The sequence below is a fragment of the Peromyscus leucopus genome, chromosome 14, assembly GCF_004664715.2.
Source record: "Peromyscus leucopus breed LL Stock chromosome 14, UCI_PerLeu_2.1, whole genome shotgun sequence".
Lineage (NCBI taxonomy): Eukaryota > Metazoa > Chordata > Mammalia > Rodentia > Cricetidae > Peromyscus > Peromyscus leucopus.
The window spans coordinates 73,663,061-73,807,239 of record NC_051075.1 but is presented as its reverse complement, the minus strand read 5'-3'; the positions used below and the strand labels follow the sequence as shown (position 1 = coordinate 73,807,239).

The window sequence follows — 144,179 nt, the reverse complement described above, 5'->3', positions numbered from 1 at the left end:
TAATATTTTAAGGACAAGGGGACACAGAGATTTTAAGAGTCAGAGGACCAGCGAGTTTGCCATGAGCCTGTAACTCCTAATAATATGAAAAGCTACACCCATAAAGTCTCAGCAAAACGACTGCCCAAACATGATCTGAGCAAGGATGACATCAATGGACATACCAAAGTGGACAGGGAAAAGCCCACAAGGCCTTCACCCTACACAAAGAACTGCAGGCAGCTAAGGCAAGATGAGAGCAGGAGAGGCAGTCTAACTAACTGATTATCCAGTGCCAAGCTGTCAGCCTTGAAAACATACATACAAGCAACTTTATACAGGCTGAGCAAGCTATATTTAGGAATATATATGTATATGCACATACATGCATGCATACAATAACAATTATTGAAAAAACAGGCCATGAATTTGAAGGAGGGCCTGAAGGTGTACATAGAAAGGTTTAGAAGGAGGAAAGGGAAGGGAAAATGTTGCAATTATGTTATTTATAATCTCAAAAAATGAAATGAAAACAAGAAAATGTACAGCTTTTGCTTGTGCCTCATTCAGTTATACTCAGTTCCCTATGGCTTGTGAACAGCAGATGGAATGTACCTGCATGTCCAGAGTCTCTCACTACTGCTATGTTAACAGCCCTGTGCTCTGAATTGACCCCTCATCACATGACAACATCATATGTAATATTAGTGTGATTTTCCTAACTCCCAACAATGGTGAGAGCCAAAATTCGGTGAGCAGTTAGTATATGTTAGAATTTACTTTTAGAATCTTATAGATAAATGCATATAATCTATGTATGTATGTATGTATGTATGTGTGTGTATGTGTGTGTGTGTGTACATGTGTATGTATGCATATATCCTCTAGTTGTAGATATTGCAGGGATTGAACCTGGGGTCTCATTTATGATAAGCAAGCATTCTACCACTAGAGCTAACTTTGTGTGCATGTGTGTGCATGTGTGTATATGTGTGTATGCACATGTATGTGTTTGTGTGTGTGTGAGGAGTGAGTGCAGTATGTTTGTATAAATGTGCACAATTTCATATGTAGATGCACACACACAAGTCCATGAGTTGCCTGCACAGGGAAGAGGTTGATGTTTGATGTCTTCCTCTTCAGCTCTCTGCCATTTTTTTTTTCTTTCTGAGACTGTCTCTCCCTGAGTCTAGACTTCATGGGTCCAGCAAGTCTATTTGTCCAGTAAGCCTCAAGGATCCTCCTGTTGCTGCCTCTTCCTGAGGTCAGGATTATGGGGTTAGGTTACCATGTTCAGCTGTTTTAAACGCTTGCTGGAGCTACAACTCAAGCAAGTGACGGCCGTAAGCATTCCACAGACGAATTTCCAGTTACGAGTGCACCAACACCTCTACACTCACACCTGATTCGAGGTGTAGAGGTTGGTCCCATTTTATAGATGAGGAAAAGGAAGAGCAGAGGGGAAATCTCACATCCCAGAGCAGGCCTGGGCTTTTCTGTCAGGGTGTTCGGCACACAATAGGTGTTGGGTTCTCACTCATTAAGCAAATGTCAAGCCATTTGTTCTCCATCATTTCATCCTGAGCTGAGACTGGTGGCCGTCCTCACATATCATTTTTCTGTGTGATATTAAGCTGGCCTCTGTGGATTCCTTGTTATTAAATTTCTCATCTTTCTTCACTTAGCAACTCATTCCCCCAGGACTTTTTATAATATTTTTAAAGCTGAAAATACAACATTATTTTTTTTTGCATCTAGAAATCCCAGAGTCTCTTTAAGACTTTTTTATCTTCAGTCTGTAATATCTGTTCCTTAGAAGGTCTCCACTCTGTGACCTTTTCTCCAGAAGAGAAGCTGACAGTGCTCAGCTGGACAGAGGAGCATTCACAGCTGGCTCAGGCTTGCCTGGAAGCTTTGACTCACTTGGTTCACATATCTGGTCTCCAAGAGAGTCTATCCTGGCTTCATCTCCACGAGTGTCCCACAGAGCACCTGGTATGGAATAGGTGTCCAGTGCCTGCTGGGTAAATGACCAACATGACTCGCTGCTGTCCCTCAGTGGCTCAAAACTTTGACATCATCTGCAAAATGGGTTCAGTAAAAGGCTACATAAAATTCTGGGGAAACAGATAAAATAAGGCTCAAACTGAGCTCAGTCCATCACAAAGGATGTAGAATGTCTCCTGGGAAGATGGTTAAAACTCAGCTCTACATTAAGCTGTGTTCAAGGTCAGAGACTGGATACTGTAGAAGGTCTAACCTTAAACTTTGTCCCATTAAGTCTTAGTACCCGTCTTGGCTTCTTATCCTGCTGCTGCTGCAATGAAACACCCTGACAAAAGTAACCTAAGGGAGAAATGGTTCGTCCTGACTCACAGTTCAAAGTCAGATCATGGCGGGGAAGTCAAGTCAGGTGGAGCTCATGGCAGCCACAGCAAGGAAGCAGAGGGCAACAAGAAAGCATGCTCAGCTCACTTTCTCCACCCTAAACAGTTCAGGGAATGGCCCCATCCACAACTGAGATGGACCTTTCCACATCAATTAATGTGTTCAGGATAATTCCCCCACAAGCATGCCCAAAGGTCCACCTCCTTTCCCTGTTGAGTCTAGATCCTGCCAAGTTGAAAATTCACACTAGCTATCAGTATGCAGTTCTGTTGTAGTTAGATTTCTGTTGCTGTGATAAAGACCATGAACAAAAGCAACTGTGTAGTGATATTTTATTTGTACCAAAATGTGATTTGTATGTTAATAAATACAGTTGCCCAGGGGTCAGAGCTATTAGAACCATAGCAAAAGCTGAGCAGTGGTGGTGCACGACTTTAATCCCAGCACTTGGTAAGCAGAGCTAGGTAGATCTCTGTGTGTTCAAGGATACAGCCAGCATTGGAGACACACGCCTTTAATCTCAATACCAACCATAGAAGACCTGGAGGTCTGTACAGACAGGCAGTGATGATGAGGCAGCCATGTGGTTGGGTTTACAACCAATGAGAAAGCAGAACAGAAAGTCTATATAAAGACAAAAACACAAGAAGTAGGTCTCTTGGCTGAAGAGGCTAGCTGCAGCAGACGGGTAAGGCTCTTAGCTCTGATCTCTTGGCTTTCCTCTTTTGCATTGGTTCTGTGTTTCTTATTTAATAAGACGGTTGGTTACATCTACACAACTGGGGGAAAAAGGGTCTATTTCAGCTTATACTTCCAGGTCACAGTTCATCACTAAGGAAGTCAGGCCAGGAACTGAAGTAGAGGCCACGAAAGAATGCTGTTCTGGCTTGCTTCCTCTGGCTAGCTCAGCCTGATTTCTTACCCCAGGACCACTTGCCCAGAGTAGTACTGCCCCAGGTGAGCAGGGCCCTCCCACATTAATCACCAGTCAAGAAAATGCCCTACAGACCTGCCTATGGGCTGATTTAATGGAGGCATTTTGTCAGTCAAGATTCCCTCTTTTCAAATCTGTCTAGGCTTGTGCCAAATTGACAAAAAACCATCTAGGACACCTTTCTTGTAACATTTGCATGATTGGATTTACTTTACATCTAGCAAATAAAATTATATTTAAATTTTAGATACATTACAATTTTTACTGAAGGTATGTTTCAAGGTGCATTGGGGACATGGCTATATAGTTTTTAAAGTCATTAATCGGAAATTTGCTCTTGCCTGGTGTCCCATGTTTTCTGCTACTTGTTTAAAATCTCCCATGTAACATAGCTGCCCTTGATAAACACTCCGTCATGCTCACTGTTATTTATAATGCATGCCCCGTACAAGGTAACTCCCCTCCCCCGTTCCTTTCCCTTTTGACATAATCTCCCTTCCTTTCTCTCATCCTGCCTCCCTGCCACCCCCACCCCACTCTCTGCCTTTTAATATACATTGAGATGTCAGAAGGGGTCTTGGATGTAAAAGAGAGCAAGCAGCTGCTGTGGAAAGAAGTTGCTGTCAGTCTCAGCGAATGCTGAGCTAATAGGCCTATTAATAATGAGCTTTATTATAGAAGGGCCACTTACGTTCATAATTCTCCATATTTGGTGGTTAATACCGTGACATTTATACTGAGCTGAATGGTGTGTGTGTGTGTGTGTGTGTGTGTGTGTGTGTGTGTGTGCACATGTGTTTAACGCCATTAGCTCACTTTAACTCTGAATACAGCTGCAACCCAGTGGCTCAGAATGTGGCACATTTTGCACATGCTGCATGCTCACATCTCCTCTTTTGCCTAATTGACTCTCAGCCCTGGAGCTGGGGAGGCACTGCAGAGCAGAATAACACACAGGTGACCAGGCCAGCTTTTGCCTTTTTACTTCAAGATGAGGTTGTCAGCCCTGTTCCCCTACTCCTGCCCTGGCAGGCCTGCAAAGCTTGGGATGGGTTTAATCTGATTTGCATACTAGGACTTCTCATCACAGTAGCTGGATTGTGACAAGGCCTAATTAGCACTTCCACCCCCTCTCCTTGCCTCTTTTATATTTGAGGACAAGTGCCTGAGCAATAGGGGAAGCTTAACTAGGCCTGGATTAAGAAGTCTGCCTCTGCTTGTGGAAGTTAGGAAAATCAACATTCCCTGCTGCTTTTGCATGGCAGGAAGGGGTTTGGCCAAGAGAGAACAGTTATCTCTAAGGTCTCAACTCTAAGGCAAGCTACAGAGCAATGTGTGCATTTAGATGCCCCTGGTCAAGGAGATGGGCATCTCAGCCAGCTCCCTGCAGAGCATTCCAGTCCAATAGCCAGAGTGTTTCTCAATACAATGCACTGAAATCTCCTCAAAGGAGTTGAGCATCTCAGATGTACCCAGCCAGAAATCTTAGGGAACTTAGGACAATACGGTCTGTTATATCCTATGGGCCTGCGAGCCAGGGGTCACATCAGCGACTCCACCATTATAATGTGTCTCATTCTCCTGTGAGTCACAAAGCTGGTGCAGGCCAGAAAGGGGGGCATCCACCTCCCTGGAGCTTACCAGAAATGGAGACTCTTGTGGGCTAAGGAGATGGTTCACTTAGCAAACTGCTTGCCATGCAGTTTTGAGGACCTGGGTTCAATCTTAAGCATATACCGCCCCCCCCCAAAAAAAAAACAAAATAAAAAACAAAAACAAAAATCCAAAATCAAAACAAAACAGACACAGGGGCATGAAACTGTAATCCCAGCAATTGGGAGGCAGAGACATGGGGATTCCTGGTGCTCACTGAGCAGCCATAATGGCAGAATTGGAAATCTCCAGGTTCAGTGAGAAACCCTGTCGTAAACACAAGATGGAGGGCATCTGAGGGAGACACCCAATGCCAATCTTTGGCTTCCATACACACTTCTACACGTGCACACACACACTTAAATACCCAAATAACAACAAAGAAAGAAATGGAGAATCTTGAGCTGAATTAGAAGCTTTAAAATGTAATAAGCAGGGACCAAGAAGGTGGTTCTATTGGTAACATGCCACCTAGGCAAGTATGGATCCCTAACATCTATGCAAAATCCGGGCATGGCAGTGCTGACAATCCCAGAGCTGTAGTGCAGAGGGAGCAGGCCATCTCTGGCCAGCCAGTCTAGCAGAACTGATGAGCCCCAGATTCAGTGAAAGAGTCTTCTTCAAAGAGTCATAAGGGGGAGAGCAATAGAGGAAGACATCTGACAATGACTTCTCACTTCAACACATGCCCACATGGGTGAGCACACACACACACACACACACACACACACACACACACACACACACACACACCATACACTGAATATCTCAAAAAGTGAGCTACAAAACACACAACTGACTTCTCATTGAAAATGAACTGAGTGTGTCGCCCACCTTCTCCCACTGTCTCCTGCATCTCAGTAACACAGGCACTGGAACAGAGTTTCACCTGCAACATCAAAGGAGGGAAGCGCATCCTGGGCCCACGTGCGAGGCTCTACCCTCCACTTCAAGCAGGGCTTACTCCTATCCGTGTCGCTGTAGGGTCCACCCACACAGGCCCCTGCTGGCTGCAGAAAATCAATAGGTTAATGTCAAGGCCTCAGAAGCATATAGAAAGTACCTGACAATTATCCGTAATTTTAAAAAATACATTCTAACTCAATGCTCCTATAAGATCAAGCCAGATGAATTTTCTTAATAAGTACTTAAAACATCTTGAGAGCTTCCGGAGCTATTTGGCTGCTCAAACGTTTTCAGTAAGATGGTCTGATGAGGGAAGAACCACTTTTATCAAATATTAAGCTACTGTAAATTTACTGTAATTGAATAATTTGCCTCTTAGCTTTGGTTCACTACCACTGAAGCAAGATTTTCATCCCTAAGTGATTGCTCCACAGTCTATTTCAATATATGTCATGTCAGGCAAGGCTCATCGGCGGCTCCTTCAGAGATACAGTCATTTCAAAGCCAAGGGACCCTGTAAATGGTCTGGATGATTGACCATAAAGTATGTGCATACTTAGTTATATTAAATCGTGATTAAGGTTTCCACTCCCGGATTTAAACTCCAAGTCGTTTGCAGAGCCTCCCTGACTTTTATGGACGTGCTAATGTGAATTCCACGGGGCTTTTTATGGGGATCGAAGCAGAGGCAGACCTTTTGGTCCAGGTTGCATCAATATTAAGGGAATGAAGTAAGGTAAAAGAGAGAATAGCCAGACACCGGTTGGAAGCAGAAACGATCAATGCCCACATTTATCAACTGTGCCATCGCCCACGAGCCTTGAAAGGGACTAGCACTTTTCCCAATCTCTTAGGAGACACTAACAGTAATTTTAATGAACACCTTTCTATTCTTTCCATTGTTGTAGTTGTATGTTGGATACTCATGCATGCATGTGTGCAGGTGCATGCCCTGGTGTGGAGGTCAGAGGACAAGGGGTCAGGTCTTGCTCTCCTCTCGATTTTATTCCCTTGAGAGTAGTTTTGTCGTCGAACCTGGCATTAAACTAGGATTCAGCAAGCCCCAAGGATCCTCAAGTCTCAGCTCTACATTCCTGGAGCTTCAGGTACAGGTATGCCCACGCCCAGCCTTTCACATGAGAACTGGAGAATATAACTCAGGTCTTCATGGTTTTGGAGCAGACACTCTTATCCACTCAGAATTCTTTACCCACTTTCTCAGGTGCAGAAAGGCAGGAGCTATCACTCTGAACCTGACATGTCAATCACCCCTTCCCAGACTGGTCTGTTCTTCCTTTTCAGTCAAACTCCTACTCATCTGTCAAAACCCAGGTCAAAATCATATCTCTGCACAGAAATGTAGTTAGACCCCTAAGCTAACAGAAGAGACAAACAGATTGTACATTTAGAAGACCTGCAGAAATGCAGGGAGAGAAGGCCAGAATCTCACGATTCCTACTCACAGTGAATGAACCTCATAATGTTTAGTAGGATTTGTCTGTAAGATACAACCCAACCATTCTTCCATTGATTGGGCTATATCCTGTAAGTTTGAAGAGAGAGGCTTCCCTGAACTCCTGCCTACTGGGCTCTGAGTAGGGAACCCATGCCAGCCACACCCATGTTCCCAACCAACAAAAAAACAGATAAGAATCCTGTGTTCTTTCAAGCCACTGAATTTGTTGGTTTGATGTAAGTGACTCAGATAGCAACAGGGCAAATATTGAAGACTAGAAATAAATGTGTGGGGGATTCCCAGGTGCATCAGAGCCCAAGCCATGAAAATCTTTTCTAGAAAAGCTGCTATTTCTCCTTTGGGAGAAAAATTATAGGTAAGATTCATATGTGGTCCAGACACTGTTAGCCGTAATGAGGAGTACAACTCTTGGAGAAAATATGAGAATTCAGCCGGCCACCTCACATTGTGTGCTGTCTGGCAGGGATTGGCTGCTAAGAAGGCTACAGGAGCTGGCTGTCAACTTCCCCTCTTCTGCAAGTGGCCAATTCTGCATGCAGTGCAGGAGTGTATATCAATATTTTTAATCTGCCAGCTTCCAGGGACACAGTACGGCTTCAGGGACAGTGGGGAGGCCCAAGTGTCCTGCAAATGCAAATTTGTTTATTTGGGATTTTTTTTTTTGAGTTTGTTGTTAAAATTGCTTCCTCCTGCTCATGCATTCCCATTCAACCCACTGTTTTATTAATAAATGCAATTATCTTTTACTTTATAGATGAGGAAACTGTGTCACTAGGATCTGAGCTCTTTGAATTAATAACAGTAACAAAAGCAAATCCTGCCTCCAAGAGTTAGTGCTGTCCATTCCTCTACAGTCTCCAGTACACGTGCAGGTGCCAACGATAGATGGACAGACAAAAATATGTGCACGCACAAGCATAGGCACACATTTACTTATATTCTTAGCTTCGCATGCCTGTTTTCTACGTTTTGTTTTTTTTTTTTTTTTTTTTTTTTTTGCTCTGATAGTAACAAGCCTTCCACCCCCACTCCATTGTATTGAACTGGACAGAGTCATGGGATGGAAGTTCACATGAAAGTCACACACACACACACACACACACACACACACACACACATTTATGGACACAGCACTTCAAGCACTTCAGCATAAACAGGAGGCATCTCATTGGGCATACTAGACACTGGGCGCTGGACACTTATGACAGAGATAAGATGTCAAACAAAACTGGACACTACAAAGAGCCACTGTAGAGAGCAATCAGGACTATGTTGTCCACATGTATGGGCATTCACTGTGACAATGGAGAAAGACGGCCTGCTCTGCTAGACTCCAGAGTCCTCACTGTGGTCAGGGCTGACCCTGTCACACTTCTTTTTATTGAACACCGGGGAGTTGGAAAACTTGTCCAGCCCCCTACCAGCCCAATCTAAACTAGAAATGCCATGTGAGGATTGGTCCAGATGTAAGCCCAAACTATGACTCTCTGAAGTGTCAAAAGACCTCTGATTCAATCACCTTACCTTTGAGGAAAGAACCATTTTTGTTTGTTTGTTTGTTTTGTTTTTGTTTTTCGAGACAGGGTTTCTCTGTGTAGCTTTGTGCCTTTCCTGGAACTCACTTGGTAGCCCAGGCTGGCCTCGAACTCACTGAGATCCGCCTGCCTCTGCCTCCCGAGTGCTGGGATTAAAGGTGTGCACTACCACCGCCCCGGGGGAAAGAACCATTTTATCCCTTGCATTTGTTCATTCAACCCAATGAGGAAGGTCTGATCCTTCTGTGTAGCTCACAAGGTCACTAAGTCTGGGTCAGAAGTAGTGACAGCAAGTCTAGGCACCGACTTCCACCTGCGAGAGTCAGCTGCTTGGTAGCTGCATTGTGTCCCCAATGCTCAGGCTTCTGGTCTGTTCTATTCTTCCATCTCCCACTCCTGCTTGGCTTGGGTCTTTATTAGCTATCCTCTACCGCCTGCATACCAAACTCAATGTCTCCAAACTTGCCTTCAGCTAGAGCTTTCTTCTCCCTCAGGAACATGAAAGTCACAGACCACCTTCCATTTTCTGCGGCCTCTCAACTCTGCCTTGCAAGGAGAATGAACATCAATTCTATGGTATGGACATGGCCCCATACCCCATGGCCTCTGTATTCCTACTTCAGTATCTCTCCCCAATCCTAATAATATCCTGGAGCCCAACATCAGATGGTAGTCCATTAGCACGTGTACAGTACCATGTACTGTACCTCAGGGCACCCCTGCCTCTGCTACCTCTGTCATCTGCCTGGAGGTCCCTTGCTTCCTTTCCACACCCATCTCACATCTTGCCTTGCCACACAGTTCTGCTCTGCTGTGGAACAATCCTTATACACTGCAAATGTTCATTGCTCTCATTGTGAATAAAAAACTGATTGGTCAATAGCTGGACAGGAAGAGATTCTGGGAAGAGGAAGGGCAAGGTCAGGAGCTGCCAGTCATTCACAGAGGAAGCAAGATGAGAATGCCATACTGAGAAAAGGTACCAAGCCACGTGGCCAGACATAGATAAGAATTATGGATTAATATAAGTGTAAGAGCTAGTCAGTAATTAGTGTGAGCTACCAGCTGAGCATTTATAAGTAACAATAAACCTCTGAGTGGTTATTCCAGAACTGATGAGCAGGAAAGAACTGTCTGTTTACACTCCTCCTCAACAGAAAAACTCAGGATAGCCTTGAAGACTTAACATGGAAACTCTAGTTCCTGGAGGCACTCTTCTTCCCTTTTCTCCCATTTTGGGTTATACTTTAAACTCCTTTGAATCTTGTGATCATGTCTGCAGGGGTCCATATCTTTCTCTTCCATTGCTGCATGGGATAAGGCAGTGACTTGGTCAGAGTCCTCTAGCACCTAATGGCCAACACCATGCAGAAGTAACTCATGGAAGAGAGAATGTGTGTCTGCAAAGGTCCATTCTGAGTGCTCACCCTTCTAGACTTCACAGGGTTTCCTGCCGCTCATCCAGAGGGGGTTCCCAGTGGATTCTGCTGTCTGCTACCAAACTGTATAAGCACCTGCCTCACATTTATTCTAAGGACACTGAACTGGGCAAGAGGAGGAAGGACCCAGGGCACAATTTCTGCTGCTGAATATTTCAGTGGGTGCCTCTTGGTTAAGAGTTGAGATGAAAACCTGGCTCCAGGCAAATTAACAGAGAGAAAAAGACATTTAAGAACATACAGCTCTGAAGAAAGATCCCGGTGCTGTCCAGGATTCAAAGTCTGGGAGGAGGATGAAGAGATCACAGAATAAAGGGCTGCCCATGCCCCCTGGACTCCAGGCAGGGACCGGGGCATGTGGAGAAGGAAACACGATGCTCTCAAAGATGCTCCCAGGATACTCAACAGCCTTAAGACATGACATAGGTCCAAGGCTGTCCATCTACCAACACATCAGCAGACCCAGAATATGACTGTTTCCTGGGCAATCTGCACTAGGAGTGTAGGAGTCTACAACCACATGGTGTTTCTCTCTCTCTCTCTCTCTCTCTCTCTCTCTCTCTCTCTCTCTCTCTCTCTCTGTGTGTGTGTGTGTGTGTGTGTGTGTGTGTGTGTGTCCTTCTCCTTCAGTGGCATATTCTTGCTTTCTCTCTCACCTGGACTCTTTTAGCTTCCTTGAATCCGGTCAGGCTGGAACCAGCTGTAGACACACTACTTTCTCACATCCCTGCAAAGCCCATTAGGACAGGATTTGCACACACTGGACACATGGGGCCTGGCTGGGCTTTGACCCCTGAGTTCCAGGTAACACAATGACTCCCTGGATTCCTAGACCTCAGAACAGATTAGATGGCCACAGGGGTTGAGACCAAAGGAAACAGGTGGTTTATATTCTTGGTCCTTGGGAGCTTAAACACAAACAGGGCACAGAAGAGAGAAGAGAAGGCTGATGGAATTGCCCAGAGGACACAAACATTGTGTTGGGCATTTGGGAAGGAGGAAAGGAAAGGTAAAAGCCAAGGTCTAGGAGCTAGGAGCCTGCTTCTGACCCAGCCCTGGAGTAGGCTATGTAGCCCTCTTTTCATATTGGCCTTCAGTTCCTGGAATCCAAAAGCAATAGTCTGAGATGCTGTCAAACAACTTAATGTTCTCCCTGTAGCAAAACCTTGATGTGAAGAGTGACTGATAGGGTTTGCCTTCAAGAATCTTCTGGAATAAATTCGTGAGATTTCCTTCTTCAGTGTACACAAAACATGAGTAAGAAAAACTGTAAATCTACAGAGACTCCCAAGATAAAGGAAATGGGAAATTTTAGACATCTTTTTTATTTTTAAAAAACAGGTTAATAGCCAGGCGGTGGTAGCACACGCCTTTAATCCCAGCACTCAGGAGGCAGAGCCAGGCAGATCTGTGTGAGTTTGAGGCCAGCCTGGTATACAGAGTGAGATCCAGGACAGGCACCAAAACTACACAGAGAAACCCTGTCTCAGAAAAAAAGAAAGAAAGAAAGAAAGAAAGAAAGAAAGAAAGAAAGAAAGAAAGAAAGAAAGGGAGGGAGGGAGGGAGGGAGGGAGGAGGGAGGGAGGGAGGGAGGGAGGGAGAGGGAGGGAGGGAGGGAGGGAGGGAGAGAGAGAGAGAGAGAGAGAGAGAGAGAGAGAGAGAGAGAGAAAGAAAGAGAAAACAACAGGTTAATAATGGTCTTGCTACCTATGAAATGCTGATGAATCAATGTGTCAAAGTCATGAAGACAAAGAACAGCTTTGGTACCTTAAGATGTTTTTATTACACTGGATCTTTTAGTTGTTCCATGATCCATTCAAAGGCCAGTTCTCATGAGAGTGCATACTGTAATCTGAGCATATTCCCCACAACCCCGCCATCATTCTGTGTCTCCCTCCCCATCTTTAGTCGGCTTTGTTCTCAACGTAAGTTCACTTATACTCTCATGTCATGTGTGAACATGTGATTTCATGTGTGTACGTAAAAAATATAGAAGTACAAATGAGAGAAAACATGCTACATGCCACATTTGCCTTCCAGAGACTGACAATTCACCCAGCATGAACTGCTCCTTCCACCAATTTCCCTACAACTTCATTTTTCTTTATGGCTGAAGGAAACTCCATGTGTGTCTGTCTACACCACATCTTCTTCATCTGTTCCTTCGCTGATGGGTACCTGGGCTGGCTCTGTGTCTAAGCAACTGTGAGCAATACAGCAATGAGCAGACGTGCAGACATCTCTACGATGTGTTGACTGGAGTCCTTCGACTAAACACCCAGGGGCAGCACTGGGGGTCACATGGGAGAACTACTTTTAGCTTTGTGTGGAGCTCCATGCTAATTTCTGTAGTGGTTGGACTCATTGACATTCTCACCAGCAGCATACAAGGGTGGTCTTTTACCCACATCCTTACCAGCATTTGTCATCTGTTTTCCTGATGAGTGCAGTCTAACCAGGGGAAGATGGGCTCTTGGTACGCTCCTCCCCTCCAGTCCTGGTATAACTTCCTGCCACCATGATGTCCTGCCTCACTCCAGGCCCACAGTCTAGACAGCCAACCATAGACATATACCAGAAACCAAGATAAAATTTCCTCCATTCAAGAAATTTCCCTCAGATATGGTGTCCCTGTTTCAGATAAAAAAAACACCCGATGCCACCTCATGCCACTTCAGTGCACACTGGATACATTCTGCAGTGTTCTTTCTACAGGGTTACGGCTCCCATAGTCAGAAGTGACTCTCTGAGGTTATAAATTTCAGCAGGTTACCTGGGTCCTGTTGTTGTGGACTACCCTGTCTAGGAGCTGCTTGCTGAGCTCTGTGTCCTGTACTTCTGAATTGCAGCTTGGTGCCTTCAGGAAGAAGTCTATGGAGCACACGGAGTTTCTCCCGTGTGTCCTCTTGTCCCACAGCTGCTCTGTGGTTTGCTTCTTTCTCTGCCCTCTGCCTATGGGCATGCTCCCTAGACCAGTGGAGGGAGAATAAGCAAATGTAAATCATGCTCGTAAATGAATTAAGGGATCTTCAATAACAAGCTAAGGCCTGTGGTAGACGATGCGCAAGCCTGAGAGAAAAGGAATTCCAGTGGCTTATCAAGATTAAAATACAGTGTTCACTGATTGATAAGTTCTGGTGTTGAATCAACTGGAAGCAGGTGTTAAGGTCTCTTTCTTTTCTTTTTGCCCCTTTTTGAGGGTTTCATGTACTCAGCCTGGTCTGGAACTTGGTATGTACCTGTGAATGACTTTGAAGTAGATCCCTGCCTCCATCTTCCTGCTACTGGGACTATATCTTTGCACCATTACACCATGCCCAAGGGCTCAGTCTGTATTTTGAATCAGAGGAAATCCAGGTAGAGGAAATCAGAGAGTGAAATTGACAAGCTCTATTGGTCCTGAAGCTCAACATCCATGAACATGGTTTCTCTTTCATCCAGCTTCAAATACTAAGGCTCAGCTGTCTCTCTGGTCTTGCTTTGCTAACACTAAACTTGAACTAAGAGTGGGATGGATTCTAGAAGAGCAAACCATCCTGCCTGGGGAGGGCTCAGGCTCCAGGGGGCCCCCAGACACTCAGCACTGTCCCCATTGGCATCCAGTCACTCAATGGACACGAACACATTACATCATCTGCTTCCAGTGCAACTAATCCAGGGTGTGGTCCAGGGTGGGATGAGAACCCAGCTGGACAGGTTTGGGTTCTCAGCATCTACTGTGAACACAGCAGAAGCCAACTCAGAAGATGGGTAGGTGAGTTGCTTTATCCTTTCTATATGCAAAAAAAAAAAAAAAAAAAAAAAATGGCCATAAATGGAAAGAGACTGAGCTCCATGGTCTGCCAGTTTGAGCCTATTCTCTTGTGTCCACCTGCCATTACTAATTTGTTTCTCCTCTATGTGTTGGGGAGAATACACCCTTGGTTGGCAGTTTGTCTGCTCTGGGTGCTATCCTCAATTAGTGACTGTCACGTATTTGAAAAGGGAAGGAAGGAAGGAAGGAAGGAGGGAAGGAAGGAAGGGCAAGAAGTTGGAGGAAGGGGAGGAAGAAGGAAGAAGGAAGAGAGGGAGGAGATAATATGGGAAGAGGAGAGGAAGGAGGAGGGAAAGGGAGGGAGAGGGGAAGGAGATAGATAGATAGATAGAGAGAGAGAGAGAGAGAGAGAGAGAGAGAGAGAGAGAGAGAGAAACTAATCCTTATTTCCCCCCACCAGTTTATCCAACCCAACATGTATCGACTCCCAATTACTGGCTTTCCCTGACTCTCTTAGCAACTCTTAGCCACATCATTAAAAGTGGGGAAGGTGATGCCTACCTCCAGGGACCTACAAGGAAGACACGGATTCTACACAATTCTGTAAATTCGGTGAGATGTTGCATGGTTCAGAAACATTGAGTTGATGTTGATTTGCATAGTCTGAGAAAAATCTGATTTCCCCGTGGGCCTGAGCTCTGGAGACTGTATCTCTTACGTTCCTTCAACAGAGTTGAGATTTGCTTTTAACGAGACAAGATTTAAAATAAAAATTAACAGGGAAAATGATTAACAAACATGGTAAATAACCAAATGCTAAGTGTAATTACTTTGCGTATATTCACAGAAAAGAGTAAATTGTGTGATTATAAAAGGATGAGGCTTGCCAGGGGTTTTTTTATTTTTATTTTTATTTTTTTTTTTGAGGGGGGCCTGCCTGGCAGCAAGAAACAAAAGACTTTACCAGGTGAAGAAATAAATATATGGGAAGTTAGGACGTCTGAGTGGAAAAAAAATGAGGAAGGATTAGCAGAGCTGGAGGAAGGAAAAAAGTGAAGGAGTATGATAAGTACATGGGGCTGGCAAGATGGCTCAGTGGGTAAAGGAGCTTGTGGCCAAACCTAGTGACCTTAGTTCAATCCCTGGGACCCATATGGTGAAAGGTGAGAGCAGACTCCTGCAAATTGTCTTCTGACCTCTACAAATGTGTTGTGGCATGAACATGTGCTCACACACACACACACACACACACACACACACACACACACAAAATAAATAACTGAATGAATGAATGAATGAATGAATGAATAAATAAATAAATAGATGTATTGATGGGTTCACAGACAGATTTGTGAGGGCAGGAGTAGAGAAGGGCCGTAGAAAAGTTCTTACCAGGGTCTCCACCTCACCTTGACCACCACTTCAGATTCTCCAAATAAAATCAACACCATTGTCCTGATTTAAGGAGGGACACCATGGTTGGCAGCTTGGTTTGTGTAGCACCCCAGCTGGTAGACTGAGAAGCAGTCTAGAGTGGGTGTCACCTACACCCATTATCTGTCCTCTTTCCTTTGTGCATGGCTTTTCTTTTTGCTCCTGGTCAAGGTCATGTGTAGAGCACTCCTAGGAATCTCATGTGAGGCCGGCTGCTGACCAGACCTGTGGACTCTGGGAAATCCTGATGCATTATCTACAATGCATCCTAGGCAGGAGGTGATGGCAGCACCTGTCTTTGGGTTAAAAATAGTTCCCAGATGATAGGGAAATTCCCAGGCCCACGTGACAGTCAGGAAAGGACAGAAATCACAGGAGCCAAGAGGCCCTCCACATAAGTCAGGAGCCCTGCCCTAGCTTACGGGCCAATCCTCTCTGTGTCAGCTTCCACCATACTGCGTTTCTCCCAAAGCTGGACCCATGGTTGTCAGCAGCTTGAGGCTCACAGTGTTTAATTATTGTCAACATGAAACCCTCTACCTCCATTGCCTTGGGGTTTTTTTTCTTTTAAATTTTTTTTATGACTTTTAAAAGTAGGTTTTTAATTGAAATAATTTTGTATCACTTTCCTACTTCCCTTTCCTCCTAACTCCCCTCCCCGGCTCTCAAGTTGATAGCCTCTTTTTCTTCTGTTACTGTGACACGTACATATGTATTTATGTGTATGCCTATGTACACAGACACACAGTCTTCAAAATCCATGTTGTCGTGTAGGTGGTTTTAGGACCAACTACTCTGCATTAGACAACCAATAATGATTCCCATCTTTGAGAAGCTAATTTCCCCTCCAAGGAGTCATTAATTGCCTGTCGTTCTTCTTATTATTATTATTTCCTTCCACATAAACTTGTCCATTGCCATTGCCATTGTTCCAGTCCTGTTTGCGCAGCCCCTTGTAGAAAACCACAGCGAGGCACAGTGCAGAGAGAAGGTCTCACAGGTATGACGACAGGCGATCTGGGGGGAGCAATGGTCAGTTTAGGCCCCCTCTTCCCCAGTGACCCGAGCTTATGTCAAGTTGACAGACAACAACAAAAAACAAACAACAAAACAATACAAAAAAAAAAAGAATCAACACAGACAAATCTCTTGGACATGTATGGGAGGAACTTTCTAGAGCAGGTTGAATTAGGAAGACTTACCTTAACGGCCAGACTAAATAAAAAAGGAGAAGTGTAGTCTAAGAAAACTCTAATTAGATGGAGAAGTGAGGACCTGGGTTTCCCCTCAGCAGAGATGGCCGTAGTGGTTGCTCATTGTACATCTAGGTCCACACACATGGAAGAAAGAGTCGGCATTTGATGGCATTTGATGTTCACTGGACCTGATCTTCTGCCTTATGGAAACAGAATAAGGAAGACAGCGGAGGCCACCGTGATGATTGACTTCAGGTAAATTTAGAGTCATCACCCAGTGGATCACTCTGTCTGTAAGGATGTTCCCTGAGTGGAACATCCTTAAATAAGGACACAAGATTTACCCTGAATGTGGGAGGTACCATCCTATTACATCGGTGTCCCAGGCCAGATGAAAAAAAAAAGACAATGAGCCGAGCACCAACATTCACCTCTTTCTGTTCCTGCCTGCAGAGGCTGTGGGACCAGCTGCTCGGGCTCCTGTGGCCATGACTTCCTCACGTATGGACTGGACCTTCAAGCTGTGAGCCAAAGCAAACCCTTCCTTGACTCGCTTCTGTCAGACACACGGTGACAGCAGCAGGATGATGGCTGAACCACTCCCCCTTGGAAAGATGCAAATGAACACAGTTCTTGCTGAATGGTAACTTAGGGTCGACCAGTTCCCACTATTAGATAACGCAAGCATTCCTAACACTACATTTAATTAACAGGTGTATAGATAAACTGACATTTTTATCCCCCTTTAAATATTGAAAATTAATTGAGGAAAAGAAGCGATCTAAAATGTGGATAATTAAACAAATATGCTATGTAACAAGGCCTCGTGCAATTTTATTTTATGTGTAAATGATTTGTAGACCCGAAGGGGATGTGGTCTTATTATACTGCCAGCTCTCTATTAGCATTTCAATAGAGCATTTCCTCCTGGTTTGGAGCATGCAGAGACCAGCCAGCCACTGTTGAGGGGCAGGCAAAAGAGAACTTGAACAAGCCAAGCTGCTTCCTGGAGAAAAAAAAAATCACATTTTTGTGCTTGCCTACCTTTCTTCTGGCTAGGGAAAGATAACCTGGGTTTGGATGGAACAATCAACTCTTGTGCATCTTGGCTTCAGAGAGGTGACTATTTTTACATCTAGAAGGGTTGTCTTAGCATCATTGTCTACTTGACATAGCCTGGAATCATCTGAGAAAGCCTCTACTGAGCAATTGCCTAGATCAGATTCGCCTGTGGACATGTCTGTTGTTGGAGGGCTTCTCTCCAGGTTCCCCAAGCCTCACAGTCCCACAATCCACTTATAAAATAATCACTCAGACGCTTATATCACTTATAAACTGTATGGCCATGGCAGGCTTCTTGCTAACTGTTCTTTTATCTTAAATTAACCCATTTTTATAAATCTTTACCTTGCCATGTGGCTGGTGGCTTACCGCGTCTTTACATGCTGCTTGTCCTGGCGGTGGCTGCAGTGTGTCTCCCCTCAGCCTTCCGCTTCCCAGAATTCTCCTCTCTCCTTGTCTCACCTACTTCCTGCCTGGCAACCTACTTCCTGCCTGGTCACTGGCCATCAGTGTTTTATTTATATAGAGCAATATCCACAGCACATGTCTACATGGTTTTGTTTTGAGTGTTAATCGATACTGGAGGGCCCAATCTACTGTGGGTGGTACCATTTCCTAAACACATGATCTTGAGCTGAATTAGGGAGCTGAGAAAGCGCTAGGAAGCTAGGAAGCAGTATTACTCAATGGCTTCTGCTTGAGTTCCTGCCATGATCTCTGTCAGCGATGGACTTGGATCTGGATGTGTAAGCTACATAACTTCTTTCCTTTTTTATGTTACTTTCAGTCAGGATATTTTATCACAGCAACAGCTTGACACAGAGCAGGTGGAAATACAGGGAATGTAAATCAGCCAGGTTGACTCAGCTCCTTGCATTAGGCTAGACTCAAAAGTATACAAGTCTCCAAGTACGCCACGGCAACCCTGATCCTACACAGACATCACATGTCATCTTTAGGTGCCACTCCACCACCCAAAGCCCAGAACAGCCCCTGTACATGCTGTCCCACCATCAGAACTCCTTCCTAGTATTTGAGGTCTCCTTGGCTTCCTTTCTCTGCCTTGATTTCTCAAACGTTCCTAAGAAAGGAAGGTCATGCTGAAAGACCCTCATGCCCTCCTGGGGATTTAGCTGGGAAGGAAGGGGAGGACTTCTCAGTTTCAGTCACTTACCATGGCTGATATCAGCAGGGGCTGAATCATAGATGCTTAACAGAAAGTTTGGGGTTAGAGGGAAGACCTAGGCTAATGCCCACACCAGGTTGGCCATGTGCATTTGAGCCCTGCGTTTTTACCCATGAGGTCATCATGTCTCTGCTCTCAGTCCTATGACCATTCACATAGAAGGATGTACAGTTCTCATGTAAGTACTTCCTAATGCTGCACAGAGCACCCACATCAACCAGCAGATGTGTTTGGATTCAAAGGATGGCTGTTATGGAATAATCCTTATGCACACTGTGAAAATATGTTGCTCTCATTGTTAGTAAAAAGCTAATTGGCTGATAGCTAGACAAGATTTGGAGGCAGAGAGAATGCTGGGAAGAAGAAGGGTGATGTCTGAGGAGTCTTGAACAGACATAGAGAAAAGCAAGATGAACATGTCGTGTTGAAAAAAGTTACCGCCACATGGCACAGAGTAGATAAAAAAAAAAATATGGGATAATTTAAAATGTAAGAGTTAGCTAGTAACAAGCCTCATCTATCAGCCCAGTATTTATAATTAATTACTAATATGTCTCCATGTCTGTTACTTGGGGAGTAGCTAGTGGAACATATCTGATCTGCTGTCTAGACAGAAAAGTCTGCCTACAGATGGCATCTTGTGCTTACCATGAGCAATGACATTTAAAGAAAACTCTCCTCTCCTCTTTTGACCTGCAATGGTGTGCCTTGTGATCCGTCAAGTGTCTCTCAGTGAACCAGAATTATTTGGCAGGTGGAACAAGTCTGTGAGTTGGAATTGGATTTGTACTGAAGACAAGGAGGCTGAGGTTCCTTGAGGTTGGCAGACTATCAAGATTAAGGACCAAGTAGTATCCCTATGCAGGTTCCAGTTGTAGTGTGTGGATTGGGGTGGGGCAAGAGGCTCAAAGTGGTGAGTTCTGAGGATAGTCATTCCAAATCTTAAGCACAATGGGATGTAAGCAGACAATGGACATAGTGTCCTCAAACTTGATCATTTTAGCCAGTGCTGTAAGAGAATTGATGTTACCAAGAAATCATCTAACCTCCAAATAAGAGCTGAACTGTCTACATTGGGTCCACAGATCCAGTCCTCTTTGTAAAGAGATACAAACACACACACACACACACACACACACACACACACACACACACACACACGCGGAGGGGGGGGGAGAGGAGGAGAGAGAGAGAGAGAGAGAGAGAGAGAGAGAGAGCAGGTATGCATGGGGATTTAGAAGGAGACAACAAGATTAAGTCCTGGTGTTCCAGGACAACTATAAGAGGTCTCACAGAAGAGCAGTCCTCCACTGCAGTTCATGCTGAGATCTTTAAGCCAGAGAAGAGCCTTAAAATTCCTCTGCAAATTCTCAACCCTAATGCACAGCTTGAACCTCGAAGTAGCAGATGTTTTGATGTGGTGTAAATGCACAAAAAAACAGCTTTCAAGAATCCAATCAAATGTTGTATACAAGCTTAAGACGAGTATAACTCAAAAAACTCAACATCACCCACTGCTAGAGTGCAATGCTCATCCACACACCTACTACATACAAAAGGCCCCACTTTCATCACCAATGTATATGGGCCTGTTCCTAATTTCCCATAATTCAACATCCAATTTATTTTACTACCCACCTCACAGATAATTCATAGATAGAGTCTTGAAAATTTGATATGATTCATTTCATTCCTAAGGAACAGAAGGCTTTCTGCCTAATTTTCCCACAGTTTTACATTCAATTTATTTTACAGTCCATGTCATGCAGAGCGGTAGATGGAGCCTTGAAAATGCAATTTGATTTGAAAGGTAGCAAACGCAAGGTTAGAGATGAATATCAAGTCCATTGCACATTCATTCAACAAAGGTGTATGAGTGATTTCCCTCATTGTCCACAACATGGTAGTATAGTGTTCAGAAAGGAACTTGACATTGACTGAAGCACTGAGTGGAATCCAGGAAATGCACAAAAGTTGAGTGTCTGTCCAGATCTCTGCTGATGCCTGGGACTTATTGTGCATTTTAAATACCTAATATTAGCATGGTAGCTAGATGACAAGGGCTGGCATGCCCATCTCCCTGATGAGAATGCTGTTTGATTCATTCATCAAGGACATACAGAGAGACACAAGCTACACGGTCCCATGATACTATGACACAATGCTCACAGCCTTTAATTTATGCCATATTTTCTGGGTTTTTTTTTTTGACTAATAAAATTATATATTTACAGTGTTGATGTATTTTGATGAATGAATATATGGTGAAGTGATTAAATCAAGCTAATTAACACATATCCATCAGCACCAATACTTATCATTTTATGGTGAGAGCATTTAAGATCTTTCTTAACTTTCTTCATGTATCCTGGATATTATTACTAGTGACTGTCATGATGCTGAGCAGTGACTCTCCAGAGCTAACTCTGTCCTCTCCCTGCTGTGAAATAATCCTCTTGTACATTGCAAAGATTTGTCACTTGAATTGATTTAATAAAACAGAGATTGGCTAGTAGCCAGGCAAGAAGTATAGTTGGAATGACCAAACCAAGAATGATGGGAAAAAGAAGGGTGGAGTCAGAAGAGAAACCAGCCAGCCACCAAGGAAGCAGAACATGTAGAAAATGAAGTAACAAGCCATAAGCCACATGCCAAAGCATAGATAAGAAATATGGATCAATTTAAATGTAAGAGTTAAGTAGTAACAAGCTTGACCTATTGGCTGAACATTTATAAGTAATCTCAAGTCTCTGTGCTGGTTATTTAGGAACAGGTAGTCAGGACAGGAAAACTCTGCCTACAAATGGTACCCATGGTCCAGCGTAGATCCATATAAGACCTGAAAAAGCTTTAAAAATGTTCTAAACATGCAAAAATGGAGCCAAACTCAGCTTCCTGTCTCCTGTCTCTTATGCCAGCCACAGTACAAAGACACATCTCCTGGGAACTGCCAGCATGCCATGAGCTAAGCTGCATGGTGGCTTCCTGCAATCTCTCACACAGCAGCAGTACAGAGAGGCATCTCCCAGCCACTGCCCAAGGACTTAAGCTACCAGTGCAAACTCCACCAGCATGCTGCATGGCACATTTGGGGATTTTGCTTATGTAGACAGAAAAGGTTACAGATATACAATAAAGACAGATTCAGATGGGAAAAGCCTCTAAACGTGTCACAGGGTATTTAAAAGCATGGATAGGCTTGGAAGAGAAAAAAGGGGTATAAAAACATAGTTTAAAAATAATAGGGTAAGTCCTTAACGAATTAATAAAATTATATTTTTAAAAAGCCATGTAAAGATGAAAAATGCACAGAGTCTAGATGCTATATATTATTATGCTGTCTTTGAATTTGTTGGCTTCTAGGACACACTGGATTGTGAGGACTGCTAGATTAAACCAACCTATATATTTTAAAAATGTCTTGACTTCAAAATTTAAGTCAAAAGGTGTGTTACTTTGGGGGAGAGGTTATGCTTCTATTTCCACAGGGAATAAGAGGCTGTAGATTCATTCTGGGTTAAAGAAAAGGTTTGATGGAAGAAGACCCCCTGAGAAGTCTGACTACAAACATTAAAAAAATAAAAGAACTACAAGATACATGATGTATATTTTGCCTATTCAAACATAAAACAAAAAAACCTTCTTTGGCAGATTTGTGTACAATACACAGTCTATATTGTATCAATGCAGATATTTATGTAACCCTTAAAAGTTTTTTTATTTTCAGAGCAAGGGGACCAGATACCAATGAAAACTATGGCCCAGGTGATTGAGCATCCAGAACAGCTTCCAGGCTGCTGACTGAGATGATCCATCCTCACAGAATACTCCAGTCAAGACCTAACATTTTCTCAAGGTTCCTTCAAAGATTACCAGAGCCACCATAAAACAGGAAGCAGTCTAGAGAAAACAATGCTCACATTCCTAAAATAATGGTTATGGATGTTTGCTATCATTTAATGGGGATTGGTTACGAGTTGTTATTGTTGATAATGATCAGGAAAAAAAGCTGAACACAGGAGATTAGACTCAAAGATCTCTTTCTGAAAAGAAAATGGAGGGGATATAGAAACGATAGGGAAAAGGGTAGTGTGGGATGACTCATCCCTAACGGGCTTGAGGGCCAGAAGGCCCAAACAAGTAAAAAAGATGTAGAAAATGAAGCAACAAGCCAGAAGCAACATGACAAAGCATAAATAAGAAATATGGGTTAATTTAAGTGTAAAAGTTAGGTAGTAACAAACCTGAACAATATCAGCCAAGCATTTGTAAGTAATCTTAAGTCTCAGAGTCATTTGGGTAGTGGCTGCCAGGGTGGGATAGAAACTTCTGACTACATCTCCCTAAACATTGAACACTTTGACTCAAATCACAGGATAGTATTTTCTAGGGACTTACCACAGAATCAGAAATTACCCTATTTTAAAGATAAGGGTTAAAGCCTGGGCAAGGGAAAGATTTATGTGAACTTGCCAGGGAGCCAGTTAAGAGAGAAGGCATTGGTACTACAAGACCTTAAGACCCTGGGAGGTGATGATGATGGTCATAGTGGTGGTGGTGAGAGAGAGAGAGAGAGAGAGAGAGAGAGAGAGAGAGAGAGAGAGAGAGAGAGAGAGACTAGGTCATTGCTTCCCAATTCTGAGGCCTTCTGTTGCTCATTCCATAGGAAATAATATTCTTGCAACCTTGACAGCAGTTATGGGAAGCTGACTTGAAGCTGTTATTTGGGTTACTGTGACCACAAGGGGATAGTGTAGTGAGTTTAGGCACCTCTATTTGTTGATGGGCTCATATAATGTGTGATGCTGGTGATGTAACCTGAGCCCACATACTGCTAACACACCTCTCCTTCTGAGCTGTGTCTCAGCTGCTCGGCCATTCCTTTGACTGTAGCCTGTCTGCAGGTTCCACATAAGCCCAGGCTTCATTCATGTCATCAGCCTAACTTGCAACATCTCTCTTCCCTATTGTGGGGAGTTTTGGGCCTTTTTCTTCAAATGGCTAATATTTTAATCAAATTACAAATTAACTGGGACTAAATGAACAAATGAAGAGTAAATTAAAAAGCCATAACTGTTAGCTCCTTGCTTGTGTGCTTCTGTGGAGAGTCACCTCACAGGGCTCTAACTTGGCTGAGAAATGGAGTTTAATATCTGAATGTCCTGGGCTATCTCCTTTTTGACATATCACCTAAGTTAATAAAACTTTTCTCTTGATGGTTTCTTTCCTTGCCCTGTGAGATTTTACATTCTCTCTTTCCAGAAAAAAAACATGTGGAGAAAGTACAGAACATTGTGTCGGGGCACGTGAAGGCAGCTTAACTCTGATGACTCATCCATCAAATATGCATACCTTCTGTCTCTTTGCATGTAAGTGTCCCAGAGGGATGTGCATCCCCTCAGAGGAAGGTGGTCCTGAGAGCACCTGCATGCAGAATGTGTTAGGTTGTTGATGGCAGGCAACAGCTTGCCTGCTTCAATGCTAAGGGGCAGAAAGAAGCCCTTATGGGGTCCAGAGTCTTTCGTGGTGAAGCGTGTTTGTCTGTGTCCTCTGAGGCACACTTTCCTCTGCACAGGACTCAGATGCTTTACTCCTGTTTCCAACAAAGTCAGACCCACTGGGAGCAGAACATGTGAGGGTCCACTGCTGAGAGAAGCCTGCATTCCTCTCCTGAGATGAAGCAGGAGAACAGTATAAGGCTCATATCCACAGGACCATGTCCTCTGCCTCCAGCTCCAGAATGTAGGCTGCCCTTCCAGGAGCCAACACTATGCTCTTCCAATAGGACATGTTCAAAAGACCAAGCGTGGGGTTGGGTGAAAAATCAGTCCAGAGTATAAGTGTGCATGAGGCTGAGAAAATTTTACCTTTAACATTTCCACCTTCCCACCTCCCTTCTTGCTTCCTCCTCCTCTTCCTCCCCTTCCTCCTCCTCCTCCTCTTCCTGCCCTTCCTCCTCCTCTTCCTCCCCTTCCTTCTCCTCCTCCTCCCCTTCCTCTTTCTCTTCCTCCTCCTTGTCCCCCACCTCCTCCTCTTCCTTCCCTTCCTCCTCCTCTTCCTCCCCTTCCTCCTCCTCTTCCTTCTCCCTCTCTCCTTCTCTCCCATTCTCCTCCTCTTCCATCTTTCCTTCTCCTCTTATCTTCTCTCCCTCTTCACTCTCTCAATGATGAGCACTCTTTAGTCTTTAAATTTGTGGCTGCCTCTTTTTTCCCCTTCAATCCAGCAAAATTTGAGGACTGCCTGGGGCGCTCTGGGATAGAAAGATATAATGCTGACTTTAATGAACAGATGGTATCCGGAGGAGAAAAAAAAAACATTAGGGTTTTAAGCATCAGAGTGTGATAGGAGATTTGTCAATGGGGCATCTAGGAACCTGGACAGGAGAGCTTGACCCTAAGGAAAGTGGGGGTGGATTCTCAGCCTCCTGGAGGGGTCTGGCTTAGAGAGGCATCTCAATTTGGACAGGATATAGATACTTGAAGAGAAAAAAAAAAAGCTATATTTTGAGAAAGGAGGCCTGGTACAGTGCCCAGAAGCAATGACAAGACCATCCTAGTACGATGAAAAGGTTTCAATGCTTTGAGTACTGTTTTTCAGGGAGGCATGATTGAACTGAAGTCTCTCTATAAAAGGTAGGGGTGTATGCAGGTACATATGCATACGTGTGTGTGTGTGTGTGTGTGTGTGTGTGTGTGTGTGTGTGTGTATGTGTGTATAAGAGACAGAGAGAGAGAGAGAGAGAGAGAGAGAGAGAGAGAGAGAGAGAGAGTGTTATAGTGGTATATGTGTATACCTGTATATTCATGTTCATTTGTGTGCATGTGTGTGCACATGTCCCTGTATGCATGTATAGGTTGACATAGGGTCTCTTCCTCAGTCTCTCTCCGCTTAGGATAGGTTCTCTCACTGAACCTGAGGCTTTCCGAACCAGCTAGACTGGCTGACCAGTGAGCTCCAGGGATCCACCTGTCTCTGCCTTCCCCAGCACAGTGTCTGGATTTTTGTAATGGGTGTTGGGGATGAAAACTCAGCTTGCCATGTTTGCACGGCAGGCATTCTCTGACCAACCCACCTCACCACCCTGTGCTTTGGTCACAATGATTACAACCAGCCTTAGTCACTCCCTAGCTGTTTAAACCAACAGAAACACACTTGACCTCTCTTAGCCTCACCTCCCTTCCTTATAAAGTTGGGGTGGTGCCTCACCTGCAGGGGTGTTGTATGAAAGAGGCAGAAGGGATGGACTGGCCTCTTAGAGGCCCTCGCTCCATCACTGGCCTGCCTGTCCTGATCGTCACAGCACTCTGAATGGCTGGGCCATGGTGGCCTTGCTTCTCATCCCCAATTGCAAGTACTCAGCTACCATGAATAAGCACCATCTCTCTGTGTCTTCTGTCTTCTGAAACAGAGGTCTGGGGAGGTGATCTCACTCTTGTGTTTGTTTCTGAGAGAGTCACAGGAACATAGTAAAAATCCCTTTGTAAAGGGAAGTGATGAATCCTAATCATTCCTTAGTATATTCTGCATTGTTATCACAGAAAGCCGGAGGCTGGGCAACTTAGAAGGCAGGGATGTGTATTCTTTAGGTTTCTGGAGGCTGGAAGAAACAAGTCAGAAAGGGCTCATGACTGGCGAGGGCCTTTTCCTTGCATCACCCCAAGGGGGAACATAGGTGAGTAAGAAGAGCACACGGCAGAGAGAGGGAACCCATCTTTTCGCTGGGGGCCATTCTTAGAATAGCAAGCTCATTCCTGTGTAATGACATCAACCTGTGCATGAAGGCAGAACCCCTGACCTGTTCATCTTGTAAAGGTCCCATCTCTCAACATGTTGCCCTGGAGATTAAATTCCAGTGTGTAGTCCTTTGGAGACATAGTCCAACTGTGGCAGCCACGGGAGGATCAGAATCGCTTCCTTTTCAAAATCCACTTTTCATAATTTCTGCATCTTCTATTTCCTGACCAGATCTTATGATGGCCAGTGAGACAGTCTGCTTCTTGATTTGTAATTCCCTGTCTGCCCCCTGCCCCCAATTTGGCCATGGAAACAAGTGAGTCAAAGGTTCCAGCAGTCTAGAGCTGGGATCTGGAGCTACACACACACACACACACACACACACACACACACACACACACACACACACACACACGTTTATATATACATGTATAAAATCTTTGTGTATATCCTTGGCTGGCCTGGTACAAACTGTGTAGCCCCGATTCTCAAACCCATGCCAGCCCTCCTGCCTCAGCCTCCCAAGATACTAAAGATGTGCATCACCGCAGTTAGCTCCTGAGTTGGAATCCAGGCATCTGCTGGTTCTGACACTGGAGAATGACTGTCACTCTCTGGCCTTCGCTGCTCTAACTTTATGTTCAGGAATCTAGCTCTCACTACTGTTGGGAAGATTAGACACATTGTCCATAGATCCCTCACCTACTGGCCAAACCACCACAACAATGGCCAAACACTGCACCTTGCCTCCTTTGGGTGGTTTGAGCATATACATTGACTCCAGGTTCTGGCTTGGATTTGTGAAGGTAATAATGTAAGTGTGGTGTGACCCAGGCTCTGTGCATTATCATAGTTTCTTGAAACGTCATAGCAGTGTGGTAACATCAGTCTTGCAATGTTTGCTTTACAGAGCTAGACACTGGACTCAGGGTGAAATGATTTCTTGAGATTCCTTGGCTAGAGAGGTACTCAATTCCATGCTTCTAACACACAGAATTCAGTGCCTTAGACTTCTTCTCGTGGCTTTAAGGCCAGTTTGCTGAATGCCGAATAATGGATCACTGAGGAGTAACTCCACCTACGCCAGAAAGCATCCAGAATCTGCAGACATTCACAGTCTTTGGCAGGCTGTCACCTTTGAGATGATCAAAGACACAGGCATTGGGAGAGGACAAATGCCCTCCTTCTCAACATGCTAGCAGAGGGCTGGGAGCCCCGCAAGTTCCAGGGACCTCATCTGCTGTCTTCCTGCGGTGTCAGGATGGTAATGTGCATAAGAGATGCTGGTCGTACTGATCAGGTGAGAATTTATGTAAGCTCAAACCATTAGGTGGCTTAATTAAATCAGAGCATTTAACTCCTTAGCCTTCTGCTCCTGGGACTAATAAATTTAAAGCCTGTATTGGTGTTGCTGAGGACACAGGAAATCCAGTTCAGCACTCACATCACACCCCAGCAAGACATGAGAGACAGTAGGAGAAAGAAAGCAAGGAGTCCCAGAAACCGATAGCTGCTGATATCACTGGGCTTGCTGGAGATTCGGGGGCATAAAGGAGAGTCCTGAAAGCGCGTAGGTCATGGTGTATCTGGTCTCTCAAAAGACCCTGATGCCCTCTTGGTATGTCAATGTAACAGCCCTCCCCCAAATTCTGGTATGATGGATGACATCTTGCCAAGACACTTGGGGATGTATTCAGTGTCTCACAGCTACAGTGACTAGGGGGAAACTTCTGGGAGGCGGCCTTCCTCTGCTCACGGGTGAAGCGTGCATGTGTCTTTCCAGCTCATTCATTTTACTAAGGAGAGGAGCCTGCTTCTCTCACCTGGGTGAGTCAAACAGCTTAGAGACTCGTGCATTTCCCTCTCATCTCCCCATTTCTTCTTCAGCAGGGCAATTTGACTTGCCTTTGTAAAAGAGATTCTAATTTCATATCAGAAGGAAATAACTTCAGTGGCTGCCCATTATCTGCAAGGTCAAGTTCAAACACAAAGCCTTCCTCTAAGCCCTACCTCCCATCCCTACCACTTTTGGTCTTTCTCTCCCAGGCAGAACTCAGAGCTCATAAATATGGAGAGTGCAGGGGGATTAATACGATAAAAAATATATTATATACATATATGGAAATGTCCTAGTCAAACCCATTATTATGTACAATTAGTATATGCTATAAAATATGGAATGTTGTTCAGTTTCTCAATTATTCCCTACTCTTCCACAAATCTATGGCTTAGTATTTCCTGTGGTGTTTAAAATACCCTTTGGGATTTTGAGAAAATGCCTTGTTTAATGCTTATATTCATTGCTCGCCTTGCTGTTATGTAAAATACCCCAACAAGAGCAACCTAAGGCAGGAAGGGTGTGCTTTGGCTTCCAGTTTGAGGGTACACAGTCCATCATGGCAGGGAAGGCAGCAGTAGCTTGGAGCAGCTGGTCACATGGCCTCCACAGTCAGGAAGCCTGGAGTAACGAATGCTGGATTTCAGCCCATTTTCTCCCTTTCATTCAGTCTGGAACTCCAGCCCATGGATTGCTACCACCCACATTCTGACCTCAATTAACCCAATATAGGTAATCCTTCGCAGATGTGACCAGAATTGTGTTTCTATGGTGTCTCTGAATCCCACCAAGTTGACAATCCATGTCAACCCTCACAATGCTTCGGCTTAGAATTCCTTTTCATTTGGAATATTCTTGCATGTCTTCAGCTGATGGTACAGACTTCATCCCCTCTGCAAGCTGCCCCTCACATCTTTAGCTTGGAAAACTGTGCCTCGTTTTGTTTTTTACCACCAGCTTCTGAGAGAGCCCTGTTGCTCTCTCTCAGAGATTTGCCTACCTGAGACCAGGACCTATGAATTTGTAAACATGGAAAACTGCTTGGTGTGTTCTATTTAGTCATCTCTGAATTACATCCAGCTGTAGCTTTGAAAATGGGGTGATGTTGATTAGCAAATTGCCATCCTGAATAGAGACCAGGAAGACAGCAGTGTAGCTATGGAGTCCAGAGAGGCCATCCAAATGATAGAATTGAGGAGAGAAGTTGACCCTGGGAGGGGAATTTCAGAGTGGAACAAATAGAACAGAAATTAGTGGTGTTTCAGGACTCTGTGTGCAATGAAAATATTGCCTGTGTCTTTCAATGGCATTTTCAGTAATATGCCACAGTTTTATGTCTTTATTTTATTTATTTATTGTGTGTGTGTGTACATGTTCATGCCACATAGGATATGCGTGTGGAGGTCAGAGAACAACTTCCAAGAGCCTGTTCTCTTCTCCCATGTGGGTCCTGATATGGGGCTCAGGTCACCATGCTTGGAGGCAAACACTTGTACCTGCTGAGTCATCTTATTTGATTTCCACCTTTTTTTATGTATGGCAAGAGGACTCTCTGCACCTTGTCATGGGTGTTTTTATAAACACCCACTAAGTATACATTCTTCTTTCCAAGACGGTCCCAAGAACTGGTCTTCAGTGACAAATGTCTACGTAGCTGCATCTGTCAGGCCTTTCCCTGCACTGTTCCATCAGCCCCAGGAGAGGTTATAAAGGCCCCTCTCATGGATAGGAACTTAAAGAAAAGTGTGTGAAGGCTACTTCAAAGCCTCAGGTTGTGTGGGAGACCCAGGCTCAAATCTCTTTAGGAAGATAATCCTACAGCTCAGTGTCTCAGGGTTCCGATGCACAGCATCCCACAGAGCATCTGGACTTTTCTCTACCTCAGCAGTTGCCGGATGGCAAAAGGAGTGATTATGGTCTGTCTTGGGGTTGGTGCAAAGAGAAGGAGGCCCCCGCTGAGAGCTAGAGCTTCAAAATGCATTAGAGGTGGGCTGTGCTCTCCACTGGAGGATGGAGGTTTCACAAAGGTCCTGCTGAGATTTTTCTGGGCTGAAATGACAACCTGTTAGTACTTCTTATTTTCTCCTTGTTTTCTCTCTGTGGAAAATGTGAAGAAAATGACAACAAGCTTTCTCCGTGAAGGCCCAAGAATCCTGGTGTACTGCATGCAAGGGAGGCTGGAGGAGAGCCGTGATGAAGATTTTTTTTTTCTCCCTAACTGAAAGAGGATAAGAGCCACCCTCAAAGTCAGCCAGGAGCACAGAACATAAGCCTTCTACTTGCTTTGCAGCTATTCAGATAATGAAATCTACAGTGTATACCTATAATAGTCACATTCCCCAGGTCTTTGTGTACAAATAGCATGTGAAGGACCTGTAGTCACCAACAACAGGCCAGTGGAGTGTGCTGCCTACTCAGCTCACAGGCAGGTTCTGGAGTTTGCAGTGAATGTGATTTCCAGTATCACTCCTGTGGTGACAGCCTAAGATGTCTATGTGAGTTAGAACTTAATTCTAGTGGAGTCAATGTGTGCAACTCTGTGGGGGGGAGGGGTATGTGTGTGTGTGAGGGGGTGGTGTGTGTGTGTGTATGTATGCATATATCCACGATGGCATGGGTGTTGCATGTGTATATGGAGGTACATATATATGTGGGTACATATGCAAGAGTGTATACACATGCAGGTAGAGCTAAAACATGTCACATATTCTTTATTGCTCTCCATCTTAGTTTTTCAGGCAGGGTCTCTCACTGAACCTGGAGCTCACCTGTTATAGTCAGACCTTCAGGGATCCATCCATCTCACTGGAATGACAGGAGCCTGTCACCATGCATGATGTTTCATATGACAAGGTCCCCAGGCCTATGTGGCAAAAACTTTACTGCCTGGGTCATCTTCCCATCCTGCACATAGGTACTCAGAAGTGACCATGCTTATCTGGTTCAGCTTTTCTTCTGCAGGTGCTGATTTGGTCCATGCACAGAGGAAGGATGGGCTGGCATTGGTACTCACAGCATCTGCCATGCTCTGCAGAGATTAGCAGCAAAGAAGCCTCAGACTGAAACCTGGGGCCTCTTTCCAGTCCTTGTTACAATTCAGAGTGCCTCTGGATGTTTTCCCCAAGCTACATATCCCTTAGACACAGGGACAGTGTGAAAGCCCTGCCCCAAGTCCTGCCTCTCCAGAATGCTGGCCATAAGCCACATGTCACTCTTAAGCACATGAGATTTGGCCAGCCTGAATAGAAACAAGCTGCCAGTGTTACACACACACACACACACACACACACACACACACACACACACACACACCAGCTCTAATACTTCCAACCCAAATGTAAGGGGAAAAAACCTCATTCATACTTTCACAGTGTTTTCTCATTGAAATGATTCTATTTTGGTTAAATTTAGTTATGTAAAATACATCATTAAACTTAATTTCACCTATTTGGATTTACACTTCTTAAAAGCTAATAGAACATTTCCAATGGCATCCATGTGGACTTCTGTTTCCATGGGGGCAGTTTTGCTGTGGCTGTCTATTCCTGCTCGCATCCTTCACCCAAGGTCAGAAGGAGCCCTCCTCTCCTCTGTGGTCCTCCTGCACGGGACCTGTTTCCCGCCTTCTTTAACTGCTGCATGTTCTGTCCAGTGTGTCATGCTGCCTCTGAGCCCAGAGGGAGCTGCTGCAGGGTTGGTGGGTGTGTCAGCTCCCAGTCATGAAGGTGACCAGCCACATGTCCCCTGGGTCCCCTGCAGAGGGAAATGTCCTGCCTTGCTCCCCTTAGACCTGAGCTGGAGGGAACTCTGTCAGGTCAGCGGAGTTCCTCTTTCCTGTTTGGCTCCCCCATTGCTGCACCTTCCATTGAGAAATTCACCCAACGATGCACTTGACAAGCATCCCTTCTTCCTTAGGCATCTCGCGAGTACCAGTTGCTGAGCTATTGGCTCAGGATGGAAAGAAGAATCTGAGCATGACCCTGAACCAGAGGAGCCAAGCCTAGATGAGAAAGCATACTTGTGTAAGCACAGGATCACCATGGACAGAGGCATTGGTGGGCCAGTACCTGGTACAGTAGAGGATGAAGGAAGATGCTTATACTAGCTGGTTTTAATTGTGAACTTGCCACAGCCCAGAATTACCCAAGCAGGGAGTTGTATCAGTTTGGTCTACAACCATGACTGTGGAGCTTGACCTGACTGTCTTCATAGATGTGGGAAGATCTACTCTAAATGTGGGTAGTGCCTCCTAGTAGAGGCCCAGATAAAAGGACACGGAAGAAAGAAGATCATTCAGTTCTTGCTGGATCAATGGACCCCTCCTTACTGAGTTGATTTACCCTATTGCTGATGCTGATTCATTTGCTGATATTAGAACCAATCTTTTCCTTTTTCCAACTGGTCACTTTTGAGCACCTACGAGCAGGATGGGAAGATGACTCAGGTAGTGAAGTTCTTGCCACACAGGCAGGGGACCTTATTTGGGATCTCTAGCAGTCATGAAAACATCATGCATGGTGACATGCTCCTGTCATCTTGTTGCTTGGGAGTTTAGATGGGTGGATCCCTGGAGTTACTGGGCAGCCAGTTTAGGCAAACAGGTGAACTCCAGGTTCAGTGAGAGACCTTGCCTGAAAAACTATGATGGAAAGCAGTAAAGAACACGTGACGTGGCCTTTCTGGCTCCACCTGCACTCTTGTACACATATGCCCATATTGACGACCAGCAGCTCTTCAGGTATTCTCCAGGCCTTGGTACCAGCTTGGGACTTCCGAGATACCTAACCTCATAGACAGAGGAGATGTCATGTCCTAAGCCTTTCAGGTGTGAGGCAGCTGCTGTTAAGGCATTTCTACTGTATTTCATAAGCAATTTAATAAATCATTATATATGTACATTTGTTCTTTTTGTTCTGTTCCTCTAGAGAACTCTGATATACCTAAGAGTTGGATAGGGTGGATGACAGATGAGCATAGCTTAGCTCAGAATGATCCTATTAACCTGTTAGAATCAATAGAGCTACCATGACATCACCTCCATCACCATCATTCCAAAAGTCACAATAAAGACAGAGACTTCAGCAAAAACATGGAAGGATCATGGAATCTAAACCACACAAGGCAGAGAGAGAAGGCTCAGAGCCATGGAGCAGGATTCATGGATGAGGGTCTGGTACTCATGGATGAGGGTCTGGTACTCATGGATGAGGGTCTGGTACTCATGGATGAGGGTCTGGTACTCATGGATGAGGGTCTGGTACTCTGGCTTTAAAGCAGAGAAGCACAGGGATCTAAGAAACACATGGAGCTATGTATTCATGCCTTGAGAGGCTGCAGACTGCAGAGAAAAACTGTTTTCATCCCATGTCAGGAGAACAGAGCAGCCACATGTCTCTGGAGTCAGCTACCTTGTCTTAGCGGGCACTTGTCCCCGACATTTGCAATTTTGTCTGTTTCCTGTCATCCGAAGAGGGCACCTCCAGGGTCCCCGGCCTGTCTGTGATATTAGTTCCCACAGTCCCACCAACCATAAAGGCTTATGCCTGTGTTTTCTCCCATTGATGAGGAGGGCAAAGGTGTTGGGCTGGATGGGCGCCTTGGGGAACCAGAGCAGACATGCGGATCTGTCCTGCCTGGCCCCAGAGAGACTGGCCTGGCTCGGGAACCCCTGGGGCCCTGTCTGAAAAGTGGCTTTTCTCATTTCCCTTTGATCAGGCAGTTCATGGCATATTTGGAAGGACAAGGAGTGATTTGTCTTCTACATGTGTTTTCATTTATTCCTTCAAGGCAGAGAGCTAAGGCACTAGCAAGAATCCGAAGAAGGCCAGTGGACAGGCAAGTCTCCAACAGCCTTCCCAGTTATATCTAAGATGAGCTCTTTTTCTGTGATCTATGTTTAAAGTAGTTTATAGGAAATACAACAAGACAAAAATTCTCCCTGAGAACTTAGGATGGAAATAAGATGCCAGACATGAGATCTGATCTGGGCAAGGATGTCATAAATTTCTGCATGGTTCACCAAGAGAAACCACATCTTTGATTTGAGCTTCCAAGCAGACAATGAAATAAAGGACAGTGCTTCCTAAGGAAGTTTAAGTCTGGTACTTAGAAAGGGGAGGAGCTACGCTGGTTGTCTTAGTTCTCTTCTGTTGTGATAAAAATCCTCCAACAAAAATGACGAGGAGGGAGAGGATTTAGTTCCAGTCCATCATGAGGGGGATGCCACAGTAGCAGAGCTTGAGTCAGCTGGTCACATGCTGTCCACAGTCAGAAGAAAGTAATGAATGCAGGCAGGCCCATGCTCAGCTCACTCTCTCCACCTCATTCACTCCATGACCTCCTTCCCCAAATGGTCCCATCCACATTTAAGGTGTGTCTTCCAACATCGATCACCGTAATCAAGATAAATACCCCACAGCCATAACCAGGGGCCCATAATCTCCCGTAGTTCTAGACCCTGTCAAGTTGACAGACAGCAACTGTGTGTAGGTAGATCTCCATAAAGAGTGTGTCCCCCTGACATCTTTGATAGAGTCTGATCACTGCAGTTTCAGAAGTAGAGTAAAATTGTGTAAATTCACTTTATTTTGAGAGCATCCCCTGAACATCCCTGATGTACAGGTGTGAAATGCTACGTAGTTGGTGAACTGTGACAATGTATATAAATATGTGGGTTAATCATATATCCTCATCAGTCTTTAAGGAGTATGCAGGACCCCATTCACTGAAAACATATGCCTCCACCCCGTGTTTACATTTGATCAGAGATACGCTCTGCTTTGGCCTATGAGACAAGGAGGAGTGGCATGTCTCTCCTTCCACGGGCTCTGAGTGACATGGTTGGCCGTCACCTCTTTTCCTTCCTGTGCTTCAAGATGGTCAAGTAGAAGAGAAGGGGGCTGCCCGCCCAGGCCAGGGATGCAGACACAAAGGAAGAAGAGATGTCTTAACCCACAATTGACATCAATAAGCAAACGACCGCCTATGTTGCACTCAGTGCATCAGTGTTGGGTATCTTGCTACCTGGCATGACACAGTCAAGGATGTGAGTATTCTATCTTACAGTGACTGACAAGCTCCATCAGTGCCTGCGGGAGACATAGAGATCTAAAGCAAAGATTCCCTGACCTCCAAGAACCTGCAATTCAGCACAGTGAGCTCTAAGATATGAGGATAAGTAGTCTAGAGGCCATGAATACCACTTTAGACCCCCAGGAACTATCACGATGCTGAAATCTGGATGCTAGAAGAAATACATCTGAAAATAAAGACGCTTCTGTATGGAGGGGGTGTGGAGAGGAAAGGCAGAGCATGGAGTGGAGTGAATGGCAAGGGGTGGGTCCAACAAGGTGTGTGGGGCTGAGATCAGAGGCTTGAACTCTGGAAAGTTAGAGAGAGGTGTCTACCATGGAACCCAGGGAAAGAGGAAGAGCACGAGCACAGATCCACCCACTCTGTTTTGTCCAGTGTTGAGGGTGTGTATACTGAGAGGAAAGATAGGAAGGTTGGATCTGCAAGTCTTAAAGTTCAGTGGCTTCTTCCTTATGCTCTGGGATTTGTTCTAGGGAAAAAGAAAAGTCTGTGATCTCTGCTAGACATCTACTCTGTGAAGTTAAGGGCTGAGATGCATCTTCATTAGGGTATGGGCAGAGCAGATGTGAATCTAAGCAAATGCAGCCAAGGGAAATAGGAAGAAAGGAAGAAAGGAAGGAAGAAAGAAAGGAAGGAGGGAAGGAAGGAAAGAAGAAAGGGAAGAAGGAAGAAAGAAAGGAAGAATGGAGGAAAGGAGGAAGGAAGGAAAGAATGGAGGAAGGAAAGAAGGAAGATGAAGGGAGGGAGGGAGAAAGGAAGGAAGGAAGGGAAGAAGGAAAGAAACATGAGGTACAGTCTAAATTCCTGTGGGTAGTGCATTTAATAAGGCTCAGGGGGACTAAAATGAAGTGAGAACCCCTTCGATGGAGAGGGGTGGGCTTTGGCTTGCATAGTGATTTACAGATCACATCTGCCATCATCTGTACTTAGACGCCCTGGTGTAGTGGTAAAATGGGTGGTCCAGCAGGCACTGGACCTTGAATGGAGAAGTTTGCACACATGTATCCTGGAGTGGAGACATGGCAGGCCAGATATCCACTCAAAAATAAATACTTGTTGGCAAATGAATAAATAAGGCAGGTTCACGGAAGTCAGAACCAGCCTAGAGGGTGAGAGCATCTAGGGGCCTCTCTTAGGGCCCCTCTGTGCATCCTGTAGTAGTAATTCTGTATTTCAAGGCCACTGGTTCTCAAGGATATTAGACCAAGTACAGTCAATTAGTCTTCCCTTTGAACTTGGCTCGATTTCACCTTCAGGCACTTTCTCAGCTGAAGGTCAGCCTTCTGAACTCCAGATACAGAATCTCTCCTCCAGTCAAAGGCTTCTTTGACCAAACTGTCCAAAATGTAGCTCCAAAAAGAATTAGAAAATGCAGCTAGTGCCATGTGCATTTATGCACTAACAAGCCATGTCTTCGCCCATCTTCGGCCTATGGACATCAAAGAGATTATCAACTGCCCCGGAGTCCCTCGGGGAAGAAGACTGGCTTACCATTGCAGGTGTCTTCCCTGGTCTGAACTAAAATATTAGACTTCAAGGACAGGGCCCAGAGAGCAAAGGATGCATAGGGACCCCCAAAATTTAGCTTTAAAGACACATCAGAGTGAAATCTCTTCTTTTCCTTAAAAAAGAAGAAGAAAAAAAGTATTGCTTACATTTGTTGGACACATAGTAGAGGATAAATGTAAATATTTGGAGGTTCAATGGGATATCTCAATGCATGCATACCATGTATACTGTCCACTCTGCAAAGTGTATGCTGCATGGCATATTCAACACCGTGGAGAAATATAATTCCCTGGAGGTGAGTGCAAACCCTGTATAAGACATTTCAAACCTACAATGGCTGTAGAATGAGTTTCTGTAGCAATTTATCTCATGACTTTTTGTATACTGTGTGGCACTCTTGGAGATGTGAATGGAGTTCTTGACACAGAAAGAAGGGCCTTCTATGTTAATGCCTATCTATGTAGAGACTGGGAGGGAAACTGGTTCTGTGGTATTTTTTTCTTTCTTTCTTTTTGTTTTTTCAAGACAGGGTTTCTATGTGTGGTTTTTGGTCAGTGCCTGTCCTGGATCTCACTCTGTAAACCAGACTGGCCTTGAACTCACAGAGATCTGCCTGGCTCTACCTCCTGAGTACTGGGATTAAAAGTGTGCACCACCACCACCCGGCTGGTTCTGTGGTATTTTTTGAAGCTCTATTTGTGTGAAGACATGAAAAGCATTGGTGTTGGTGAAATACCTCAACACCCATTCTACCTTTAGAAAGTACATCGGGACATCTCAGCACAGTAACACTCAGTGTACTGAATCTCGGTGTCCAGTGCAGAATGGTGTTAACCCTTGCCTATGTTGGGCACGAATGTTCACAACAAAATGCTTTACTTCCTCTGTATTCATTTACTTTCTCTTATGTGCATGTATGAGCACCTGCATGTATTTATGCTATTATGTACTACGTGTGTGCAGCATGAGAAGGCTAGAAAAGGTCGTCAGATCCCCTGGAATTGGAGTTACAGATGGCCGTGAGCTGTAGTGCGGCATCAAGGAACCAGACCTGAGCCCAGGTCCTCTGCAAGAGCAGTAAATGCTTTTAACCACCGAGCTGTCTCTCCAGCCCTGAACCACCACACACTTTTATGACAAGTGTGCTAGCATTCTAGTCAAGCCACACATAAGGCGCATTTTCCATACCAGAAGCTAAGCAAAATCTGGGGTGTGTGTGTGGGGGGGGATGATCATCTGTATTAGAGCATGTGGATGGCAAGTGGCTCAGTGACACTGGTCAACTTTGTGGCTCTTAGAAAATATGACCCTCCCAAGTCCCTGTTTGTCAAAATTCTATACAGTTTTCCCATCAAGTATTTTCAAAATTCCTATAAAAATGCCATAGAGTAGCCTCCCCCCCCCCATGCCTGACATGCGCACCAACAAATTAGAGTGAAGACAGAGATGTTAGACTTGTATATGTCCCACCTGATATGTTCAACTCATGGCCCCTTGGCCACATGTGTCCCAGCACAGCTGCAAATGCAGCCCAACACAAAATTGTAAACTTGTTCCAAATTGTTTTTTGACTTTTCGTAACTCTATCACATACTTCTTGAGTGTGAACTTTGTAGATGATGTTACAAGTTTGGACATGCCTGAATAATAGGTGATGTAGATCTAACTAAATATGCACACACCTGTGTATATGGTGTGAAGGTGGAAAGATGGCTTCCAAAAAGGAGGGAACAGGGTGGGGGAGGGGCAGTGGAGGCCAATGTGGGTGAATATGGAAGTATATGGGGTTCTGGAATGAAGATGCCTTTATGGGGCTAAGGAGATGGCATGGTGGGTAAAGGACTTGGGTATTCATTACTATTCTGTTGCTGTGATAAAATGCCATGATCAAGGCACCTTATAGATGGAGGGTTGGGGCCCTTAATGGCAGGGAGCATAGGTGGCCCACATGGCAATAGGGACAGCTGAGAACTCATACCTCAGACCGCAAACAAAAAACAGAGAGAGTTAATTAGGAATGTCAAGAGGCTTTTGAAACCTCAAAGCACTCCATGACACCCGTGACACACTTCCTAATAGTGGGGGCCAAGTATTCAGAAGCTAGAAACTTATGGGGGGGCATCTCCTTCAAAACACCAGACCATGCAGCTATGAGGACCTGAGATTGCATTCCCAGAATCTAGGTAAATCTGAACACTATTGTGATCCCAGCATCCCTATGTGGAGATGGAGGTGGACACAGGAGATTCATGAATGCTAGCGAGACAGATGGCTAGTATACAGAACAGCAGTTACAATACAGGGCCAATCTGAGGGTGGACACCCAAAGTTATCCTCTGATCTCCACATGCATGCCATGGCATGTCCACATGTATATTCACACAGGAACACACCCAAGAACACAAAGATGAAGTATTTTTATGAACCCCATCCATCACTGTGTATGGTGGTGGAAAAATAATAAAAATCAAAGTTTGTCTTTATTTACCACTGATAGTTTGCAATTAATGTCAAGTATAAGAATATTGCACTGCCGAAGCATTCAGTGGGGTTGCAAGTCCCTTTGCACAGCATTCTACACTCCACCACAGAGCACTGTTAGAGCTCACAGTCTGCTAATGCACACTTTTTTTTTTCAGACAGGGTTTCTCTGTGTAGTTTTGGTGCCTGTCCTGGATCTCACTCTGAAGACCAGCCTGACCTCAAATTCATAGAGATCCACCTGGCTCTGCCTCCCGAATGCTGGGATTAAAGGCAGGCACCACTGCCTCCCAGCTGCTGATTCACACTTTAAGGTAACTCTCAGGGAAGACAGTTCTCACACAGCTGAAGGCTTACATACTTTCCATCTTTGAGCCCAGGGCTTTCTGCTATAGTGGAAGAGTGGTGGAGAATGGTATGACCCAAAGGCTCACAGGCTCATAGTTCCCTGGGTTTCTGAATTCCTCTCTGTTTGCAGGGTGTCTCCCCCATGTTGGATGCTAGATTTTCCATGATATTTCTCTTCTAAGAAGACGTGGAAGGTCTGTGCCCAGAATCTTCTGGGGCATTACCTTGGGGAACAATACGGCAACAGCCAGCTTTGGTTGGCATGAGTGGATTTTTTTTGGTCATAGTTTAATCCCCTAAGATGTATTCTCTATCTACTAGATGCACAGTATGTGTGGTGTGAGGTTGGGGAGCAGAAAGAGGCTCTCTGTTTTTTGCGCAGGTCCAAAGCCTAGAGATGGGGCCAGAAGACACGAGCTTTGCATAGAACCCCACCGTGCCCTCACTCTGTGACTTTCTCCTCCCACTTCTCCAGCTGTCAGCCCCTGTCACAGAAGGTTTGGTCTACTGGGGAAACGAGGAAGCCAGCCAGAGTCCCTTAACAAGGTTCTGGAAGGTAGCTTTGGATTCTGCTTTTAAAACCAGAAATAAAGTTCAAGGTGATTGTGTAGCTAGAGTTTTCCTGCCTGGCCCACAGTCAGGACAAATCTCTGTCACCCGCCAGTCCCACAGCCGCTCACACCCAACCAAGTAAACACAGAGACTTATATTGCTTACAAACTGTATGGCCGTGGCAGGCCTCTTGCTAACTGTTCTTACAGCTTAAATTAATCAATTTCCATAAATCTATACCTTGCCATGTGGCTCATGGCTTACCGGCATCTTCACATGTGGTTTGTCATGGTGGCGGCTGGCAGTGTCTCTGACTCAGGCTTCCACTTCCCAGAATTCTTCTCCTCCTTGTCCATCCTATACTTACTCCTGCCTGACTACTGGCCAATCAGTAGTTTTATTTACTAACCAATCAGAGCAACACATTTGCCATACAGAACATCCCACAGCAGTGATTGTCATAGTCTATGAACCTGCAAACTGCGGCTTAGAGACAAATCCAGTCCAGCCATTGTTTCTTCTTGCCAATGGCCTGAGAACACCCTGTACATTAAAATAAATAAATAAATAAGTAAATAATGTAAAAATACTATTTTGTAATGGCTGGTGATAACTCTACTCTAAGAGATTTAGATTTTCGTATCCATACATGAACTCTCATGGGAACACAGAAATGGCAGTACCTTCACACAGTGTCTGTGGATGTTTGTGCTCTCAAAATGGGTGTGGTTTTAGTTGTGCTTTAAAACGAGGAAGATGATCAGCTCCATGATGCCTAAAAACTGACTATCACACCCAGGACAAATATATATGGATCTCTCTTCTCTGTGTGTATAAGTTTTCTTATTTCTGACCAAGATCACTTCAGTGTATCTCAAATCAAACAAACAAATAATACAATGCAGAGGTGTAGAAATGGCTCAGAAGTTAAGGGCACTTGCTGATGTGAGAACCTAGTTCAGGTCTGGGTCCCAGTACCCATGTCAGGCAGGTCCAACTCCAACCCCAGAGGATCTGACACCCTCTTCTGGACTTCACAGGTACTGCCCATATGCACAACACCCCCACGTAAATATATAAATTAAAATACATATACAAAAATATAATCCAAAGACCCCTACTTTTGTGTTTCACAGATGACCTACCCCTTTGCAAAACAGCCCTCCATATTTGTGAAGCAGAGTCACCTTGAAGCCATGCTGCTGTATGACAAAAAGCAGAATTTTTTTTAAAGGAGATAAATAAGTTTAAGTGACAGATGCTGGCTATTATAGTGTGAGTGACAGAGATGAGTTGAATCTTAAATTCCTCTTCTACATCAAGGCCAATATAGTTGGTAGTGCATACAGTAGTCTGTAGTACATATAGAATTAAAATGTCAGTAAAGTGGCTGAATATACTCCCCTGTGTATGTTTATGTTTGTGCATTCAAGCAGAAAACTCTCTGGCAATTTGTTATTGAATTAATAATTCACTCAACACATATTTATTAGCTACTTAATATGTACAAGGCAGGGCTCCATTCCTCCATGCACACAAGCAAAGGAGAAGGACACCTGTGTAGCTAGAGTTTTCCTGCCTGGCCCACAGTCAGGACAAATCTTTATCACCCACCAGTCCCACAGCCACTCAGACCCAACCAAGTAAACACAGAGACTTACATTGCTTACAAACTGTATGGCCGTGGCAGGCTTCTTGCTAACTGTTCTTATAGCTTAAATTAATCCATTTCCACAAATCTATACCTTGCCACGTGGCTCGTGGCTTACCTGCATCTTCACATGTGGCTTGTCCTGGCGGGCGGCTGGCAGTGACTCCTTCTGCCTTCCTGTTCTTTATTTCTCCTCTGTTAGTTCTGCCTATACTTCCTGCCTAGCCACGACCAATCAGGTTTTATTTATTGACCAATCAGAGCAACTTGACATACAGACCATCCCCCAGTACAGCCAAGTGCAGACCATCTCAGACACCTGTACTCAGGCCCATGGTCCTAATCATCCTCTATGCGGACCTGCTGGGTAAAGCCACGAGGAACCCAAGAACGGGCTCCCACAGGACATACAGAACATCCCACAGCACAGTGTCCTCAAGAATGTCCTGTCCCCGGTAAGATGACCAGATTTAACTTGTTGACTACTAGGGCCTGACCTGGAGGTCCTATGGATCCAGAGAGTGACTATTTAAATACACCTGAACAATCAGGTTTGATGGCTGGAGACATTGTTTCTCTTCCTTCCACATCTTTGGGGGCTAGAGACATTGTTTCTCTTCTCTCCAAATCTTTGGGCTTCCATGTCTCCCACATGCAAAAGAGGTGGCAATAGCAGTTGGAAGAGGTGGTATCTAAGGCAGTCCCAAGAGCTGAGCAGAGTGTGATTGTGGAATCACGGAGACACTGGTAAGGCTTTGCGGGGCACTCAGCTCCTTCTGGAGGATACAGAGCAGCGTCAGCCATTGTCTAGGGCTGCAAGGGGTGTATGATTCTCAAGGAAACATCAGCATGGATGAACAGCCACACCGCACAGAGTAGGTGCCTTAACAAAGAAGGTCACAGAAGAAATTCTGAGGACTCTCAAGCACATGAAGACCCACACAGCTAGCTAGGAAAACTGAAGGCTAAAGAAACAATCAAACAAATGAGGGCTCCATCACGGACAGACATTTTCTTTCCAAGAGGAGTAACTTGAGGAGATGCAAGAACCCAGAGTAGCCACCTGAAACCAGTGCCATTTATGTGTCTGGTCATGTCCTCACTCTCCTATTCTTTCTACACATCACCAATGTGTGTGCAACATGCAGAAGAGAATCTAGCCTTGGCACAGACACATGCTCACGAAGCCAAACTGAGAAGACCCAAAGAGAAGGGCCCCAAGGACGGGGTTATTTGATCTTGATAGGATGGGATAAAATTTTCCCAGAAGTCCTTAGGATCTAGCTAACCTGGAGGAGATTCTGAACCTCCATCATGACTCCCATGTATCCAAAGAGATACAGACCTGGGGGCTGAGGCAGGTAGGGCACAAGAGTCACCTTAGCAGGGCATGCAAAGCCACAGGGAGCATGCAATGGCAGGGTCTGATCTCTCTTCTCCTTGCTCAATGAGAGTGATGGGCAGTGTGATCACTTCTTAGGTTAAACCCCCCTTTCCTGGCTAAGGATGTCACTAGCAAATGACTATGACCTCATGAGCCCGTGCTTTGGGCTTCACTTAAATTGCTACATTGGGTTCTTGTTATGAGGTTAGAGCCCTGGAAATCTATGGGCTTGGGCCACACTATGTAGCCTCTTGCCAAATTGCTGCCATTAAGTTGCGCTTTGTTATAACTTGGAGTTTCATTGCATCATCATGGGACACCTTCAAAGGAGAGGAGATGCACATTCTACATACTCACATTTTGGAGTTTGTCCACCAGACTCACTAAATCCCCCCAGAGGATTTACTCTTGAAGTCCTCTTTTCTTAAAAACAAGCAGAAACAGGACAGAAGTTTATAATAGATTGCACTTCCCGTTGCCTTGGTTGCCAGGAAACAGAGGTAAATGGGTGCTCAGGTCACTGTCTTGTGCAACTGAACATCTATACCTGACCATGGTTTGTTTGAGCACTTCCTGTGTCAGCTCAGTAAATACTTCCTCCCCTGAAGGAAGTTCAAAGAGATGAGCTACATTAAAAAAAAAAAAAAAGACAGCATTTTGTTTGCATTTTCCCCATGCATATGACTGTATTTTGAGCTCAACTCTAAAGTCAGGAGAGGAGGAGGAAGACCTGATGTTCTGCTTCTACTCTCTCAAGTTGTGAATGATGTCAAGTCTGTAGAAGAATGAATGGATGTAATGCTCAGGATTGCTTAGGCAGGAGGGGCTGTGTCATGGGTACCACATTCGGCTAGAATTGCACTGGGCATTGGTGCTCCAGGTCCACACATCAGTCCTCCTCTGCCCTCCCTCCACAGGTGCCAGCGACATCTGATACAGCCTGTCCTCCTCTCCCTCTGGGTGGACACAGGAAATGAAGCTCGTCTATATTACCTGCTGGCTCTTCCTTGTGCCTGGTTCAGGGCTTGGCACAGAACAGACAGAAAAGGCTTGGACACTGCTTTGTTCTGGCTCAGGGTGAAGATGAAGAAAGCCCCAACTCCTTCCACCCGCATGAGAGAGGACCGACAGAGGGCTCTCAGATCGTGGGGAACCTCTTACAATGTGATGCGGCAGCAGCACAACTATGAGTGTCTCTGTCTTCAGGTTCTGCACAGTGGGCACCAGGCCACGGGAGCTGTCTGACCCTCCATTACTGTCAAATGAACTTTGTACTAGCTAGGTGGCTTTGCCCAGATTTTAAATAATTTGAGCAGAGTGAAAGTAGCTTAGGGCAAGTTGAGGAGATATTTACGTTAGGAAAGTGGCTCTTGCCCAAGCTTAGAGACTTGAGCCAGGTGTGGTGGATATAGTTATAATCTCATCACTGGGGAGGCAGAGACAGGCAGTCACTGGAGTCCCAGGCCAAGCAGCCTAGCAAAATCAGCGAGTTACAGTCCTAGTGGGAGACCTTGTCTCAAAAAGGAAGATAGAAGGTATCCCAAGGAGAGATGATGTCCGAGATTGACCACTGATGACCACATGGATGTTTATACTTACATGTACACACACGGGCACACAGAAATACACAGATTAGTTTAAACATGATTGAACAAAGTAGTTTAGGTTCAGTCATGATATTTGAGAGTTCAGGTGTATTGAATGTAATTTGATGTATGCTATTTTCAACTGTAGTGGGCTGGTTAGGACTTAACCTTGTATTAAAAGCCAAGGAACAACTCTGCTGTGGTCTTGAATTTTGTATGGGGCATTTGAATCCTATAACTAATGGGTATAAGGGAAGCTAATTTTCAGGTATAGTAATATTCCCCACTCTCTATGTTACTTTCCACCCAGGGAGTTTCTGGGCTTACATCTAGCACATGGTGCCTGGAGGAAGGGATGGGGGACTGTGGTGAGCTCTCTAGCTCTTGCAGTACTGGGTAGGGGGATGAGAATCGCTTGCTTGGGGGTGCCCACCAGCTCCCTGGTCTAATCCCCTTGGTATAATTTCAAGTTGGGCCTGGGATGATTTAGGCTCCTGGAAGCCTGTTGCTTTTCATTTGTTTAGTATTCCCTAGCTCAGCCTAAACAAAAATAATACAGAACTGGATCCCCCAAAAAGACTGGGTCCCTCCTGGAGCTGTCCTTTGGGAGATGAAGCTATTTTTATACAAGAATAAGTAGTTTACCCAAGATTTCACATTTCTTTTTGGAAGAGCTGGAATTGAAACCCTGATTTTTTCCTCCTTACCACTCTGTAAAATAGGTACAGAGTTTGTCCTGTGTCCCCAACCTCTGCAGAACTCCCACCTCTAATTTCTCCACCGTTCCCATCACACACTGCTCCCTGTGGTGGGAGATACCACCTGTGCTAGCTGCTGATTCACGCAGTTCCACACCCCCCACTCTGCTTCTCTAGTGCTCCTTTCCACTCTGGCCATGGAACATTCTCTTGGTGATGTTCAAGACTACACAGCACAGACTTAAACAAAACCCACATCTGCCCAGGTTTATCACCTGTTAGCCAGAACTGGATGACACTGCCAAGGTTTAAGTACTTCTGACAATTCCAGAGTTCAACCTCTTAGTAAGACAAAAGGAAGAGGAGAAACATTTCATACGAGCATTCTCTAGAGACCCTGTGGGAGCTGATGTCCATGCAGCAAATGGTTTATATTTGCTGAGGACCCTAGTCTCAAGGTCACTAAGTTGCCCTAAGTGGCACTATCAGGAACCATCAGAGGTATGTCTTCTGTCTGCATCTCTTCCGCTCTGAAGCTGACATCCATTTCCTAATAGCGATAAGATGAGGGGATTCAGGGCAGAAGATACACTGCAGGTGGGCACCAGCCATAGGGCCCTGTGTGCTCTGGGATGATTTGCACCCAGATGCCCCAAGGTGACCATAAAGATCTTATATGGGCAGTAAAGCTCAAACACTGATAAAACAGGTCTCATGAGGCCATTCACAGTAGACACTGGCTGCCCGCAGCTAGGAGGACACACAGCCAGGAGTGGACAGAGGGAGCATCCAATCCCAGACTAATTGTGTCTTTTTCCAGTCATAAAACCTCTGCTTTTCCCAAATTCACATGCTAAAGCTTGAACTCCAACTTAGCAGTACTTGGAGATGGGCCCTCTAAGGAAGAAAAGGTTAAATGTGTCCCTATCCAACTGGATCAGTGTCAATGAAAGAGACACCACAATGCTCACTTATCTCCTTGGGTATGTGCACCAAACAAAGGCCAAGCTAGGAGGAGAAAGCCCTCATCTCAACTCAAGCTGGAGAGCCTGACCCTGGACTTGTCAACCTCCCAAAGAATAAGAAAATGAGTTTCTGTGTTTTCATCATCCAGCCTATGGCATTTTGTTATATCAGCTCAAGCTGACTGATACAGCCTAGATTCACTGCTCTGCCAATAGGTAATGCACTCCTCGGGCAATGGTTTTGTTTGTTCTCTGGGATAAGAGGTGCATACATGTTGAGTATATGAGTGTGAATGTGGGATCAACTTAAAACAAGTTGTATATTTTAACTTTTCTCAGTTAAAGATAAGCCCCCAAAATCAGTGAGATAAGGTTCTGGGGAGAAGGAAATGAGGCAGTTGGGGGATTGAATGAGGTTGTAAAACAATTGAGAAGTCCCTGTGCCATGGTCTCTTCTTCATTGTGGCAGCTTCTAAAAGGCCTAAGAACCACCTTTAGCCCATTTAACTGGACTGGGTCACCCCAGTGTGTCTGGGAATCCTATTTGCTGGGAATATGGGAAGGATACACCACTGTGGGGTAAGCCCATCTCTTTCCAAGTCCTGTGGCAATAATAAGTACGTGAAAGAAGGGCCAGGGGAAGGTGGGAACTGAACACTGCTTATTGGCTACAGCAGGCTGGGAGTCCTCTGCATAGAGGTGGATGGTTGGGGAAGAGATGGCTGCAAGATGCCTGCATCAGGCATAGGCACTGGAGGCCTTGGCATAGTCCTGGGCTGGTGGCTGCAATGGTTCTGGTTATAAACTAGGCTCTCATGAAGGAACAACCAGAGAGACTTCTCTTTTGGTGTGTCACATGCTTTATCTTCTTCTTGAACATGTGCAGGCAAGGCAGACCCCATGAAGCAGTAGTAAAGCTGCAATTATTAGTTATATTTCATAGCTGAGCCTCTGAGAGGTATTTGAGATACTCTGGATATTGACAATAATAATAATAATAATAATAATAATAATAATAATAATAATAATAACACCTGTGTTAGGTGTCTACTTTATTATGGGCCCTGTGCATGTGGTCTGATTTGAACCCCAGAACCAAGCCATGTGGTCAGCACTGCTTCGGGTCCTTCCAGAAGAAAAACTTTGCACACAGGCATCTTGAGCCACAAAACAAAACAACCCCACGGCTCCAAACATCAGACTCAGGCCCGGCATCTTCTCTCCTCTCCACATCCCATCCCCTGGGAGCCGAGGACAGGAAAGGCCATATGTATGGGAGCAGAAGGGCTCATCAGGACACAAGGCTCAGAAGGGTCAGGAGTGGGAGTGACATGCAGAAGGATGTTCCGAGCAGCACAGAGAAGGAGACATGAGGTTAGAATCAGTACGGCAATGCTGAATGAAAAAGCCCTAGCTTTCAGAGGGCCAGGGCCCAAACACTGCAGCTCTGCGACTGTCACCGAGAAATGGAGGCAGAGTGTCTTCCAGGACAGCCTGTCATACAGACATTGTACCCGGGCTGCATTGCAGGCTGATCCCTGCCAAGAATGCCCCCTTCTGGTCATGTTCCCAAAGCCTGGTCAGAATCCTGTGTGCAGAAACCTGTGTAGCCAGATTTGGGGGCAGAGCCACACCTCAGAACTGGTCCTAGGAACACAAATATCTGGACCCTCTTTCCTTCCCCCTCAGCCTGCCAAAGGAATTATAAATTATTTTCCAAAGATAAGATACACCCTAGTACAGTTTGCTTCCTCTTTTTTTTTTATTAACCCTGAATAATGTTCTCCATGTCATCTGTATATTTATGATAGCTCAAAGACATGGGTGTGTGGATCTAATTAAAAATGTGAAAGGGTTTAGCAGTCTGATGCTTCCCTGTAACTCTCCGGTTGCCAAATCTTGGCAGCAGTGTTGAAACAGGGCCAACTGTTTAGTCTTCAGCTGAGCGGCTGCCAGAGCAGCAATGCATTGTGGGGCGAAAGCCCGGAGGTGCTGCATGGACAGGCGCTTCCACAGGGTGAGGCACTGGGCAGGACCTGGGCCTACCACCCCAAGAGACCCAACCACCAGGGAGCCTCTGGGCCTTGCCCTCTGTGTAAGCAGCCCACTTCTGAAATGCAGGTAGGATCAGGGAAGGCAGTGAGGTGGGACTTCAGAGCTTCCAGGTACTAGGTGTGATATTTGTCCCAGCATCAGTACAAACCAGGACTCTTGGGAGGAGAAACTGCCTGGACTTGAGGAGAAACTTCAGGGGCCTGAGCTGGCCACCGTTCTCTGTATCTGTTTGTGCAGCCCCTGCACCTAAGAACTTTCCCAAATGCCTTGGCCATGGTCTGGGCCCTCACTCCAATCCCATTGACCACACAGGTCATTTGGTGATTTTCAGGGACAGGCAGAATTTCAGTTCAATAGTAAAAGGAGAGAATGTGTTTTGCTGAGCTCAGATCACACTGGAATTGCTGAGAGTGTAAGATAGGGCTCTCGGCTTCAACTTCGTCTGCTTCAAGGAGGTTAGGCTTTGGGAAAGTATGCCTTGGTGGTTTTCAATCGGGAACCAAAAGGGAAGGGGATTCACAGCTCAGCGCTGTTCTCTCCTCTATGGGGTCAAGATAAGGGAAACTAAACACATCAAAAAACTCAGGTGGCTTTTTGCTTCCTCAAAGTGTGCATGGGCTATAAACAAATTAAAGAAGAAGAAAGTGTTCGACCTACCAGTACAGAAAGGACGTCACTGCAGAAACTGAAAACTTGGATCTGCAAATATAGCCTAAAATGCTTGCGGGAGGGAATGTATTCTTTGGGACTGGGGAGAGGGGGGAAATCACCCTTGGATTTTTTATTTTGGGTGTTTATTTTGGAAGAAGAAAATAAAGTAGGAGAAGAAAGAGGGGAAGAAGGATTTGACTGTTAGGGGAACACACAGGGTTATGCCCGGAGCCTGGCACTGACCTTCTCTAATGCAGTGCACTGTGGGAGAGAAGGCGTGGCTTCTGAAGTCGTTCCTTTCTGCACTGACTGCAGGCTCAGGCGTCAGGCTTAGGTATGCGCCGGGCAGGGCCCGGCCTCCATGGCTTCATCTGGAGGAAGGGTTAAGTGTACCATCACTGCCTCGTAGCCGGAAATTCTGCATGTGTGTTGGTGGAATGGCTCTGACCCATGGGTCCCTGACAAGTATCTTACTAACTCAAACCCTTATCCCCATGGGACCAGGGCCTCAGCCCAGGTAGAATTTCCTCCCAGCAGACCTCTTTTGAACACAACTATATTCAGAATCCTCAGGATGGGAACTAATCTGTTTGGAAGTCAGAGTCCCTGCTCATTCCTGACATCAGAGGAGCTGGGGAAAAATGAGGCCCTGGGGGATAGCAGCGAATGTTCCCTTTCTTTTCAAATGTCAAATTTATCCATACAAAAAGTTTAAAATGACATGCCAAGTGAATCTTACGAAATCATGATGGAGGTGGCCAAAGCTTTTATGAAACAATAACCCATACAAGTTTCTGATTCTCAGAATGCAGGTGGTATGACCTAAGGAGCTGGTATTTTTCTTGAGAATATTCTAAGTTGGCTTAGCACGAGTGCTTCCATTGTGGGCCAGATAATGAAGAATTGGCTTTTTCTTACCAGACACAGAGACTAAGAAAAACCCATTCCAAGAGAATGTACACAATCCCGTTCCTCACGTGTGGGCAGGTGATTGTCTAAATCACCGAGGGAAGGTGCCCGAGGTAAACATCTAATTAATTAAAGCAAATCTCCCTTCCCACTCAGACCCTGAAAATGCCCTGCAGTTGGAAGACACGGTACTCACGCAATCTCACGCTCAGACTTGAAAAACCACTTCCAGGTGACCGATCCTGCAGTCCCTCGACTTTGTTAATTAAAGTCTGCGAACCTTCACACCCATCGGCCCTCTCCGGCTGTCTTGTGACCACAAACCCTTCGCTCTTTCTGAGCAACATTTGCTCCAACTTAATATTCTGGTGCTTTTGGGAACAACATTTAAAAATAAACCATTTTGGCACACTGTCAAACTCTTGTCTACATTCTTTCGTGACAACCACCCTAAGTGAGATTTTTAAAGCCAAAGGGAGCTGGGGGTAGAGAAGAGAGAAGGCCCCCTCCCCAACCCTGCTTGGAGTTATCATTTGAGACGATGTCAAGTGGGAATGTGTTTACTCGCTACCATCCCACCTGAATCCGGACACCTTCCCAGCACTTCTCTTTTCCTCCTTCGACCTACTTATCTTTATTTAATTATTGACAATTGCATACGTGCATGCACTGCATTATGAACCTGATCATCCCATGCCCTCTCCTGTCCCCTCCTACTCCAGAAGACCTTTTCTTCTTCCCGCCTAGGCCTTCCTGCTTCCACGTCTTACTGTATGAAGGTATTATAACTACAGCTGCTGTGTGTTCCTGGGGACGTTGCATGTCATGTGCAGAAGACAGAATGTCACATCATCGCCCCCTCCTTACCATCCGGCTTATATGATCCTTCCTTCCTCTTTCCCCATAATGTTCCCTGCATCTTGGAGGATGTGATATAGATGTCCTGTTTAGGGCTGGGCCCTCCCCCTTCCTGCCCCGACACTTATTTTTTGCATTTTGGCCAATTCTGGGCCTCTCTATTGACTGCTACCTAGAGGCATGCTGTGCCTTCACTCCTTGTGTGGGCTGCTGTTTATTTTCTCCTTGGAACCTGGTTTGGGTGACAGCCTCCTAAATACCAGGAGAGGTTTTGGTCTGGCCACTGGCCACTGGGTAAAGAAGGCCTGGGCAGGAAGGGGACTGGAGGCAAGTGCTAAACTGTATCTTCTTGTCCTCAGCAGAAGCACAGCACAACAAATTCTGTCAGCTCCCTTGCTACCAACAACTGCTCTCTCCTTAGGCTGTTGCTAAGAGACCAGCCTGTTGTTTACAAGATCCTCGGTGGCGTCGACTTCCATAATTTATAATTTATTATCTTAGTGTCAAAACTTGTGTTGGTTTTTATTTTATTTCACCATAGATCCAATAATTGTTAGATACAACAAAGGTCACACATCCGCCAGTGGAGCGGCTGCTGCTCCGATAGCATGCCCGCCACCTCTGCGCTTAGGTGCCGTGGTGAAAATGCTATTATAAACTGAAGATGAATATCATTTTTTGTCCATTAACTTCACGCATTATATGACTGCTCAGGTCAATGGATTCCCTCAAGACTTGCTCACTATTGCAAACATGTCTCTGTCCAACCCAGAAGGAAATGAATTGAAATGACTTCAATTATCACAAGAAAGGACTGGAGTTCTCTTTGCTGTACACTTCAACACCTAATCGTTCAACTCGCCGATCCTCTCTCCGCAAAGTTCAGGGCCACAGACATTTAACTGCTACTAGAAACGCCTGCCCCAGACATTGAGGAGCTCGGTGGGCAAACACACCGCTCTGGGAAGATGCTCTCCACCGGAGCAGCCTTTCAGCCCATTCAGCGAGGAGGAAGAGAGGACAGGAGAGGTCGTTTATGGAACACAGCTTAGCTGCAGTGCAGGCATGCACAGAGAAGAGAGTTGCGATCATTGCTTACTCGTATCTTGCTTGGCATAATGCTAAGTGCTCAACCTGGAGTAAGTCAGAAAAAGCTCTTGACAAACCTAGAAGGAAAATTCTACATTAGCCTCATTGTACAGGCAACAAAACTGGGGCTATGTGAGCAGAAATAAGGTCCCTAAGGATACGGGACTATGAAGGTAAAGGATGGAACCCAGACTGGGCAATCCTCAGATCCCTTGTTCTCACAGACATTAATTTAAAAAAAAAATCATGCTGGGGTTTGCAGTTTACTTCTGTTTAAAGAGAGCTCACATGTTTGATGAAGCAGGGAAATTAGCATTAGTCCCCAAATTGTATTACCACATTATATTTTTCTGCAAAGTCCTTAGAATGTCTCAGAAACCACACAGCATGACGAACTTCTAGGAAAGGCTTTTCGTTCTCCCTGTCAGAGGACCTGGCAAAGTCTAATGACATTTTACTGGGAATTAGACTTGCTATTTCCCAGAAAGTCAAGATGTCAGTAATCTACACAGGCATTTCTCACTCCTCACTCCATTCCCACTGGCTCCAAGGCAGGAGTCATGGCCAGGACAGAACACCATAGCAGGATCTCCCAGAATCCCTCAGGGTGGATCAGAAGCCTCTTCATATTACTGTGGTGGAAAGAGATGAATAAACGAGCCAGAAACCATGGCCCATCAATCAAATAAGCAATCAAGATGTCCCTTTGGCTAGCCATGTATTGGACCGACCATTTATTCCCCACCCCCAAATGGTTTTGCTTACCTACAGTGCAGATGCAATCTGGGCCCACAAGTACAACCCATAACAATAAGGAGAGAAAGAGCACTCTCCTTGCAAAATGTTTGAGATCACACCTCTGAGACCAGATTTTCATGAGGGTTTAATGAGGACCCAATCCATTTTGAATGTCACATGCTATGTATGAGAAAATAGAATACAGGATGAAGGCTCAGAAATCTGGGGTTATGTTCCTTATCTGTCTCTCAGTAACCTTGGCACTGAGACTGGTCATAACCGTAGGTTCCTAGTTTCTACTTTTTTTTTTTTTTTTTTTTGGTTTTTCAAAACAGGGTTTTTCTGTGTTGCTTTGGAGCCTTTCCTGGAACTCACTCTGTAGCCCAGGCTGGCCTCGAACTCACAGAGCTTCACTTGCCTCTGCCTCCCAAGTGCTGGGATTAAAGGTGTGCATCACGAATGCCCACCTGGCTTTCTACATTTCCTAACACGGGCTCAGCAAAGTTTCCTTCGCCTTGAGAAGCACTGCCTTCCACCCAGATGCTGTTGCGTAACAGGTTCCTCCATGACTAAGACCTTATGTCTTGGAGGGAAATATCTTAATATAAATATCTTAATATATAGGATGTAAAAGGAAGGTGAAACAATGGGACATTTTAGGACAGGATTACTTACGAGGAGGTAAAGCAGCGCAGTGTTCTAAGAAAGGAAGTACTCCATCCTGTAAAGAAGCTCATTAAGAGAGGAAGTAAACAATTCGAAGCAGCTTCAGGAAGTTTCTGAAACGGACCAGATTCACTAGGCTCCTCCCTCCCAAGAGAATACAAACAGTGAGAACTGCTCCGAGTTTCTAAGACAAGCAACAGAAGAGGCTCACCCCAAGCTTCCCGGAAGAGCGAGAAAGCAGCCAAATTGCCTGACAAGGCTCAGATCAACTGAGCCACCGAGACAGGACATCGTTCAACCTGTTGAGCTTCCTGCAGGCTGTACAGTGCATTCCAGGTTCCCAGCAGTGTGAGCTTTCACCTATGCTGGTGGGGAGGCCTCTGGTCCCACCAAAGCTGCCTAAAAGTAACCCCTCATCCATATTCCTGTAAGTAACTCCAGTAAAACTCATTGGTTCACCGAGTTGTATTTTGATGGTATCGGTACTTTTGTTTATCACCACTTCCATATCTGGGGTGAATGTTTAGTTACATCTCCCCAGGAATAATGGAAGATGCCTGAGGACATCATCAAGATGTCACCAGAGATTCCTACTTTTAGTAGATCCCCGTGGTGGAATCCCCCTCTTTCAAGTCTCAAGGATTTGGATCCTCTAAGATATATGTATTTCCTCTGCTCATTGTTCCGCAGTGTCCAGAGAATTTAGTAGGAGTGCCTTCCACACAAGGACAAGATGCCTTTTCTCACCTCCTCAGAAAGACCTGCGGCTTCACAAGTCTGAGCTTTTCAACACAGGATCCTGGAACAAATCCCCATGCATCCCCATGTCTCTGGCTCCTTTTCTCATAAACCCTTTGGATCTACAGTATGGAATTCCTTCTTGTTCCGGGAGCATGTCATGATGGGCCATGGCTGGATGACTTTGCACTCACAGCTCTTTGTGTTGGCATGCCTTTTAATTTCCAGCAAATGCCTCCTTAGTTTTCAAGACAAAGCATGGGGACGGCCTTCTCTACATCTCCCTCGCTTCTCTGAGCAGTTCCAACAGCTGCTTTCATCTACTCACCTCTGTATCGACAAAGGGGCAGAGTGTCACTCCATGCCCCATCACAGTCCCCTCCTGAAGCACTCCTGATCCTGCCAGGCCTCCTGAGTGCCTTGGATCTCGACTTCCTTCTTGTTTCTTTCATTCTCTATTTCCCTTCCGAGACCATCTCCCACCAGCTGCTGGATGCTGGTGTCCCTCAAGGTTTTCCTTAGGCCATTGAAAAGTGGTATAGTAATTGGTTATGTGATCTCTTGGAGATCCAGCTGATCCCTGGGCTTCACCAACCAGGTCTTCGGAAGGAAGTTCTTCTGCTTAGGTGCCAAGTGTTGCCCTCATCTACATGACAGCTGTCTCGCGATATGAACCAACTCTCACAAAGTCTTCAAGTTACTCTGCTGGGTCCTCTGGAAGAGCAGCCAGTGCTCTTAACCACGAGCCATCTTTCCTGATTCTCTGGCTCTTAACACTGGTTCTTCCACATCTTCCTGGATGTTTCCTGAATCTTGGGGTGTGAGCTTGACACAGATATTCTACAGTCACTTTTCGGCAATTTCCCAACAGTTCCCTTGATGATGGGCGAGCCATATTTGAAAGCCTTCACACAGAGCCCAAAGATTGTGCCTTTGGTCTCAGGTTTCTGTGCCTGTAACTTTGGGCCTTGCAGCCATGTTAGAATTGCTTTGGTTCCTGCTTTTCCTAGGCCTCTGCTTTGTCACATGTTCTTATCTCCCAGCCTTCTTTAACTCCTACTCAACCTTAAGATGTCTGAAAATGGTTTATTTTCTTAGAGCATCATTCCTTTCTCAATCATTATCACAATACCTAAGTTATAAAACAAAACATGAAATAAATGGACATATGCGGTTTTGAAACAAAATTTTAATAGTATACCCACTGTTTTTAAAACAACGACAGGTTTAGATTGGCAGATGTTTGCTTGAGAAAATAACATGACAGTCTTTTTTAAAACCTTAAAATGTTTTAAAAAAAAAACATCTATTTATTTTATTTTGCATGTATGTGTTCACGCATGTACATACACACAGCAAGGACAATCTATAGCACCAACCCTATTCTTCACCAGTTCCTAAGGATAGAACTCAGGCCATCAAGCTTGACAGCACGTACCTTTATCTGCTAGGCCATCTCCCCAATCCCAGAGATCATCTTTTTCCCCTCCATCATCAGTCTGATTTCTTATCCCCACTCCTTGGTTATCCCTAAGTAGGGTTCACAGCTTCAGAAATGTGCCATTTTCTCTTTCCAGCTCAGGCTGGGCGCCTTCTGAGGAGATATTCTGTGTCCTGTCAGGGGTCTAAGACACCTAGGGGCCCTTCTTAGGGAACGTGTGATTGATCTACATGAGTGGAGACTTTTCCTGTTATGTGCACACAGTGAGCAAAGGGGGCATAGACCACAGCAGGTCTTCCAAGCCCTCCCTTCCCCCGCACATGGTTACTCTCTTCCCAAAGCATTGTTGACAGTTTCTAAGACCAGACATTGAATCATCCCCCAAATCCAAGTTCTTCTGACGAAAATAATTTCCTTGTTCAAAAAAAAATAAAAGCCTTCCTGCCAGGCGAACGGCCCTTTTGCATTGTGTATTTGTTCTGAATTCTGCAATCCTAGACCCTTGCAGCAGAGAGAGCAAATCCTCCAGCTGTTTGATCCTCACAATCCTTCAATTATCTCTCTGCTCTCCTTCTGCTGTCACTTAGAGTAAATATGTATCTGTCCATGAAAGGCAATCCAGCTTTCTTCTAATCATGTTAGGCTTCTTGGCTAAATGCCTCCTGGTCTGGGCGCATCCCTCTCGTACCACACAGCCCCGTCCCCAGAACTCAGTCCAGGTACAGACCCCACCGAATAACGACACCAGCTTCCACTCAGATACCCTTCACCCTTCCCAGGAAGGCGCAGGCACCCACAGCGTGTTGTCAATCCCCACGCAAGCACAGTGGCTCTGCCAAGGTGCGAAAGGGCACTAACCCTTGAGTGCTAACTGCTGGCTGCCTTTTCCTCGAGTCTTATCCAGCCTTCCACCTGAAGGCATCATGCCTTCAGGAAGGACTGTGGCCTTCATGGGTGAACTCTCTGCTAGGAAAGACCTTTTGATTTAAAACATTCTAGGACACTTTTACCTCTTTCCTTCCTAGATGGCTCTTGTGAAGCACCCTGGACTGGGACTCAAGGGAAACACGAAGCTGGGAGCATGGTTTTACTCCTTCGTGTGTGTGTGTGTGTGTGTGTGTGTGTGTGTGTGTGTGTGTGTGTGTGTATACATGTGTGTGAGCATGTTAGTGTGTACAGGGACACATGACTGAGTGTGAGTACACACGTGTGTACTCTCATGTGGAGGTCAGGGGCCAGTCTCAGGTAGCAGTCTTGACAAAGCCTTGAACTCGCCAATTACATCAGGATGGCTGACCAGCAAGTCTCATGTCTCCATCTCCCCAGCACTGGGATAGTAAACATGTGCCACCATGTCTGGCTTCATTTCATTGATTCCGGGGCTCAAACCAGGTCCTCATACCTGTAAGCTATGCATATATCAGCTGAGCCATCTCCCCAGCCCACAACTTTATTTACTAATGAAGGCAAAGGACAAGCATGCCTGGGACTTGAATCACTGAGACAATACACCTCATTCACCTCACAGTCAGCCACAAGGACATTGTCCTCACTCAGCCCCGGTCCTTCTGAATGGCAGTAGGAGTTTAAACTGCCAGACGATTGCCCATCCATGCAGCAACAACAGTTTTGTAAATAAGATCATATGGAGACATGCTCCAACATACTAACATGTGCATGAGAGGGACAGTTTGGGGTCCAGGACCTCTTTTGCGACCTCCTGGGCTCAACCCAGCCCTCCTACCTTGGCAGCTTCTTCTTCTTCTTCTTCTTCTTCTTCTTCTTCTTCTTCTTCTTCTTCTTCTTCTTCTTCTTCTTCTTCTTCTTCTTCTTCTTCTTCTTCTTCTTCTTCTTCTCTCCTCTCCTCCTCCTCCTCTCCCTCCTCTTCTTCTTCTCCCTCTCCTTCTCCTCCTCCTCCTCTTCTTCTCTTTCTCTTCTCCTTCTCCTTCTCCATCTCCTTCTCCTCCTCCTTTTCCTTCTTCTTCTCCTTCTCCTCCTCCTCCTCCTTCTTTTCCTTTTCCTTTTTTTTTTTTTTAATGTGTAATCCAGGCTGGCCTTTAACTCGTGATCCTCCTGCTTCCATCTTGTTCAGCAAATTTTACCAGCATGCACCACCACAACAGGCTTACCTTGGCTTTTAATCTCCTTGAGGGGAAGAAACTGGTCAGAATTCCAGAATGTTCTATAAACCCTAAAAGTAGGTCAGCTTGACCTTTGTAAATGCAAACATGGATTTACTTACATGTGTGCATATGCACACACACACACATATTGTGAATTTCTAATCTGTGTTATTTAACTGAAGACAAAGAAGAAATTACATTAAAGAGAAAAATCAGATTTCAAATGTCATGGTTTCCATTTCGTTGTTCTTGTTGTCTATTTGTTTTTTCTCAGGGCGGGGCATCCAGACATTGCACAGTCAGGTGACTGGAGCCAGGCTGAGGTTGCTGTAAGCTGTGAGTGTGCCTGTGGAGTTCAAGGTCTGCTGGAGACCCAGACTCATCTCCAGCAGAAACTTAGACAGAAACATTCTCGCTGATGTGGGTTGTCACCTGCACACACCCCAGGAGCGCCTGGCAAGATGGAGTGGGAATCACACAGAAGACTTCCTGGAGGAAGTGCACTCCCATCTGGGAACAAAGGGGTTTTACCGGGTCACAGCAAACAGACATCAGCAGAGGCCTTTCTTGTGGGAGACCAGCAGGCAGATTTTGGAGGGTGAGGAAAGGTGTAATTAAATTTAAATTTAAAACATCATAACACTGAGTCTGAAGACCCCTTTTCATGAAAGCCTCTCCCGTACCCCTGCTCTGCTCAGTCCTGGGCAACTTTTGACCTCAGTCAGGAGCTGTCTTACACGTATCCCACCCACCCAGGTGGCCAGAGCCCGTCTCCTTGGCCGCCCTTTGCACACCAAGAGCTGGTGATTTCTGATTTCTTTCAACCCCGAGACTCTACTCTTTCCTTCTCTAAACGTATCCTAACTGCTTCCCTGAGTATTTGATAACCCTGGCGTGTTGGTGTGCCTTATTCTGTGACCCTGTAGGCATTGAGTCTCCTCTGGAGCCCTGGGGAGGTCCCACAGGTCCCTAGCTGAGTGGACACGATTGTTCATACTGCAGTTTCTTCTCCTGGGGAGTCTGAGGAAGCCATGGCAAGCTGGGCCAGGAATTCCCTTGGTTTTAGTGCAAAATATGGTCAGTCTATGTGGTCTAATTGTCCAGGCTAAGTGGCTGTCTCCTGGGATGACCAATCATGCTCTTTTAGCCTAGCTAACCATACCGAGCCCCCAGGCCCCCAAGGCTCCTGTGGACGGATGGTGAAACGCCATTAGCAGAGTCACCTCCTGCCCTTTCTTCTCACCTGGGCTCTTGTCACCTGTGCCCACACCTCTTTGTTCCCAGAGGCCCTTGCCTGTCTCTTCCAGTGCCAGCAAATGATCAGAAGGGTCAATCAGCTGCCTCCTTACTGCAGCAAACCTTCAAGGTAAGGACTCGAAAGGGAATTTGCAAGTACACAGAAAAGCAAGGTCACGTCATGCAGTATATGAGAAACACTTAAGTACTAGGCATTTTCCGGCTCAGGCTCTTGACTCCATGGGAGGCTTTAACACGTGACATGGCCACCAGAACTTGACCTCTTGTCATGTCTTGTCTGGTGGTGACCACCGGAACTCATCCTCTTGTACATAGAGTGGGATGATTAGCCTCTGCCTTGCTGCCGAGAGATGAGGGGCTTATTGACCACCTGGCACTCGGCCTTACACAGACATGGGATACAGAGCAAAGGTTGCTGTTACTGTGCCAAATGCTACACGTGACTCCAGAAACAGACATCCCAAGCCTATCAGAGGCCCACCATCCATCCATCGTGAGTGAGATCTTTGCTGTGGCTGTCAGAAGTGGTAGGCCTGGGCCTTAGCTTCCAGAACCCTCATAGAAGGGAAGGCCTGGGGAGGTTGAAGACCAGATCTTTCCTGTTAAATGAATGCTGTGTGTAAAAGAGGCAATCAATCCATGCTAAAGGAAGAGCTAGCCTGCTAACAGTGGCAACTCAGAGACCATGGAGCCGTTTCCCCAAGCAGGAAGCAACAGAAAAAATGAAGAAGTTCATGGTGGATTTTGATGCTAAAGGACCACATCTCATCCTTGCCTCTGCCAGGGAAGAACCTGGTTGAGGCTCCTAAGAATGGTGTCTGCTTCTTGGATAATGCACACACAGGCCACCCTCCGTGGCCCAACTCTCCTTTCACAGAACTGCAATTTATGGGTAACCAGCTTTGAAATTTTAGTCAGAAGTAATCACTGAATTTGAAATTGCATAAATAAAAAGGATTGTTAGTATAAAGTCATTAAAACATCTATAAATAATGCAGAAAGAAAAGAAATATAAACTCCTCAGCCTCCATATATCCCTTATAGCCCCTCTCTCTTCTCCTCTCTCTCTCTCCTCTCTCTCTCTCTCTCTCTTCTCTCTCTCTCTTCCTCTCTTTCTGTTTCTGTAATTCAGAACTGACATCTCCAGGGAGCATCTATTTCTTAGCCTTATGAGTGTGGCAGAGCAGGTGTGTGTGTGTGTGGAGGTGGGGTGTCCACCTGGGAGAGGGCAATGGTCCCTGAAGCAGAAGCTGTGGATCCATCACCTGTAATCTGCCCCCTAAAAGGGTCTCAAAGGCTACAGTGTAGACACTGTTACTCTCCAGAAGGGCAGAGTATGCAGGGGAAGTGATTTTTGAAAGAAAAGGCCACCCCAGAAACATGTCTTCCCAATTTCAGTTTGGCTTTCGGTGGCACTATCTGGTGTCTGATAAAGCCAGAGAGAAAGGGTGGCCCATGTTGTCCAATTCTTCAGTGACACAGGAGAAGATAGGTCAATGGGTAGCTGTCTCCACATGGGAGGAGGCTGCAAGGGTAAGAACAAGGCATGGAGAGCAGAATTTCAACACCGGTTTCAAAACACAGGCCACAGGGGCTCTTCTCGGACCAGCTGATTCCCTGGTGAGTCTCCAGGGGGAAGGGATTTAGAGATGAGATCTCATTACTCATTTTGCTAAAAACCCACCTGTGAACACAGAAAGCAATCAGCTCTGGGATTTGGGGGTAGGGGCGGCTGTGTGCTCAGGTGGAGATAGCTTAACCTAATCAGCCACTTGACTTCTGGGCTTCTGGAAAAAAAAAAAATCAGTGGAGTTCTTCTGCCACAGGAGCTGTGGATACAGAGGGAGCCTCAACCCAGGCTGGCTGATGGTCACCCCAGATCACTTCACAATACCTGCATGGGTGGTGAGAAACAGGATCAACGAACACTGACTGGGTGGAGTTCAGAGGCAGGAGACCCTGGATCGATGTGTGGGCCATGCCTCTGCTAGGGCTTCCTGGTGTGGGCTGGGATGTGGTAGAGCACTAGCCTATCATGCATGGAGTTCTGAGTTCAATCCCTAGTCACTGTAAAAAGTGAAAACTGAGGACTTCCTGACAGAGGAGTTAATGAGCTTTTCTCATGTGGATACCCTAACTTCGGACGGCAGTGATGAAGAGGCTCGCTGGTGTCATGATGGTGTGGTTCCAACATGCCACTTCTAGCCGTACATGACAGTGTTGTCCCTGTAGTCGTGTTCTCAGAAGCAGTTTCTCGACATGCAGCTCTCCTCTCGCTGTCTATGTCCTCACCCTCACATCTTGCATTTCCTCCATCTGTGGACCAATGGCAGTCTGTTTTGATGTTGCCATCTTTTCCTGAACCTTCATTGTGGTCCCAGTGGCCCCTCACTCTGGGCATGTGTACCCCTCTGTGATGCCTTCCTCTGCATGTCAGCTGGGCATGGGAACTTAAAGATGGGGGTATTCTGTTCCGGACATGACAATGGGTGGGAACTTGCCTTTGACTTGTTCTTACCTGTCCAACAAGTCCCTGGCTTGACCGGAAAAAGCAAGCTCCCATGTCAGGGGGGGGTCTTTGTGTGGAGGACACATGGAAACTGACCAATAGGAATTGTGGGCAAGCTGCCACACAGACTGAAATTTCGCCTTGTGTGACCATGACTCTGCTCCTTGCATCTGGGATTTGTCAATGGCCAAGGCTGTGTGCCAGCTGGGTTGTCTTCAAAAGCCCCAAGGAGATAAGGAAAGCACACATCCGAGTGTGTCCGCAATGGGACTTCAGACAGGAGTAACTGGGAGCAGGTAATCTCCCCTGGACATGGGGAAGCATGCTGCTATAGACAGGGGGACCCACTGGAGCACACAAGAGAGAACCAGGATGTTAAATGGGGTGGGTCACTGCCTCTTGGCTTTGTGTCCAGAATTCTGTGAGCAACTGTGCCCCACTCCCAAACACTCCACTAAGATCTGAGACATTGCAGGTCCAAAACCAGCTGACTGTGGACTGAAACCTTAGAAACTGTGTGCTTAAGTAACTTCTCCTCTTAAGTCTCTCACCACAGGCATTTGCCACCATGAAGAAGGGCACAATTAACATGGCTCCAGAGCAATCAATGGACAAGCACTGGGCTCATCCAGTCAGGAAATGAAATATGCATGAAATTCCACAAGTAGATTTTTTTTCCATGGAGAAGAAATATGTGGGAGTGGGGAAGTGATTTAGGAATGATTCCTCAATGGCATTTGTAGGGAGCCAAGACAACTGAAGACATGGAGAAAAAATACCACTGAAGATTGTTTTGGGTCTTTTAGTGTGTGTGTGTGTGTGTGTGTGTGTGTGTGTGTGTGTGTGTGTGTGTATGAGTACATGTATACAAGTATAGACATTGCCTATATAGACAAATGAGCTATATAACATGTGTTTATATATGTGCACAGGCCCAGGAAAGAGCCTTCAGTGACATGTTCCTCCCACCTCATCCTTTGTGATCTCAGATCCATAGTTGGTCCCACATGTTGAACTAGCCAATCAGGAGAGTCCACTCTGAGTAGAAGGACCTTCTGTATCTAGGCTCAAACAAGCAAGGATCAAAAATACTTCATTGTATACCTGTATCTAACATGTTCTGACATTCTTGCTTTATTACCCCTAAAGAAACAATATAACAATCATTTATGTGGCAGGTACACAGTAGCAAGGATGATAAGTAGATGATAAGGCTTAGATGATCCAGTAGGATGGGGATAGACCTCATTCAACTACTGTGCCAATTCATGGAAGGGGCTAAAATATGCAGATTTTGATACCTAAAGGGAAGTTGTAGACTTGTCAGGCCCCTGCCACTATTTATTGTAGGGATGAGCATATTTACCTACTTACATGAGCCTCCTTTCTGTCTCTGTCTAATTAAATACCAGCAACGAGCAAGGCAGATCCTATCTGTCTGTATCACATTGTATCTATAACAGTTGACTCCAGGAAGTCCCTAAGATCACGCCTTTCCCTTGTTTACCTGCTCCATCCGAAACACCTTAACAAATAATATGGGCTATGCCTTCCCTAAGCAAGTGATTCACAACCTCTGCTTGGCCTGTGAAGGAGACTTTGAACATTTTTTTTTTCCTAATCACCACCCCATGAAACAAACACTAGTAGCACAGACAGGCAGTGCCCTGCATATGCACCATCTGTATACATGTTCGTCAAGGCTTGAAATGGAAAGCTCAATCCCACAAGAAAGAGCTTGGGCCCCTTTGGGGCTGTTGTTGCTTCCCCTTGCAAACACATGCTCCCCGAGCCCCAGACTTCATGATCATTTAAGAATATTTAGAAAGTTTAAAAGTCTGTGTTGAAATAGTCACGTGGTTTACTTCATCTTGGACTAATAAGAACCAGAGAATTGTGGGAGCTGAAGCAAGCCAGCAGCACAAGAACACAGAGAGATGTGTCTTGACATATCAGAATCCCCACTCTCCTCCCTGGCCACATCTAGGCAGCCAGCGTGTGACAGCATTTCAGAGTTCCTCAGATCTGTCCCAAGCTGCCTTCCTCTGTAGTTAATAGTGCTTGGGGAGTAACCGGTCTGCCCAATGGCAACCACCCGGCAGCAAGGCATCATGAACCCCTTCCTTGCAGGAGTCTGAAAAATGGAAATGAATCAGTGTCCTGTTGCCATTATCACGGTGACTCTGGACTTTTTTGGAGGGGGAGCAGGTGTGTGTGCAAAGCAAAGTGCATTTATTTTCTGTTCTGGTTAGTTTTTGTCAACTTGATACAAACCAGAGTCACCAGGGAAGAGGGAACCTTAATTGATGAATTTCTTCCATCAGTCTGGCCTGTGGGTATATCTGGGGGGCATTTTCTTGATTGCTGATTGATACGGGAGGGCCCAGATCGCTGTAGTAGGTGCCACCCCGGGTAAGTGGTGCTGGGCTGCATAAGAAAGCAGGCTGATCAAATCAGGGGAAAGCAAGCCGCTGTGTTCCTTCATGATTTCTGCTGTACCTGCTAGGATTCTTGCCCTGGCTTCCCTCAATGATGAACTGTGACATGGAAGTCTGAACCAAATAATCCATTTCCTCTCCAAGGTGCTTTTGGTTAGAGTTTCACCACAGTAACAGGAAAACACACTAGGATATTCTCTGGAGTCCAGAGTTGTAGGTGGACCTAAAGATCAAAGTGCTGGTCAGGCTGTGCCCCTCCAAGAGGGTCTAGAGGAAGAGCCTGCACAATGCCTTTTCCAGAATTTTCTGATTTCACAGGCTCATGGCCCGTTCCATGAAGTGCACCACTCTGACCTTGACCTCCGCTCCCATTATCACCCGCTCTCTGACCCTGACCTCCTCTCTCAATCCCCTCTAAGGACGTCTCTTATGACGACACTGAGGCCATCTGGGTGGCCCAGGATCATCTCCCATCTCCCAGTCCATGGTTTACATCTGAAAATTCCTTTCTCCCACGTGAGTTCACATATTCATTTGGGCCACAGACTAGAAATTGGATGTCTTTGGGTGGCGATTCTGTCTACCACACAAATCAATGCACATATGGTGTGGGTGTGATCTTTCAATTTTCTTTCACCCAAGTCTGTGCAGAAGCCTCAAATCTTCAGAACCTCTTCTAGCCCATGCACATGGGAACAGCATGCCACATTATCTGCACTCTAGAATCAATGGACACCTCTCTCTCTCTCTCTCTCTCTCTCTCTCTCTCTCTCTCTCTCTCTCTCTCTCTCCTCCCCCCACCTCTCTCTTTTTCTTTCTCTCATTTCTTTTCCTCTTTCTCTTTCCTCTACCTTCCCCACTCTGTCATCTGAATAGATAACAGCCAGCATCATCCTTCCCAACTTGTACTCTCATTGGTCCACTCTTTTGAAGGACTTTCTCTGTCTCCCACTTGGCTCCAGAGCTGCCTGGCCATTGGAAGGTCTTCAGCTTTCTATGATCTCGCTTCACCAACCCTCCACTGGAGCTGAAGAACTCCTCCCTCACAGAGTCCAGTCAGGCCTCACCCTTACCAAGTATGAAGTACAAGCCAGCTTGGGGACCATGAAAGCTTCATGACATGGTCCAGATCAGTGGTCTCTGATGTGACCAGGGTGTGAGTTAGGAAAGGCTATTGACTCCCACCTGGGAGGACAGCAAGGAAGATGGACATCGAGCCAAGTGGTCCCCGGATATATGGATGATTTTTTTTCTTGAGAAAGACCAGTATTATGTGAGCAGCAGAGATTCTAACAGCATCTTGAGAAAGAGTAATTCATTTATAGTTTATTTCAGTTTTGTGTATCAGCTAGAAACAGGGGGAAAAAAGAAGGGGGAAGCAAAGGAAGTGGATAAGAGGGAAGGGGAGGGAGAGGAAAAGGGCAAGGTGGGAACAGGAGGAGAGGGGAGGGAAGAGAGTGAAAAGGAGAGGTGGGGGAGAGGAAGGTGGGTGGTCGGCATCTGGAAAGGACCAAGTGCCCACAGACAGCTCTGGATCCCAGGGGTGGGATTGTTCTAGAATTCCAGTAGAGGAGACACGTGAGCCAAACTCAGGCCACACTATTGATGCTTTTCAGCTTGTCATCCCTCCAGCCCACACCCACACCAGGGGGAAGGAGGGGGCCTGTCGCGCATTTTCGTCTGAGTTCTGGGCGGATACTTGTCAGCGGCGGAGAAAAAGCCGTTTCTTTCTCCCCTGCCCTTCTCACATGCTGGGCAGGAGCCTTACATTTTCTTGGCTGTGAAGGCCCTCTGTGTTTCTTGGCAGCACAAGTTCCTGGAGCACAGCCCCTTCCTGAGTCAGAGAGCAGAAGTGAGAGCTTGCAGGCCTTGCTGGCAGTTGGGTGCCTGCTCAAGCCCCGTTCGTGGGTGGGGGTTTGCTTCCCACGCGGGGGGATTTTTATTTCCTACTGGTCCACCTGAGGTGAACTCTTGCCTGACTGCCCAGCAGCCCATGCTCCATCCTGTTCCTGTGAGCTTTTTCTTCCTGCTCCACAGTCAGTGGAGATTACCCACACACTCTATGGATAGTCAGAGTGCTTGGGACTTTTTCTTACTGCTCTTTGGTGTCCACACATCTCCCTCTGCCTTTCTTACATCCAACATGAGAGCTTCCTCGGTATCCTACAAGATCTGAGCCCAAGGCCATCCAATGAGGTGCCTTTATCGTTGGGCTAGAGTCTACTAAATCGGCACTCAGGGGCCAAAGCCAGTGTCCAGTCATCTCCCAGTTCACAGACTTCATTGGTTTGTCCTCAAAGCCAGCCACGGAGGTAAGAGTACCTCCCAGCCCAGCCCTGTCCCATCACAGCTTTACTGTCTCCATGGAGTCATTACACCTTTCTGAGCCTCAGTTTCCCTACCACCGAGATGAGGTGATATTCAGACCACGTGACTTCTAACGCTCTTCAGGTCTGGTGGGCTAACACCCTAGCATGCGTCCCTCCTTCTGTTGGAGATCTCTCTGAGGTGGCGAGCATGCTCACTATTGTCCAGGCAGGTAGGTAAGTTTGGAGACTGTAATCCTGACTCCACTGGTGTGAACTGTCTGCAGGAACCCTGCCTGGTTTGGGGCTACTCTGTGGATCAAACTCAGCCTGCTCTTTGCATGGGGCTGGTCCATTATGGTGGCCACAGCCTTGCTCTCAAATATTCTGTCCCATCACCACAGTCTCTGTCAGATCATGTCTCTTGATTTTTGATTCAGAAAATATGGTCAGCATATGGTAAGCGAGTTACCACCACTGTGGGCTGCGGGACTTCTCTCGCCTCCCACGAGAGCCCTTGTCTTGCTCTCCCAGGCAGATGGGTGCCTCTGCTCTGGTTTCCTGTGCCTGTCATCACGACTCCTGTGATCTAGCATGTCCATGCCTGTGTCCTGGGATGGACATGTGACTCCTCAAAGCAGGGACAGTGTGTGTTTCATCTCTATGTTCCTGGCACCAATTCTAAAGCTCTCTACACTGAAAGCAATTTTTTTTTTCCCAAGAGTCTTTTATGTTCCACAGTAGAAGCTCTCTTGAACACTTGAAGCATACATTAAAAGTTATAATCTTTTAAAATAGAACCAGGGACATTAGTATCCCGAGAAGAAGTTATATATTTACTTTTTCTTTTCTCACACTACTCTCCCCCTGTTCCTTCCCCTATCCCTCCCCTACATTCCTCTTCTCCTCTCCTCTCTATACCCCTCTTCTTCCCCTGTCCCCCCTCCTGTTGCCCTTTCAGATTTCCTGAGGCTCATAGCTACATATACCAGTTACTAGAAGCGATTATTCCCTGCAGGCAGATATCTGCCATTCTGCCAGCTCATGGCAAAGGAAACAAGAAGTGAACTGAGGAGGCACCATCTCAGACCTCTCCCTCACTGAGGGCCATTCCTGCAGCCTTATAACCCCTCACACATATAAAGCAGAACTGTAAATGTTTAGTTATTTTACGCACGTAGGAAGCAAGAAGTACTTTTATCAGAAGAGTAAGTGGGGAAAGAAATCTATCTCTATAGCCTTTAAAAATAACCTCAGCCACCTTGTATTCATTGCTATTTATTGCTTTTAAGTACTCGGTCCCTCCTTCAGTTCCTGCTCCTTCCTGGACTTTCTAGACATGAGATCCCCAATCCATTTTCTAACCGAGCTTTCACACCGATGGCCACGCTGAGCTTAATGTTTTCAGCACCTTCTAATTATTTCTGCTTTCTAGTGTGCTGTTCAAGACCTCCTAGGGTTTGACCACCATCTATCATTTGACACCTCAGCTCTTTAAAAGATCCATATGCCAACACCTTTTACTCCAGTAAGTGTAGACATACAGTCATTTCAACTATTGCTAACTCCTAAAAATAACCCAGCTCATTTATATATACTTCTGAGTCTTTGCATAAATTCTTTCTTCAACCTGGGGTATGTTTCAGTCTTCAGTTACCTTAGCAACCTATCTGCCTTCTAGAACTATTAGTTGATTTTTCTCTTACTATTAAGGTTTTTCTCAGTAAGTCCAGATGATGATAGTGATGATTGGCAGTGGTAATGGCAAGAAGATCGAAGGTGATGGTGGAGGTGGCGATCATGATATCAGATTGCAATAATGACGGTGATGATAACAGTGGTAGCAATGATGATAATGATGATGGTCATGGTAGTGGTCATGATGGTGGTTATAAGGATGGTAGTGATAATGATGAGATGGTGATGGTGGTGATGATGGTGATGATGATAAGGGTGGTGAGGGTAAGGGTCTAACATGGCAATGCTGGTGATGGGAATGGAGATGACAGTGAGGAGTACGGAGATAACAATCAGAATGACACAGTACCCACATGGTCTACTGGGTATCACGTACTGGGCTAGGTACTGTGTGTGCTTTCTCAGATATTACACTTTATGGTCAGAAAAAACCCAACTCAGAAATATTTGGAGAATAAAATTAAGCCACAGACAAATAGCTCACCTGCCTCAAATTTGCAACCTACTTTTTAATCTGACCTAAAAACTATGGCCCATATGCATAGTCCCCATTAACCTTCCACATGGATCCTGACACTTTGTAGGTATGCAAGCAGTTTGATACATGGTGGATTCTAAATTGGTCTTTCACAGCACTGTAGGTGTGTCAAAAGAGCAGTTTCTGGGGAAGAGCCACACCTTCTACTAGAATGGTACACATATTTAACTCTCACTGTACGGGGGACTCCTGGATCTCCAAGCAACAGATTTGGCTCAGGCTTTCCTTCTGGCTAAAGCTTAAACAGAACCCTCCAAGAGTCAAAGCTTCCAGGATCTGGACTGATGTAGAAACCTGTAGATCTCACCAGAAGATGAAAAAATTGAATTTGATTTAAACCAAAACAAGCCAAGCCAACCTGAAAAGAGGTACTTTTACTCTTTGGCTCAAAGAACAAATTCAACTGCGTGAGGATCCCGTCTGAACCCTGCTTGAGGGAGGGCAGCATTCAAAGATGCACAAGAAAGCAGTGAGTTGAAGATGCCTGGTGCAGAAACTGAACTGACAAAGTAAACAACAAACCAACAACCAACAAGAGGCTGAGCAGACCTGCCCCATTCCATCGCATAGCAGAATGCCCAATTATCCTCTAGACAGAGGAGGGCGGCTACCCCCCTCTAAGGGGTTCCCCAACATCTGGAGGTGATCAATTAGCATGAAGAGGTCATGTTCATGGCTGTATCATTTCCAGCCCACTACAGCTTTCCCCTTCCTCTCACTCTGGACTGAACAAGGCTCACCCAAAGGCCCCAAAGCTCTCTTCCATCTGACCTACATATCAAGTCACCTCTGGCCCCTTTGGGAACACAGGCTGCTGCATATGTAAACATCCTGACTGCCTGGGTGTTGTAACACTACCTGTACAGTGCTGATGAACCTGCCAAGCTTTTCCTATGCAAGTTTCAAAGACGGCAAGTCAAAAGATGCCTGTTCACTGCCTACCATGAGCTGTCTACTTTGCTAAGAGAAGTAGAAATGCTGGACTTCTGATCTTGGAATGTAAGTAGAGCCATAGATATAAGCCAAGGTTAAGCTGTGGGTTAAAACAATGGTATGTGTGTTTTATGCTATGAGCAATATTGTGCCTCATTAGAATTTCAGAAAGAAGAAAGGCTTTGGGCAGAAGGGCTTAAGTAAGTCTTGTGGACACTGAGAAGTGGAGAGAGCTGTCGAATATAGAGCAAAGGGGACATGGAAGTTCAATGCTCCTATGAACAGAGAAGTGAGGGATGAAGAATCAATGGAGTCGGGAGAGAAAGGAAGTGGGGTAAGAGGAGCAAGCATTGTTCTACTGACTCTCACCCCAGGGTGCAGTATTTACTGCCCATGTGGCCTTCACCCTTCAGGGTATTGAAATCCCATGATATACGGTGAGAAGTTTTCCATCCCATAGCCTCAGCATCTTCTTTAGGATCAAGGTCATGGTGACCCATAACAGCTGAACAAAGAATAAAGCAAAAAGTGGCTGTGTGCGTGAAACATGTGATCTGTGGGGCTGTGCTACATGCATCATCTCCCGAACCCTCTCACTAATCTGATGAGGGCCAGCCCAGAGCAGTGGATGTAGTGTGGATGTTGACCTTCAGCCGGCCAGCCCTTCATCCTGGCTCATTCATCTGCTGTGTGTTATAGTGCGGGCAGATGATCCTTTGAGACCAGCTACTTCATTCTCCTTGAAATCTACCAGGCTACTGGGCTAAGGAAACCATGTTGATACTGACCTTTAGTAGGCATCCTCTGGGTAGATGTGGCTATGATTGCCTCCAGACTAGGTACACTGGTGCTGTGGCAGCCCCTTATGAGAGAAGTCAGGAAAGCCATCATGAATTAGAATTTGGTTTCTAGTGCTGAGCCGAGTCCTTCATTGGAGACAATGATAATGTTAACCATATTTTCCCTACATTTGCTCTCCACTAAGTGCCTAAAGTATGCTATTACCAAGTAGAGTGTGCTAATCTAGCATGGCTTCTCACAGCTGAAGAATGTGGGGAGGCGAGAACCAGGGCATGTCTCAAGGCCACACAGCAAAGGAACAACTACAACGCCCAAGCCTAGTTTTAGCATTCCCTTGCTGGTTTCCTATCCAGCTGCAATCTAGGAGACTCTCCAGCAGTCTCCAGACAGAACTCATGTCCCTAGTAGGAGTGACTATTGATACCCAGCAGCTGTCCCGTTCCCCTGTCTCTCGGTTACAATGAACTCTTGTGCAGGTCTGGTGCATCACCTGACCTTGTTCTGATTGGCATGGTATCTGGATCCAAGGAGGTACAAAAAATCAGAACCAGTGAGTATCTCTCCATAGATGGGCAGATACACAAATTGGCAAATTGGATGCCCAACCACATGCTGTTTTGTTTTTTTTTCTTTATCTACCCTGGCTAAATGACATACAAGTCTCTTCCTCTGTATCCCTCACCTACTAGCCACCCTTCCGCCAAATTTCTAGAGATGCAAAGAAGAGAAGAAAACACATCCTTCTCTTTTCGGCGTGACCAATTGGAAATGTCTCACCGAATTTTTGTGCAGGCTTCTCTAGATGCGTCCAATATGGTTAATAAACCCCAGGATCCTATGTGACTGTGTATAATTGGGGCCATGACATGAACACAGAAGAGGAGTTTTGGAAGACAGTCTACAGGAAGGGTGTGAGAAGGGAATAATAGTCAATGACTCAATGGTCAAGGGGACACATGAGTGGTCTTTCTGAGAGCCAGCACTATGTACAATAATATGAACCAACAGAAAATTGTAATGTGATGTATTTAAAAATTCCTTACAGTTGGAATGAAGATTTCCATAGATTGCCCAGGTATTTCCATTTGTCTGGAGTAGATAATCGAAGACAGTAGGCAAGAGTGACAGCCTGCAGGGCTGTGAGGGGCAGCCCTTGAGAAAGACCGTGTGCTGCCCCAGTCTCTGGCTTGCTGTGCCACCCTAGCCACGCCCTTTATCTCTGTGGGCCCGACAGAGCTCACTCCTAAGGGGGGACCAGCTCTTAACTTAGGGAATGAATGTTGTTTTCAACTTTTCAAAACTGAGAGTATTGCAGGTGAGTTTATTGGTTTTGATCCAAACCGTGAATGTGCTTTCAAAATCATTTTAGAATTTCTAACAGTAACTCTGAAACCCCACCTCTCTCTTTTCCTGTCTCTCTCTCTCTCTCTGTGTAGCTCTCTCTGTGTCTCTGTCTATCTGTCTTTCTTTCTCTCTCAAATAAAATGAAAAAGTGAAAGAGGGCCAGTAAAGTGGGTTAGCAGGTAAAAGTACCAACTAGCAAGTCTGATGACTGGAGTTCCATGCCTGGAATCTGTTTCCTGGAAGGAGTGAATGGACTTGGACTCCTGCAAGTTATCCTCTGGCCACCTCAGGAGTGTCATGGTGCATGTACACACACACACACACACACACACACACACACACACACACACACGCACACACGCATACACCAGAGAAAGAGAGAGAGAGAGAGAGAGAGAGAGAGAGAGAGAGAGAGAGAGAGAGAGAGAGAGAGAGAATATAAAAAATCAAACTAAAAAGTGAAGAGGGCAGGACTAAGGATACATGCGTATATATGTATATATGTATATATGTATGTATGTATGTATGTGTGTGTGTATGTCACTGGCTTTACACACAGCCCTGGGTTCTATTCCCAGCTCCCAATATTTTTTAAAAAGAAAATTAACCAGTATTTACCCCAAATAAGAAGACTGTGTCCCTGAAGAGCACAGCGGAGGGAGAGTCCACACACACTGCAACGTTGATTGTGTAGATTCCCCAAATGACCTCAGCAGATTGAAAGCATCCGATTTATTTTCACTGGTTCAGTGAGTCAGAGCATAACCTTGTCCCTGTGGATCTGAGATATCTAAAATAATATTTGGATGATGAAGTAAGCAAGATCCCTGGGTGATGCCGTCATAGATAGTTTGCATCTTTGTATCTGTTTGGTATTTTCAAGTTTTCTACAATGAAAATTAACCCTCCCCTCTGCTGATAAGAATCGCATAGCCTCCTCACCCCTACCCCAGACCCAAGTCATCTAGTGGCATCTCCCTCAGTTGCCAGAATGTTTGTTGGAAGTTTCTGGGCAGCAGTCCCACATGAATCAGCACGTTTTTGCTGAAAAACAAGACTCAGTGTAAAAAAAAAAAAAAAAACCACACACACAGAAAAGGTGAAGTGAACTCCTGACTGGCCACTTTCTCTGCAGATGTTTAATTCTGCACTGATGGCCAGGACCCTGACACAGCCTCAGCTTCTGTCCCCTCAGCTCCTGGTCCTCCTGTATGGAGTCCCCTCTTGATCCAGCACACACATACCTACCCACCTTGGCTGGAGCAGAGATATTGGCTTCAGAGGATGGAGCTTCCATGCTGAGCATGGGCATCTACAAATAGTACTAAGTGTTATTTGCACAGGGTAGCTGAAGGCTGGGGCTCTGGGGGACATGGGTCAAAGCTCTGTAGATGTGATCCTTGGGAAAGGTCACCATTCCATCTCATTCAGCCTCCTCTTCTTCCTCATGTCTGCCTCTGCCAGACTGTACCCTTTCAGTGGAATGTTTGAGTTTCTGACCATTTTGTCGGGTGGGGATGGAGATGAATAGGTGTAGATGAGGAAAGTAGACAAGCTGGGAGGTAGGAGATGGGGACACCAAGGTTTTTAGCATCAGAGTGACCCCAGCGACTGGGATGGGATGAAGCTTCTGATAATAATCAGCTTGGATGAAGAGACCCAGAAAGGCTCAGGTCTTAGACCTAGTACCCTTGCCAAGACCTTTCCTGAGACGCTCCAGGGCTGCCTGTATGAGACAGGATTGGGTCCCACACAGCTGAGCAGAGCTGGAGTCCCTGTTGACACATTCCTGGTCTAAGCTCACTTTCCCTGCCTGGTTCCTATTAACACTGTGGGTTTCCAAGCTTTAATGGATACGCTCTGGCTGCAAGTGAGGGCTGCCCAGGACCACCGGCTGCCAACCAGGTTGCATACAAATGAGACCTTCACAGCCCAGACACTGGGTTATTTACTAACTTCTCAAAAACAATTAAGCAAAAGCAAACCCCAAAACCTTGGAAGGCAGGCGGCTGGACATATGCTCCTTTATTGAGGGACAGCAGTCAGGCAGATTGGAGATGTGTTTGTTGGTAAACTTCGGCCTCCTTAATTCCATGCTATTAATGCTGCATTCAGTGGATCCATTTAGCTGGGGATATGGTCCTTGGCACTTTCAGCATCTTGCTGGAGATGCCTTACAAAGTCCAGTATCCACCTGTAAAGGAGTGGGCGGGAATGGGTACAGGGAGCAGGGCAAAGAACTGTCCTAAACTCCAGCCAAGATAGCATCAGCTTGGCATTCCTAGATCTTGGCCATACTAGTACTTGTCCTCACAACTGAAGAAGACTCCCTGCCCTCCATCTCCTAGGATCTCCAGCCCTTCATGGGAGTTAGTCTTCTTAAAGAGCATCTTCTCAGGTCAGACCATTGGGTACCAGGGCAGAAGATATCTGCCTAGGAGGATGATGTCTGAGGATGAGAAGTCAATAGAGTGTGGTCATTTTGTTCAGGTCCTTTAGCATGATACGGGGATCCTATTTCTTTATATGCAGTAAGTTTGGGACAATGTAGGTTGCCTTTGAGCCAAAACCTTTGGCATTATTACATATATTCTGCTTTCAAGGACAGGTTTAATCATCTATTTATTTGAAACATTGCATACAATGTACATAGCTTTTAGAAATCCTATTTACTATTGCACATGATGATAAAGGACACGGGATTTTGGAAAACCCTGAGAAGCACAGTTCATCTCTCATAAAAGCTGGATGTTATCAGAATAAACATGAGTCAACGGCACATGGGGGCCAGGGAGATTCCTGGATGGAATAAAGTGTTCTGTGAGTAACCACGAGGGCCCGAGTTCAGGTCTTCAGCATTGACATGAAAGCCATACACAATAGCATGTGTCTATAAACTCAGCACTGAGGAAGCAGATACAGAAGGGCTTGCTGGCAGCCAGTTTAGCCAAGTCAACAAGCTCCATGTTTAGTGGAGACCCTGTCTCCAAAAATATGATGAGACCTATTGAGAAAAACACTTGACATTGACTTCCAGACCTCCATAAACATGTGCATGCACACCTGCACAGACACACACTCACATACTGCACTACACAGAGAGGGGGGGCATACTAAGAGAGAGAGAGAAGAAGAAAGCCTATAGACTGGCAGACACTAAGGCACTACAGAAAAGAAGTATGCTTTCTCTACACAGGGAACAACATCCCGGCCCTATGTTGGTTCAGATTATTTCTAGAAATAGTATCTTTGAGTGTTCTGAATTAGGAGCAAGAGTTTTTCAAGAATGAAACACATCAGGAAGACTTTCCCAGTCAATAGAACCATGAGTGCCAACATCACCAGGATGGACAGAGAGCTCACCTGGGGACATGGCTGGACAGTGAAATATGTCTCCAGCATTGCACTAAGGAGGCAGCCCCTTGGCTGGGTGGAAGGGGAATCCTTGTGGCTTTAACAAGGGTGTCAGTACATCTGAGGTGTGGGTTCAGACTCGCTCTCTCTCTGGCAGCAGTGAAGAGTGTGAGATGGAATACGAAGAGCATAGAATTAGCTAGATGAGCTAGACGGCTCCCACTAGGAACCTCAAGGTAGAGCAATGAACAGTATAGTGTCACGGAGCAAGTGGACAGCCCAGGGACGGGGCAGCTACCAACATGGGACATAGGGATCTAACTCGATGGGAGATGAGAGGAAGTAGGCAGTTGAAGATGACTCCTGTCTCTGCAGTCATTGGATAATGGTGCTGGGTGCTGAGTGGAACATAGCTTCCTGCCCGCGGGATGCTTCTCTCTCCCTCATCCACCCTGCCCAAGCCGTGACTGTCAGTCACTACTGCGGCAGGGCCCAAGAAGTCATTTGTACGCTGCTTGGCAATCTGGATCATATCCACTGCTGCTTTCCTTTCATTTTGAGAATAAATGAAAAAAAAAAAAAAACCCAACTCCTCCGAATGCCAGATTTGTGTTCCTGTCTAAGGAGATTGTTTTTTCTTTTTTACATCTGTGTGTACATTAAACAGCACGAAAAAAGTCGCGAAACTCGAGGACTTTCCCCAAAAGTAAATCAATTTGCGGTTGAATGTGCTGTGGAATTTGTTTGCAAACCTACAAGAGCGAAGCGAGCTTAAAAAAGATGCCGTTGGATGAGACTGCAAAGTTCTGGAAAGTTCTTTGAACACATGTAAACATGATATGTGTAAGCAAATGTTTAACTCGCCTTTTTTACTTCTACAAATTATATTATGAAATCAGACGTCTGTGACTCCTTAAGAATGTCAAATCAGAGGATTCCTTCAAAACAGATAATTGCCTTGTGTTACTCAGCTTCCAGGCTCTGGGCTCAGGAAGGCTGGGTTTCCAGCCCCATCGTAACTAGGAGCATGCTCCTGAAGCTGACTTCCACGGTGCAGGTGGTGGGGGCAGGGTGACCTTCGGGATCTCCATGAAGTAAGCCTGCTAGAAACAGACGACAGAACCCTAGAAGAGGAATCCACCCCTTGTGCTTGCTCTCGCCCAGGAGACCAGTGTGATCATGCTTTTCTTTCTTATCCTGCCCATGATGGGTGAGCTTGGGGCTTGCACCCATCCTAGGGAAACAGGAGTGGGATGTACGTTTTGAATCTGTCTGGTAGCTTCCTTGGCATTGCTTTAACTCTCTGATGGAAGAAGCGCCCAGAATTAAACTGCCCTCCTGGTACCAAAAGGGATGGAATTCACCAGAGCCATGTTTGAGAGAGCCACTGACACGAAGCCCAAGGCATAGGATAAGCAGTGAGCTTCTACTATTCCCAGCACAGTGCACCATCCAGTTCTGGAGCAAAGAACAGAGAGACACACTACACATGTCAATATATGTGCTCGCATATGCAATTAGCTGTCGTTACCAGGCACTTCCATTAAGGTTGCAGCCAGACCTACAGAGAGCCCCCTCTGATAAGTGCAGGCCATTTCAGGAGTGCACAGCCCCATTGAATATTGGGTAGCCTTTCTGCTGCTGCACCCCAAGGGCGCCTTTGGAACCCTAAAGCCCAAGCTTGACTCCTGTTTGTGCTAATAGCAGTACTTCCAGGGGAGAGAGGACCCCGTAGAGCTTCATATGCTAGCAGGCATTAATTTCATTCCTTGGGTGCAAAGCAATGTCAATGGGACCATTATCACGCATATGCTCCTGCTCATGAGCCCAATTAAACCAAAGGGTTATTGTTGTCTCTCACCGTCCACAGCAGATGTGCAGATGATAGATTATGGGGGTGCAGTTTACAGTGTCATATTTTATTTATTCCCAATTTATTAGTTGCTAGTGGTAGCTCCGGAAAGGTTGTTTTACTTTGAAAACAAGCCCTCATTAAAATATAAATAAATGGAAGTCTAGTCCTAATTTTAGAAATGTAACAGTGTAGGTGTCCTTTTTTTTTTTTTTTTTTTTTTTTTGCAAAATCCAGAGAGGGGTTTTTACAAATCACCCTTAGACCTGCAATAAATATCCCAGTCACCTGGGGACATCTGCTGCAGACAAATGACTCATTCCTTATCACATAGGGGTGATATTACTGGTGATAAGTTCTGAATAAGTAAATTTAGTAAGACAAAAATTTCTGTCCTCAAGGGGCTTACCCTCATTGTGTGAACTCTCTCTCCTTCTCACCTCTGTCTGTCTGTCTGTCTGTCTGTCTGTCTCCCTACCCTTTCTGTCCCCACTGTTTCTCTTGGTCTCTCTCTTTCTCTTTACCCCCACTCCTTCCCTCCTCCCTCACAACACATGGATTCAATGATGTGTTTACAAATAGCCATGGCTTATAGTTAAGGGTTTGATGATACCCCAAGAAAGGAAGGAACTGACTCATCCAACATCACCCAGTAATTCATAGAAAAGATGGAAGAGAAGCTTGGATTTTGTGTCCTCAAATTTCTGACTCTGAGGACCTAAAGGAGGAGATGGTGAGCTGGGCTCCATCCTGCGCTGACAGCAACCAGCCCTCAGCTCAGAAAAAGCAAGTCCTAACTGGACATCTCCTGTGTCCTGTCCACCACTCTTTCTGCTGTGGGCACAGGAGGATGGCGTCTGATTTCGTATGGCCTTCAAGGTATAACCATCACCATGTGTGGAGGAAGCATGTGACAGTTTCAGCGCTGCAGTGGAGTGCTTGCCTGTCCTTAGTGACCAATACTTCAGTTAATAAACCCCAATTATTCCATGTCTCACAAGGATTAAATTGACTTTGTAGATATACAAGCATGGACTGCAATGTTCAAGGGCAAAGAGGGGTTCACCCTTCTAGCACTTGTATTTTATTTCTTTAAGATGGAAGGAGTAACATTCCCCCATGAGAAGACCTTGGAGGATGAAAGGAGAGGATCCAGGAGGGCAAAGCTCCTAGCCTGTCCATGCCACCCCTCTTCCATTAGTGACTGATGCAATGCTATTTGAGATGGAACAAAGGAACTCATGTGTCTTCTCATGGGACCATCCTATCAACAAATCCTCTTTGTTCTGATTTTTGGAAGTTCTGATAAAAATTCTAAAGCAAAGAAAGGAAGTATCTGGAAAAGCGTAGACCAACCATTGCCTCTCCAGTTCCCATGCCCTCTCCCACAATGACTCATAGCCTTTCAAGACTGTTGTGGAGTTAGCTGGTCCTGGAGCAACTCTTTCTAACACCAATGTCAGAGATATTGCACTGGGGTCTTGCCACTGGCCCAAGAAGAAGTATTTATTTACACTATGGTAAGGGGCAGGTGGTACTATTTGAGACTGGTTCCTCCTAGAGCCAGCTGGTAGTCAACCACTGCACATCACCACAACACACCTTTCATCTCTAGGGGAGTGCCAGAAGCTTTGGTGAATTTCCACACAAAGGTAAAAAAATCAGAATATCCTTGTTATAGTCTGAGTCTTAAAAGGAAGCTGCTTTGGACGTCTTTGGTGAATTTGCATTGTTAGGTGAGGAGATTTGAACTTCTACTGTGAAATGTCTCCTTAAAGCCATGGGCTATTGTGGGAGATTAGTTCGCACAGCCACTCAAACTTTAAAGAACACAGAGTCCACAATCCCAACAGGTGGGGGTCAGTGGTTTTTATTCATTTGGTGGATTACAGATGTTTGTCATTGTTTAGGGGGGTTGGGTGTAAGTTGTTACTGGTTATGGTCAAGAGAAAAACTAAACAAAGGAGGTTAGAGTCAGGGATCTCTTTCTGAGAAGAAAATACATTCACCATATAGGAATGATAGGATAAAAGGGTAGATTACTGAATCTACTTTTAAACTAAAAGAGCAACAACCAGTCTTAAATATTTTACATTGATACAAATTTAAGGGTTTTTTTTTAATATTATATATGTTTCTGCTCTTGTTTAAGGTATTGTACCTATGCACTTATTTAACAATATAATGTAAATTTATAGTACTTAAAAGTTATTATTACACACTATTTATGATATTTAAGAAGTACATATTAGTAGTTAGTCATCTAACAATCAAATTTGTGGCCACGTTAGGTATGTTTACAAGGTCAAACAAAAATACATTTTAGATAGATAGATGTTCTTCAAACCCTTCAGAGACCTACAGAATATGACATTGAAGATGTTTTAATTACATAAAGTTTTTCATGATAGTGAACTACTTCTGTTCCATTGTGGGCATCGAAGAACTCCCATATGGAGTTTGCTTTCTTTGTGGTAACGTTAACCACTAGGCAAATTGCCCTTGCCTCCACTATTGACACTATGCTGTCTAAATTGGACAAGCAGGACATAAAAGAAGGCAACTGCTGAACTTTGCCAAGACAAGGACAGACCTTCAAAATTTCTACTTCACAGAAAAGTCTGTCAGATATTCTAGGCCTGTAGGCTAAAGATGGATGCCCTAATGTTACAGAAGAACCTAGATGTCTCTGTCATTTCTATAGTTTCGGAAGCTGCTTACTCTGCACCTCCTGTTTACTCAGCAATATTATATCCTTCTTGGGTCTCTGATGGAGTTGAAGACTAGATAGTTATAGTAACATCTTTCCTTGTTACAAAATTCAGAAAAGAAACTCACAAAAGAGGTGTAAAGTGTATAAGGTTGAGAGACATAAAAAGATAGTGTGGGGTTGGTAATATGTTAGGGTAGAAAGCAAATTAAGTACAAAACTTTGAACTCACCAAGGTGGGATGGATAATAGAATACTTTCTCTGAATTTACCAAATGCAAGTTGACTAGACATTGTGAATATAATTCTTACTTGATAATAGTTCTTATGATATGCAGCTTTACTTTGCTAAGTTTAAAACCTTCCTTTTTTAGACAATACCAATAATTGCTCTTATTGTATATAGTATTACTGTGTTAGAGTTAAAAAAAAACCTTTCCTTTTTATTTAGCAAAAATGGGAGAAATATTGTATATTAATTCACAGTGTCACTTCAAGAATACCAATAAAGTTAAGCCTTGAATCAGAGGGTAGAGTCCACATGCAGCTGGTCAGAATAAGCCATAGAGTTTTTGGCCAATTCAGATTAGTATAGAAAGACACAAGAAGGAATAACAAGAGTCTTAGAAAGACTTCACAGGCTTTTGGATCTGAAAAGCATGGAGAGTAAGTTCAGCCCATTATTCCTCTGCTGTTCTTTGGATTTATCAGTTTTCTTTCTCAATTTCTGAATCCTGAGTTATTATTAGTACTAGAATAATTAAGGTGGACTCTTAATGGGCCTCTTCAGCATTCTGAGACCTCAGGCCGGAGAGTAGCAGTATAGACTATCTTAAACTTACATAAACCAAAGGCTCCTGGGGTTTTGCTAGCAAGACCTTTTGCTAACAGAAGCTCCTAGTAGGCCTGCCAGTCCACTTCCCACTGCAACTTGAGTTTTATGACATTTTTACTCATGGCTCCAGAGGATTCAGTCCATGGTTGCTTGGTACCATGTACCTGGGAAGGACATTGCCTATCAGAGGTCTTTTTACACCTCATGGAAAACAGGAAGCAGCAGGAGGGACTTCCTCCACAGGTGTGATCCAGTGACTTACTTCCTGCAGTGAAGCTCCACCTTCTTAAGTTTATAAAGCCACCAAAGGGGACAGGGGCACCAATAGCTGGCGACTAAGCCTTCAAAACATGAGCCTGTAGAAGACATTGCATGTCCAAACATTGAGAATGTTCTGGACTGTGTTCCTTCCTAGGACAGACCACATCTTCCAAAGGAAAACTGGAAGAGGCATTTCCAAATCACTTCTGCATACAGATCAGCTGGAATCAAAGGTAGAGAAGATAGAGATGTACTGGAGTGTTGCTATCTGCTGATCTATGGGGTGTGCTTTCCTAATCACCAAAATCATCGTCAGTTGTTCCAGAGACTTAAGACTGAGGTTGCCTTTTGTAAGTTTTAAGTCTCTGAGTCAAACAAAGAGCACTGAATGGGGAGCTGAAACAAAAACACAGAAATAATATAGACACCTATTGCTTACTCAATGACATGTTAAGAAGAAACATAAAATAAGATCATTTCAGTCCCAGCCATCTGGGTTTGAGTGTTTGGGGATGGACAGCAAAGCTTCATGAAGTTCATGTTGCTGTTTCTAACATACTTGTGAACAGGGACCAAAAACTGAATTAGATCATGTCTCCTATAGAGAAGAACCCCATCTTCCTTAAACACACACATACACACACACACACACACACACACACACACACACACGCACGCACGCACGCAAGCGCGCGCTCGCACACACGCGCGCACACACACTTTTATGAATGACAGGATCACTAAGTTTTCTGAAACAAAAGAATGATTCAAGGGTTGTAGTCTTCAGAAAACATTTCTTAGATTTTTTCCCATGATGACAGACCATAGTGAGGATGTGGAATGGTCCTATGGCTAGCAGAATCGTAGATTTACTTCTTTTTGCGTTATTGAGACAATGAGATGAGGATCCTGACATTAGACCATTGTGGAAGCACCTTGACTGGGACTCCTAGGAATCATCCCTGCACCTCAAGTATTTGCGACCTTCTCCTTCAAATTTGCAGGCTAGGGTCCTACTCCCTGGTATAATGGTCTTTGAATGGTAAAGGGCTTTATCCTGATGGATGAGGTAAGCATGATCATGAAAGATGCTCCAAAGCCACGTATATTTGCATGCTTGGGCCCCAGTTCTTGGAACAGTTTGGGAAGGATTAGGAGGCGTGGTTTTTTTGGAGGAGGTGTGTCATTGGGGGTGGGCTTTGAGGTTTCAAAAGCCCATGCCAGGCCCAGTTTCTGTCTCTCTCTCTCTGCCTCCAACTTGTGGATCAGAAGTAGGCTCTAAGCTACTGACCTAGCACCATGCCTGCCTGCCTATTGCCGTGATCCCTCTATAGAGGTCATGGAATCAGCCTCTGAAACTGTAAGCCCCCACTAAATGCTTTCTTTCATAAGATACCTTGGTCATGGTGTCTCTTCACAGTGTTAGAACAGTAATTAAGACAGGACATGGCAAGAAGGTGCCATCCCCAACCCAAGTGCAAGCTCTTGCCAGGGTCTCGATCTTAGACTCCCCAGGCTCCATAGCTGTGAGTAATAAATATCTGTTGTTTCTAAGACAAGCTATTTCTGGTATTTTGTTATAGCCTCCAGAAGAGACTTGGACATTGATATATGTACTAAATTAGCAGAGGGCTGGTAGGACCATTCACCAGGTAAAGGGATGTGTCACCAAACCTAAAGGCCTGAGTTCTATCTCTGGGACACACCCACAGGAGAGAAGACACTCCTGAACATTGTCTTCTGACCTCCACACATGTCTTGCGGCACGTGTACACCCACACTCACACCCACCCAAACACACACAGAGTAAATAAATAGCTGCAGATGAAGGGAATTGAGTGGAATCATGAAACAGAGTGCCCCTCTTTCTTTTTCTTGTGGTCTTTGCTCTTCCTTTTCTTCTAATAATAATATTAATTGTTCTGTTCCCCAGTCCACTAACCACAAATCACAAATCTCCCAGAATTCTCTCCTGGAGAGCTAACAGGCAGACAGAAGCCACGCCTACCCACACCATCCAAGGCCAAATTTAACAGTAGACCTTTCCAATGACTAGAGGCAAGAAGGGGTGACTGACTTTGACTCCCAGAAAGCCTAGCTTCCTTTCCTTCCTGCCCCTCCCTTCTCCTTTGCAGCCCATTTTCTGGATCTCTGCTTGCACATCCATCTTCAAACAACAGCTCTTGGTCCCATGAGCTGATGAGGTCTAGCCAGAGGATCAGCTCTGCCGCGAGAGCCCAGGCATTCCCAGGGTTATAAGAAGAACTCTGTGGCTTGGTTCTGCTGAGGCGATATTGCTCAACAGTTAGTGTAATCATATTACAAGCGCTTGTGCTAAAATCATATGCTGAAAGAAAATCAGTCTGAACAGCAGCACCAGGAAGCAACAAAGAAAGGTTCATGAGTTGTCAAAAGCCATGAGGAAATCTGGGTAGTGAAAAGTACTGACAGGCACACACACACACACACACACACACACACACACACACACACTGAGACAGAGAGAAAGAGAGAACCCCAATGTACAGAGGACAGTTGTGAACAAGCTCAAGGGGTGTCTAAGACTGAGTCTTTGCGTGTGTGTGTGTGTGTGTGTGTGTGTGTGTGTGTGTGTGTGTGTGTGTCACAGTCTTCTTGGCAATATCAGGACAGCATTGTCGTGCCTTTGCCTAGACAACTGGGGTAAAGCCACGTTCAGCTTGATGGATTGGGATACTGTGTAATTATTTATTAGCTAGGCTTTTGCCAGACTAGACCTGGCAGATAGCCCCTTGCAAGCCCATGGCTTTTTTGGTGTGGTCTGGGTTTGCCTTGGCAGCAGAGGCTGCTGTTTCATCCCTCCTGTGGTTGGGATTAAGTCTATCAAAACTTAGAGAGTTCTTGTAATGTCAGGCAGGCAGATGAAAAATCAGCCTCCAGCAATGGCCCTTCTCTTCCTCCCTCGTACAAAGGAAAATCAAACTTTTTAAAAAGGTTTTTTTTTTTTTTAATTTACTTTATTTTTAAGTGTGGATACCTGGAACCAACTTCAAACACTTTGAGATGGACGGTTTTTCCTGCAGGACGTGCACATAAACCTGAAACCCTGCCTGGGTTTTCCATTTCCTCTCTAGAGCAGACATTGTCCGGGGGCCAGGAGAGGCTCAGTAGCAAACCATGGTTTGGGTGGTACCCAGCGAACAAGGAAGGCCTCAAGGCCTCAAGGTAACCTAAGACTTGCAAGAGACACGTGCTGGAAGGGGCTGCAGCAGCTCCAAAGGGTGATGGAAAAGTCCTCTGTGGGTTGTTTGTTCTATTTTCTAATTGGTGGGGCAATGTCCTTTATTCTGTCCATCTTTCCATCTGTGACTGATTACAGCTTGCTTCTTCCAGCGTGGCTTGAAAGGGGAAGACCAATGTCAGAACAAACTGCCTGAGACCGCCTGGACCCCTGCAGGGAAGGGGGCAGCCCTTGGCTGAGGAAAACAGGCCTGATGTTAATTAAAGCCTGAGCATGTTTTCCAACACAGCACATTTTGGAGAGGTCACTCCAGAGAGATTGCTTCTACTGTGAGCAATGCCATCCTTTGCAAACACTTTTCATTTTATTATTATTATTATTATTATTATTATTATTATTATTATTATTATTATTATTTTGTCCAGAGTGCTCTTGTTATCCTGTCCGAGTTTGTTTGTTTAGAGACAGGTTCTCAAGTAGTCCAGGCTGGCCTTGAAAGTACTTTGTAGCCAAGGCTGACCCTCAACTCCTGACCCCTGACCTTGTAGGCATTGAGATTATAGGAGTGCACCATGAAGTGCACCACACCCAGACCATCTTCCTTTTTGACCTTGGCAGAAGCAAGGTCAAACAAGTGGAAGGCGAAACAAAAACAAAAGGGAAAAGAAAATTGGAGAGTTCCCTTAGCACACCAGGATGAATGGGTTCGATCTCTTGAGTTCTCTTCTTTCTGTTTCTAAAAATCATCTATAAATCCCCCCACACACCATCACTAAAAGGATATTTGCATTCTTGTTTCATTTTCCTCTCTACCTACATTATTTTGCATTTAGAGTTTTGGTAGCTGGCCACTTAGCGCGGTCCATCTCTCCGACCCCATCATGTGGGCCCGTGTAGGCTTTCACAATGGCTTAAATTCTCATCTGGAATGCTGTGGACTCCACACAAGCAGAGTATGGCTCAGTGCGCCGGTTTGAGAAGAACGCCATATTTGTGGCAACTGCTTTCTGGATTTTATTATTTCTTCTCCCGTTGTACATTTCTCAGTATTTGGTCTGGCTTATGTTTAAAAAAAAAGTAGTGATTTCCTCTTAAATGATGTAATTTTATGAAAGACCAAAGCCTTTGCAAAGTTGAATTTAGCAAGGGGAATTCCCGGTATTTATATGCGTGTTAACAGGAATATAAAAAGGACTCCAATTCTCCCACCAGGCAACTGCAACTTGTCACTTTTTATATATTTTCTTACTTACTTCTATTACCCCCTCTTTTCTTTCTTTCTCTCTCTCTTTCTTTCTTTCTTTCTTCCTTCCTTCCTTCCTTGCTTGCTTTCTTCCTTTCTTTCTTCCTTCCTTCCTTCCTTCCTTGCTTTCTTTCTTTCTTCCTTCCTTCCTTCCTTTCTTTCTTTCTTTCTTTCTTTCTTTCTTTCTTTCTTTCTTTCTTTCTTTTTCTTTCTTTCTCCCTTTCTCCCTTTCTTTCTTTCTTTCTTTCTTTCTTTCTTTCTTTCTTTCTTTCTTTCTTTCTTTTTCAGATATTTTAAAGGTGTTTTCAAAGTGTTGGAGCCTGGGTTAAGAATGGTATGAATAGAGGATATGGAGAACAAGCCTTGACTTTGTAACATGGAATGATGAAAGACTATGAGACAGACAGTGGGTTTCCAGGTCCAAGAAGAGCCTTCACATTGCCTTGGACAATGTTCAGCAGAGGACTGACAGATCATGGGTGATCCTCTGGAGGAACTGGTATTCTTCCAAAGTCATGAGAAATGAGTCATGAAGATGCCCAGGTGGTCAGGATGAGAATGGTGACCTGGTTGCTGAAGCTCTGACATAGACAATGAGAGGAAGCCTGCTGGGCTCCTGAGCATGGAGCAACTTCATAGGACTGTGGGGCATCTTAGCAGGGGCCAGGGATGAAGCCTTTATAGGTGTCTTGCTGAAGAGTCGGATTGTACTCTTTACAACAGGGCACCATCTTTAGCTTTAAAGAAAGCAAAGAAGACCCTTGTGGTTGCACATTGCATCCACCCACATCTACTTGACCTGACTGTTTGGGTTTGAACTTTGCTGCTACTCTTGGTGAATGGCATGGCCTTAGGCAAGTCCTATGCCATCAACATGTGAATGAAACTTTGCATGATGCCATGAGTGTGCTCTTCTTTCCAGGTATCAAGGTGGTCAAGTCCTAAATGGGCAGAAGGTTAGCAACCCTAGAGCCATGCTAGGAGGACAACAGGGGTGTGGGGTCAGCAAGACGAACTCTTAGCATTTTCTTTAGGCACTAAGCAGCACTAGAGTGGTGGCATGTGGCTTTCCCACACGGACCTTGCCTCAACTGTCTGACTAGGTTCATGCGAATTCTCACAGGGGGCCACAGAGACCAGATGAAATTAAAAACCAGTCATGTTGGCTGCTGTGAGTGCTGGCACAGCTTGGGGCCTTTAGTTTATAGGATTCTTCTCCTTGGTGCTGGGGATTGATGCCAAGTAAGTACAACTATTCTGTTTTGGACTCTTGAGAAGATTGGGTACCAAAAGTGCTGAACATGTGTTGGGAGTAGAGACTTGTCATGGAAAATGACCACAAAAAAAATGTGTTTGATTGTGCATCTCAGTGTGACCCAGAGATGCTCTCGGGAGCCTGAGTGAGTTCCTTATAGAAACCAACATTGACAGGAGCTAAGAAAACCTTGGGAATGGATTGAAAAGTCAGCTATAAGAAACCTGGAGAGCAGAGGGGATGATCTCAGAAAGCAGATGGCCAATTCACATACACCACGGGGAAAGCAAGCAGACAGGACGCTTCAAGATGCAAGAAAGTCTCTTGGGAACAAAACACATTGCCTTCCCTTGGAAAGCCAGGCCATCTCCAGGAAGTGGGCACTGTGTCAGCAGAGAGGCATGGGCATCTGCTCCTGTCAGTCTCAAACTTCAAAACAAACACAACATCCTCTAGACATAGAAAAGGAAGACTTTCAATTCATCTCAGGGCAATAAACCTTTGAGTCAAGATCTTGAGAACAAGGAAGCAGGCCAACAGTGACCTTCCTCAACAAGAGAAAAAACGGTACCTGGTGTAAAACTCCATCCATTATTCAAATACAAAAGTGAATTAAATACATTCAGACATATGCAAGTCCTCAGTATGTATATCTCATGGACTAATGCCTTAGGAAGTTTCTAGACATTGCTTTCTAATGCAATAAGGTGATAAAGCAATGTAAGAAGCGATGGATAGTTACTAACAGGAGAATGACAAAGGGTGAAGAGAAACTTCGGGCTAAGAGTGAAGTAAAAAATTCTGAGGTCAAATCTGAGCACTCTGGCAGCTGGGAGACCGAGGAACCAAGAGGCATTTCCACTGGGTACCAAGTGCCAGTGTCTGGCTGTTGTGTGAGTCATCTTACGATTGTTCAAAAATTAGAGAATTCAAAAAATGAATCAGCAGTAACTATATAGAAAAATTAAGCAAACCAATTAACAATAATAGTTATTAACTCCAGGGGAAATAACTTCACTATCAAGAATGTTAATTATAGAGTGTTTCCAAGCTCAATGCACTATGGGGTTCAATATTTAACTTTTTCAAACACTTCTGACTTATGAAAGAAAAAAAGAAAAACTGTCTTAAAACTACATAGAAGGTGTGTGTGTGTGTGTGTGTGTGTGTGTGTGTGTGTGTGTGTGTGTGAAAAGAAATCTAAACCAGCTTCTTCCATGGCAGGAGATGCTATTGCCTGTTCTAGAGAACAAGATCCAGAGCAAGATCCAAAACTACACAGAGAAACCCTGTCTCGAAAAACTAAAAAAAGAGAAAGAAAAAAGGAAATGCTGTTGAAAAGAAAAAATCAATATACTATTGTATTTTAAATATTTTTTGTTGGTTTTTATTTTATGAGCCTGAGTACATGCCTGAACCCCATGTGTATGCAGGTGACTTCAGAAGACGGAAGTTTGTGTACAGATGGGCTGTGAGACATCCAGTGTGGGTACTTGGAACTGAACCTGGGTCTTCTGCAGGGCTGACAAGTACACCTAACTGCCCAGCCATCTCTCCACCCCCACACAGTATACTCTTCTGCCGTGTCACTAGACTGACAGTTAGAAAATCGCCAACAAATATCAAAACCTGCTGCCACTTCAGCTTTCTGCAAGTAGGAATCTGGAGGGTGGATTAGATAGACTAAAGAGCTCTCACTTTATCATAATTATTGTGCTAGCTTTTGATTGTATCCATAATTCATCTGCCACTTTTATAAAAATTTCACAAATTCAAACAAACAGCTACCATGGTTTGATAGCATGGAGGTTGACCTCTTAACACTCATAGGAGGTACCTGAATGACATGCTCATACTTGAAGAAGAAAATGAGGCCATAATCTGAAGGGAATAACAAAAGAAAAACTGATTTATTTCCATGCACTGAGTCACAGTGGTAAGTTAGATAATAGATAGATTCATTATCTTATACAACCCCCAAACCAGCAGAACATTCATTACTACCCCCCCAAATGAAGCCAAGGAAGGTTAAACCACACAGCTCATGGATAGGTAAAGTGGCATGGGGACCCAGATGTGACTCTTCTCCATGCCTATTACTGTAGCCTGCACTGACTTTGGGATTTAGTGCTGAATGTTTAAAGGGTGGGCCGTAATTGAATATGAAAAATCCCATAGAAAGAGGTCTAGTTTATACTCTTAGAAGGTCTCTCCTCATTGCTTCTCTTAGGCATCATCCAGAGTGATCCCAAATGGGCACTAGAAATGATAGGATAAAAGAGTAGATTATTGAATATACTTTTAAACTAAAAGAATAACTAGTCCTAAATATTTTACACTGGTATGGATTTTTGTATGTTGATACAAATTTAAGGTTATTTTTACTATACTGTATATATGTTTTTACTCTTGTTTAAGGTATTTTTGCATATTGATACAAATTTAAGGTTATTTGTGTTAGAACACACTGTACATATGCTTCTACTCTTGTTTAAGGTATTATACCTATGCAACTCATTTAACAATGTAATTTAAATTCTAGTCCTTGAAAACTACTATTACAAACTATTTAGGATGATAAAGAAGTACAGGTTAGTAGTTAGTCACCTATAACAATCAAATTTGTAGTCATATTAGGTATGTTTTGAAGGCCAAACAGAGATATATTTTAGATAGATAGGTTCTCTTCCAACACTTCAGAGACCTATAGAATATGGCATTTAAGATGTTTTAATAATGTAAGGTTTTTCATGACAGTGAGACATGTCTGCTCCAGGCAGCAACAATTTACTTCAAAAGAAGATAATGGTCATCAAGAACCTCCATATGGATTTTGCTTTCAATGTGACAGAGCTAGCCATTTGGACAAGAAACTGCCCAAGTTGCTGGCAGTATGTTGTCCAAATTGGATAAGCAAGACACAAAAGAAGGCAATTGCCAAACTTTGCAAAGACAAGGTAGGACAGTCCTTCAAAATTCCTGATTCCCAGAAAAGTCTGTCAGATATTATAGGACTGTAGGTCTAAGAGGAATGCCCCAACATTGCAGAGTAACCTTGGGGTGACTCTCCAGGCACCCAGATGTCTCTGTCATTTCTTAGTTTTGGAAGTTGCTTGCTCTACTCTTCCTATTTACTTGGGTAATATTATATCCTTCTCGAGTCTCTGAAGACAAGATAGTAATAATTACAGATTTTCTTGCTACCAAATTCAAAAAAGAAACAAAAGAGCTGTAAAGTGTATAAGATTGAGAGACATAAAAGCTTAAATTGTTTCTCTAAGAAAATGCTTTGAGGTCCAAAAAGATAGTTTTGGGTTGGTAATACAAGTCAGGTTAGAAAATAAATTAGATATAAAACTTTAGATTTATCAAGATAGGATAGATAATAGAATATTTTCTCTGAATATGCCAACTACAAATGGACTGAACATTGTAAATGTAATTCTTACTTGATAATTGTTCTTATTATATATAGTTTTACTGTGTTAGAACTAAACCCTTTCCTTTTTATTTAGGCAAAAAGGGAGACATGTTGTAGAATTGTCTTTTTGTACACTGTGAAGATGTGTCTTTCTCAAGGTGTCTTCTGATTGGATTAATAAAATAGCTAGGCAGCAGGGATACACAGGACTTCCAGGCATAGGGAGGACTCTGGGAAGAAGTGAGGCAGAGACACTGGGAGACACAGAGAGGAAACAGGAGGTGTGAGATAAAAGAAAGGCAAAAAGTCATGAGGCAAAACACAGATTAATATAAGTGGGCTAATTTAAGTTATAAGAGTTAGTTGGAAACCAGCCTAAGCCAAGGCAGAGCTTTTATAATCAGTAATAAGTCTCCATGTCATTACTTGGGGCTGGCTGTGGAAAAGAAAGTCTGGCTACAGGACACTGCTAAGGCAAACTTCCCCCCTTTCACCTGTAGCCTAGTTTCTCGGTGAGAGGGACTGCAGAGCGACCCTATGCATTAGTCTTATATAATAGTTGTGACAAATGACCACCAACTTGCTGACTGCTAATTGATTTGTATTCATTTGTTGTCCTGAAGTTCTATAGGACAGACAGTTGACACAAGTCTCATTGGATAAAATCATGATAGGGAAGTGCTGTGTTCTTTTCCTAAGACTCTTTGTATTAGAGAGTGTCTCAGTCCTTAATCTACCTAGGCTGGCCCTGAACTTGTCATCCCCCTGTCTCTGCCTCCTGAGTGTAGGGATACCAGGCCTGTACCCCTACAATCAGCTTCATTTCCCCATACCATAAATGTGGTCCTACGTTGTGAGGAGTGGGCGAGTGACATCATTGGGGGACATGACTCTGCCCATGGCAGAATGTCATCCTGAATACTCACCGGGCCTCTGAGTTGTGACATCTTTGTTCCTCCCCTCAGGCCACCTTGCAAGAGCATGCAGTGAGAAGCCTTGCTCCTTTATGGGAAGAACCACCTTTACACTCCTAGCACTCAAAGTAAGTGTTCTGCTAGCTCCCCAGTCCTCCGTTCAAGGATGACACCATGGTTCCCACCCATTCAAACCTGTGCTTTTGGAAGATGTCTGGATTTGCAAATTCAGGAACTTCAGGGTCTCATATATAGGAGCAACTGAGTTCTGTGGGGTCCATTAGATCTGGGTGTACACTAGAGAGTGCTTGCCATGGCTGGTGGGCAAAATGGACTGCAAGGCACTTCTTGAGATGTGCCCACCCACTGGGCCCAGGCGCTGTCTGTGCAAGGGATGCAAGGTAATGAACAGGTTTAAGAGTGTATTTAAAGCAAGCAGCCAGGGAACCAGCAGTGGCAGAGGCAGGCGACCTGGATGTGAGTTCTGCGATGCTCAGTGCCCTTGAGCCTCTGATTCCTCTTCTGTGGAAGAGGGAAATGATACACGATAATCTGAGTGTCACAGAGAGAAAATTGGATTGTAAACATCCGGTAAAATACACTTCCTGAAAGAGTCAGGATGGGCAGACTGTGTCTGCTTTCCTTCCATTCCTCCCCATCTCTTGTGAATGCCTCTGGTTCCTGGTACCTCAGAAACGGATGAGTGTGACTCTTGTAATAGAGGCCACTAAGAGAGGCTCTGGAGATAGTGGGGCTGTTTAGAGCTGGTGGGGGGGGCGGGTCAGAGAGAGGGAGGTCTTCCATCTGGACCTTAGAGGACAGAAAGGGGAAGAAGAGAGGAAAGGGAGTTCTGGGGTGAGAGAAACCTGGAAAGTGCTGAGAAGAAGAGCAGGGCTGGAGGTCCTCAGCTAGCTGCTGTGTAGTGAGCAAGAAAGAGCCAAGAGGCTCTTATTCCCATCCACATCGCTCCAGAGCAGATGCTCCAAGGCTCGCATCAGAGCTGAGTCAGAGGCACGGCACATGCTCTACAAGCAGTTGAGTGAGTACACCCTCGGGCCCCTTTTAAGGTCCTAATGTGGCCCCAACACAGACTCCATCTCCCATCATCCCATCACGGCTTGGGATTGTGGTGATATATTGTGTATCCTAATAAAGTTTGCCTGAGGGTCAGAGGACAGAGTCAGCCACGAGATTAGACACAGAAGTCAGGCAGTGGTGGCACCCACCTTTAATCCTAGCACTTGGAAGGCAGAGATCCCTTTGGATCTCTGTGAGTTCAAGGCTCCCCTGGACTACATGAGATTGACTCAGTCTAGGAGAGAAAACAGAGCCAGGCAGTGGTGGCACACACCTTTAATCCCAGTACTTGAGAGTCACAGGCCTTTAATCCCAACCCTAGGAAAGTTGAGACCGGAAATGATATGGGTGGGCAGAGAAAGTTATACAAGGTGCGAGGAGACAGGAACTAAAGTCTTTCAGCTCAGGAAAGCTTTTCAGGCTGAGGAGTCCTAGAGGTAAGAGGTGACTTGTTCCTTCGTCTCTCTGATCTTTCAGCAGTCACCCCAATAAGACCATTTAGCAATTCGTGTTACATGGGATGGTGCACACATCTAGCTCTAGGTTACAGAATGAACTCCAGTTTAGACAGGCTGAAAACTAGATCAAGGCTACCCTGTGCTTCCGACTTAATTGTGTCTTGCCAACCAGACCCCTCTCTGCAATCAGGCTCCTCAGACCAGCCCCATTCTCACAGGATACATTTCACTGGGGCCCCCTAGAGTGGTATTTTTTTCTCGTTGTAACCAATTTGAAGTCACTGGTGACTCAACTTCGTTCCTCTCTTCCAGACAAAGGGATTGCAGGGTTTGTGAAGCTGAGCTCCCTGGGGTCAGGGCCTCCCTCAGCTGGGCTCACCTGGCCCCCATGGACTCATCCCCACTCTTGCCTGAGAGATTCTCTTCCTGCCCTGGACCAGTCTACATCTCTGTTTCACTCTGCCATCCTCCATCCAAAGTCTCCACTCACTTTGTTCTCATTTTAAAGGAAAAAAAAAATCACTTGCACATTTTATTTGTGTGTGTGTATACGTATGTGTGTGTGTTGCACATGGAGGTCAGTGAACAGCTTGCAGAGAGCAGCTATCTCTTTCTACCATGTCCTAGGTCATCAAGTGGCCCTTACCCAGTGAATCATCTCACTGCCCCCATCCTAATCTCATTATCTATTGTAACAGTCGCTTCTTCTCCCAGCTCTACAATTGGAGCCCCACCTGCCCACTGAAATCTCTTTTACCCAGAACAGCATCATGGAAGCCTTTCCTGGCTTATCTCAGTGTGGAAAAGCCTCCTAAAGAATCTGATGAACTCTGGCCCACCCCAACTTGTCATCACCTGCACAAAGTATCTGCAGACACAGACAGGCCTCTGGTGCCTGTTACCTATAGCATCTTATCAAGGGACAGTTAGGTAGTAGTGACAGGAACCGTTTGATCAGCAAAACAAAAATCAAGGCATTTCTGACTTACTTCTGGGTCTTTAAGGAAAAAAATGTTGTCTTAGTACAAGCTATGAACACAAAGTGAGTCTGTAAGTTGTAACTCTTATAGCCTGCTTTGAATTCTGTTGTTGATGATACCAGGGTGTGTGTGTGTGTGTGTGTGTGTGTGTGTGTGTGTGTCCACCCAATCCCACCATGGCAAGAAGTTTCCAGATGCACTGTGTGGCAATATGAGCAGAGGATGGAATTCAAGGTCATAGGAGGAGCTACGAGCAAGCTGCAGAGCTGGTGCCTTTCAGGAATGTGACTCTCCTGCCCTGAGCACAGCACATCACTCAGACTCTCTCTTCTCAACTTTAACTGCAAGGCTAGGGGACAGTGGAGGTGGCTTCTTTGGGTTTCGATGGAATGATGTGCTCTCCACCCTGGCCCTGGGTGGAGCGTGCACGGTAGGTACACAAAACACATCCACCCATTCCTTCACACTGCCACAGACTTCCCCGATTTTTCTGTTTCTCGGCCATACAATCTCATCCTGGCTCACTCAGCCCTGAGGCGCAGCAAGCAGCTCTTTGACATGGAACCTGAAACAGGAGGTGCTGAGATGGTGGGAAGCAGTGGAGGGGAAGGGTGGGGGAGGGATCCAGGAGCCACCTCAGCTGCCTCCATCAGGATGGCAGGAGACTTCCCGTCATTAGAGCTGGGCTGGGTTCCAGCTGGTACCCTGGAGGGGCTGCTTCAGACTCATTCCCAGAGCCCCAGCCAGCCTGTCCCCCCAGGATTAAGATCTTATAAACATCAGCCAGTCCTCAGGGGGCATCCACTGAGCACCCCCCATTGATTCCAGATGGAGAAGAGACTTTCCTGAGGAACAAATGCTAGCTTTCTCTTTCAGCAGGAAAAACACAACAGCGCAGCCATGAGTGAGGCAGCCTGAACACCCCTTGCAAACCAAGTTCTTTCCTCCCAAGACTCCGGTAACATGGAGTTATGCCAGGAACTGTGGGCTGGGAGCAGAGTGACTGAGTCTTGTACCTTTAGCTATCTCCACCAGGGCCTGCGCAGAGATGAGGGGCGGGGCAGGCTCTGGTGACTCCCTGCAAGCCTGCCTTGGAGGAGCAGTGCCAATAAACAACCAAGTGGCACACTCTTTCCACGGAAGCACATGCACTCCAAGAAAGACTTTACTGCCCTTAATTTTCCTCCTCGGGGCTGTGCTGTGGCTCTTGTCTCGATCTGGGCTTTGCAATCCCCAGCAGACTCCACTGAAAGGCTGTTCTTTTCAGGGAGAGGCAAGCAGCCATGTTACGGAAGCTCCAAACACATCTTCCAATAGAGACTCACCCTGATCCTAGCCCAGGCCACTATACACATCAGGACAGGGTGTTGCCTTCAACCCACAGGGCTCAGACCACTCTTTTGCCCAGTCCTCTCTGTGGGCCATGCTATGATGGGCAGTCATCATGTTTCACACCTATGGGGATGTTTCCATCCACATATAGATAAACAGCTCAACTCCCATCTCTCAGTACACTCAGAATTCCCAATTTTGGAGACATATTGAATTTCCAATTTCAGAGACATCTATGGGTCCATTCTGTCCCTTTCTAGCTCTATGGCTTCAGAAAAGTCACACAGTCTCTCTGAGCCATAGTTCCTCCCACGGCCATTGTTACAGGTGCAAAAGAGTGTCTGTAAGACCTGGAAATCTGAGCAGAGGGCCCCTATGATTGTCCCCATCACAAACGAAATGAAATACCCTGTGCCCCTCAACCCTCATTAAAAGACAAGGGACAGATGGTCTCCAATTCATGCAGAGCTCAGTGGAAGGCTTATTAAATTAGGGGAAATAAAACTTTCAGACATGGAAACTTCTATCTAAGAACCCAGTGTTCACTGTGTGGAGAAGATAAAGTGAAACAGAGTTCAAGACACATAGGCCACACCAGCTGAACCATTTTTTGTGTGTGTGTGTGTGTGTGTGTGTGTGTGTGTGTGTGTGTGTGTGTATCAGGACTTATTAGGATCTCATACTTTCTGATGTGTGTGGTGTTCTCTTGGGGACTTTTACCTAGACTTGGTGATGGGATGTCTTGGGGATTTGTCACTGGTTTGCACACATCTGCGGCAGGTGTACAGTTCAGGGACCAGAGACGATGTTAAGCTTAAGGTGTGTGTCAGGCTCCAGTTTCAAAGTTTTCTGCAAACTGACTTGCATAATTTTGTAGGCATGAGTGTCTGTGGTCCCCAGCATCCTGCCAGGATGTGAGACTCAAGACCTTTGCTGTGAATGGAATAGATCACAGTGCCTGAAATAAGGTCTGCACTGGCTCTTTTCCCTCTGTGACTTCTGTTATAGTTCAGGGCCAGACCTAGGGTGTCACGCAAAAGTGTCAGGCCTTCACTCTATGCAGGGACGGGAAGGGAACCATTTTCTCTAAGCCCATTGTTCTGAAACACCAGTGCAGGGTGATCTCACTGCAGCAACACTGATTCTGGGGCTTGGTAAGCAAGGTGCTGACTCAGCAGGCATGAGCTCGGATCCCCAGCAGACACATTCAGCGCAGGCTTGGAGGTGCATGCCTGTCATCTCAGAGCTGGGAGGCAGAAACAGAGAGCTGGGGCTCCCATCTAGCTAACTGCTAAGCTGTAGGTTTAGTGAGAGATCCTGTCTCAAAAATAAGGTGAAAATTGATAGAACCCAACAACTGATGTTGACCTCTGGTCTTCACACCTATGCATAGAGGCAAACATGTATACTCGCACATGCATGCACACACACACACAGACACATGGGCACACAGGGACACACACACATAGACTTTGCAAGCACATGTCCACACACACCCACACATCAACTGGAGTCTGTCCAATGTCCAGCTGTTCCCTTTCTCTTACAGAAGGATGCTCCAGGGCTACCCACCAGAGTTGCAGAAAGACACTAAAACTTCTAAATGTGGTCCACAGTCAACATTGCTATGTCGACCAAAATGTAGTGGGCTCAATTCAGGTTCCACAAACCACACTTCAGTGAGGGGGGGGCAGTCCTCTGGAGGAAATTCTCACACATGGAATCTGGATATGAAGTGAGAGGAGGTTTGGAAATATTCCAGACCAGATCCATCCCTGAGTACCCTGAAGCAGAATAAAGAGAAAATGAAAACATTGGTCCATGGTGTTCTCTCGGAAACAAGATCCATCCTAAGAGTGGATGAAGGTCTAAGGACCCTTGCAGCCTTGTAGACTGAGGTGCTTAGCCATAACTGCACTTGGTAGCAACATCTATGCAGATATCATGTGATCTGTTCATTCATCCATTCAGCCAGTCTTCAGTAAGCCAGACACCATCATCATCTCATGGGTACATGGAGGTAAATCATTTGTCCATCATAATGAAGAGAAATAAGTGTTAAGACAGGTAGTTGTACAGTGTCCAGATGAGAGAATGGATCAGCAATTTTTTGTCCCAGCTGGGCTGGGGTGGGGTATGAGGCAGTCAGGGAGCTCACTGAACTAGACAAATGTGGCCTTTGCAACAATGAACTCAGAGGGCGTCTGTGAACAACCAGAGGGCTACACACACACATCCCTGGGGAGGTCAGATACGAGGAATGGGAGTCAGTCCTTCACCTGCAATGTCTCTGTGTGTGAGCTTGCACTGTGCACTCTGCATCATCTATAAAAGCTAGTGGCACCTCTCCACCTTAGCAGTAGTTTGGCCAAGACTCAATAGATTGGAGAAGAGGGTCTCAGGTGTCTATTGCTCCCTTTCCCTTGTTCCTCATCTTTGACACATTGGAATCCTTTCAATGCATTTTCTTTTTTCTTTCTCTTTCATTGGTTCATACATAAGACAGAATAGAGCATGGGCAACCCCACCATCCCTAACTGATCACATCTCCCTGGACCACCTTGGGCATTTGTATACCACCCTGAGACTGCAGAGCATTGAGGACAATGGGGACAGAAACAGGGAGATGAGAAACTGCAGAGGCTAGTGTGAGAGGAAACGAGACCCCCATGCTAAGAAGAAAAGAGACCCCAAGAAAAATAACTACAGCCTTGGCGAGATGGTTCAGCAGATAAAGGTGCTTGCCACCAAACTTGATGACCTGCGTCAGTCTCAGAACCCACATGGTGGAATAAAAGAACTGACTTCCACAAGCTATCCTCTGACCCCCATAAATGTGCTGCAGCATGTGTGCATGTGCACACGCATGCACGCACGCACACACGCACGCACGCACAAATACCAAATACGTGTGTTTTTTTTAAGGTGGGAATAATTTTCTTCAGTAGCATAGACACTGTAAGTTGCCTGTGCTCCAGTGCAGACCTCTACACTTGCCCATGTAAAAACCCCTAACTAAACCCAATGTGCTACCAGAAAGACATGAAAGACAGCGATGGAGTTGTGAAGAAGGAGGAGAAGGAGAAAGAGAAGGAAAAGAAGAGAGGGTTCAGTTAGATGGGGGAGAAGAAGAGAGGGTAACACAGTGAATATAATAAAAATACATTACATATAACTATGGCATTGACAAAAAATAAATCTAAAATATCAGTTTAAAAGAAGAGAAAACAACAATAAGCAGATGAGGAAATTGCAGAGGCATGGAGATGCAGGAACAGGAGGAAGAATGAGAGCTCATTGTGGCCGCCATCCAGCCTGGGATCTGAGTATCACGGAGAAGCATGCACCAGAGCCAACCTCGCCTCTCACTAGCGTGACCTCTGGCTATGCAGCCTGGGAAGGTTACCTGTGTATCTCTGTTCCTCACTTCTCTCACCAGGAGAACAGGGATACCCATGGCACACCCCCCTCTGGGATGGAACTAGGTACATTTACTCATCTGCAAAATGTGAAGTACAGGGCGTGTGATCAGTGCCCTACTCTAGCATGTATTTTTACTACAAATGTAGAGATCTGTAGACCAGGAGGGACTGGCATGTCCAAGAGCACAGACTGTCTCGTGACATGGCAAAACAAGAACTCTGCTCACTGGCTGAGGCATGGCCCTTTCTTTCTATTCTTAAGCCAGAGAAGAGTGGCGGGGGAGGGTGGCCTTACCAATAAACAGAAGAGCCTTTTCAGGGCTGGTTCACTCTCAGACCCAAGACATTGTCCATGGTGGAAGGGTGTCACAGATTTACCATTGTCATCTCAAGTAGGACAAGGGGATGCAACAGAGAGATGTGAATGGCAGATTCAATGCAAGATTCCCACATGATGAAACTAATAATTCCCATCAAGACCCAGTTATGACCATAATGTGATGGGATACAACCCTCGGTTGTTAGGAGTGGGGTTAAGTGGGGCTGTGTGCAAGGTGGAATGTGCATGTGTAGTACAACCTGCCCACACACTTTTGAGTGTGAACCTGTAGATGGACAAACACGCATGTGGATGTGTGGAAATGCACGTGTGTTTGTAGATAAGTGTCTGCCTATGTGCAGGTATATGGAACCTAAGCATGCATGTATGCACTCCTGCGTGCAGGTGGCTGAGTGTCTAAAGTCTTTGCCTGTGCTTGTGAGCATACACCCCGCATTCAGAGAAGTCAGATGCTGCAGACTTTGGCTCCTTGCTCACTTGTTCTTTCCATCTCCACAAAGTCCTCAAGCATGACTCAAGTGTGCGTTATCTGAGAACTTTCTGGAAATGCAGAATCTCAGCTTCCTTCCAAGGCCTCCTGAGTCAGATGCTGAAGGTTATCCAGACCCCACTGCGCGGGGGGGGGGGGGGGGGGGTGTCTGAGCATATTAAAGAAGTTCAGCCATTAGAGGATGAAGTCTGCTGTGATTTCAACCCACACAGGGTGTGGCGCAGAAACCATGACCTCAACAAGATGTAGGACATGGACTTGAAGGAATCACTCTACAGACTTGATATCACTTCTCCATGAAAGAAGACTCATCACAGTTCCCAAGTCAGAGATGAGGAAATGTGATCAGGAGAGACACTGATAACCGAGGTCAAATGGGCTTCAAAAGCCCCCCAGAAACCAACCCCTTCTTTGCAAGGCAATGGCTGTCTCAAGATAAAGGCACTATCTAAGCTGAGAAGGGCTTCAGAGGGATGACTAGTGACTTCTCTTGTGTGTTGACCTTGAAGCCACCTTGAAGAAAAGTCCTAGCTAACTTGGAGCTTTGCTCATCAGCCCCCTATGTCAACGACAGGTTCTATTTGGTGGTGCTCTGTGGGCGTCCTAGGGCTGAAGGTGCCCACCTTGACTCTGAACACGGACCCCCTATTTGCCAGAGGTAGGTTGGTGCACTCATGGGTAAGGAAGGAGTGAAGAAACTGGTCTTAAAAAGGTCGTGCCTCAAGAACCTGTCAGAGACGTGCAAAGTCTGGGTTGATTTACAAACACACACATGGGCCAGGTCATTACCATAATTAGACAGAACTTTGGAGTCTATCATTGTAAGTTTCCTGATTGCCCTAGGGTGTCAGTTTTACCAAATCCACCCTGCATATGGGGAAACTGAGGCTCAGGTGGGTGATTGACATTTTTCTAAGTCCTCATGGGTCCTGAAGGGGGGTGGCAAGCCCTTCACTGTCTGGCTCTCAAGTCCTTGCTCACTTCCCTCCATCCTCACAGCCAAGACTTGGTATTTCTGTTTCTGACTCAGCCTGAGATAAGAGAAATCTGGATGGCCCGTGAGATGCAGAGCTACGTGCGAGACAGGCTTTAGCAAGTCACTTCGGGTGTCCAACTCTCTCTCTTGACTGACGTCCTGGCAGTTCAAGCTCCCAGATCCCAGTGTGAAAGAAAAATAAAAATATCTGCCTCATTTTTTTTTGACTCAACATTTCCTGTACTCAGAATAGTAGATGCCCTGGCTGAGTAACACTGTCCCTTCTGGACTGACAGGCAGGATCCCTTCCCCTGAACTCTAGCCTCTTTTCTCTGCACTAGGATGGATTCATGTGGACCTAAAAGCCTCTTTCTGAGAAAACTGTGGCCATATTTGAATTCTGTGGACCTGTTGGTACAATTACCTTGCAGAAATGCCTGCCAGGCCCCTCACTAGACTCCGGCCAATGCATGGCCTTCTACCCTTCCTTTTACGTTTTCCTTCGTTTCTCTCTTGTTCCCACACATAGAAGCAGCCACACTGAATGTGTACGGCAACTTAAATATCGGTGTGTGTTTATGTAATACCTGTAACTTCCACCCATGTCACTAGGTCATATTCTCTACGAGAGTGTCTATCCAATGCTGCATCGTGTGTGTGTGTGTGTGTGTGTGTGTGTGTGTGTGTGTGTGTGTGTGTGTGTGTTGGGTATGGGGAGACACCAGCCAAGGGCTTACTGAATGACCCAATGAACCAAGGAGCTTCAGCAGTTCCTATGCCAGTCTGGGCCAATGCAGGCTCTACAGTGCCTCCTCTATAAGTAGATCAGCTGTGCTGTTACATGGCACCAGTGTCCAATGGTGAGTGAAGTCAATAGTGAGACACGTGGATACTGTGTCTGCACAGGGGGCAGGGGAGAGTGTGGACATACCAGCCCTTGTCTGGCCTGCTCACAGGCTTCCAGAAGCAAAGACTGGGGAATGGGAAGTGCCCTGAATTCCTGCTGTTGCTGTGACAACACGCTCTGACTAAAGGCATCTTAAGGGAGGAGAGGGTTAATTTCAGCTTATGGGTGACATTCCATCACCAAGGGAAGCCAGGGCACAAACTCCAGCAGGAACTTGGTGCAGAAATGGAGCACAGTGGGCTTGCTCCCTGGCTTGCTTGCAGGCTCATGTTTGGCTAGCTTTCTCATACAGCCTAAGACCCCCCGCCTAGGGATGATGCTGCCCACAGTGAACTGGGACCTCCTGCATCACTTAACAACCAAGACAGTTCCTTACAGACACACCCACAGACCAACCCGCTATACATAATTACTCACTTGAGACTTTTTAGGTGATTCTAGGCCGTGTCAAGTTGACAGTTAATGCAAACTAGGACAGCCTGTGACTGAGCTCCAGGGGCATCTAAGGAGTCTGGGGCCTTGAAAACTCGATTCTACCTCAGAGAAGTCTAGGCTACCCCTCTGGGATGTGATCCTGGAGAACAGGGATGAGGTGACAGCCAGATGGGAACAGAGTCCTGAAGGCCTCTGGCAGCTACCCTGTCCCTCCCTTTGGGGACTAGAGACTATGTGGTCCCTCAGCCTTTATTCTTGTGGACACTGATTCTTCTGGCCATGGAGATTGTACAGAACTGCACTTTCCCAAAACCTATAGGTTCAACCAGAGGCAAAGTAGTAGGCCCAGAGTCCCAGCACCGAGAAAGATAAGGGGAATAGTGGGGGAGAGAGAGGAGAGAGGAAGAGGGGGGCATAAACATCTGTGAGCTTGGGAGAGCCTACACTGAGAACCCTTCTGGGCAGAAGAAGAGAAATACAAATTTCAAGCTGACCCCACAGCTAGGTGTTGTGGCGTAAACAACTCCTGAAGGAAACAGTGGTCATCTATGGACCTGGAATTCTCATAGCAGTAGGCTTTAGGCTCGCTGAGACTATGGGCTTGGGCAGTCTGAACTACAGTGACCTCATGGATAGATGGCCAACAGCCATTGCATCTGCCTGTTAGATTGAGGGAGGATTAAGTAAGATGGTAAGTAAAGTGCTTCAGTGGGGTGTGACTCACTGCAGGAACACACTGCGGATTAATCATGTCATTATCATTGGCAGGAGAGCCAGGCTCTCCTGTAGACTAATGAGTAGAGAGTCAGGAGAGGCACAGACCCTAGTCCCCACTTCTCCCATTTTCCTGGAGAAACACAGACTTTGCAGAGTAGACGAGCCTCCACAAAGGCATCTGTGAGACTGTTCAAAAGCACAGGCCAAGCTCACCATGACTTTGCAAATCTCCAATATCTTGCACTAGGCCATAGTATCACAGAGCTAACCAGTTATATACAGTGGACAGTTGAACCACTTGAGGTCAGAGGCATCCTATTTGAGGCTATACAGGATAGAGGGAGAGGCTGGGCTGTACCCCTTGGGCCCCAGGCCCAGTGGGCTTTTCCTCTGCCTCTCACCTTTTTGGAGGATAAAAGTGCCATGTAATACAAGGTCAGTTGTTCACTGGAGGCCAGGTTCTCCTGGCAGACTTTCTTGTTTATCCCTCAGCAGGATGGGTATGGCTCATCAGGGGCCTTGCCCTATCTCGAGGCACTTGGCCGCTTCATCCTTACCAAGATCTGAGATGAATCACCACCCACTGAAAACCCACATAGACAGGTGAGCAGGGCTGCTGGCTGGGAGGGAGAGTAAGTTCATGTGGTTCTTGTTAAAGGTTGAGAAATCCTGGTGAGACCATCGCACAGAGGAACAGAAACCTACCACCACCATCACGGAACTTTACAATGACCACCACAGCTTTGGGCTCCGCGTTGCTAGGAGCCAGTCTCCCACCTTCTGCCTGGTACCAAGGATAAAGACAGATGGCGAAGGCAGCATGGATGGTCAGAAACAGGGCTCATGAAAAGCACAGAGCCCATGCATGTTCTGGGATTTGGGCTCTGTCCCTGAGCGCTGGCAGAAGCAGGTTCTCACAGTTCTGGGCAATGTACCACCCTTCTTCCTGCAGACTATTCCACCAGCCAGAGCAGGCCAGGGAGAACTGGCATGGCCTGTCTCAACAGCACTAGTTTATGCCAACCTTGATGCTTGCTGTAGGGCCAAGAATAAGGTACTTGTTTATCCACCTGCCTCTTCTATCCATTCCTGTTCGTCTGTGTAACGAACGTGTGTGTGTGTGTGTGTGTGTGTGTGTGTGTGTGTGTGTGTGTGTGTGTGTATGTATGTGTGGTGAGCAGTAGGAAGTGAAGATGCTCACAGAATATTACTATGGGCTGTGCTTCAGCGGCATGCTTCTGATTTTTGCAAGATCTGTAGGAAGGGACCAAGTCCCCTCTCACATAGAAAAGGAGACAATGACTTTGACATAATTCTTGCTTCACAGAAAAACAGAAAGATATTGGGTTTCTTCTTCTTTTAGATTTATTTATTTTATTTTATTTTATTTTATTTTATTTTATTTTATTTTATTTTATGTGCATTTACCTGCATGTATGGATGTGCACCATATGCCTGGTACCTGAACAGGTCAGAAGATCATATTAGATACCCTGGAACTGGAGTTATGGATAGTTGTGAGCCACCATATAGGTGCGGGGATCTGAACTCAGGTCCTCTTGAAGAACATCCAGTGTTCTTAACCACTGAGCCGTCTCAGCCCCCCAGAAAGCTATCAGTTTTAAGCTCTATTTCTGTCTGCCCCACCGTATTACCTGTTTCTGGATATTTGCAAAAGCCAACAACAGAGTCACTGCCTGGCGTGACATGTGGTTTCACAGAGGTCACTCTTGATTCTCATCTTCATCTCCCTCTCCCTGTCCCTAAATGTGGATATGGCAGGGAGACATTGCCTAGGAAGGCTGGTCTGAAGAAGACCCATGCTACCATTGCAGAGCTATATTGGCACAGTTCTTTTTTTTTTTTTTTTAAGAGCTGAGAACTGAACCCAGGGCCTTGCGCTTGCTAGGCAAGCGCTCTACCACTGAGATAAATCCCCAACTCCATTGGCCCAGTTCTTCATTCTGCTTCAGAATGCAGCTGCACCAGGATTTCCCAGCTTGCTCACCTGAAGAGTCGCCATGATGGTGAAGGAGATGGTGTCTAGGAGATGTGTCAGTACAATACCTGTTAGCCACAGGGCTGTGAGTAATTAATGGTTCAGCCATTCCTTATTGTCCCAAGAACTGTGGAAAGGCAGGACCGAGATCAGCAGAATACACCAGAGGGATTTCCAGACAGTTCATAGCTTTGGGCGCATCTCCTTCAGCAGCTCTGGACTGCATAAGAACTGTCCTCACAGGCCTCTAGCATGGGCTTGGGTAGCGACTGTGGCTAATAGCGGGACCCCTCCTCCCATGGAGCAATGGAGTCTGTGGCACTAACAGATCTCCTGTGTCTTTTCTGAGCACTTCATTCTGAGAGACTCCACACAAGGAAATAGATCTTGGGTCCCCCTTTCTCAGGGCAGAAATCCAAAGAACGAACACTTATCCCTGGTGACAAATGAGTCAAGTGACGGAGCCTCGTCCGGGGCAATGCTACGTTAAAGGCCCTGGGTACACTGATGGCTGACAGGCACTCAAAGGAAGTTCTTCAGTCCTCTGACTACATTTCCTTGCTTTGACAAAGTACCTCTGCCATGTTTGACTGTTTTTGGGGCCTGGAGAGATGGCTCAGCCGTTAAGAGTTGTGTTCCCAAAGGACCGGCACCCAGATGGCTCATAACCATCTCTCATTCCAGCTCCATATGATCTGACACCTCTGGCCTCTACATATGCACTTATGTGAGCAAAGCTTCATACATGTACACACACAGAGACACCCCTACATATTAATTTAAAATAATAGATGTAAGTCTCAAATAAACTTGCTAGTTTTCTTTTAGGAATTACCGTAACTTTCCCTATTACTTCCTTGAAATTTTTCTGTCCCTGACCCTATCTTCAAAGTTCTAGTTTTGATATGTCTTGAATGTAGACTTCACTCATGGCTCATTCACCCAGAGATATGTCCATATTGTGTAGGGGTCCCATGAGCCCACAACCCCCAGCATAGCTTGGGAGAGGCTGAGACTCCATGTAGAGCAGTGGTTCTCATCCTTTGGGGGCTCGCATATCACGTATCCTGCATATCAGATATTTACATTACTATTCATAGCAGTAGCGAAACTATAGTTAAGAAGTAGCAACAAAATAATTTTATGGTTGGGGGTCACCACAACATGAGGAACTGTATTAAAGCATCGCAGCCTTAGGGAGGTTGGGGAACACTGATATATAGGTGAACATACCTTACACCCTTACTCTGTCTCCAGTCTGTGACCCCTCTAAGTAGGAAAACACATTGAGTCCGAGAAGCTGGCATTTCTGTAAAGCCCAGGGACTTGGAAGGAAGGACTGAGATCTGTACAAGAGAAAAGAAACAGCCCTGGAGATTCCCACAACCCCATAATGCTAGACTCTGCTCAAATGAATAGAGAGTCTCTAGAACAGAGCCAGGCAGCAGGCAGACCTGCTGTGGTGGGAATGTCCTGTCATGTTGCACAAGGCATGTGTGTTTGGTCTGCAGAACACCGCAGGACACAGGTCAGCAAGGTGGCTGCTAGCCACATGTGGTCACTGAACACCTGCCGAGTGACATCTGTGGCTGAGAAACTGAATGTCTGATTTGCTTTCGTTTGAATTTAAATAGCCACTTCTCCAGGTGGCTTCCTTATTCAGAATAATATGCTCTTCTCTTTTCTCTTACATTCTTCACTCCTAAACATTCCAAACCCAGTACCAGGGACCAATCACTGTACTGTTCTGGGGGTCTTCTAGGGGGAGAGCACTCGTGATAAGGCAGGCTGCCGTGGAAGGCTTGCCCCATGACCCCAGACTGGGTGTGGAGGATGTGTTCTGGCTAGCACTGTGGGGCAGATGACCCTATAGCCCTTGAAGCCCCCATGAGCTCAGTAAGCTAGGCTGAGGTGGGATGGGAGCTGTGATTTCCAAAATGGTGCATGTCATGCTGGGGATCAGGGGCTTCCCCCAGAGAGGCAAGTCCCCCCCACACACATATATAGAACAGTTACTCTTAATCTTCTAGGGGCCAAGAGACCTTGGATCTGTAGATTTTGCAAACAACTTCACGACTGAGTTATGGATACAGCAAAGAGGGACCTCTGAGGATTCACAGAAAGAGTGAAATGGTCATGGTCACACATCTGATTTTGCAAGTCCTTGCATGATCCAGGGACAGACACCTGAAGAAGGGCAGGCCAGGAGCCTGAGATGGAGCAATTGTAAACACACTGGGGGTGGGGGGGAGCTGGGGAGCGATGTGAGCGGGGACAGGATTGTGGGACAGGGGAGGCTCCTCAGAAGGCCAGGGACAGAGGACAGCTCTGGGATGTTGTCAGGGCTCTAAAGAAGTCTGTCTCTTGTCCCTGCTTCAGGCACTGGGCCCCCAGATGGCTTGCTCCCAGACTCCAGGGTGTGTCTTGTGTCTGCTGCCATCAATGAAGCCGCCCATCTCTCCCAGCAGAGGCACACAGGTAGAGCAGCTCTAACAAGACAAGAGAAACAGGTAGCCCTGCCCAGGGGCCACTGAGAGGAGATTCATTCCCCGTTGACTTTGGTGTGGGGAATCAGGGTCTTCCTGATCCATGGTGGCTCACCTTTCCCATAGTCAAAGGAAGTGAAATCTGAGCACCAGTCAAGAGTCTACAAATGAGGCAAAAGTGCCTTCCCGCCCTGGGGCTACACTAATGACTTCCAGAAGGCCCAGCCCCTTCCAGCACAAAGTGGGGACAGTGCAGGGTGTACCCCTGCTCCATCCCGCATCGGCAGCCTCACCCAAGGGACCATCTTTAATTAATCCTCTGTTACTGTTGAAATTGCATGGTCCCGAGGGGAAGCCCAACTAAGCAAGAATATTATTTTAAACACACACTGTAAACAACACTGGTTCTCTGAAGAATTCTGAGGTGCTGGGGTGTTGACCCATTCCCTGCCACTGTCAGTGGAAGCCAGGATTTTGTGTCATTTCCCAAATGAAGCTCACTCCAGTTTATTCCTTACCCTTTTCTAATGACATTAGGGCAGAAGCAGAGAAACATATCCAGTACTAAACGTATCTGGTCTCCTGGAAAGACGTTCTTTAGAATGGGCTTAAAGGACCCTCTTTAAATAAGAGCGCTAGCTACCGAACAGCAGCAATAGCTAAGAGTGTGGGCCTTGTCGCTGTGCTGAGTCATAAAACCTGGCAAACAGGCATGCACACATAAACACATGCAATCTTCCAGCCAGACACACACAGGTAAACACACGCATTCATCCAGCCACACACACAGGTAAACACATGCGTTCATTCATGTAAAGCACGGAGCAGTTTAGTATGTGTTTAGTCCGTGTTCAGGAGGCGCAGACACCCGAAGTAAGGTGCTCAAGGTGGAAGAGCTGGTGAATGACAGACTCAGGCTTTGAGCACAGGCAGTGTGACTTCGGGGGTGTGTATTCTTAGCTACTGCATTATACCAGATTGACACTTTTCTCTTCCCAAACCTCTGAACTGATTCAGTCATTTGCAGGAATAAAATCCAGGTGGGGTTTAACCCCTGTCTCCTACAGCCTTGCTTTTGAAAGTTAAATGTGCACAACTTTTTCCTTGGCAGTGTCCTCTTTTCTCAATTTTTTTTTCCTTTCCATCCACAATTACTTAATTGCATGCATAATTACATGTATGAGAAATTGGTTCCCTAGCATCAGACAAGTGCTAGGAAGCAAAGCATTGCCCCTGAGGCCTCCAGCTAGGTGGGATGGATCACAGAACAAGCCGCTGTCTTTGGCTTCTTTTGAAAAAATGACCTGCTTTCTTTTGGAAGGGCTAGAGAGGGGATTTGGAGAGCACATTTCCCCAGAAGCTCCCCTGGGATGGCTGTGAACTTGGCAAACTAACTCCAAATTACCCCCAAAGCGCGATTTGTTCCCTAGCAAAACAGGATAATGGTCTGGGGCAGACCTCGGGCTGCTGGTGAGTGGGTCACCAGAGCTGGGGGAATGCACTCTTCAGCGAGGATGTTTGGGAAACAATTATCTTGCTTTCTTTGAATGAAAGCTAGTCCTGCATATTGTGTGCATGTTCCAAGATCAAATATAGTGCACGGTCTCCATAGAGTCTCTTCCTTTCAGGAAATTATTCATTGATAAAGTTGCTGGCCCAGACAGCCAGCTTCCTTACAGGAACTGCTCTCTGCTTTCTGAGAATTTGCAGACTGGGCAGGAACTGCTCCTGCTGTTAATGAGACCTCTTCCTTTGGAGAGCAAGCAGCCTTACCTCTGCCCACCTTATGTCATCACAGTGATGTGGAGGCAGAGTGTGGCTCAAGGGGCAATAAGGACACACTAGGTATGAGGGACATCGTTTCCCTGCTTGCTCCAAGCAGGGAACGAGTGGCTAGATGATGGCGCACCATTCACTTAGGCTGTTAACTACTAGTCTATGTGGGGAGAGGCACTGGGTTCCAAGGTGCTTTTTTAAAAAGTCAGTGGCAACAAGACCCTCCTCTAGCATCTCAGTCTGTGCTGGTCCAAGAGACAGTGTCATGCCCACAAGGGAGAACAAGAATGCTGCTGTTGTTCACACATGCTTATCGTCATTCCAGAAAATAATAGTGCTTACAGGGCTTTTGTTCTTGTGGATTCTGGGCATTTCTAGAGGTAACCTGACTTAATCCTTTCAATTTATACCCATGGATTTGTGCAATGGTAGGGACCAGCCGTGATAAAAGCAGGTATAGAGTTGGATGCCAATGTGGACATGAAGAGTAGACCAGGGGAAGTCATTTGTGTACAAGAGTCACACAGCCTCTGAGAAGCAAATACTAGCTAGGCAAAGAAAAGAGACCCCAGAGTCCCAAGCATTGTGCTTAGGATAGTCACATTTATGAGTCCTTGTCTAGGTACTGAGTGGATTTTGCAGCCGTAGTTCCTTATATTATCCAGTGTTGATGGATGCGCTGGATGTATTTGAAGATAAAAGCATTCAGAAAAACATCACATAGTTACTAATTATGAATGGATGAGGGTGAAGAAAGAGGTACAAAGGGGCCTTCTAAATTTTAGCCCACAAATATCTCTCAAACTCCTCACGCTAAAAGCACTGGAGTAAAGTAAGGAGGCATGTTTCCAACAGAAATTCAGAATTCTCCTTCACTTAGGTGAACACCTCCCTTCCCATCTTTCTATTTAGATCAAGTAGTGTTATCTTTATTACTGATGAAGTTGAGGATCACAGAAAAGGAATGCCTCATGGCTAAGCAGGGCATCATGCTGTTGCTTAGCATGATGTTTTTGTGGGGTGCCTAAGAACCACTTGCACACCAGAAGCTGACACAGAGAGAAGACCTAATGCACGTCAGTACCTAACAACCGCTACCTGAACTTGGAGAAACTATCACAGCAGCCTGTCTACTCCATTAGTCAATGGAACACTGGTCGAGAATGCACTGCTCCTACCTGAAGACAAGCAGATGCCAGGAAGCAAACAGCAGGTGTCTGGACAGAGTTATTAAGGAAAGGAAGGAGGACATGAGTTTTACAGATACGTGTACATGACTCATTAGGGATGAGTCCCAGACACAAATGAAGAATTTGGAAAATACATGCAATGCATGTCCTTGAAAAAGTGTTTAAGGAAGTGGGGAGGAAGGATTATAGGAGCCAGTGGGGTCAGGGACACCACAAGAAAACCCACAGAACCAACTAACCTGGACTCCTAGGGACCCACAGAGACTGAACTGACAACCAGGAAGCCTGCGTGGAACTGACTTAGGCACTCTGCATGTATGTTACTGTTGTGTAAATTGGTCTTCTTGTGGGACTCCTAACAATGAGCACAGGGGCTGCCTCTGACTCTGTTATTTGCTTTTGGAATCTTTTCCTCCTACTGGATTGCCTTGCCCAGCATTAGTAGAAGAGGAGGTGTCTAATCTCACTGCAACTTAATATACCATGGCTGGCTAATAGCCATGGGAGGCCCGCCCTTTTCTGAAGAGAAACAGAGGAAGAAGGGTGGATGGGAAGGGGAGGAGGGACTGGGAAGGGAGGAAGGAGAGGAAATATTGGTAGGGATGTAAAAACATAAAATAAATAAACAAAACAAAACAGAAAAGAAAAAGACAACACAGAGGGATTAAAGAAGATGTGATGACTGAGCTTATTAATATTTTTGTCTGTTTCAGCTCGACACAACCTAGAGTCCTCTGGGAAGAGAATCTAAATGAGGAATTATCTGGATCTATGTGACCTTTGCTCATCCTGTTGGGTAGGAAGACCCACCCTGAATGTGGGCAGCTCCTTTTCATGGGCTGGACCCTGGACTGCAGAAAAATGAGACACAGAGCTGAGCACTAAGCAAGCAAGGATGAGTTGATCGTTTCTCTGCTCCCACTGTGGATGTGATGTGACCAGTGCTTGAATTTCCACCTTGATTTTCCCTCGGAGGTTAACTCAAAGTGTCCACTTCTTCCTGTGTTTCTTCCTGAATTTATCGTCTGGCACATTCTAATTCACACATCTATCTCTCTCTTTCAATAAAGTACAGTTTCCCTAGTCAGTGAATTGTCCAACATCCTTCATATGTCAGAGTCATAGGAAACATTCTTAAGAACCTAAGAATTTGATAAATGAACTCTCCTGGAGAGTCACGGCTCCCTGGCTTATGAAGAAAGTAGTTCTATGTTCCTTGGTGGCTGCTGTGATAAATCCCTTTCGGCAGAAACTACTTGGGAGAGAGAAGGTTTGGTTCAGCCTACAGGTCACAGTGCATCACCGAAGGAATTCTGGGTGGAAACTCAAGCAGGAACTCGGAGGTGGTCCTGCTCGCTATTCCACACAGCATTATCAAGAAGCAAGGAGCTCAGCCCATAGCCAAAGAAGTGTATAAGGAACCACGGGGAATGCTACTTACGAGGTGACTCACAGGCCGGCTTACACTCAGCTAGCTTTTTATACAACCAGGGACCCCTGCCCAGGGAATGGTGCTGCCCGCAGTGATCACGATGATCTATCCCCCTCCTGCCCTGCCCTGCCCTGCTCCCAATAAACTGCCAGTCAAAACAATTCCACACTGACACAACTACAGGAACAGTGTGATCTACTCCACACAGCTCCTCAGTGAGGCTCTAATTCACAAATGACTCCAGACTGTCAAACTGACTGACTGTGAAGGCTTAGTCAGAACAAACACTTCACTTTAAGTCAACAACTGTTGGGTTTCCCCATCAGAATTTTCTCACTTATAAACTATTGTTCTGTAAAAAAAAAAAAAAAGAAAGAAAGAAAGAAAAAATTCTTCTCGTTGTTTCCTAAATGATACAGTGTAGCATATATTTTCATTAACATTTACACCTGTGCTGGGGGGTGCAGATCATCAAAACACGATGTGGTGTACAGAATAGGATATGTGTTGAACGTATTGGAATGTGAGGCAGTTTTCTAGATGGATTTTGGTGTTCGCTGGAGCCCTAGGCGTGAGTACTGAGCACATGCCATGGCAGGTGCCCTGCTCGGCCGGGGAGACAGACTGTGCTCCCGAGTAATTAACACTAAGGACAGAGACAGCAAGCTCAGTGAGAGAACTAACGTAGCATTGAATAGACAGCAGGTCGGCACTTGAGTTTAGCAAAGCACCGTGTCCTTGGGGTGGCACATTTGGAGGCAGGGGCCAGATTAAAGAAGCGGCAGGCAAGGATGTGCTCTGTGGGCACTCCCGAAACGGGAGGAAGGAAAAGAACGGTGTGGATGGACCAGAACCACTTCATCCCATAAATGATGGGATTGAGTGGCACTTCCTGCCCAAGGGAAGGTGCCTGGAATCAAAGTGGCCTGTAGGGAACAGGCTAACAGCCCAGGGACCCCGACAGCCAGCAGTGCTCAGCAGAGGCACTTCGTCTCACTTTCTATGCTGAAGGCTGACAAGCCATCCAGCCCATGACACTCTCTCTCTCTCTCTCTCTCTCTCCTGTTGTTGATTTATTTTCTCTTTGTAAAATTCTCATTCTCAAAAAAAAAAAAAAAAAGTTGAAAGTAAGCCGGGTGGCGGTGGCGGCAGCGGCAGTTCACGCCTTTAATCCCAGCACTTGGGAGGCAGAGCCAAGCGGATCTCTGTGAGTTTGAGGCTAGCCTGGGCTATAGAGTGAGTTCCAGGACAGGAGCAAAGCTACACAGAGAAACCCTGTCTCGAAAAACCAAAAAAAAAAAAAAAAAAAAAAAAAAAGTTGAAAGTAGAACTTCTTATTTTATGTGAAATTTAGAAACAAAAATTGTTTGCAAGACAAATGCAAAGAAATAAATCTCCTGACAAAGCCAGTCTAGGAAATTAAACATTGATCTCATCACACCCAGAAAGTCTTGGAGAACCAACTTGTCTGAGTCTCAAACTAACTGGAGATAGGACTGGAGATCTTAAGGCCTGACAGACCTGAGTGAACCTTTTCCCTTCCTAGGTATCTTCTCTATAGGAGAGGAGCAGAAAAGGAGAAAAAGGAGGGGGAAGAAGAGGAAGAAAGCGAGGGGCCGACCCAGCCTGGCCAGCAGCAGTGAACAAGTGACTATTTCCTTAAGAGAAAAAAAGAGATTTTTATTTATTTTTAATATGTATCTCTGTGTGAGTTTGTGCAGATAGATGATGGCAGATGCACCCAGAAGCCAGAGACTTCATATCCTCTAGAGCTGGAGTTACAGGTGGGTGTGAGCCACTTAGAGGGCTGCAACTTGAGCCCTTTGCAAGGGCAGTATGTGTTCAGAGCCTATGAGCCATCTCTCCAGACCAAGCCGCCTGTTTCCAATAAGATGGAAGGAGAGCACCAACAGCCAAAGTTCTCACCTGAGTTCTGCCTGTGAGCATGGGATGTATACATAAGAACTCTGACACCTCTCTCTCTCTCTCTCTCTCTCTCTCTCTCTCTCTCTCTCTCTCTCTCTCTCACACACACACACACACACACACATACACAAACACAAACACACATACACACACACACACACAACTTAAAAAGACATCATACCACAGACATAGTCATGTGGATTTTATGCTGAAGTCATGATGTGAATGAAGTTTGCATCTTCGAGTCAACCCTGGTGATCAAAGGCATCTTGATTTCCTGGTTTGGGTCAGGGAAGTCATGAAGACAAACCTTTGTCAGAAGCACAGTTGAATTCTGGGCTGGGTGCAGCAGAAAGTTTCAACTGTAATTTGTTTTTTTTTTTTTTTTTTTATTTTAAAGAGGGATGGGGACAGACAAACATGAAAACAAGTGGGACATTTGTGAACAGAAAGGGTGCTTGCTTGTGCCCATTTTTGAAAAAGAAAATAAAGAAATGGAGAGACAAAGAAACTGGACAGGGAGAGAACAAGTAGGGAGTCGGGACATATCAGGTGCACCCTGGCTCTGATCTCAGTCAAAGAGGACCCCTCCTCCCAAGGCATTTCTCCTTAACAGCACCCCATTCTCATCAGCACCCAGGCTGGTGCTTCCCTGGGTTTTGAAGTCTTAAAGATGTCACACTCGTGCTATCTCATTTTGTCTACTGGAACCTTCATTTGGGAGTACCTTCATGTGTGGGCAGCTGAGTCAGACTGCAAAGAATGGAAGGTGCAGTGTGTGTTGGGGTCACATGCAAGCTCCCCAGCATATCTCAATCAGCTACCTCAGGAGGCCCTTCTCCACGCTGACAGGATCCCTGCCCAAAGTCTACTTTCTTCCTCTGTTCTCTGCTTCTCTCTCCTGCTCCATTGCAGCTGTGGTACCAAATACATCTCAATTAATCCCTCAAATCAAACCATTTGATTGCCCTGACCATTAAAGAGACACCCCAAGGTACCTCGGGGTGACAACTGAATAGTCACTAAGTGAAGATGGGGTGTACTAGATAGCTCACTCCAAGGGTAAGGCTTCTATGTTGTCAGCTATTAAGATACCTTTGCCCATCAACAGATTTTAGTTTGGAAGTATTAGGAAAGCTTTTATGGCTGACCATGAAGTTTGTGTGTATGTGTGTGTGTGTGCGTGTGCATGTATGTGTGCGTGTATGTGTGGTGTGCACGTGGAGTGTGTGTGGTGTGCATGTATGTGGTGTGTGTTTGTGTGGTGTGTGTGTGTGGTATGTGTGTTTGTGTGGTGTGCATGTGTGTTTGTGATGTGTGTGTGCATATGGTGCATGTGTGCATGTGGTACGTGCGTGCATGCGTGTGTGTGTGTGTGTGTGTGTGTGTGTGTGTGTGTGTGTGTGTACATCTAAGCTTGATGACTCACATAAAACTTACACACATTTATACCTAACATTCAGAACACATGCGACTCAGGAGCTACGTTACATCTGGATAATAAAAGATAGCTCTGTCTATCTCTCTATCTATATTCTTCTCCATCTCTTCTCCCTTTGGGGAAAGATGGGGGACTGGGTGAATAAGCTAACATGGAAAGACAAGGGTAAGTTGCCACTTTAGGAAGGGTGAAGTGACTACTAATTTTTGAAGGCTTGTTCTAACAGTCATCTCAAGCTGAATTAAGAAGAACAAAATTGATTTTGCTAAATTGAAAACTTATCCAGTATGTGGAGGTTTTAATAAGGTTCTGATTCTGGTCTCTGGATTCTTAGGAATATTTCATGTCTGGCTTACAGAGAGATACATTTAAACTCACAGTGACACCCCCAGTGCTGCTCAGGAGCCCTGCCCCTCAGCCCACAGGAACCAATGGCCATCCCCGCCCACCCCCCGCCCTCTGCCTTTCTCCCTCCTTAGCTCTCCTGTTTATTGTCAAATCCCTTCCTCTTACAAGAATGCATTAGTTACGGATGGGGCAGGGGGTTGCTCATGGAAGTCTGCCCCTTACTGATGAACTACAGGCCACCACTGATGGACTCTGAGGATGCACACACCAGTAAGTAGAGAACTGGCAGCTTCTTTGCATGCAAACAGTTTTCTTTTTTTTTTTTTCAGAAGAAAAATAAAAGAAAAGGAAGAGAGGGAGGGAGGGAGGAATGAAGGAAAATGGAAGACACTGTTCCCATCTTCAAAGTAACATCTCTCCCAGACTTCCCCTCCAGCCTCTGAATTTGTAGGCTGGTAACAATCTAGTTTCCCACAGAGCCTGATCATGTGTGACAGTCCCCTCCCTGGACTCCAGGTGACACACAAAGGCAGGGTGGCTCTGAGTTGTCTGTTAAGCAAGTCCTCTAAGGCTTCTATCATCCTGAATTGGATAACAACAGACAATTTATGAAGTCACCTGGAACTTTGGTTTACTTGGCTGTAAAGTAGAGTGGATCACTTCATTTAATCAAGAGAAACATCAGATCAGCCCATCCGCATAGATAGATTAAAAAACAAAAAACCCAGAATACCCATCAAATATATCTAAGTCATGAAAAGCAAGGGCATTTTAGGAAACCGTCACAGATCTGAGAAGACTGAGGAGACGGGATGACTAATGTGCTGTGGTGTCCTGGATACAGTTCTGGAACAGGAAGAGGGTGTTAGTGGGAAAACTGGTGCGGTCTGGAGAAAGCTTGTGGATGAGTTAATATTATCGGGGGTGATTTGTTAGCATAAAAATGTCCAGCAGAGACTCTAGCTCTGCTTTCTGTGCGTCTTGTCTATAAACCTGCAACTACTAAAGGTAGATATTTACCTGGAGATGGCTCACAGGTTAAAAGCACCTACTGCTCTTTCAGAGAACTTGTGTTCAATTCCCAGCACCCACCAAGGGCCTCACAATCATTGGCAACTCCAGTACCCGGGGGATCTGACGCCTCCACAGGTACCAGACATGCACACGGTGAACAACCACACAGAGGCAGAGCACCAATACACATGTAACAAATAAATGGTTTTAAGTAGCATTTTACCTTAAAAAGAACGGGACTGACAGCAATGGGCAGCCCTTGTAGCTGCAGTAGGAACAGGGGTACCGGACGGGGCACAAGGCTCGTCCTTCTCATCCTCTTCCCTTAGACAAACATAAAGATGATCCCATGGCTGCCTTGGCACCTTCAGCCAGGGAGCAGATAATTTGTCTTTGGTCTGAAAAGAGAGGGAAAGAAATGAAAAAAAAAAAGCAGAAATAATTGCTGAACTCTGTAATTTAGACAAATGGACTGCATTATAGCAGGGGAGAGGGGCCGGGATACGATTTCAATTGTCTGAATCTTTTGAGAAGACCAAGGGGAGAAAAGAAAGCCACTCAACATTACTTCTTGCCTTTGGTGCCAGCTGCTGACGGAACTTGGCAGGCATGTTGCTGAAAGTCTGATCTTGGAGGTAGAAAAATCTCAGCTCCTGTCCTGCCAAATGCACTTTGCCACACACACACACACACACACACACACACACACACACACACACACACACATACACACACACACACTCATGTGCACTACACTTTTCTTCCCTCAAGTAGAACTTTCCTGGGGGAACAGGAAAGAATTTCAGAGGTCCGTTTGGAAGCAAGCCATGTGGGGTTTTCTGGAATGCAGGCATCCTGTTGCCTCTGCCTCTGGTTTCAGTCCCACACACTCCAGAGCAAGGATATTCCAGCACTGGGGGAGAAAGCCTCCATTTCTGCCAAAGAGACTCCTCCTTCCTCCATCACCTTGAACATCTGTATGTTCCTTTGACATAGAGACCACTTAAAAGACAGGAGTCTCAGCTGGTGTAGTGCCACACATCTGTAACCCCAGGACTCAGGAAGAAAAGAAGAAGAAGAAGAAGAAGAAGAAGAAGAAGAAGAAGAAGAAGAAGAAGAAGAAGAAGAAGAAGAAGAAGAAGAAGAAGAAGCAAGAACATCCTGAGTTCAAGGCCAGCCTGGGCTGTAGAGAAAGAGACTGTCCAGTTAAGCAAATGGCAGCGTGAAACACTGCAGCCAGATGGTAATCGCTGAGGACTGCCCGCCGACTCTAGATTTTCCATAGTGATGTCCCCAAGTGCACAAGGAGATGGGCTTCGGCTGAGCTCCCTGGTTATATAATCAGTGTTCCCTACTTAAATCACCACTGAGATCTTATTGGGAACAGCAGTGGCTCCCGAAATGTGGACTCAGGTTGGGCAGCCTGAACATAAAGCTTAAGAGTATGGTGGAAATGGGGCTGGAGAGATGGCTCAGGAGTCAAGAGCACTTGTTGCTCTGGCAAAGGACCAATAGTTTATTCTCAGCACTCAGATGATGGTTCACAATCATCCACAGCTCCAGTTCCAGGGCATCTGACGCCCTCTTCTGACCTCTGCATGGACTGGGCCCACATGTGGTACACATACATACAGATAGACAAAACACTTATACACATAAAATGAAATAAATTAGTCTAACAGGGGAGTATATTTAAAATGCAAGCTTTAGGCTGTGGTGTGAGTGTGAGGACATGAATTCAGATTGTATAGAGGCCATGGAGGGTGGATTCATCTTTAAAGTTAATCCCCAAGATGTGGGTGGGGGAAGACAGACTTCTGTCTGGAGCTTATTGGTCATCCATCCAATGAACTCCTGGTTCAGTGAGTGACCTTATGTCAGGAAAGAAAATGGACAGTTCTCAAAGAAGGCATTACTATTGACCTCTGATCTACGCATACACACAAACACACACATCTATGCATGCACATGAACATGTACATACAGCCACATGAACAAGTGTATATGGAGAGGGGTGAAGCTCTTGGCTTTCTCCCTTTAGGTCTAGAATTGCAAGGCTCAGAGTCAGACACCTGTTTCTATAGGTGGCCCTGGGGCCCATTTCAGTTTGGCCATCACTGGTGACTGCCTGAAGCCCAGGGGACTTGGAAATCACAGGCCCATGGTGTCATGTGGGGGAAGGGCTCTTCCACAGTCCTGGGTGATGGACTAACCTGACCAGCTTTCCAGACCAGAGCCCCAGCCAGGTGCACAGCCTCTCCAGCCACATGGCAGCTTCGGGTTTGGTGCCCAGGTCCAGATCTTCTACAGAAAACAACCCTGTCTACCCAGAAGCCAAGGACCCTGAGGACAGCAGTGTGGCCCAACTGGCTTTCTTAATGATTGATATCTACCTCCATTCCTTCAAGAATGACTGATTGACTTTAGAAATCACCACCCAGTCCATCCAAAACATCACAGCAACACATGACCAGAATAAAGGCAACAGAGACTATAACTGCTCTCTTTCCACAGATGCTTCTCAGGCTCTCGGAAAAAATGACTTGATTTCCTTAGCTGAAGAATGGGCCAATAATGAGAAGCCACCACGAGACCTCAAGACCGACAGCAGCCAGCCACCTGCCTCTGCTTCATGTTGGGAAGTCAGCTAGGACCCTTCTCACCCTTGGCTTCCAGGAATCTGTTCTGACTTAGTTTCTTCCCAGATCCTAGTCTGACCCACAGATTTTATTTCCAGGATAACACCTGTCTTCCAGGCCTTCCAGCTGGGCTCATTTCCCTCCGTCTTTGAGTATTACAAGAACTAACAGAAATCTGGATTGAATTTATTTCTTCTAAGTCTTCAGAGCCATTTCCTGTCCCACACGAAGCCTCGTGGCTCAGGAACCTTGCACTGGCCGCTTGAAGGTGTCTTAGTCGACACGCATGCCCATGTCCTTTCCTAGGGATAGCAGGAGAAGGGAAATCTAAGCAATCCCTTAGCTAGGAATCAGAGCGAGACATCTACTTCGACAAAACTGAAAGTCAAAACAAGCTATCATCACCCTTCCAAAGTTGTTGTATTACCTCCAACTTCAGAATATGGTACCACTAAATTTTCTTCTAAATAATAGGATGGCTGGCAGCAAAGTGGTGGGCTGCAGAGGCATTACAGGGACCCAGCAGCTATGGGGAAAATCGAGCTGCAGCTCATAGCCAACACTGGAGATTGTCACCAATCTTCAGCCAGTGGGCGAGGACTTCCGGTGATACCTGAAGACGAAACGCGTCAACTGTGGTGAGATTTCAGAGAAGGGGCAATATTTCCAGCTGGTGGATGGTGTGGTGCTGAGAGGAGGCTGTGGAAGTGTCTCCATGATCCAGGAGTGTAAGCTCTGTGTGCGGAAAACTTCATCGAAATTCTGAGCAGTGGCATCAAGTCTTACAATGCTGAAGACAACGAGAAGCTCAAGACTATGGTAGAGTTTCAGTGCTGGAGCCTTGAACTGATTGACTTCCAGGCCCAGGCTGGGTTTGTTGCTGAAGGTCTGGAGTCAGAGACAGTCCTCTGTGACAGTAATCTGCAGGAAAGGGTTAAGGAGTCTGTGGCGATCATCCAGGTCACCCATCAGTTTGTGAACTGTTGAACTGTCTTCCTGCAAACTTGCTTGTGGGGACTGAGAAGAGAGGAAGCACCCTTAGTAGCAGCCCCTGTGGAGACTTCTCATCTCTGATCATCACAGTGCCCTCACAGCCTGCATGCTGGGCTTCGCCACAGCTCTAAGACCCACCAATAAAGCCTCTGGTGGTGCCACAAAAATAAAATGATGACTTAAAATAACAGTGGTGCTCCATGGTAACTCATTGCAAGCATGAATACAAGGTTTGATCATCCAGAATCCATATTTGAAATATTCCAGGTATGTTGATGTGTGTGTTTGTAATTCCAGCACTGTGAAAGTAGATACAGGAGAATCCCTGGGGCTTGCTGGCCAGCCTAGCTTACTTGGTAAGTTCCAGACCCATGAGAAACCCTGACACACACACACACACACACACACACACACACACACACACACACTCACTAATGAGTTATTACTTCTCTTTGTGTCTGTGGGTCAGAAACCTGTGAAGATGGGCTGCTCACTTCTGGCCTTCCACCATCTCCCAAGGCTGCAGGGGACTCACTGGGCTGCAGTGTCTGTTTTCAGGGACTCACTCATGTGGCTAGCAGGTGGTTTGAGCTGTTCATCTAGGACTTCAATTTTTTTCCCATGCACTACCTACGACATGGGACAAACTAAAGCTCGAAGAAAAAAACATGATTTAACTAAATCACAAGTTCAATTATCTACCCACATCTTTATTTATATATCTGTCTGTTATGACATGGCAGGGAACATGCCCCAGAACGAGCTTCCCTCGAGACTATGAAAGATTGTTAAGACTTTTATACCTGAGTCTTGAAGGCACCAGCTTTGTATTCTCCTCACAGAGTGTAGTCTGGAGTCAACAGAGAAATAAATCTATGTGAGGCTGCAAATATCATGAGGGGCAATTCATGGGGGCTACTTTGGGGCTTGTTCACTACACTCTCTGACTGACATCTAAATAGTAAGTATGTCAGATATTGAAATAAGGTCATCTGGGGACATGGTCATGGAAATGTGCTTATTTAAATGTTAATCTTTAATTAAACAGATATTAAAATACTGTGAGTTTTAAAACATTGGGTATATCCACCGTAATATATGACCTATATAAGATCAGTCCAATGCTGGAGGGGCAGCTCAGGGACTAAGAGCAACTATTGCTCTTAGTTCTGGGTTCAGTTCCCTGGACATACATGATGCTTCATAATCAACCATAACTCTAGTTCAAGTGGAGTCAACACTCTTCTAACCTTCAAAGGCACCAGGCATGCACCTGGTTCCCACACATGCATGTAGGCAAAACACTCATGCACAGAAAATGAAATAAATATATCTAAAAAAATAGTTCATCCAAAACTTTAATTTTATGTTTATAGTAAAGGTTTCAATTTAAACATTGATTTGTGAATTCTCTAAACCATGATTCAGTTCTACTGGAAGTTCATTTTAAAAGAATTTCTACATATAAAAAAAATTAAAGAACTCAGACTAAGGTTGTAGAAAGAAGGTTTACAGGAAATCAACTGGTTTGTAAGCTAATTTTTCAAATATAATAAAAAGAAAAGTAGTTTTCTCAGAGGTACACTGTGTGGGTGAAGAATACTTCTTCTAGAAGACCTGAGTTTTTAAATGAAAGTCTCAATGCTGTCACAACCTGTGTCTTGGAGGCTACGGAGATACCCAAGACAACACAGGCCATCGCTTGTTGTTGCCTACAGTGACTAGGTGATAAGACCTTATTGCTGAAGATATTTCACAGTTTGGTGAAGGAGTACAGAGAAATCCATCTCAGGCTGAAAATGCCCAGGACTCTCCACCTGCCAGTTAGCCTTCATAGTGCTAGAAGGTTCTGCGGAGCCGGCTGGGAGAGAAAATGCTTCAATGTTCTTACCCAGCACCGTGTTGCAGCCCAGACCTTCCAGGTAAGTTGTCCCCACTGGTGCATTAGTGGCGTGCTAGCTCTTGGGGTAACCAACAGCTTTCTAATTGATCTGCAGGAGAGTTCATGCCCACATTGTGAACCTGGTCAAAGGCCATGAGCAGGGAAATCACAGACCTCAGGAGGAAGCTTATTTGTGTTGTTCTGACGGATGGCCATGCTGTCAAACTGAATTCTAAATATTTATGCTTACTCACATAGATTGGTGCTGCTCTCAGCCCTGGTCAGAGAAGCATCTTTTTTCAGTGGGTAGTGGTTAATGCAGAGACTCCCAGTGGGTCAAAGTAACGATAGGTGCTCGCTGATAGGTGGGTCATCTGTATCAGCCTTCCCCTACATAGTATAGGGAACATCTTGGAAAGGGGAGTAGAGAGAATTTAAAATCGGTAGGAAGGTAAAGAGGGCTGTGAAATGCTGTCCTTCAGAAATGACATGGTTGATGCACACATCAACTCACAGCAGCTGTGGTTACCGGCATAAAATCCGCACAAGATCAAGCCAGTAAAACCCAAGCATGGAAGGTAGAAGGATCCTGAAGACCCAGCCCTAGCCAAGGATCTATTGGCAATTGACATCTACTAAAAGAACGAAAATAACTTTTTCTTTAAGGATGTAGCCTTAGTAGGTTGCCCATGCCCCAGGGGATAAGCCCATACTCATACACATACTTATACCACAATGTATGAGCTCATACCCATACATACCACATGCCACAGTGAATGAGTCCATACCCATACACATACCACATGCCACAGTGGATGAGCCCATACCCATGTCTCAGGGGATGAGTCCAAACTCATGTCCCAGGGGATGAGCCCATACCCATACAATACCCATGCCACAGTGAATGAGCCCATACTTATGCACATACAAATGCCCCAGGGGATGAGCCCACCCCCATGTACATATCCATGCCCCAGGGGATGAGCCAATACCTATGTACATACACATGCCTTGGGGATGAGTCCATACCCATACACATATGTCCAACACTAATTAGACTTGGAGACTATTAATAATAATTCTAAAAGGAGAATATGAATTTGGAAGAGACATGAGATTATGGAGGGGTTGGAAAGAAGTAGTGGGGAAAGATATGATCAAAACACTTGTGATATAGGTAAGAAAAAATTTCAAAGAATAAATAAAAACATTACTTTTAAAGACAGAGAATTCAGGTTCCTAAGCAAAATAGCAGAGTGTACCCAGACACAGGAGGCATTATAAAAATTAAAGACTATCAGATGCCTTCAACATCCTGTGATTCCAGGACTTGGGAGATAGTGGCAGGGAGACGAGTTCAAGGGCATGTATAAACATGTGTATGCATACACAAATGCCTAAGTCATTTGCTCACAAATTCCATATTGACCTGCCAGCGTAAGGCAGAAGTGATGTCTTTCAAGGAAGAGGACAATTAGGACAGGTGAGGTTCACCTGTACCCCAGACTCGTCCAACTAAGGGGTTCTAAGGGCTCATTTTTATTTTGGATTAGAACATGAGGGTAACATGTTTTCAAATTTTATTGTAGGCTAGGACTGGTGCTGTGACATCCATCACCAAAGATACTCCTGCAAGGTCACTCTTTACCCAGCCAAAAAGGGGAGAGAAGAGAGGCACAGAAAATGTCAGGGTTTTGACTTGATAAAATATTCTATCTAAATGTAGATTCCTGGCAAAATGGCCCAGGAAATTTGTCCTCCCCATGCAAATGTGGTGAGCAGGAGCATGCACAGTAGAAGCTGCTGCAGAGGAGAAGAGTATTTCTTATGCCCCAAGAAGTGACCAATGGCCTGGGATCCCTAGCCTGGGTCTGGAGATCAGGCAGCCCTGACCCTTGTGCTGTTCTGAAGGCGTGCCCTCTACGAGGCCTTGGTCACCACAAACTCATTTCCTAGTCCCAAAGGAAACTCTAGCTGCTAACTTTTTACCTGAAAATAAATTATACTGTCAACAAGAAAGAAAAAAAAAAACAGGAGAAAACTCTGCATTTCATTTCCCCTATATAGACAGGAAGTAACTCTGGAAAGACTCAGTCCACCTCCCCTCCAGGGTCCAGACTGCTCTGTTCCCATGAAACCATGGAGTGGAATAAGACATTCAAAATGATAATCATATAAATAACTGTTGGGATATGGGATGGGGAAAATGGGTAGAGTCAGTATGAGGGGCCAGGAGGTGGATGGAGCATTAGCAAGGAGGGCTAGATGCATGGGTGTATTTGCTCTGCATCTAGAATTGAACATCAGTATTTTTGCTAATGAGCCAAGGTCAAAGCAAAGTGAATAAACTGTATTTTAAAAAAAGCTTCCTGACTGCTTCATTATATGAGGTTTCAACTTCAAGGTGTTGTAGCTTGGGGTGTGACTGGCATTCAAGATTGTGCCTGGGGCCATCTGTTGATGAGAGCAGAGATGTGGCAAGGCTTGGACAGCTTTGAGTGAGGGAGAGAGAGAGAGAGAGAGAGAGAGAGAGAGAGAGAGAGAGAGAGAGAGAGAGAGAGAGAGATGAGTATTTAGTGTCTTTAAAAAGATTCCCAGTATGATGTAGCCTCAATGTACAAAGTGAGTCTTGCGGAAAATTTTAACATTGCCATGCCAGGGCTACATCCAATGAAGAAAAAAAAAAGAAAAAGAAAAGAAAAAGAAAAAAGAAAAAAATCAAAACAGTTGACACAGGAACCAGACTGTGTTTTCAAAATACCTAAGTTTATTTTTCTGTGCCACAAAGAAAAACTTGTAGAACATTTCCAACCTCCAACAAGTCTTCGAATGACTTGGTTGTAGCAAAGGCCAGTTCACAATCCTCAGCAAGACTCAAAAATGTTCTTTCCAACTGGTCTACTCAGCAGCCTTGACAAAGCTGGAGCCTACTCTTCATGAATGGCTTCAGGTGTTAATTGTTTTTCTGCTTTCTGTGACCAAGTACCTAACAAAAAACAGCTCTGGAGGGGTTTATTTCTGTAAGCCCCTTGGGGTACACGAGTGGACAGGCCCCACCTGCTGAGGACCTCCCACTGCCAGGTTCCACCTACACACTCTAACTGCCCTAACAGCTGGACCCAGCCCGGCCCTACAGAGTAAAAAGCCTAAGATCTGGATCTGAAATTCCACCAGTCTCCCCCCTGAAAAGCTCTGCCCCCACCCTACATCCCAAGAAAAGCTATATAAATCCTGTCTTCTGTTCAGTTCTTTGCTGTTTCTCCCCCAAGCAGAGGCAGCCCCCCTCCTGGTGTTTTCCCCTCCCAATAAATCTCTTGTGTGAGGTTTGTTGCATGGTGTGACTCTGTGGTGTTCCTCGGCTCCTGACTACCAGGATACCTTTGCAGCCAAGCTGTAATGCTTGCATTTCTGGCTGAAGTCTTGATGGCACAGCCCATCATGGTAGTTGCATTATCTTGGCAGGAGTGTGACAAGAATGGTCTTACTAGGTCCACAGACAGGAAGCAGAGAGAGTAAAGAATGGTCATCTTCCAATAGCTTTCTCTTTTTTTGGGGGCAGGCGGGGTGGTTCTGAGACTCCAACCCATGGAATGGTGGTACCTTCATTCAGGGTATGTCTTCCTATCCCAGTTATACTTCTCAGGAAACACCCTCACAATGTGCCTGGAGGTGTGTTTCCTATGAGATTCAAAACCCAGTGGAACTGGCAGTGAAGATGAGCCATTCCAATTGGCGTGTGTGACTTTATGATGAAAGGTGAATCACAGAAGATAAAGCATTGATAGGGAATTGGGAGAGGCATGTGTGAAGCCGGAGACTTTGAGGTGTGGGGAAGCCTTGGGCTGAGGACATCCTTTGAGCCTTTTATGCAAGTAGCTGCAGATTCCTACAGAATTCAGTGAGTTAAGAGAAATTCACTTGGCAATGACATGCTCATGGACTCACTGATTTCGTACAAGTGTCAACTGCTATCAATATTAAGCAAGTCTGTTGAAATCTCATGACAAAGGACACTAAGAAAGCTGAGGTACCTGGTGATGAGAACGGTATATAAATGGTAAAGGACATGGTAAAATTGGTTATGACTTCTCCAAGTAAATATGTTGTACTTTCAAGTCCACTCAGCATTGGAAAAACTGAGGCTTTTGAGAAATTGTCCATGTATGTGTGTGCATGCAAATATGTATGTTCATGCTCATCCACATGTGTGTGTCCACAAATGTGATTGTATAGTTATACTACGCTGGCTGGCAGAGGCCCGAGATCAATGTTGGGTGTCTTCTCCTATCACTCTCCACTTATTTTTTGACACAGAGTCGCTCATAGAATCAGCTCACTGGTCTGGCTAGATTGAATGGCTAGCAAGCCATAGATAATTTCCTGGCTTTGCTTTCCTGCAGCTGGGATTATAAGCGTGAACGACCATACCTGGCCTTTGCATGTCTTTATGATGAAAAGGTAAAACACTTTGCTGACTGAGAGCTGTCTCCCACCCCCAAGAGTTGTCATCTTAAAGACACAGGTGAGCACTGATAGTCATAATCTGTGTCTCTCTTTCATGGTGTGCACATCTGCCATTCTGTTTACAGATGTGAATACCCCATCATGGAGGACCTTCTCTCTGCACCATGGGAAATGAGGAAAGTTCTGCCAGCTAAGGCTTTTCATGGAGCCAATGTGAGAAGATATCCTGAGCTGCAGTCAGGACAGGAAGGACCATGCCAAGCCTCACCTTCTGCAAGAAGTAACTTGGGACAGAGAATGCTGAAACATATGATTTGGTCCAAGCCACCTCTTATCACCGATGGTGCCCCAGGCACTGCTGGACTCAGGCCTGACTAATGAGACTGAGCTGGCCTGCCCACTTCCCATGGACCTAAGACTCTCTGCAAGGTTTCCTGCCTAAGAATGACTAAGCCAGCCAGCATCCCCTATCTGATGGGAATGACTGCTCGATGCAGAATGGCTACACACATGAGAGAAAACATAATGTCCAGAACCAAGTCTAGCAGGCTGATGCAAGCCTTTCAAATTCCCCACAAGGCTACAGATGGAAATATTAACTCATTGAGCCTTCTAACGAAAAGACACCCTGTAGTCCACTCCATTTGGGAAGAGAAAACATACTCATCTGCCTGGTCACTGGTGTTTAGAACTTGGAGTTACATAACTAGCCTAGAGGTGACCCATGACTGAGATCTCCTTGCTCCAGGTCCAACACCTTTGGTATTAGTGCTAAATCAATATAAGAAATCACTGGTTATGTTTTCAGGTGGAAAGTCTAAAACACTCAAATTCCAAGAAGTCCTTCCTTATCTCCACTGATGTATAAGGGTGTTAAGTACTTCAAAGATCAATGTTCGTGGGTTAAGATATCAGAGGTCTAATTTAAAACAAGTGCCAATGACTTGATTGAAGAAAAAGAGTGCAAATTATCATTGTTAATATTACATGTTGATTGAATTTCAAAATTATGTTTGGATATACTGAGCTAAGTAGAAAATATTTACTAAAATTAAAATTAATTAAATTAACTTCTCCATCTTTTTTCCCCCAGTTGTTAATTCAATAGGGTTCACATTGTATTTCTACCAGAGAGCATTCTTTTAGACAAGATACATTAGTTAGGCATTTCCACCCAAGCTAGGAAAGAGTTACCTGTTTGTTTGTTAAATGACATCCTTTTGCTGGATTAGCTGAGTTATTTTTCCCATCCCCTCTAGGATAATGTAACTCCATTTCCCTGGGTCCCTACATTTTGATCATTGCACCTTTGTCTGAAGTCTCCTCTACAGAAGTAACCAGTCCCCTGGCAGCTCTTCCCAGGGGTCCCGTCTTCAGAAGACCCCATTCCCTCCCTCCTGCCTTTCTGCTGTTCCCTCTGATTTGAAAGAAAATGCTCTTCCTTTCACCTATGCCTTGGAAATATGGCTGTTTTCAGAACTCAGTGCAAGACCTCCAACTGAAGACACCTTCCCTGCCCCCCACCTTTTTTTCTAGGCTGGGATCACAGCTTCTCAGAGCCTGATCACAGAATTTGCTGACCTGATGCCTACATGCCCATTCCTGGAATTGCAGTGCCTGGCCTGGAAGAGCAGGAAATGAGTCTCATGGCTAAATATAAGACTTTCTTCCCAGATACCCAGATATCACAAGGATGTGGGTGTGGAAAAGAAGATGAGCCCTTAAACCATTGCCTGGAGTTGGTACCCTAATATTTACATGGAAGACAGCAAAGGAGCCTTGGCAGCCAAGCAGAGGCAGAACGGCCAAGCCTGGAACTAATTCTCCTTCTCCTTGCCTCCTGCATCTCTTGAAAAGCTGTACCAACATCTTCCAGTGTCTTACCACACTCCACAAAACTAGTTCATCAGCACATACTGGTAGCCAACCCTTGAATGTATTTGAAGTCCTCTGATTGGTTTCATTTGGTCAACTGTTGTCAACTTTTATTTCTCATAGTCATTTCTCTTTTTCTGGATGGCCATCTTAGTCTTAAGTCTCAAACCTGTTTGAGGCAGATCGCACCACTAATCCAGATCGTCGCCCTCGGATTCTCTGTTCTTCTCACACATCAGGGAACACATGATTGAAAAACAGAATGATTTTCATTGAAATGCAGATGATATCACTAAACACTTGCTACTCCTTAAGCCAGTATTCTCTGCCTCCAAGCTCCATGAGGACCAGCATCTGTCTCTTACGTGTTTGAGCCCAGTAATGGCCTCAGATATTAGCCCTGCCCATCTATCCCTTTTTCCTATCCGTCCTCGTCCTACACTCATGATATCATCCTGTTACTTTCCTGTCAGGCCTCTTCCTACAGCAGAGCCCAGCCTACTTTGCCGTAACTCTCAGCCCACAACTTTGGGCTTCTGGGCTGGGGCTCCTCTGCATTTCATCTCTGCCGACACCCCGGGCACTGCAGATGCCTCTTGTCACAGAGTTTCTGCTCCAACCACCTCTCCAGAGAGGTCCTACATGAACAGAGAATTTAGATTTTCTACTTCTTTGCTTAAGGGTTGTCATTTTTTTATTTGAATGCCTTTCCTCCTTGGTAAAATTGCTGTGTCTAGCTAGAGCAGTGGTTCTCACTCTTCCTAACACCATGGTCCTTTAATACAGTTCCTCATGTCCTGGTGACCCCTAAAATGAAATTATTTTCCTTGCTATTTTCTAACTGTAAATTTGCTACTGTTAGGAATCATAATGAAAATATGTGATCTGCAGGATAGTCATATGTGACCCCTGTAAAAGAAGCACCATGAAGGGTCGTGACTCACAGGTTGAGAACCACTCTCTAGACAAGAGCCTTAGCCTTAATTCCATGAAGAATATCCACTTCTGGACCTTCAAGAAGAACCAACAGGTAGAGTTGCTTAGCTGTGCAACCTGGTGACCTGAGTTCTATCTCTGGGAATCCATATAAATGGAGAGGGAAGGAGCCAACTCTACACAGTTACCATCTGACCTCCACACGTGTGCCATGGCATTAATGACCCTGCACACACATCACACACACACACACACACACACACACACACACACACACACCAATAATAAATAGTATTTAAAAAAAGAAGGTCAGTTCCATAGAATGCAATCAGATTTGCTGAAACTATAGTTAAATTATTTAGAATATAAAGTAAAATGATAGATACTTACACTTTAGCTCAACCCTGTTTATTAAGGAGTGAAGAATAAAACAATTTTGCAAACTGGATAGCCAAGACAGATAGACTAGAATCTCAATATATCACTAAATAGCCATATAGTATAATTCATTATTTGTTATGAATATATTACAATAAATATCTGTAAAATAAATATGTAATAAAATTTAGAATATTATATTACTTAAAGATTGTTTTAACCCCACAGTTGGACCAGGCTGTAAATTTGTTCTGAAAAAAAATTGATGGGTTTTTTTTATTACATTATCTATTTATTTATTTATCTATTCATTTATTTGTGTGTGTGTGTGTGTGTGTGTGTGTGTATGTATGTATGGGTGTGTGTGGGTATGTGTGTGTGCACACACACATGCAGAAAAGTTAGCACTGTGAACCAGTGAGGCCAGTGAAGCAGTGTAGTGACGACTCCATTTTCAGATCAATCCAGATATGAAAACTGACCTTTTCCCCACCAACTTTCAAGTGAAAGACAAAGTGGCTTCCCCCTGTGCCTTTCATCCAAGGTTACACCAAAGACTGCAGAAAAACAGAAAGGCAAAGAGAAATGACAAAGAATGACCAATGGAATACTTTAAAATGCAAGCGATCTTGGTTCTACATTTTGTATAATGACTTATGTTGTAGCTGTATTTGCAACTGTAGACACTCAATATAGGTTTCCCTACTTTGGTTTTCCATATCTTTAAGTGTGATTTGAACTGTATACAAGCAAAAATCAGACTGTGGCCATGAAAGACAGTTGGACTATACCCTGTACATGGGGCAACCATGAATTGTTTCATGATTGAATGGAGAGACAAGAGAATAAATGAAAAATCAATGGGTCTAAATTTGCTGAGTCAAGGAGTTATTAAAAAATTATTTTTTTATTTTTGAGAGTTTCATACATGTGTACATGAAATATTATTGTATTATCTCCCCTTTCCCTCTTCCAACTGATCTTTATTTCCACTCATCAAACCCCCTTCTCTATTCCACACCCCCTTTTTTTTAATGACTGACTAAGTACAGGTACCGCTACCCACATACATGTACATGTGAGGCCATCCGCTGGACATGGAGAACTTACAGGAGACCACATCTTCAAAAAGGAATGCATCTTTCTTCCTCAACAACTCTCAGCTGCCAACAGTTCCTCAGTGAGTGGTGAGGACTGGAGAGCATCTACCACCACTAGACTGGGATGTTGACTGGTTTGAGTTTTTAATAGTTTTGTGCAACTGCCCACAACTGCTTGTGAGTACAAGGGCCACATCCTGTCTGGAAGACAGCAACCTACAGTCCTCCTCCCCATTCTCAGGTTCAGCTTTCTTTCTGTCTCCTCTTTAGTTATGAGCCTTGGTAATAATGGGGAACAGTACACAAATCTGACTTAGGAATAGGACAATTAGTCTCTGATTCTCAGCACCTTTTTTCAGTTATGCATCTAGAGAGGTCTTCAGATGGCATGTTTCTAAGCGGTAGAGGGCTTGCTATGCATGCCTCCACACATGGATATGTACATTGTGCTTTCTTAAGTGTTCAGCAAGGAGAAGGTTGTTCTCATGGCAGAGAATGTATCCAGACATTCTGAACAGATCATTTCATGATGGAATCATTAAGTTAAAGTATAGGAGGATACGGGGAAGAGGTGGACCCAACTGACCATTTTGCCTAAGGGAATGCGAGGTTATGATCTAGAGTCTCCAGGCTAAACCCAAACAGATATTTATACCTTAGCAAGACATCCCTGTTTGTTTTTATCATTTGCATGGTATCCCTGATTCTGAGGGACTAATAGTTAAAAATGTAACCCTGAGACTTAGAGGTACATGAGTCTTTGTATTCTGTGACCACATGTGGTAGTCTTACAAGCATGCTAACACTCTGCAGGTCTTAGCCAAAAGAAAGTTTTCTCTGGCTGATACTGTGTAGTCACTTAAGCCTCCCGGGTGCTTTGTGCTTGTACACAGTGAAGGAAAGAAACCAGGCTTGGTGAACACCAAGGAGATTGGCAGTTGGAAACACTGCTAGCTTCTACCATGGCTACCTTCTGTCATTTGGCTACAGAATAAATAGACAAATAACATCTTACTCTAGGAATATTCTCGTGCACACTAACATGTGGCCTCCCAGGTGGCTAAGGCTGGACCTGTGGGCTGCAGGCTACCCTGAGCAGACGGAGGGACAAGCCGGATGTCTGGGTGGCGTGATGTCCTGCCAGAGCCTGAGCCTGGAGCATGGAGATCGCAGATGTCCCTTCTAGACAACAAATCACAGCACATGCTCTGCTTTGGGGAGAAGGTTGCCGAGCTCGAGTTTCAAACAGGCTGGGCAGTGATCCGACCTGACCGCACAACATGTGCTGTACACACCAGGGTGTATGTGCAGTTTCACTCCGAGTACAGAATCATTCAGAGAATGGATCCTCCCATTTCTGTCTCTCTCACCCTTAGCATGCTTGACTGTCCTTCCCTCTGACCTCCCTGGACTCCTGTGAGGGTCTGTGAGTGCCTGTGCTTGTTCTCCTTTTTGTGTTTCTGCTTGGGACAAGTCAATTGTATGGGACCAATCATTTCGCCCCATTCAGCTGTGTTTCCAGGCATCCCAGGCAACCCACCCACCTCCTTCTGTGGCTTCCAAGACTGTGCAGAACATTGTTACACTTTATCTTGGATTTTATACAGTGTGCAATGACCTGATCAAAGCAGATCTCTCACTCAGATAGAGCCCAATCTTTTTATTTAGGATTAACTCATTTTCACTATATATGTATGAGTGCTGACTGACATGTATGTATGCATACTAGGAATGTACCTAATGCCCATAGAGACCAGAAAGAGACATCAGATTCCCTGAAACTGAAGTTACAGATGGTTGTGAGCTGCTGTGTAGGTGCTAAAAACTGAACTCAGGTTCTCTGCATGAGCAGCCAGTGCTCTTAACCACTGAACCATCTCTCTAGAAGCCATATCTCCAGTAAGTACCCATAGCCCAATCTTCATACAAACACACTAACAAGCTAATCCTCCCTGAACTAGTACAGTCTTGACAAAGGACTGTTTTCTCCTGTGAGAAACTCAAGCCAGACTAGTCCATTAAGAATAGGCTTGGATTCTAACTCAAGGTACCTGCTTCCCCAAGCCACAGATAAAGGTGAGCATGTGAGTCAGATTGGTTCAGTATTTAAGGACACACTTTTTCTCAAAATCATAGAAGTACAGGCTGATGTTCCTGAGTCCCACCTGAGAATCTGCACCCTGGGTGTCTCATGCCAAGAGTTTTCTGTGCCCTGTACTTTCCATAGGCTTGACACATTAACATATGGCAAGGTATATAGAAATGTGGAGGAATCAGCGTCGGGCGGTGGTGCTGCAGCGCTGGGCAGTGGTGGCGCACGCCTTTAATCCCAGCACTCGGGAGGCAGAGCCAGGCGGATCTCTGTGAGTTTGAGGCCAGCCTGGGCTACCAAGTGAGTTCCAGGAAAGGCTCAAAGCTACCCAGAGAAACCCTGTCTCCAGAAAAAAAAGAAAAGAAAAGAAATGTGGAGGAATCATGTACAGCCATACTTCTGAGAGATAGTTTCTGAGAGATGATTTCTTGGGCAATTCTGCTGCTGTACAAAGAACTGAGGCTGGTTCTGATGTCACTAGATGACATCATTACATGGAGCTATAATGACATAGGAGGTCTGTCATTATAATCTTTGCTATGTGGGGTGAGGATGGGGAGGCTGAACCCACACAGAATACACACGCTTCCATGTACATGCTAGCTAGGAAATCAGCCTATGTGAGCAAACCACAAGAAGTAATGATTGGTTGGTGGAGCGAGTCTGACGCTGGGCATAAGGACATCCTCCAAGGTGTCCTGACAACGTGCCTCTCCCTTTGATCCCAACTGCATTGTACCTTAGCCACAGCTGGTGCTATTCTCCACCAGGGTATCTCCTGTTGTGGTTCAGGTCCCTCAAGTGACGACTGTCACCTTCACGGCTCTCACAGCACTCGGAGTTACAGATTTCAAATTCTTGCCTCCAAGCATTCTGGCTCAAGAGTCCTTTCTTCATGCTGGCACTCAGCAAAGGGCACTTTGAGGGAACATTCTGCAAAGTCTATGAGTCCTTCTCCACTCCATGGTGCTTTGTGGAGGTGGGATAGGCCATGTCATCTGTCTGGGATGAAGTTAAGACACTTCTCAGATTGAGCGTAACAGGAAGTCCCCTCTCATGCAAGGAATCTGCAGACTCCATCACAAGCCTGCACTTCACTGGCTGCAGAATCCTGGCATTTTGCCACAGCCCTGTTCCACGCTCATCCTGTGTGTGTTTCTGATACGCATGACTGCCACGCCGAGCTGCAGAGCACTGTCAGCTCCTAAATCTTTCTTTTCTGGTTCTCGGTGTTCCCAGATTCCTCAGCTCTATTTCCTACTACGCAATCTGTGAAATTTACATGGTAGCAAAATCTTAAAGAGACATAAGGGGCCACCATGTGTCCCCAACTGTGCTAAGTGGGCCCCTCAATGGGCATGGAAGCCACGCAAAGTTTAGAAAGCAGAGTGTGATACCCCTTACAAATGAGAGGACAGAGAGGCTCAGAGCACAGTCTGACAGGACTCTGAACTTGTTGCTTCATGTATAAATGAAGCCTGTACTTTTCTTCTGCCACACAAGACTTCAGCATTCATCCCCTGATTTTCCCCCTCCAAGAATTTGCTTAATATGGTCTCCTTGGCAAGGATATTTCTCCAACCATGCCAAAAAATGATCTTTCCCCTCATCTAATATCTCAGCAGAAGGACCCCCTAGGTGCCCTTGGCCTTGACCACATATTTTCAGAAATGGTTCCTTCTTCTGGCATCTCTTTGAGGATAAACTCCAGGTCTACTGAATTTAGCTCCTAGCTCCAAATGATGTGACTTCTATGGACATTTTCAAAAAATTGTGTGTTTAAAAGATGTGAAATGGCAGGAAGTCAGGAAACCAGGGGAGAACCCTAGTTGCTGATTTCTCTGGGAGGATTTGAGCCCACTTGGTCTCATATTGAAAGTCACAATGAAATATCTCCTTTAAATTTGCAAATGTGTTCACTATTTAGTTTTACATTCAAGTAATTCTTTTTCAGTCTACAGCGTCCAAACTATGTATATATACACTCATGGAAAATCCAGTCTTCCAGGGTTATATATGTTAACACTTAAAAGATAATTTATGTATTAAAAATTAAATTTTCAGAGCATTTTATAATCACAGAACAATCCACTTGCATTTGATTGTGCACATAAAGTTTTCCTATCATCTGAGCAGTGAGTCTCTTGGCCCCAGTGAAACCAGAAGATGGAGATTGACATATTTTGAACAGAGGAATCACACATGAAGTGAGAGCATGGAAAGGTGGCAACATGGGAGGGAATGAGTGTCAGGTGTGTGAGGTGAGGAGCTGAGATATAAACTATGGAAAACCAGAGTGTACTGGGGTGGCATCCCTGAACATGGTAGGAAGAAAGTTATGGATGTATCAGAGAAGACTGAATTCCAAGATCAAGTTCCCATATCTGCCCCCCCCCCCAAATAACAGCAGCTGAAGCCGCTGTTGAATGTAGAAGTAGCTCTGATTGCCTGAAAGATTGTGATGGATTCAACTGTGGTCTATAGAATTAATATGTCATATTCCCCACATTCAGAACTCTCAAATTGTGTTTGAATGTAGACCTTTAGTGAGGTGAAGAAGTTGAATGGAGTTGGTATGGGTGGCCCTAACCCATTATAAATGATGTCCTCAAAAGAAGGGGAAATCAGGACAAACAGAGAGACACAACAGGGCTGTGTGTGCGAGCAGGGAGGGCAGTGTGAAGAGGTGGCATGTCACATATAAATCAAGGCCAGGGACCTTAGGAAAAGCATACTGCCAGCACCTTGATCTTGAACTTTCAGCCTTGAGAACTGTAAAGAAAAAATTGCTGATGGTCACACAAGGTTCTGGTCCTGTGACACTAAAGATCTACATGACTGATGTTGGGTCTGCATTAAAAGGCATCTTAGAGACTCTTCTCTACAGAAGAGTCCAAACTCTCATATATTCACACACTGAGTCTTCATAGACTTAGTTTCCATCATGCATATGTGTGCAGTGTGAGTGTATGCATGTGTGTATGGTTTTGTGGCGGGAGCACATGTGTGGATGTGCATATGAACACTCTTGATTGATGTCAAGAGTCATTCTCCATCACTCTTCCTCTTATTCATTGATATAGGATCTCTCCATCAAACCCACAGCTTGCTTATATGGTTAATCTTGATAGCCAGCTTGCTCCAAGATCCCCTGCCTCTCCCACTGAGGCTAGCATTACGGGCTAGCTCCACAAGTACCCAGCATTTACCTGGGGTTCTAGATATCTGAACTAGATATCCCATCCTCCAATTCTTCAGCAAGCACTTAACCATTGAGCGGTCTCCCCAGTCCATACAGACTTTATTTTTAATAACCCATTTCACACTTTTTTGTTCTATATCCTGAATGCTTCTTTACTACACAAAGAATCTCTTTGTTATTTATTATATTTAATTCTTATGATTTTCTAATTCTCTTAAAAATAAACTGATTTATAAATGAGAAAAAAAGCACTCTTCTTGGACTAGGAATCCTCTTTGTGGTTCTGGGAAAGTGTGTACCATATATTCATAATGAACTTCATAATGTACAATGCCTGCAAGATGACTAGGGCTGATGTCAGGCAAGGCAAGAGTGAGAAAAACCAGTTTTAATTAAAAGAACTAACGAGACCATTCCCCACAAACAGTCTTGGGAAGCTTCTGGAATATTGGTAGCAGAATTTGTGCACTGGCAGAAAACTCAGTGGAAAGAGTGTTATTCTAACATGGCCAAAGAACAAATGTGCATTCACACACCCCACAGCATTTGTTAATGGGATGGGCGGTCCTTTTAAATGTACAGGTGTCATACATGTCTGGTTCCCAACAATCTAAGAAATAGGCATCTGAGGTGTTTGTTTCAGTTACCCCCTCATGTTTTCTTAAAAAAAAGAAAGAAAGAAAGAAAGAAAATCCATTCTTTGCTAAAACTGCCATCAATGTCAAACAATGTAGGGGAAATAATAGAGTGACAGATTGCTTGTCAAAGTAACCAGCTCGACAGAGCAGCAGTCACCAACTGGGTTATCAAAAGTCACTACTCCTCAAAGGGTGTTAGACCAGTAACTCACTGGACAAAGAGACACTGGGCTGTGTCTCCTGGCAGTGAAGGCATGTTTTAAAACTAAGAAGAAACACCCATCTCTGCCTCTCTAAGAACCTAAACAAAACAACAAGAGCCAGCTGCTGTGTGGGCACATGGTCTTCAAGGAGGATTGTAAAGGATCATTTCCCTTGGATGGAGAGGTGGCTGGAGCTGGGGGGAATGTGTATACATACCACTATGGGGTAGATATGATTAACAACAGAGGTGGGCGAAGCCATCTACATCATGCTATGTGGGGGGCCTGGTGTGGGATTTCTTGAAGATATTTGAGCTTCCCAGAGCACATCCTTAAGACTCACAGTCTAGGCCCAGGGTTTTGGCCAAACCCCAGAGTCAGGTAGGGCTGGGGGGTTATGGTTTTATTTCCCTTTGATCAGGGGGACCATGGAACAGGGCTGTGCTGGAGAGGGTGGCTAAGGACTGGAGCAATGGTTGTGTCTCACCCCACAGGGCGTGACTAACAGGAGGCAGACTTGGCCCAACCATCCCCTGATTTGGATGGAAGGGAATTTGAGACAATCACAGCCCCCAAAGCAGCCAGTGCCTCTCTGATATTGGCAGGGGGTGGCTTCGTGACCCACAAGGTCTTTTTCATGTCCAATGTCTGTGTTAAAAGGCAGAGTTTTAGATTGGTTTAAGCTGACAGTCTGTCTGTGGGGTTCTTGGATGCAATGCTTAGCTTGCTTCATTTTTTAAAAGTACATTTATTTTATTAAATTAAAACCCAAGCACTATCAGCCAAAAAAAAAAAGAGGGGAATAAAGACAGAATTAATTGTCCCCATCGTTACTTGGCTGTTAAATTCCTGAGGCACAGGGAAAACTCAAAAAACTCACTGGGAGCCCACCAGGCCATGTTAATTTTGGCAGTACCATGGTCACACATGGACAACAAACTGTTTGGGCAACTTAGTCATAGCTGGTAGGCTTGGATATTCTAGCAACCTCCAGAACATTCCAGAAAACAACAACAAAACAGAAGGTTTGATAGAGGTACCTGCATGGTACCAGACTACCAGTATGAAAAATCAGCTTTGACAGGAGATTAGCGTATGGTCACTTTCTGGGGACATAAGAATGTGATCAAAATAGATTGAATGGGAAAAAAAACTCATAATATTATTTCCCTTATCTATAGACTGAAGCTGTCTGTGCTAAAGACAATCCCTAGATGAGTAACACAGAGAAGCCAGGTAGGGACAAGACAGTTGAGAAGTATCTCCCAGCAGAATGTCAGGAAACAGGTATTTCTTTTGACAATGCAGACATCTATCCAAAGCTTTGCCAGGAAGAGCTGCTCATATATCCAGTGGCTATAGCTTGTGTATCTCTAGATAAATCTCAAACTTGTGTGTTCATTCAAATCCATCAGTAAAAAGAAGAGGCTACCCTGGGACCTAAGCAGAAGAGGGACATAGTTCTGAGATGCACTTGCCACAAACTCAAGCCACCACAATCAATGTCAGATTCTCCTCCGAAGTTGGAATGGCCTTGAACCTGGGCACTGTGTCTCCCAAGTCCAAGCCTCTCTGTTGTCTGGAGCCCAAGATGAGGCTGGATGAAATGGTCACACCAGGCCAGGGAGACCTTGCACACCATGGAAAGGAAAGCTAATCACACCTTAGAGGTAGCAGAGCCTATGAGATGGATTTGGCATCTTTGAGAAATTGTTCTTCCAAGCCAAACAAACACATTAGTTAATAAGATGATGTAATTGAATCTCCTCTGTGTGTGAACCCTACATAGGTGGATTCCACTGTTACAGAATTAACAAGGTATTTCTCCCTTCCCTGTCCAGATATTTTAATTGTGTGTGTGTGTGTGTGTGTGTGTGTGTGTGTGTGTGTGTGTGTGTACATACACATGCATGTATATACTCCTGTGTTGGAGGCTAGAGAGAAATATTAAGTGTTATTTCTCAGGCACTGGCCACCTTGAATTTTCAGATAGTGTCTCTCATTGGTCTGGAACTCACTGAGTAGGCTAGGCTGGCTGGCTAGTGAGTCCTGGGGACATACCCATCTCTACTTGCCTAGCTTTGGGATTATAATAAGGTATGTCCTCAGCCCCTAGCCACCTAATATTTATAGACATCTAACAAAGAGGTGGAGACCACGTTGAGGCAGTAACAGTCTAGACTTTCACTATGTACTTGTTAGTATCTGCAGATATTAGCATGCCTGGGACAGAGGATGGGTCAGCAAAGGGCGTAATTTCTTTCCATGATCTGTGTAGTCTGTGATCTTGCTGGACCCTCTGAATCAGGAAAGTGCTATTATAAGTGACACTGTGATATGACTGAAAAGAAATAAAAACTTCTTAACAGGTAACATCTCCATCATCCATGGTGCTGATCATGGTGGTGGTAGTGGTCATGGTGATGGTGGTAGTGATAATGATGATGGTGGTGATGTGTTGCTGGGTCCTAATGGCTCCCTTGGGGGAGGGGGTGAGAAGGCGTGGAGTCAATGGCAGAGACACTGGGAGTCAGGCAAAAGGCAAATAGCAGACTCTTTACTCAGCAATGGTGAGAGCCTTATATACCCTCCTCCCAGTACCCAGGCTGCATCTCAATCTGGTGACATTGTGTGGTTGCCCCTCATTGGCTAGGTACAATCGGGACCTCTGACAGTGCCTGTTGCTAGACCCTCAGGCAGACTCCAGGTTGGCTCATCTTTCAGCCTTATAGGCCTTATCTTCCTACAGTGGTAGTTGTGGTGGTGATAATCATGGTGTTGTTGTTGTTGTTGTTGCTGTTTGTTGTTAGTGGTATTGGTGATGATGATTATGATGGTGGTGGTGGTGGTGGTGGTGGTGGTGGTGGTGGTGGTGTGGTGGTGGTGGTGGTGGTGGTGGTGGTGGTGATGTAAATGGTGGTGGTGGTGGTGGTGGCAGTGATTGTCATGACAATGACAATGATAATGCTTTTCTTTTCCAGAGAGACTGTGGTAATCAAACACAGGCATTGCACTGGGCTGGAGCTTCAGCAAGCAAGAGCCAGTCTATAGCCTGCAGTCTGAAGAAGGAAGCCAACAAAACTCAGACCTTCCAGATTTTCAGCATCATGCTGTGTTCAGAGACTGTGTTGTCCAACTAATGGAAGGGCAAAAGTCAAACAGAAAGTAATGATCCCCACTCAGGAAAGTCCAGTGAGTTCCAGCTTGGCTCATCATAGTTTCTGTTGTCCTCAAGCTGCAATGTAGAGAATTGGAAGAAACCATTATGTTTGGTTCCTTTTTTTTTTTTTTTTTAAGACAAGGTCTCTCTTTGCATCTCAGGCTAGTCATGAACTCAAAATCCTTCTACCTCAGCCTTTTAAGTTCTGTTGAGTACAAGCAAGAGCCACTGAACCTAACTTGGCAACACATTGGTAAGATAGCCTGTTTCCCAACAAACAGAAAGAACACTCCTTGTGGGCAAGCTTTGAGATGATTAAAGCCTCCATCACTTCCAGTTTGCTCTCTCTGCTTCACGCATGTGGCTCAAGGTGTCAACTCTCAGCTTCCTGTTCTTGTTGTCACATCTGCCCCTTGTTGCCATGTCTCTCCGCTGTGCCATCGCAGACGCATCCCTCTGGAACCATAAGCTAAAGCAACTCTCTCCTTCTTAAATTGCTCTTGATTGTGGTACATTATCAAAGCAATAAAGGAGCTCACACACACACACACACCAGTGAAAGCAGGAACCAGAGTCACTGCCCTGTGGCTATGGAAGTTAAAAAGAAAAAACTAACCCACCCAGGTTTTCAGTTGAAGTGAAGATGTTCTGCGGGTTATGTGAGTGCTGGAAGTTTTGTGAGGTTGTAGAGCGATGTTGGGGATTCAGAAGAAAGTCCCACATCAGCCTCTGTAGAAATCAAGATGAAATCAGTTCTCAGGAATCTGGGTGTCTCTGTGGCTCCTCTTGCTCGAGGCCTGAGTCTCTGTCTAGAGACATCTTCTCCCCCTTTTCTTCCTCCCTAAGCATTCCCTGGTGGTGAGTAAAGATGACTCTTAGCTCTGATACTTGTCAATTCTTGACCATCCACTTTGGTTCAAGTTCATGAATCCCTGGCACCAGCTCTACTTGACCCTACCCTCTTGCCATAGCCAGTACACACAAAATGGAGGTTCCTGGTGAAGATACATACATGTCCCTTAAAATGAACAAACCCTGAGACATAGCTCCTCCATGTTTCTGATCCCAGGAGACCTGGAGAGATGTGTACAAGTGGCCATACGTCTTTGTCATCTCTACCCACTGATGAGACGACACCTTCATAAGCCGAAAGGAGAGTACTTTCTGTTTTGGCTTTCTCTCCTATATATGTGTGGCCTGTATGGCCCTGTGCCGTGCAATCTTGGGGTGGCGTTGGAGCTTGGAAGTTGGAGACAGCTTAGCTGGGTTTGTGTGCTTGTAGCTGTTTCCATGTCTTGTGAAGTGGTGCTTTCTCGCCCCTGACGTGGCATGATTTGGCTGCCAGTAATGTGCCTCCTGCCCATGGGATTAACTCACCTGGCATCCTGACAGGCAAGAAGTGGGATTAGAGTTCATGTTGGGATATGAATGTTCCCCCCACACACACACCAGTGCTCCATCTTGGAAGTTGTGGAAAATGGATCAGACTCAAGCCCTCAAGTACAGAACACAAGCTGATTTGTGGAATTGTTGTCTATTTCTTAGATGCCTAATATTTTAAGAAACAATTGTTCTCACTAATACCTGGCACAAAATAAAACTCTATCCTGCCAGTGACATATTAAGTCATAGAATGTGTCCAGGAATAAACACACCTTGTCTTCTTCTGATGGAATCTGGTCAGGAGGGCCTGACCCTGAGTAGAAAGATAAGCAGGCAAAGCCACTCAAAATGCCCCTCCATGTGATAAATGTGACCTGCTTTCCATGTTTCAGGGCATTTTAAAAATCCATATAATCTAGTCAGTGTAGTGATGTGTGTTTGTGATCCCAACGCTCAGGAGGCTGAGGCAGAATTATTACTATGGACAAGGTCAGCCTGGACTATATGACAAGATCCTGTCTCCCAATAAAAACAACAATGAAGTTTTATAGAATCTGTATGATATTATCAATAATGGGCTGTGAATTGAAAGGAACTGGTCTTTAAATATCAATGAACCTAAATTAATTAATTAATTAATTAATTAATTAATTAAATATAATATGTGAATCATATTCTCTCCTGAGAAGACATTCTAAAATTTATCTGTATGTACTACCAAATGCTCAATAAGTATTTATGAGATGTTATAGTAGGGGTAATAAAGATTGTTGTTTTAGTATATATCGGTCAGCTGTTAAAAAATAATTTGTAATACAAATGTACAAATAATTAAGAAACAAATGTTCTCACTAATACCTGGTACAAAATAAAACTCTATCCTGCCAGTGACATATTAAGTCACAGAGTGTGTCCAGGAATAAACACATACACAGTGTCTTCTTTGTAATATGTAATTTGTTCAAATGTGTCTTCTCACCCTAAATATATATTTGATGTCTTCTATAACTTGATGTTGGTTTTTGGAAAGGGAATAATCCCTAGTTTTGTACACATATTTCCCATGCTGCCTCAACTGGGAGAGCTAGGGGTGTGGCCAGACTCAGCCCTCATTACTGGTGTCCTCATCTGTGACTCAGCCTCCAGGGTCCAACAAGGCAAGGTATAAATGCTACTACACTTGAAACAGAACTTGGGATCCCCATCTACCTATGAGAATAATCATGAACTCAGGAAATGGACAATATACACCTTTGCACCCCAATGGATGTGCCTTAAGAGTTAAGTGACATGCAGCAGTTTTTCTGGGAGCATTTCACTATAGATGAAGCAAACAGAAGTGACCACTGCCCTGACTGCATAGGGTTCAGTGTGGAGCCGAGAGGGAGGAAATTGTTTAATAGATGTGTAGTCCTGTCGGGAGGGGCCTTAAGCACCTCCACATTTAATCCTCATAGCGAGTTAAGTATTAGCATCTCTCCTAGCTCACAGAAGAGGAAACCAAGGCACTAACCGATGCTGTGCATTACATCAGATCACCCAGTAGGTGTCAAGGCAGAGATTTAAAGGCAGGCATGCACAGTGCTCCTGGCCACCACACCCTTCAGAGGGAGGAGAGAGTGTAGGAGGCACTCTGAAGCAACAACTTCAAGCCACATCCCACCAAGTTCTCACCAAACTTCAAGCCCGAGGACATGACCACCTGTCATCTTGAGCACTTACAGATATATAGGATGCTGAAAAGGAAGACTGAGGTCAGAAGTGAGAGATAGAGTACATTTAATGACAGGGCTCAAGAACAGTGGTGCCCAGAAAAGTGGAGGGTGGAAGGAGTCCTGTATGGCATTAGGTGATCTTGGTCCCCCTTTGTGATCCAGAGTTATCAGTAAGTATGAGTACCAGACACATTTTTCTTCCTGTCTGCATAGCACATTGTAAAGGAGATCAGAGCTACAAGGAGAAAAGATGCTGAAAAAGAGAGACTTCAGTCAATGATACAGAAAATCACTTATCTGATAAAATTCCAAGTGGCTGGGATGTGACAGCTTTTGAAGCATCCTTTGAAAGGGGGCTGGAGGTGAGGAGGGGGCGAGAAAAGATGCTGGCTGACAACACTGCCTCCCAGATCTGGGGGCCCACAGGTTGGCACAGGCAGGATTCTGCTCTTGGAGAGATGGAGTGAGCCATCTCAGAGTGTGAAGTTTAAAGATAGCGTTAGGATAATAGAAGCCCCATAGCACGAGCTAGAAAGGGCTCAACTACGGAAGCAAGGAAGAGAGGCAGGTCAGAAAGGCAAGGATGTGAGAGCCCCTTAGTACAAAGCCAGCTTCCGTGCTCAGGTGAACCCAGTGGATTTACAAGATAATTGCCTTTACTAGAAAAATGCAAAGATCTGATGGGGGACCATCAACATTACCCCTAAGAGCCTGTCCCAAGTTTGATTGAAAAGCTGGACCTTTGATTTAAGCAAAATAGACCAACATATATTTTAACAGTCCTCATGTCCTGAGAAACCTTTTATGCTTTGTTAAGTACACTTTCCATGGTCCCCCAGGTCTTCTTTTACCCAATATGCCCTCCCAGTTCAGTAAAATTCCTCACTTTTTGACCACAGGTTTGGGGGTAAACTTTCTTCCGAAAGAAATAGGTGTTGATTTTTAGAAACAATTATCATTGTGACCTTGCTGATTAAGTAGGATAATTAAACAGCATTGTAACTAATGTTTTACATCATAACATTGCTTTCTGATCTGCTTACTGAAGGGAAATGCCATTTTTTTAAAAAAGAAATGAGTATTTTTTAACACGATTAGCAAGCCATCTGCTGACATTTCGATGCGATCTCTCATGAAAGTCCCTAGCTTGAAGCTTTAGTTTTATCCTAGCAAGAACCCAAAATAGTATTGCCTTTTGCAGTTACATCAAAAGAAGGTGATTTGGAAAGGGTACTCTTCAGAAAATATGTCACCGACCCTTACCTAGGACATCACTTTGGAGGCCTAGGAAGTAAGGTGTGACATGATGACAGATAACTGGAGAACGTACTTCTTCCCGGCTTGGCTGTCTTCTTCCAGTCTTCCTGGTCATGGAGTGGAAGGAACATATCCAGACTGTGGCTTTAGATGTATCTGGGTCCAAATCTTGTACTCTCCACGATTCTGTTGCAGGCATTAGTGGTACATACTCAGGTAGGTAGCAAGAGCTACTGAGACCTAACTCCAATCAGAGGTGACAGGGTGGAGCTGGGCAAGGAAACATATGGCACTTGAGCTGTGGCCCTTCTTTGCTGTTTTGCCCAGGCCACTGTCATCTTTAGACACTCTGTGTAGCCAGAGGTGAGGAAGACAGCACCAGGTTGGTGACCATTAGAGCAAAGAGCCCATGATGGGCCATCAGCACACATTGAACAAAAGACTGTGGCCTGGGCATTCTACCCATATCTCTCATGCCTAGACAGGGAAGGCACAGGCAAGCAGACCCTGTGCACTTTAACAAACTTGGACAAACTATGAAATGGACCTTTCTGACCATGTATAAGAATAGTGTGTGTG

The 144,179-nt window shown here is 45.2% G+C and overlaps 1 long non-coding RNA gene and 1 pseudogene across 3 annotated transcripts; both read left to right on the top strand.

The window, feature by feature from the left end:
- The first annotated feature begins 69,641 nt into the window (after positions 1-69,641).
- Positions 69,642-110,609, top strand: LOC119089020. 3 transcript variants are annotated; one of them, XR_005092801.1, is made up of 3 exons: positions 69,642-69,793; positions 90,989-91,065; positions 110,236-110,609. It is a non-coding gene; the product is annotated as an uncharacterized LOC119089020 (long non-coding RNA). The 3 variants fall into 3 exon arrangements; XR_005092800.1 differs by lacking the exon at positions 110,236-110,609 and adding an exon at positions 102,730-103,335; XR_005092802.1 differs by lacking the exon at positions 110,236-110,609 and adding an exon at positions 102,564-102,692.
- A 7,997-nt stretch (positions 110,610-118,606) lies between these two features.
- LOC114701883 lies at positions 118,607-119,309 on the top strand (annotated as a pseudogene).
- The last annotated feature ends 24,870 nt before the right edge of the window (positions 119,310-144,179 follow it).